Raw genomic sequence first — 144179 nt, forward strand, 5'->3', positions numbered from 1 at the left:
AGAGAAAATAGAAGATACACTTGAGCAGAACTCACTAATCAATAAGATAAATAAGAAAAAAAAAAGAACAATGATAATAAGAAAATATTTTAATAATAAAAACAACCGTCAGAATATCGTGGAAAGAGGGAATGAGTTATCAAGATCAATAATATGTTTTGAGCAACTGACAATACTGCCGTACTTATTACATGGGATGATTAACTGAGATCCTGTTATTCTTCTTGCTGCAACTGTTTCTCTTCATCTAACACCCTAGGCAAGTATGAACTTGTAGCAAAAGGAGCATCTCTTCCTCAAAGGGCTTCCAATCAAAGCAGCAGCATGGGGGGAGCTCAGGCAATCAAGACATGACAGGTGCTAGCACAGTGAGCGCCCCTTTGGTGCAAGCTGCGACCTCTCTCAGTTTTCAGAAATACCATTTAACAGAGAGGATTGAAAAAGGACAGTGTTCCTTCTCCGGTGGAAAACAGTGCCCACTGGAAATTTTAACAATTGTGTAATCAGGAGTGCCACTGTCTGTGCAGCACCTGGGGCAACAAAACGCTGGCTACATAATAATGCCGGCAAGTAAGACTGAAAAAGATGTTATGAAAGGACTTAAAAGTGGTTCCTATGTCATATGAGGGGAGGATAGCAGTGAAGGAATGCGGATGCAGGTGGAATAATTCGCCTTGTAGCATAGTTCAAAACTAAAATAAGTGGAGCAGGCCTGTGTGAATCAAGGCCAGAGAAGGGAAACTGTAATAGTGAAGGTGTAAAAGAATGAATGCCCAGACAAAACTTTAGATGGTTTGTTAGAACTCCTAATTTTGATGTACGGTACGGGAAAAAAAGTACTGCTGTATGTGTGAGTCTAGAAAGAACACCAGCTTAAAAGACAAAAAGTAAGCTAAGAACGGTTACACGAGATTCAGAGAAGTGTGCCAGTGTTTCAGGCTGGAGAGGCTGGTAAAGAAGCAGGAACTGTGATCATTTTCAACATGAAAAAGATAGCTTAATCCATATTTATGAGTGAGGTAGTCAGAGACTGGTTTTAAAGAGGACCAGTGATATCTACAGGTGATTGCTATTGATGAAGTTACAGGGAAAAAAGTACTTGTGAAGTGGGTCTTATTTTCTTGCTGGCATGAGAGTTTTGAGGATTGACATTTTCAAGGGTTTTCTGCAGTAATTCGACCCTGAAACTCACTTTTTATTGTCATGTAAGAATGGAGACTAGTATTTAAATGCCTGTGTGAGACTCTGGAAAATATAGCAAATTTTTCCAAGTTTCCTTTCTTCATACTTACTTTTTTCTGATTTTCTATCTACTTGCATGCGTAAAACTCAAACATTAAGAGTGGAAAGACAGATTATCTTATCTTTATGTTTTGTTTGCTTTTTGGGTAGGACAATTACATTTATTGTTTTGCCAAACACACTATACTTAAGAACCTTAAAATCAAAGGTGTTAGGTAACATGAGTAATATTCTGACCCAGTTAAGAAGACTGGAAATCTATTGAGCTCAACTGCCTGATTTATTTTCAGTCTCAATCTTAATTGCATGTGAAACTTTTTTTCCCCCCTGCTTTGGTTTCACAGGTGTAAAATTTCAAAAGTCAATATTAGTTCTTGTTTAGTTCTAGTTCATCCTTCCTCCTGGAACAATTAGGATTTCTACTGCCTTTCAATCATCAAAAATGAGACGTGGATTGCAGAAAACAATGCCAGGTTCTGATTTTCAGATTTCCCTTTCCTTGGCAGGGCAGATTACAACCATACCACTAGTGGGCAGCCAGTCAGGAATAGACAGCTTAATTTTACATCCCTGACTTCTTTCTCACTGTTCTTCTTGCAGGAACAAGCTAGGTAAAAAGAAGTACCTGCAGTGAACTAGGGGCACACGTATTAGGTGCCCACAACCTACCATCCTAATTGTCAACACAACTCAGATCATTAGACATCTACTCAGAGCTTTTCCATAATAAGTTATTCTGTTAAATGCAAAATTGCCATAAAAGAAGCTTCAAGTCAAACTGCCCTTGCACTGGTGTGTATGTCAGGTGCTAACTTAGAGCCATGAACAGGTACTGGGCCAAACACCATTTGCTCCTTTCTTTTCTATATTATCTCCAGTGATAAGGAGTGACAAATAGTGAGTTATGCACAAATGTCAAAATAAAAGGACCTTTATTTTTTTAAAGATATCTTGGAATAAAACCTCTAGCTCTCTAGCTAGTTTAATTTGTGCCTTTTTTTTTTAGGGTCAAATTCCCCATCACAGAAGCTTGCTTTGGGTGCATGCTCTGCTGAGAAAACAGCATATAAACGAAACTCTGTATGAAAAACTCCTGCTTCCTGAAGGCTAGCTGCTGAGATATATTCAGCCTCTATATTACATGATGATGAATACTGATAATACTTGCATGGGAGCACAGTGTCTTCTAGGTGCCATGTGATGTGCACAAAAGCAGCAGATAATTCAGAGGCAGGGCATCCTGAGAATTATGCCAATGTTAAAACCCCTATGTGAATGCTGGATAAGCTTGCACAAAGCAAGTGAGCCATCTCACAGAAACAAGTGCCAGGAACTGGACATGAGACCCTGGTCCCTTAACCTCAGGTCTACCTTTACTTCCCATAGGCATTCAGGTGACTGAAACTTGCAGAAAGGAACAAAAGAACAGCCTGAAACTGCTCCTCCAGCTTTCACCACAAAAAGAGGAAGAGTCTGCATAGAAATTATATTGTTCGTGCGCTGCTTGAAGTCAGGCAACAGGACCTGCTGTTTGCAAACACTCCTTGTCCAAAAAGCATCATAAAATTTGGTCATATTTAAGCTATATGTACAAAATATATGCAATGTAAATAAGACAATTCTTCATTCATTCTTTCCCTAGTGCATTCACTGTTGTTCCTTTCCAAAAATGACATGCATTTTGCTTGGTTTGCATAGTTACACAAAGCTTAGTAATATTTAATGGACTTGCAAGGAAAATGAGAAGTGAATAAATTGTGGCAAATACACTTTTTACATGGAAGCTGAAATAGAATCTCTTAAAGGTTACTTCTTCTTCTCCATTTTGGTCCAGTTGGGAAGGGAGGCTCTAGGTGTTTGGTACAGATGTTAGACTTAGGAAAAATCTCTTTAGCTTTCTATACCTCAGTTTCCTCACATGTAAAATAGGGGTAAGGTCACTCAGAGCTAAGTTTAGATATTCATAAATAGGTACCTAAAGCCATCTGAGGTGCCAGATTTGTACACAGAAGCCCTTGGCCCCCCAGGCTGACAACTGGAGGCCAGGAGGTCCCTTGGGCACCTTTGGATGCTCTGTGTGGCAGCTGAACCTCACCCCGGGGGCAGGAGTCCATGGGGAGCTAGACAATGCTGCCGGTGGACCTCAGGGCACAAATCAGTTGAGTGAATGTGGATGGCTGCCTTGCGGTGACGTGATCAGCAATTTAAACTCTGATGACTCCATAGGGAGCTTAGACACCTACCCCACATGTAGACACCTACACAGGAAACATCTAAATGTAGTTGTCTGAGTCTGAAGTGAAATTCCACTATCCCATTCCTTTAAACCATTTTGATACCTATGGATCACAAACATCTTGTCAAAGCTAGGTCTTAGGACTGTTTCACTAATTGTTTTGTGGTGGATCTTTTTTTCCCACTCAAGAAACTAAGGTATTTTTTACATAAAAAGGTAATATATATTTTTAACAGTGCCTCACTGTGTACAATTCTTATTTTCTATTTTATTTCTAAAGTAGTTTCTGTCTGCAAGTACATTTGGCTCAATCTACAGTAATGGGTTTAGCAATAGGCAATTGCAAAGCTCATATTACTGCTGGCTCAAATGGACCCTTTGTCTTCCATTTCTCTTAATGATAGCTATCCCAAAATCTTTCCTCATCAATTTCATAAGCATGAAAACAAAGTGATTATGGAAAGTGATTATTGCCTTCAGATTTGTTAATCATGTCTTATCAGTTTGAAGGAGCTCTTTAAGGAGCTTTTCTCTTGTTTTTCTGTAGTGCAAAAATGCCTGATACTGAATTACTAAGAGCTGCAGAGCAGATATAACAGCCGGTGTCAAGACCAGATTTACAGGTCTTGTTCTCAGGTAATGAAAGAAAGACAGATGCACAGGCAAAACACAAAACGTCACTATAATCAAGTTTTCATGAGTTATGTTAAGTTCCAAAGCTCAAAAGGGAATCCATTTAACAAACTCCTCTTTGTATTAATATTGTTTTGATTTGGTTTTCAACACTCCTCCTCCTCCCCCACTGTGGGCAAATTTTCCAGCACTAGTCTCTCCTTAAAAGATAAACTAAAACTTACCTAGATAAGAGTATTAATACTGCTGAAATATTATTACTGTTTTATCTGTTGGAAAAGGTGTGCTTTCACCAAGGAGGAAAAGAGCTGCAGTGACCTCTGTTGATGGAATTAAGCAATGTAGTTAGCCAAAACAGAAAGGTGACACATTCAAATCCTCTGCTAGGATTAAATTAGACCAAAAGTAATCAATGCAAAGTGGCTTTCAGGTTGCATATGATAAAGAATACTTCCCAAAACACACACTGAAATCAGCATCCTCATCAGGCTGGTTGCCTTTTGAAAATGATTTTTAGAAGATTTGTTCTTCTCTCATCTGGAATTAAAAATAAAAACAATCTCTTGACAAGCGGCATAAAGATATATAGCCATAACACACTAGGAAAGATGTGCTTTTTCAGGTCATATCCTGCATGCTGGTAGTTTATATCACCACAGAAAAACATCATCCCCCTACGTATTACGTGATCTGAATGTAGCGAGTGGTCCATTGTGCCAGGCTGACATGCTGTCCTCTTGAAGATTTGAGGCAAAGAAGCTTTTCAGTTGGTGGGCTGCCCATTTCAGAGAGAAGTATCTAGGAATTGTCATGCCTTTATGACCAAGAATTTGGAATTTCTTTATGTGCTAGTTCTGATCCAGGAAGATAATTAAACATGTAAATACCCACAAGGATCTGGGCCTTAATGCTTAACTTCAAGGTTGGGAGTAGTCTCAGTAAACCAAAGCATTTAAGGATTGATCGTGTACAATTAAAGTTACTGAAATCAATAAGAAAACTTCCATTAAGACCCAAGTAGCTTGTGGAAATCGAGGTATTATGTCCTAATTTTCTTCAGACTTGTGCCTTTGCTTAGGATTACTCAGTGTTAAACAGAGACATAAATGAGGATGAGGGCTTTGCATTGTTAAAGTTATTTCATGCATTCATGCTGACCAGTCAATGACTGGTACCCATGCTGTTTGGCTTCTCTAGGAGCCACAGCAGTACAGACTGATATATTTTTCCTCCTATATCTAGTGTTATGGTAGGTCTGACCGTGACCACAAGGCTGGGGTTTTTCCCAGTTCAGGCATTTTAATTTGTTAACAGCTATATCAGACCCCAAGTAGTTTATTTTGAGTATACCTTTCAGAACCAGTGCTGTCCCTCTAATCCTAAACCATGGCAGAAGAATGGATATTGGTAATGACACGTTACTCATAAATTAATCCATGATGTGGATTATGGCATACTCACTTGGGCTTTGTAGAGAATAATTAGTGGAAGTTTAAGGAGGAAAGAAAAGCCAAATTTATTCTGTTTTTAAATAAAAAGTATGAAAAGCTATACATAAACCAATATTTAATTTTAATATAAGTATATTAAAATAGGAAAATGAAATAATAAATCAGTACACCATGACATTATTAACTGCTTGTTAGAGGTATACTTGCTAAGTAGTCTAAGAAAATAAAGATACAGAAAAATTTAAGGTTTCTAAATCAATCCTAATTTGGATATGCATCAGATACTGTAACTGTTACCACACTTTATACAAAAGTCAGAATAAAGCCAAATACTATAGCTACTTATCTGAGGACTTTATGCTGTTAGGCATCAAGGAAGTATTGATGTATCCGCCATGTAAAATTAATCATCCTGACAAACACCTTCATGGACTCCTGGGAAAATTATGTCTGCTTTTTCCCTCTATATGAGCATCTGTCTGACAATTTTTTGTCAGGAGTAGTCAGGCTGGGAAACACATAGGTTGGATTGCTGACTTCTCTGCCTCAGTATATTTAGCATCCTACGGAGACCTCTACATTTTAAATGTCTCTAGCTACCCACTCACTCTTCTGAAGATAGCCCAAGAAGAGGCTCTATTCTCAAGGGAGTTTATACATTAAGTAAATAATTCTATATTAGAATGGCATATAGAATCATTCTACATAAAGAACAATTGTATTCTACCAAAGTAACCTTGTGGTAGGGCACTTTTTTTTAGGTTGCCTAACATTATTCTAAACCCCACATTTGTCAGATTTCCTATAGCTGCAACTTTTGCACTGAAGTCTGAAGTCACCCATGCTCTGATAGCTATGCTGAAGCTGAGCCCCAGTCCCATGTGTATTAGCTCTACCACACCAGACATGGTCTAGCAAGCAGATAGATTATGACTCAGAAGGAATCAAAATACCTTATTGTCATTCTTCAACTGTTTATTCTTATTGCTAAGCATTCAAGTTTTATAGTTTAGTTCTTTTCCAGTTTACGCTTACAGTGCAATTATGAACAAGTTCCTGAGTGGTTATTTATACACCAGTCTTCAGAGGTCAGCTCTTTTGGCTTATCTTATAGGAAAGAAAGGGAAAAGTCAGCAGTCATCTTTTTTTTACATCTGGAAAAGTATCTTTTTTCATACAATTATAACTCAAACTGTTTGACAGGAATTTGCTCAAAGTTAAAGAATATCTTTGGATTGAGATTAAAAATGGAAAATTACATCTTCAAAGATGTACTTTTCTTTAAATTACTAGTATGTGAAAACTGTTTTGGAACTTTAATTGCTGCTACAGACTTACTACAAAATAAACTTTGCAATAAACCCTGGCTGATCCTTATCTATAACCAAAAATCTCCACACTGGCGAGAATAATATAGGGTGAAATCCTGTTTGGACTTGGAACTTTTTGCCACTGAGTTCAACAAGGCAGGAGTTCCTCTTTCAAACAGCCCTGAACTTCTCCTTTTCTGTGTATATAGGGATTATCTGGATCCTGCAATAATTGCTGGTTGGGTCAATTGCTTGATTTTTTACAGCGGGGAGCCTTACATATTTTCTGGTTTTGGCATCATACAGAAGCATTTGGGCATGCTTTTTCAGAGTAAACTGGACAGTCCAAACCCAGAGTTTGAATGACCTCCTGAGTTAGAAGTCAACTTCTCTGCTCAATGCCAGCTCCGAACCCTGACAATTATGCCCGTTTCCAAAAGCTGTGTCTGAACCTGCCATTCTTTTGACCATTCTGATTTTGGCAATTTGCATCTCTTTGCTCAGTCCTGTTTTAGCATGTCCAAGGTGGGCACACCTGAGGGAGGCTGGACCTCAAGAAAGAAGGTTTTGTCAAAGCTCCCAGACTAGTAATCACAGCAAAATTGTTAGGTAAAATCTCCTCTAATGTATGTCTCCTTTCCTGTTACATGAGTGGTCACTTAAAGAAGAGCTGGGCAATGTGCACAGTTGCAAGTCTGCTCCTAGTGATGGCCAAAATTCAAATTCCTTCCCAACATCATAGGGTAATCAGGAAAAGAGGTACAGAAGAGATGGACAATGAGGGAGAGGGCACCTCATTCATCTGTGCCTGTTATTTTAATTGCAGCAGAAAAAATAAAGGATTGAAATCCACCACATCTGACTTCAGATGTGCAAGTGCAGCCTGTTAACCCTTGGCTCCTTTCATATGCAGCTGTAAGAGTTATGATCTACAGAATGACTGATGGGGTCTATGCTGTGATACAATAGGCAGCCCCTCTTGAAAGGCCTGCTGCTAGCCAGCAGCACTGCATGGAGCCCAGAGTGACAAGTTGGGGCACAGATGACTAAATTTAGGACTGATGAGACACAATGAAAATAAAGTTATGACTGCCTCTTCCTGGTGAGTTGGAAGGGTTTGTATAAATTTTGGTGTTTCCACAGAAAACCACATTTTCTGTGATGCTAGGGCTAGACTTGTGAGCAGCTGTTAAAAGCTTGACACTTTTTGTTGCAGTTTTATACCTGGATACTTGTATTAGCTCTAAAAAAGCAAGTTCCATACCAGAACCAGAGCATTTGTGTCAGTATCTGCACCATGGACCCTGTGCCAGCGTTCATCTAAGAAGCCCAACTTCATTTTGCCCTAAGAATATATCTGCCCACATTTGTATGGTTCTGAGCTAGTATGGGAATCTCTCTGCCAGGGCCGTAATACATGTAGGACCAAAAATGTGTTAGTTCCTTGCATCTGGACTTCATGCAGCTTCAAGTGTTAAGACATTTAATTTCTACAGAAGAAAACACAGATCAGATTGATTTCTCTTTCCTCTCTGAGGTTTTTCAGATGACTAACTGCTCAGGCTGTTTTTCGTTACCATTACAGGTCTGGCACCAAAATGCTGGTCTAGCTGAGATGAGAATGAGAACCAAACTGCTTCTGTGATAAACTGATACCTCACCACAGTGCAAGTAGAGGTTGACTGCACAGGACAGATATGTTGCTGCTGCTCCTTTCTTCAGAACTGGCGTTGTTGTTTTGCTGGTATTTTCCAAGCTATCCACAAACAGCGAAGTGGATTTGTTTGTGTATGTACGGATGATAATCCCTTTTGTCAAGGCTTACCATTAGAAGCTTTGTTCATTCTGTTTTTTCAGCAGTGCATTCCTTCCTCAAGAGGTATAGATGGAGTGTCACCCCAGAGAAGTTCAAAAAATACTGATAATTAGTATGAACATAATTACCCCACCTTCTTTTTCCGTGATGTAATGTTCCAAGAAAGTCTATTGCACAAGAAAACAATCAGAGGCAGGTTCAAATACAAGGAAATGGATATGATCTTCTAAATAAAGTAATGCTATCCCAACATGGCTTCTGTGAGTACAGTGGTTTGTTGTAGGCATCAGAAGGCATGTTCCTATTTCTCCTCACTTTCCTGTTGCACTATTAGATCAGTGACTAGAACTGAGATTTCCATAACAGCATAAAGGATTTCACCACACACTTACCATTACCTTTAGGTCAGCGAGGAAACTTGAGATCCGCAAGCAATCAATATTTCTCTTTACCTGATTATATATATAAGAATATTCTCAAAGCTATTTATAAAACAACTAATTCTTCCAGAGCACATTTGTTCATGTCAATGTCTATTCTTATCCTGTCTTAGATGACAAAGTACTCATCCTTCTTTGAATGCCCATGCTCGTGAAAGTAGAATGGGAAAGATTATGATACTGTACTTTAGATTTTGTTTTCAGTTCACTTCCCAGATGATTTTTTCCAGAATGGGCAGGGTCTATGCTCCAGCCTATGGTTAGGCTGTGTTTTTTTTTCTGAACAGCCTCCTCTCTGATAAAAAAAAGTGTGCTAACATTTTGATCTCCATATGTAATTGTGGGATCAAATCCTACTGCTTTTTTTTATAACTTGTAAATGCTTGGGATTAAGCCAGGAACTTTGACATTTAAGTATCTATGCCTAGCTGAATGGATCAAAAATACAGGAGCAGTTTTCAGTTGAAATATCTTCATTCGTGAAGAAAGGGAAGAATTCTTTAAAATGTAGGAGTGCTAATCAGAGGTAATTACATGGAGGATATATTAAATATAAATAAAATTACACAAACATAACACACATATATATGTTAACATACCTCTGCATATGTATATATGTGTGTGTGCGTGTGTGTGTGTACAAAATGAAAAAGAGACTGGCTAGTAGACCCTGCAGAAGCAGTGAACTTGTTCACTACCTAACTATAATTACTATGCCGATATAATTAAACACAGAGTATAGGTAGATACAGAGGTTATGAGGGTCAAAGTGCTACTGATGACCTCCAAAAAGATTCCACTGAGGCCACAATAAAAGCTTGTTCTGTGAAAAGTTTCACCAGATCTTTCTAGTAGTATAAGTTACATTTGTCTTGCATTTAAAGGTTGGCCATTGAAGTTAACCAAAGTCATTCTACTGAGACAAAGAAATTTGCCATCTTCTTCATGCCAGTATGTCCAGTTTCCTTCTACAGCTGCCAGCAACCATTAGTTTATTTACAAAAATTTACATTCATCTGGGAGTTATCCGATTCAGTGTCCAAATTTTCCAATGTTTCCTGAAAGCTGCTGAATCCTCTTCCCTCCTTAAAATACGATTAAAATTCTTTGAAAGGTTTCATTGTTTTAGTAATTTGTTCTATTACTTTTGATTTGATTATTTGGAAAACTCTGGTAATGAAGATATTTTACATTTATCTTAACACCCTTTTGGAAGGCTAACTGAGGTGTGGGGTTCAACCATGTCGTCTTTGAGATCAGGAAAAAGTTCTTTCTCTAAAACAGAGGATTTTGATGCTTGTCCACTGATAGCTCTAACCACTGAAATATTGAATATTTTAGGCTGAGGCTCTGTTAATCCCACCCGTTGAGCCTGTTCTACCTAGAACAGAGGGAAGCACTGGAGGCAGGGCTGCAGTTTAGGGATGGTTTCACGTGCAGCTGAACTGGTGGAATAGCTCACTGCCCCTGAATGAGGAAGGTTTCCCTTTCCTCATGCCTCTTCTCCCGCTGTAGCAGCAGGATCCTGCCTTCCCCTTGTCCAGGCTGTGGTGCTGCTTAGGCTCTTCCCTGAGCTTGCCAGTGTTTTGATTGCATAGTTTTTCTACCATTTTAATGAGCTGATCTGGCTCAGTGCTGACCGGCGCGAAATCGAGCCCAAGGTGAGGAGCAGGAGCCCAATGGGGAGCAGAGAGAAGAGAGCGCAACCTCTTGCTTTCAGTGGCGGCAGTGAGCTGTCGTGGTGGCCTTTCGTAACACCATACCCTTCCTCTCCAGTGTGGAGAGGCAGAGTTTAACAACTGGAGTCCTGAAAACAGTATCCTTTGTTCCAAGAAATGGGACAGCTGAAGGGAGGCTGGTGGTGATGCCTTTCTCTCTCACACCTATACGAATACCCTCTCTCAGGGGATGGGGAAGGAAGGCAGAGTACCCTACTCCCTCCTAATCAAGGTGTTCTGTGGTTTGGAGAAATCATTCAGGACTCTTTGGACAAGAAGCAGGGAGCAAACACCAATGAGCATGACTTTCTAGGTTAGCAAGTAGTTTTTTCCTCCGGATGAAAGGAGCATTTAGCTGTTTTATGCACCCAAGGAAGCACTGCATTTAAACCACATAATCTACAGACACTGGCATGCTGGTCTTCTCTTTGTCATAAAGAGTAGGCAAACAGATTGTCTCTTGCTCTTTTATACTTGCAGTGGTTGTCTGCACCATGGAGCTGCTTCAGAAGAAAGGATTAAATTCTTCTTTCCACTAATAGTGTTCACAAAAGCAAGCTTGACTGGAAGGAAGCAAGAAATTGAACATTGTTCTCCTACACATTCATCAACTCTCTAATTGCTGAGATGTTGAATAAAGAAAAGACATCCATGATCAACTCCTCTTTCTTTGCCCATGTTTCAGAATCGAGTTGGCAACCTCTGGTATGTTTTAGAAAACGGCTGCTATTGGTGTTTCTTATGGACTGAGGTATTAGCTTGCTTGAAGAACACCTAGTTTGTGGATCCTGACTGACACCAGACTGCTGACCCCAGGCAAGATGGAGGAGATCCTTTTCATGTACAATTTCAACACTTCATTCTTCTAACTCTCTTTAGTATTTGGCTCCAAATAGCCTCAAGGTCATGCTGAAAGTGTGTGAGTGGAATTATAGACAAGGACTTGGGAGTCTGCAACCAAGGACCAGTCCAACCACTGAGACAGCCAAGCAGAAGGTAGATTAGATTCCTTTCTCCTCAGTCAGGACTGCTCACTGCAGCTTGTGACCCAAATCCTGTGAGCCATTGTGTGTATGCAGCTGTCTCTCACTAAATCCTTCCAAGGTGTTGCTATGTTGAATTCCTCAACTCTTTTGTCTTTATCAGCATTTGGGAAACACTTAAATGCACCTGTACGCTTAAGTTTGTGCTAATGAATTATGTGTTTTCCTGAAATTCAGAAAGAGTCATTTGATAAAGGGTGGCTAGATAAATAAAAAGATTCTTTGCTATTCAACTTACATTTTTGACTATGTGATTATGGTAGCTACAGAGAACCTTAAACCAAAGTCATCTTTTAACTCTCATAGCCTTACTGTCTATGTTTTCCTAACCACACTTTATCTTTATGCAGCATGGTACAGGGTGGAGTTTCCTAAGATATTTTTTTCTTCTTTATGCGCATGCTTGAATTCCTCTACCTGTCCATGTTATTCCCTCTGGTAAAGTGTCCTCCTTTGCTTCTTAGTGATCATGAACACAAAGCCAAAATTCAGATGCAAAGAAATGGATTTGCATTCATTTCTTTCCTGAATTCTTCTCTTTCTGGAACTCTTTTCCTATGCTAACTTTTCCAAGGACAGTATTATGTGCAGAGGTGAAGAAGGTTTATTTTTACACATGACCTTGGAACAATACTAAACTGGACTAATTTTTATTGAAAACAAGATGCATATAACAAGATGCATTCTGGGTGAAACTTTAAGTCAAACTCCCACCAAGTCATGTGGAAAACCTGTGTTCACACCTACTGTCTACTGCTCATTCAACCAATCAGCTGAGATCAACATTTAAGGATTCTGCAAGGGATTATTAACCCTCTGCAATGAAAACACAATGACATCAGAGTTATAAGTAATGGCTAATTAACTTCAGCAAGTAGACTGGGTAGAGAGAAATAAGAAGTAAAGAAAAAATGGCAGAGATAAGCAAGACACAAACAAACTTAAGCCACTGAAAAGAAGTAAGGACTCATCAGCGCTTCAAATGTGTATTTCTGTACCCTAAGAGAAAGTTATAGATAGTATACACAAAATATAACCTACTCTAGCTTTTTGGTTTCTCTGGAAAACATTTGCTCACCATTTAACCTCTGCATACACCATATTAGTACACAGACAGTTAATTCTTTGGCTAAGAATGGCAGCAATTCACAAACTGCCTTTTAGTACCAACTCAGACACAATCTGCAAAACACCTATTTGGGCTGCTTCTGCTTCAGATGTACAGGAAGCCGTTTCCTTGGCTTCCGTGGGATATGTACAGCATCAGCCAAGATAGGGAGTCAGCTTTGAGGGTTGTGGAGGATATAAGTTAATTTTTTATGCCATTGCTACAGGACGTTTCCCCTTGGCTCAATGACGAACAGCCACCGTTTGGCTCTGATGGAGTGAGCACAGTGTGTCCGTATTTGTATTTCACAGGTACTCCCTGGTATAAAGAGGACAGGTGAGAGGGAATCAGAAACGAGGGGACAGGTGAGAAAGGGGCTACAGGATAAACTCCCTATACTTTCCACATATGCATAACAACTCCAGCTACAGGTTATAAATTGAACTGCAACATTTACTACAGGATGATGTCCTGTAAGGTACTCCAATAGATGTTTCTAAATGCCTTTGACGGTCTGAGTTCTCCTATAAAAGCACTTATCAAGGGCCTAAATCTAACCTGCTGTGCTGGTACAAAACAGATCATGTCAGTGAAGGCAAAATCAGATTTTAGGCTGTGCTTGTAAACTGAATACAAGCACACAGAAGAAAGCTCCTGGACCAGAGTAACTAGTCATTAAAGGAGAATCTGGGAATAAGGTGGCAGTTGATTTGTCTCAAAACAGAACACACCTTGGAAACATTTGTGCTTGCTTCAGAGCTTCTTGAAAAACAATGAAACTTTTTTTAAATGACATTTTCTTCAGAAAAAAACAGCTTAGCATTTTTTGAAAGGACCATTTGTTCAACAAACTTTTGCAATTAATCTACTGATAAAGGGGGGAGTGGGAAATGTAGCTTACCAGAGAGCCTCCTGGGATTCTAGGACTAGATCAGCCTATACCTTGCCATAGGCAGTGTTTAGACCCCATCCATTAAAATTTGCCAGAGTTATAATTATTGGTTATGGCACTAAAGCAGTCTGCTCAGTCACCAAGTCCAGCACCTGAACTCATAGGCAAGCATTTAAACATATGCTTATAAACACACCAAACTCTGTTTTAAAAGCAGGGAAATTTCTCATTGTCTCTTATGTTGCCATTGCAAGGCTGAAACAGGAGGCATTCTCTTAGTCATCAACTTTTTTTGCAAAAAAGAAGTTGTTAAACATTTAAATAAGTATTTCTGCATTCTTGGCAGTGACAGGTACTAAGCTTGGGAACAGTGGCTATTTTTGACACCCAGCGTGGGGACATGGCCTCAAAAATCATTCAACGCCCAAGTGCCCTGGTGCAGAATGAGCTAAAGAAGGAATTTACAGTTTAAACATTAAACATGTTGCTCAGCTAATAAACAATGAGATTGTTTTAATCCTTAAGGGATGGAGACCAGCCTGTCATCTCTGGTTCTGGGTTTCTGGCCAATGCGCCCAGCAAAGTAATTTTCCAGTGATACAGTGACCCCATGGAACATAAATAATGAAAGAAAGGAAAAACAGCACAAAACCCCTCCAGTCAGCTCCTTGTGATTTTGCTTGTCTCGCTCTGAATGGAATGAGTACACTCATAATTCAAGGAATGGCAAAAATTAACTTAATGGGTTATTAGCCTTCCTGGGATATAACTGACCATCTGGAGCTAAAGACATTGCTTAGTCCTGCAATAGCTGACGGTGGGTCCCTTTGTCCTTCTGGATGATATTTAATTCCGATGCCCTGAAGCATTGCAAAAACCTCTCTGTTATTTGATATGTAAGGCATAAAATGGCCTCCCAGAGCTTCCAGGCTGAACCTGTTAGAGCTGCTTGCTCACAATGACCTGTGTCTGTGTACATACAACATGGCTTGGGAAGGCCTTAGGCGAAGTCATTGGGAAAGTGTTCACGCAGGTGCAATTACTCTGCTAACCAGACCAGCTGTTACTCCGGGGAGGCAGCTGCCCATAACCCGCAGGAAGAGCGGTATGCTGCTCCCTCGGGGCTCCGTACCAGGATTGCTCTGTGTGGTGTTTTGGCAGTGCAGCTTCTGAGTGCAGCCCTGGAAGATGCCTGAAAAGCCAAGTCTGTCACTCTTGAATTCAGCACTGGCTATCGCTGTGCTGCACCCCAGCCTCACGCTTAGCGTCGCTGCTGGGTCACTCATGGGGCTGCTCCTGAAAACTAAAAGAACAGCCATGCTCCTTCCTTCATGCCCTGCACCTGTAATCATGTTGTCTTCTGCTTCTGTCACTCCTTGAACTCTGCCAAATTAGGCAGCAGACAGTATCTATGTCCTCATTTGCAGCCCTTTCCAATTGAAGACCAAAGCTGTGTGGACAGAACAGTTAACACAGTAAGGGCCATAAAATGGTTTGCTAAAGTTCAGATCTGCACAGCTAAATTGCTGCCATTAAAGTGACTGTATTAGGGAGATATAAAACCTCTAGTAGATGTGGTTTATGGTGAAGGTTGCTAGGCAGCCCTGGAAAAGTCTGTGGAAAAAGACATCTTCAATGGGCTATTGATTTCATATAAATAAATCACTTGATAGCTGAGATATTCTTTCACTAATTAATGGATTTGGAGACAAAGGTACATGATCAAGGCTGTGACTACATAGTCCTAATAAAGAGCATCTAACCTCTAATGGAAGAAATATTTTGAGAAATGTTTGCTAAAATAATGTGCAAAGTGAGTGCCCAACTTCCCTCCTTCAAATTATAAACAACTATCAATCAAGCATACTTATAGTTTCTAATCCTCAAATCTCCACTGAAGAAGGTATTTTTAAATGAGTGAAAAACATCTATCACCTTTTTGCTGTCTATTTTCCCATAACTCCTTGGACATATTAGTTACACGTATCACAGGCACGTCCTCTGTATTACTGTGATTCCCATGTGGCTGCTGATATTGAATAAGAGCTACCCTTTTACTTGAGGTAACCTGAAAACTTTCTTCTATGTTCTAGTGGAAATGCTATAGTTTTTAATGAATTTATTTTAATAATACACTAATTTGTTGTAGTAAGATGGTCCATGTTTAAGTTGTCTGGACTAAACTTCTAGGGGAAATTTGAAGAAAACCTTTGTGTCCCTTTTAGAGAAGTGGGTAGGAAGAAGAATGACATTTATAGCTTTCTTCTGAACCAGGAACACAGATTTTACAATACTGCCATTTGAACTATGTCAGAGAAAATTCAAGCAGTAAGCAACTTAAAAGCTCCTCTGCATTATATCTCCATCAAAATAAAATAGCAGTAGAATGTCATTTTTTTTCCATTTGCTGAACACATCTGCCAAAGCAAAACATCAGTGAAAATTATGGACAAATATCTCTTAATATATTCATGAAAAAATATTTTTTCAATCATCTTCTTTATTTTTTGATCATATAACTAGTGAGCAGCTATGCCATTGTTCCTTGGAGATTCATTTATTGAAACATTCACAATAGCATTTTCCAGAAAACTTTCCTTGATAGCAAGGAAAGGTCAGAAAATTAAACATGCAAATATGATTACAGTTAACACGGTTTTTAGAGAGTCTCTAAAATGGGGTTAAATTTATGATACAGTGAAAATTCTCATTTGTTTAAATCAGCATATATATTTTTTCATTGTGGAAGCAGTTATCACAATGATAATAAGGATAGATCTTTTCCTACTATATAGATAAAGCTGGATTAATATTAACTGATGACACAAAACCCCGTGACTCAAAGCCTTATCTACAATGAAAAAGTTGCAATGCCTATTACAATGAAGAAATAAGCTAAACTGCCATAGCTTGTGATGGTTCATAAGACCCATATTAACTACCTGCAAACCTGTTTAGTGTGACTACCAACAGCTCTCTTTCCCAAACAGCATGCTGTAGGTAGCCTGAACAATTCTTTGCTCTGGTAGTAATTAGGAGCAGCAGTCAATAAATGGATTAAAAAATAAACAAACTGAATTATGTGAGTTATCATCTTAATGTATAAAATAACATGCACTTTGTCACATGAAATGCTGTTAGCACTGGATCTTGTAAAACACGCAAAGCTGATGACTAGAATTAAAGAGATGACTGTGCCCACGAACACAGATGGCATCGCACAAAGCGGGTGCTGAATCATTGGTGGGTGAATTGTGGGAAAGCCCTCTACGGATCATTTGCAGTCGGGCAAGTGCGGCGTTCCTGCTTTCTGCTTGTGCTATCATCGAAATGGTGCGGAGTGACCCGACACAAAATCGTTCCAAGTAAGAGCAGATGCACTGAGCTGTCAGGGGCAGAGCCATGATGAGACACCGCGGCACCAGGGACGCACCTGCACATTGTCGCTATCGCTCCCCCCCCGGCTAAGTGGGCACCCCCCTTCTCTCCCCAGGAAGCTTCAAGGCTCCAGTGTATTTTTCTCCATGTGGCGGTGCCCTCATTAGGAGCTGTTATCGTGTGGATAGTGGCAGGCTGGGGTGGGGTGTGAGTGGTGGTGGCACAGCCAACACCGTTGCTACCATGTCATACGACCTGGATGAAGCAGAGCCAATGGAAATATTATACCCTGCTCTTCTCTCTCAGATAAATCTGCCCCTGGGTTTTGAGGCCTTCTACAGGCGATCAAACCCTTTGACTCCTGTGGGCTCTGAAGAGGTAGAGCTTCAACCGCATGGGACTAGTGGCAACGAAAAGTGGCATGTGCTGCAAATACTGTGTGAGACCCCGCAATAGCTTCAGCATCTTATACTTGATGGGCTTTACCACATCTAGTTCCAATGAGCATTGAAGTCGAATATGGTCCACTTCCCTGCTGGGTCATATTATACAATAAGGGAAATCCCATCCAAAAGCTGGATATTTTAATCTATAAAATCTATCTATAAAACACATATTTTTTATCTATTTTGGTTTAACAATAAACAAGATGAATTCTAGTAATTGCTGCCCACTCCAGTTTTCTTCGGTCTCCCATTCCTTTTGTCCCTGTGTTAATGTATTTATTTGTTACTTCCCTTCTTATCACTGCCAGGTAAGTCGCCCGTTTCAGGATTAATGATGTCATTTCCTCATTTTATTTTTCTTACCATTTACCAGCTTCTCTTTTTCATATTATTAAAAAAAAAAAAAGTCTATTACCCAGACCCACAGCAATACCAGGGCTAGAAAGATTCCTGTTCTATGTGCCCTTTTTTTTTTGGAGAGGGGGAAAGTATGGGGACAAATGATGACAAATATGCCTGAGCATTGAAAAGAATTGATGATCCCCAGGGGAATGGACCATATTCCTGTGTCAGTGGCTGGGAGAAACTTGTGACTGTAAAGACATGACCTGGGCACCAAAGCATCTCTCTGACTCTACCAATACACAGAAGCTGGGTTCTTCAAAAAAAAAAAAAAAAAAACCAATAGGAAGGCACAGAAGAACATTTTCCATGAGAAGGGTCCTTCCACCTTCTATACACATCAGAACTTTTCTGCCCAAAGGCTTCTTTATCACTCCTGTGACAAACCAAAAAACCCCAGCCAGCTGTTAAAGATATCCAAATGTTGATCTAGTGGCTAGTGTACCTGCTGGGAAATCAGATGATGGTCCAGTTTCCTGCTCTGTAACATATTTCTTTTGTGACTGTTGCACAGGGATAGAAGGACTCTTCCAGCATAGAGCGGGATTATGAGGTGGTGTTAAAGAATGTGAGACCATGGGACAGTATATAAACAATCATACTTCCAATAGCTTTGGTCAGCTTGCTCTTACCATTACTTTTTCATTGACATTTATTGAAGATAATGCTCACGCCAGTGTAATGTTCTGAAGCCACAGATCAGACAACTAGAGAGGATCTATATTGTTGTTCTTAGGACATCCATGTGTTGAAACATTCATAACAATATTTTTCAGAAAGTCTTTCTTCACCTGAAGGTCATAAAATTGAACATTAAAATTTAATTACAAACCATATGATTATCGATGGAATTAAATTTATGATTTAGATTTTGGCTTGCATGTGAGAGAGAATGCTGTATGCTTCATCGAAAGGCTGGATTTTTTCTTCCAGTGATGGTTTTCTGACAGAGATCTTTTCAGGAATCAAGGAGCTTTTTTTTTCTTGCATTTTTTTTCCATTTAAGGGGAATTTCCTCAGAATTGACAATGTTCAGCTGTTGCTCTTATTTCAGATAATCGAATATAACAAATAAAAGGACTTCTGAAGATATATGCAGCTAAAGGATTAGACAGTTTGAACACTGGTGAGAAATTCAAACGTTCTCCAAATTGACTTGTAGATGAAATACAGAAAAATCTTTTATTGGTATTATATTTTAAAATTTATTATTAAAATCATAGGCTTATCACACTGTTTTCAGGTCGTAGGGTTAAATGACAGCTACAAATATTCAGCTAATTGATTCAGAGTATTAGCTTTAACTCCCTCCAAAAACAGCAGGCATTTGTTACTTTTTACCATTTATGGAAAAAAGGAGCGCTCTTGCTACTGACTTTCGTTTTAACATACTGTCATGAAGGTTACGGTTTGCTATAAAGGTGTGCAGAATGGTGTGCTATAAAGGTTTTATTGGTTTGAGCTTTGGAATACCGTATTACTCTTAAGTAATGGAGTCAGGAGAAAATCACGGCTGTGATCCTGAGAGAGCCAATGCTCAGCATTATCTGATGAAATTCTGGCGTCGCTGCAATGAATGACAAATTCCCATTGCCTTCGATAGGAGCAGGATTTTGCCAGTCATGTTTGATACAGGCAACATGTATACGTGTGTGTGTGTGTGTATAAATATGCATTTATTTATTTACACACATGCATATATATATATTAGACAGTGTGCTCTTTTAACTCTCTGAGAGAATTTAACTCTCTTAATTAACAGGAAGAGGATTTTGCCTATCTTGTTTGATAGAGGCAACACACATATATATTAAGAATATATATCGCATCCATTCACATATATCAATTCGTATTTATACAGAGTGTGTTCTTTAAACTCTCTAAATTAAGTGAATTTAACTCTCTTAATTAGCAGGAACAGAATTTTGACTTTCCTGTGTTTGATAGAGGCAACGTGTATATGTATATATCTGTAAACATGTGCATGCACTATACAGAGAGTGTGTTAACTCTGTAAATGATATAAATGCATGGATGTATACATGTGTATTAATATGCCTATATACAGATCTCTTTTAAAGTAATTGAGAGAGGGAGAAGAACACCCTCTGGCTATTTTTATACCTCTGTAGAGCCCGATCGTCCCCACATTTGGCTGGGAGGAGGGGGCTGGCACCGCAGCGATTTGCCTAATAACGTCCCGCGCGCGAGTATCTCCCGCGCGCGCTCTGCAGGCTGAGCCGCATCCTGTTGAATTCGCGCTGCAACCCGAGCAGCGGGCCCGGCCGGCCGGTCCTGCCCCCGCTGGACGCCCCTCTCGCCGCCGGCCCCCGCGGAGCCCGGCCCGGCCCGGCCGGTCCCGCCGGCCCCGCGGCGTTTGACAGCGGCTCGGCGGCCGCGGGGTCGCGCCCGGCGCCCGCCCCCGCCGCCGCGGAGCCCGCGCGGGGCTGCGCCCACGCGGGGCGGGGGCCGGCGGGGCGGCCCGGGGGCCGCGGCGCCGCCGGGGCCGGCGCTGGTGCAGTCACCGGGCGGGAGGCGGAGCCGGCGGCGCCGCGGCGGCGGCAGGTGCCCGCGGCGGCGGGATGGTGCCGGCGGCCGGCGCGGGGCCGTAGGGCGGCGGCGGGCCGGGCCGGGCCGGGCCGGGCCGGGCCGGGCGGCGGCGGCGGGGGCACCATGGGCGGCAGCGGCCCCCGGCTCCCGGCCGCGGCTCTGCTGGCGCTGGCGCTGGCGGCGGCGGCGGCGGCCGGCGCGGCGGAGGCGCGGGCCACCGCGGAGAGCCGGCCGCCCGACGCGACGGCGATGGGCGCCAGCGGCGGCACCGCGCCGAGCCCCAGCGGCAGCGCCCTGGAGGAGACGCGGCTGCACGTCTTCACCCTGGACTACCCCCACGTGCAGATCCCCTTCGAGATCACCCTCTGGATCCTCCTGGCGTCCCTCGCCAAGATCGGTGAGCGGCCGCGCCGGCGGGAGCGGGGCCGTCGGGGCCCCCCTCCTCCCTCGGCGGGACCCCCGGCGGCGGGGCGAGGCGGGGGCTGGCGGCTGGGCGCCCGGGTGCGACGGGGATGCTCTCCGCGGCGTCCCCGCGCGGGAGGAGATGCCCGCGCGTGGCTGGGCTGGGAAAGGATACTTGCGTTTGCTCGGGAAAGGTAGAGCGAGTGAAGAGAGGAGATTGCTTCCTGCCCTTAGAGCAAAGCGTACATGCCGAACTATTAGGACTATAAATCGAGAGTTTGCCGAGCGCGCGACAGACTTTTCCCTACTGTCATTTGAGCACTGCTTTCTTTTTCTTAAAATAACGCCAGATATAATGACGGTTCCATAACATAACAACGGATCGATGGAGAGCCAGTATTAATGAGGGTAGAGTAAGCCTCCTCATTGTACTTTCCCACCAGTCACTTGTGTTCTGTGGAAGAAAAAAAAAATACAGTACTGAATGAGTGAGAAAGGCCACTTATTCCCTCATGTGGAAAATATTTGTATTGCATAGTTTCAGTGCATTTTGTGCGGTTTATATATAGTGTTTTTAATTAGTTTTCTATGTCCCAGATTGAAAGGATGAGTCCTATATACTGATCTAAAGAAAATCAGATAAAGGCATACTAGCAGTCTATCTAAAAATCAGTAAAAATTTCCGTAGATGATGAACATTGTATATCCTTAACTAGAAGATAATCTTAACTTCAGGAATAAAGCCGTGGGAACTGAAGAAAAGATATACAAGTACTCCACTTGTTTGATTGAGAAATCTGGTTTTGCAGCACGGATTTCAGTGAAAACTATGGTCATACTCACTCTGATAAAATATTTTGATAAAACTTGAAAACTTCGACTTCCAGTTGTGCCATTTAAATAGGTTGTGTGTCACATTCTGATTAGTGGTCAGGTAGTTCTGATTCTGCCTAAACTCATGCTTGAAACTCACCTCCAATCACAGCTAATGTCGAGGTTGGGGGCCGGATGCTCTACCCAAGTAACTGCCTGTAGCTGCATTACCTTCTACAGAAATATTGTGTGTTGCGTCCTTTAAAGATGCATGCATCTTAGTGCATTAAAGATGCATTAAGATTTGCCTACCTAGTCTTGAGTATGTATTTAGAGATTTGCAGAATCAGGATAGAATTCGTATATGATACACCCACATTTATCATGAATTGTTATAGCCAGAACATATGGAGGTTTATAAAGAATTAACCTCAGCCAAATTAAAATAATATTCTAAAATTGTTCTAGGTTCTGAGTTTAGATATTATAGCAAGAACTCTTGAATAAGCTAAGATCGGTGAAACTGATTTGTTTTATAAGACATTTCAGTGAAATTCAGCCATTTAAAACATCTAAACACACATACATACAGAATAATGTACAGCTTCTGTAGGATTGCGTACATTCTAACCATCACAATAATTTGCTAGTGCATAGGCATCTAAAAAGTAAAAAAATGACTTGGCTACCTTTTTTTTTTCGAAGCTGTCTGCAGTAAAATAAATAAGCAAACAGTGTAAATGAGGAGAAATGTGTTTGATTTTTAGATCCTTTCAGTTATACCAAACAAAAACTGGTGTCGGTAATCTAGGGCATTATCTTGCTTGTTTTAAGTGTGCACTAAGCAATAAGAGCCAGATCCAAGAGAGGCCCTAGGTGTGGCAGTGCTGAGCTTCACCACACCTCGCTGCAGGGGCCCTGACTCCGAGACTGCAAATAGGAACACCCAGTTCTTACTCCTGGAGCTTCTCTGGTGCTTCCTTATCCAGCCCCTGCGTCAGGCAAACCTTCCCAGGACAGGCCCTCGTTGCTCCTAGGTCACATTCCCACAGTGTTAATTTTTCGCTTCTTTGTGCCCTCTCTTATGTTAAAGATGGCCCAGATAGATAGTTCTCTAACCACTGAGATGTAGAAATGTTGGCTCTGCTGCATCCTTCTCCTACATTGCTGCTGCGAGTGGGTCATTTACCTGCATTCAAAGGGATGGAGGGGGTTTTGCAGCCTGTCTCACGATGCCTAGCCTTGGGATAGGCCTGGGATTCTCTGACACACTCCTCTCTTCAGGATTTTGTGCAGGGCAGTGTAGGCATCTTGCCCATGTCATGCCAGGTGGCGTGAAATCCATGAGGAGACTCATGCCCTACCCAGGAAACTTAGGTGCTTAACCTGTCATTGCAGATTCCTTTCTGGGACTAGGTGCTGAACACATACATGTGGCACTGCAAACCTTTATGAATTTAGCCCTATGTTCTTTTCAACTGCAAGGATCTCAGAAAGCACAGTCAAATTTAATAATACCTCTCACAGTGTGTGAAGAATCCCAAAGACAAATATATTACAGCACCTTTTTATCACTTGATTGGAGCATTTTTGGACAAATACATTTTCACAGAAATATAGTTTCATTGAAGCTGAAATGTTCCAAAGAGGTACTAATTTATATAGAAGATTTATCTGAAATGTTTCTCAGATCCTGGCTGTGATGGGGTCACTGTAGACAGGCTTAGAGAGAGCAAGAAAGAGAATGTGAGAAAGGAAAACCTGCAGTTAGTTGTCAAGCAGAACTTAAACATTTTGACAAGGCACATCTTCACAAAGACATTATAGAAAGACAGTGCTTTTTATTCCCACATAGAATAAGAACACATTTTGAAACCTCAGAAGATGCCTTAAAAGGAATTGTTATTTTCTGACTATCTCTAGTTATTTATTATCTTGTGTGATGATACTATAAATAAGATCTGTTATTAATATGCTGATGGACTCTACCAATGTACAGGTGGGATCCAGTGTACTTAAAGTATGCCATAGTGTCTAGACAGTGAGACAGTCTATCTACGGTTTTGCTTAATCCTTATGCTACTAAATTTACAAAATATTGCCTAACTCATCCAAATTCCTATGACTCCTACCTTTAATCACAAATGCATGATTAGAAGTGCTTCTTCTGCAAACATGAGCCAATATCCTTCCTACAGTTCCCTCCTGAAAAAGGCTTAAACTGTTCAGCACCTGAACTCTGAAAATACCCTTGGAAAACTCACATGTAATCAGAAGCATATCTGTCAGTGACATTACCAGCGTCAGATATTTTTGGATTTCACCCCAGAAGTAGGAGACCAGGTCTCTAAGGACTTCTAAATTGAAGATTACTGCATTTGCACTTTAGGCAAGTGTCCTAATGCTCAAAGGCCTGAGGGTAACCATCTTCCATGCTAGTTGAAACTGGATCACTGCATAGTCAGGAGTCCAAGAACCAGCGGTCAGAGGATCTGAAAGTAGCTGTGGTCCCGGGTCAGATTCAGAAGAGTGGTCAGAGCACTCACATGGCATGGGGAATCTGCTCCCAGGGCTGCTCTCTGTTTAATACCGTGATAGCCTACGGTGAAATGCATCCATGTTCCCAGCGCAGGTCTGCAGTTCCAGGTCTGCTCTCCCTCTGGCCTCGTAGGGCTGACGCTCCTGACCACACAGCTATGGATCTGGTGGAGCAGGGATGAAGTCCCTCGTCCTGCAGGGCATCTCTGCCTGACTTAATGTGCACTGACTTCTACTAGCTCTCTGCCCTTAAATGGGGAACCACAGCTTATCCCCTAGGATCACCTGTGAATGTCTTTCATGGAGTCAGGCAGTTTTTTAGGCATTTTGGTGCAGCTTACATGGATAAAAAGCACACTTAACATGGCAGGAGCCTTCCCATTACCTTTACGGGTAAGGTAAAGCCCAAAAGGCTCTGAGATGGTCTGAACTTTCCAAATAGTGACTTTTAAAGAAGGAAAGGAAGCAATTTTTTTTAATTTTATTTTCGTAATCAACATTTCATTGTCTTTGTATTAGAACTGGTTGGGATGTTTTTGTTTCCATGAAAAGCTGCATTAATAAAAATCCTCTCCTCTTCAATTTTATTGAGAAAATGATTTAATATACTATTGAAAGGCTTCTAAAAACTTTTCTTGTAGCAAAACCTGCTTACTTACTCAGGAGAAACTTCAATCACAGTGTTGGAAATTTTGGCCTCGTGCCACAGCAGAAACTAATACAAGTCATAAAATATTTATGTGAAAGTGCATGAAAGGTAAAGAGTCAAGTCTTCGGCTGTAAATTCTCATGTCTCCATGGTCGTTGCCTCTTTTGCCCATACAGCAAACTGGATATTGGTGATTCCTGTTTGGAAGGATGATGGTGTATTTGGCAGTCCTTCTAAGAAGTCACAGAGGCTGTATTTCTAAGTATTAAGAAAACAGTCTCTATTCATCCATAAAGTAAAAAATGCAGCTCGAGCTACTTACTTTTAAAGATAGTTTTAATAGGTATAGAATCTGCATGTAAAAAGCTCTCCCCTTCGTCCTTTCTAACCATTTTTTTTTCCTAATTACAAGCTCAGTCTTTCTCTCTCATGGACAAAATCTACGACGAAAGCAGAGTTAACAAAATAGGTGTCACAAGATACAAAAGACTGAAATTGGGAAACTGGGAATGAAATATACTAAGTTTGCGCTTATTTAACTGTTTCAACTATGGGTGTGATTTTTACTGAAATAGTTTTACTGAAATAGATGTCCGTTATTGCCACACCCAGTGTTTCTGTGTGGCTCTCATTTAAAATAATTAAAATGCTTTTTAGTTAGACAGGAATTGTAGGATCTTGTGGGTGTGGACAGTTTTCTATATAATTATGTGGGCTAAATATAGATAAGGAGGAGCCTGGAAAAGATTGGCATCTCCAGGTCCTGAAATGTGACCTTGGTGCAAAAGGTTGACCATTCCGTTAGACTGGCCAGAGTAACTTCCTTTAAAATTTTCCCCACTAATTACAAAAATCATGTTTGTTTTATCAGTTAAAAAAAAAAATCAACTTCTAAAATTAATTGGAATCTTTAAATCAAAACTGCACAGCTTACAGAATTTTAATAGGTTGTGGACTATTTAACAATTAAGTCTTCATTCAGAATCTTTTTTTTTTTCAATACTTTGTATAGGTCTTTAATAGAGATTCTTGATACTACCATAATTCATATAATGCAGACCAAAGACCATAATAATAAAGGCTACAAGTTGCCATCACTTGATGGAAAACATGCAGTTTTGGAGGCTCCACTGAAGTTAAAAGAATGATGGGTCTGTAGAATGCTTCCTCATGGTCACTGAGGAAGTGACCATGGGTCACTGGGCACTGGTCACATATACCCATTCCCCTAGCTCTGAGAATCTAAAAGATACCTAAAAACAAAATTAATGTACTTTTAAAATTCCTTTGTGAAGCTGTGAATGGAGACAGGAGTAGTTAGTATGATTTTTTTTTTCCCTGTCTAGATGTAATCTGCACCAGAAAAGTCTTTCGGTGATCTGTTTCTGGAGGATTCCATATTGCAGGAAAAAAAATGCTTTTGCAAACAGCCCTTGCAAACAATTGCTCCAGCTAGCCTAGCTATTAACAGGAAAGGACTATCCACTAAATTAACTGAACTAACTACCCTAACTGATAAATTTATCTTGTCGTATTGTGGTGATCTGTTTCAGTCTTTGCAATGAAGATGAACTTGCCCTTTGGTTACTGTTTGTTTACTATAGAGACTAAGATAACAGAATCCAGCATAGTCTTTTGGATTCTGTACAAATAACTATTTCACTTTCTTGTGTTTGAATTTCCTTTGAAGGCTTTCATCTCTATCACAAGTTGCCCTCAATAGTACCTGAAAGCTGTCTCCTTATTCTGGTTGGATTGCTTCTTGGTGGGATTATTTTCGGAGCACAGGAGAAGTCCCCACCTGTAATGAACAGTGATGTTTTTTTCTTGTATCTTTTACCACCAATTGTACTCGACGCTGGATATTTTATGCCAACTCGTCTTTTCTTTGAGAACTTTGGTACCATATTCTGGTATGCTGTGGTAGGCACGCTCTGGAATGCTATTGGCATTGGAATTTCACTTTTTGGAATTTGCCAGATCAGTGCATTTGGTTTGACTGATATCACATTGCTGCAGAATTTGCTTTTTGGCAGCCTCATTTCAGCTGTGGATCCTGTGGCAGTGTTAGCGGTTTTTGAAAATATTCATGTCAATGAGCAGCTTTATATCCTGGTGTTTGGAGAATCTTTGCTGAACGACGCTATAACTGTGGTAAGTTACTTGGTCAACGATTACTTGATCAATGATAAATGATTGTTTGCTTGCCACTGTGCTTATGTCTTTATATCTAGTTATTATATCTAGTTTGCTAAAAGAAGGAAGTCAGTGAGTGCTAACGTGCTTATGCAATCCTCTAAACTTTAGACTAGAAACTACAGTAGTTTAGGCTACACCAGACTGATGTGTAATGGTAGCATATTTTCTCTAGTCATTTTGCTACCAGATCTCTTTAGTTTCTATACCTTTGAGTTCTGTTGCTTCAGTAATCTTAAACCAGAGGTTTTCCTCACCTGAAGAAATGTCTGAGAGGAAAAAGGGCCAACATAGAGTGCCCCTGCATGTACACAGGGAGACTGGGCAAATCTGTAAGATACCACAAGCACAGTGTCCAGCTGATGCCGATCTTTTGCATGTGCCTCTCCAGTTGGAACTGCACAGAGACCACCAATATATTTCTCTCAGGCTACAGTTTAAATAGGACAGCTACCTGGAGGTAGTCTTTTCTGATCATTAACTAGCTGAGCTGGGTTTGTGGTGCTGACCTGAGGACAGCAATCTGCAAATTCCATTAACACTCCCAATGCCCCTTGTTTGTACCTGGTGACACCATGTCTGGAACATTACTCCCATTTATCCATACCTTACTTGAAGTCCTGGCTGTGTTAACTATGTCCTGTCATGCTTTCTGTTTTATGAGCCATGTAAATCCAATTTTTCATATGCTGGAAAGATTCATGAGCTGGGTCCACACCTTCCCTGTCTCTGTCACTGGATTCTTACTGACTGTCCCCTTCCATGCAGAACTGACCTTCAATTTTCATACTTTCTAGGACTTTGCTTCACTAACTTTACATATGTAAATTCCATCCACTTAATCTGAGCCTTGGTGCTGATCATTTCTTTCTTCTGCTTCCTTGGGAGTGCTGTTTTTTTTCCACTTACACTTCACACTTCATCTGATTTTGTTGTTATCCAGCCAATTGAATCACAGCTTCTCTTATAGGCTTGCCTTAAAGCCTAGCTTTTCTCATTAGTTCACAGCTGAAACTGTCTGTCATTCCTAAACTGGTATTTAATGCAGTCCTGAAAAACACTTGGTGTAAATATTGAGATGCAAATGGCTTTGTGGTTTAGCCATGCCTGTGCCTATCTCTTTTAATGACCACTCATGCAGTGGAATTCTTTTCACATAACTTTTTTGGGGAAAAAATTATATTTTAATCTTAATATAAAACACCTTCTTTGTGGATTTTCCCAAACAAAATTTCTTTTTCCAATCACAGAATCAATCAGTTTACCCTAGAAGAGCAATTAGTTTAGCAAAATTTGCAAGCAAAACACTGTGTTTTGATGATGGAAGTATTTGTGCATGCCATTGCCCAAGGAAGGATTGCTTCAAACTGCAATTTTTATAGGCACTGCCATGTACCAGTAGCCATGATACATAGCTTTCCTATAGGCGTCATTATTGCCTTCTTGTAAATATAATCATTTCTCACAGAATTTATGCCCAGATGCACTGACATGGGGGGACATTCTGAGGAGTCTGTTGGACCAATCCAGCATATATATTTATGAGGGAATAAAAGGAATCTAGAGTATGTTTGGTCTTACTTCCTGGCTACTGCTTAAAAGTAGTACTTGGCAGAAGATCAAGTGGTTACCACATGCTAAGCGTTGGTCTGCTAATGTCTCCTTGTTATGATTTTGCACACCTGTAATCATGTGATTTTACTTAAAATGTGACCCAAGCAGTCACACAAATCCCCTGTGGATTGCCCTTAAAAGACCTTGCCTCCCTACCTGTTGTGGTGTTACTGGGCCAGTTCTCTTGGTGATGCCTTCGGTAGGATGGGGCACGGTGTGGGAGGGGAGCTGAAGTCAGGCTGGCAATCAGCAAAAAGCTCCTTAATTCCTGACCCTCAAACACTTGGCTACTACATTATCAAAAAACCAGAGGCTATCAGATATGCAGTGCAGAATGGCATGGCTTTAGTAAACATACTTTCTAAATACTTTAAGCCCTTCTTCCTGCTGTACTGCTCACTGTGCTTTACCGTTCCTAATAAAAGCATTTATGAGGAAAGCAGTGTCATCTATGTTTCCCCTTTTCAGCAAATTTGCTACCACACTTTCATTTTATAGATAAAGCAAGGTTTGCTTTGCCAGGAATCCAAACTCTGCTGCACTTCTCAGGTGGAATAATCTACCTTCATCATTGTGCAATCTTTCATGCAGTCGTTCAGGACTGAGACACTTCACGATATGTCCGTGCATTTGCATGACCTGTTTCACCCCCTGATGGATTTTGGAGTTTGAATTTGGCAAAGTTTGCCAGTCAGCTGTAGTGCTTCTTGTTTGGGGTTGGTGCTTTACCAAAAGACTGCTTCAGTGATAACTAGCACAATGGAATTAATGGCAAGATCACAGCTGAAGTTGAGTGTTAGTAGTTCAAATTCCACCGCTGGGCTCAAGATCACAATGAGGCAACCAGTGTCATTATAATAATATTATTCCCTTGTTAGAAAACATTATAGCATTTCTCTATATTATGCCTCTTCTATAATCATTATTTTAGAGTGCTTTAAAGTAATTTCAGAAATAAAAGCTAATAACTGAAAATTGGTGAAAATAAGCAATTAGTGTCTAGGAAGAGCAGAGACACTTTGACAAAAGATTAAAAAATTATTGGTGACTCTGTATTCCGTGGTGTAACCTTCAGTGAGTTCAGCTAAAGGACGCTGAGTAAATGCGAATCTTGAACTTGAAAAACCCCCATTCTCATACCAAATGCATTAAAAAATATGACTAGTGCTGCTGTTAACGCAACTAAAAGCTTAAAGTTAAACTGTAAAACTTTGCTCTAAAAACCTTTAGAGCAAAAGGGGAGTGAACCTGATTATGATCTCATTTACACTAGTGTAAATAAAGAACAATAGGAACAAGATTAAAATCGTGTTTGTGACATTCTGTAGTCCTCGTTACTGTTTCTAGTATAGCAGTCTGGTTTTGAACCCAGGTACAAGGGAGAACATTGCTTTTCTTATTTCAAATAACTTATGGCAGCAGACTAAAGGTTTGTAGAGCAGTCTGTGCAGAAACAACAGCTCCATTCTAATGATCTGCAGGGTGAACACTTCTCTGTGTAGATGAGGTGATGTTATGGAAAGACTACTTCTTGAATAGGTCAAAACTATATGTTTCTTTATAAGCAGCTCTCAGTGGCCTTATTTCAGAAACTTGCCCTATATATATATATATTTATATAGTTTCTTTTATAATATAAAGAAGGCTGTTTAACTCCAATTAAAGAAAATAATCATCTTCCCTAATATATACCAACTGAGCATTCTGCAAGGTCAAATTCTGTAGGTGTCTTGAAGAATAACAAAACTCTGGTGTAGTCACAAGTGCCAGGAAGTGATTCAGGGAAACTGCTCTGCTTGCTTAACACAGAGAATAGTATTTGTCTTCAGCCTGTGATTCATGGAGCCTTGGGAGTCTGTGAACTGAAGGGTCTTTGTAAAGTGATCAACACAAGCGCACCTATTGTCAATTGGGTTTATTTTGATATATTTTCCCCATGTAAATTCATAGGGTCTGCAAATCAAGACAGGTTGAAAACCTTTGTAGCCTACAGTGTAACTTTCCAGTCATTCACAGGATAAGTTAACAAGGGATGGGGCAAAATAAGACAGGGGTCTGCCTCACTGCAGAAAGATGAATGCGTTTACACAGGTGAAAACTGGCACTTCTCCCAGGTGGACTTGTCCTGAGCCCATCATTCTTATCAAATAAATAACTCATGCTCCTGCTCTTGCCCTATTTGTCACTTTGTAATCAGAAAATCAGAAAGTAGTGGTGACCCTGCTGGGTTTGATTTGACCTTCTTTTTTCATGCTTGCACTAGAATATATTTTTTCTCTTCTTTTTCATTTCTTCCCTTTCACTTAGCCCAAAGGACCCATAATAGGCCATGTCTTCACATTAATCTTTAGTGAGGACTTTTACCTGTGTAAGACCTATCAAATTTTGTCCAAGAAGAGCACTACAACTTTTTTTTCTGCCATGTGAGAGAGAACAAGACTGCTAACTTGACAAATCCCTTCCAGTCACTGTTCAAATATGTACATGTTGGCACATGTTGGCACAATGCAAGTACTGATAAAACATTGCTATCTCAATAACATTTCTTATGGAGGAACCTGTTTGGTTTACTAAGAATTTCAGAAGGAAAGCAAAGGTTTAACTTTTGTAAGTTTTCCAAGCTGACTAGTGTGATGTTTATTACGAACACCAGCAGTGGCTTGGTCTGTGAACCTGATTTTCACTTCTGGCAGTTATCTCCTGACAGGAATAGGTGCACACAACCAAACTTTCATGTGTCCAAGGAGACTATGTAGCCCTCATGGTATCACATGGCTGGGAGCATGTGGGCAGCATCAGGCAAAGCTTAAATCTCCCTAGTAAATCTGCAGTTGAGAGACCTTATAAGTTTTCTTTAAGAGTAGCTGATTTCATTGGTGAATGTTTCGTCATAACTAGAACACTGGATATTAGAGAAATGTGGACTTTGCATCATTTCCTGTATAAAACGGAAAAGACTCTCTGGCCAAGAAAACATAAAAATCTCATTGACGCAACTTGTTTTGCAGAGTAGTTATGAATAGCTCAAAAATGAAACTGGGCAAATACATGGAAACAGGTCTGTCACGCTATGAAGATCTATTAATGGGAATTAAATCCAAATCTCTGGAAACAATGCACAGCTTGAAAAGTCCTTAAACCATTGGATTCCTAATGGCTAATATATCAGAGAAAGACCGCTCCATGGATGCCTTGTTTCTTGTAATCCTTACTGGGGCAGCCTCTGTGCACTCCCCCTATGCCAAATGGATCTACAGTTTGATTCACTGCTTCAGCTCTTGATGTCTTATGTAGCTCAAACACATGTGAAAATAATCTGATTTTTCACTGATTATGAAACTGTTTTCTCCTTCTCTTTTTAATTTTTTTCTGAAAATGAGTAAAATATGAAATGGCCATTTCTGGAGAAATTAGAGTTTGCAAATGAATGAATTTATAGAAATAATAGATAGGGCTTTGACCAAGCCTTTGAATCAGCCAGGTAAGGATTCTGCTCATGACTGTGCTCCTGGCCTGCAGACTGACACCTCAGTGTTCTGTCCCCATTTGCAAAAATGAGAATAATGTTATTTATCCTTCTTTGTAAATCATTCTGATATTTATGGATGACAAATAATATGCCAGAGGTACACAACAGCATATCTCAAAAGTGATTTCAAGGTAGGTACAGAAATACAAAGTCCAACAGTGAATTGGAGGAACACAATGACACGAAGAGAAATTAAGAAGAGTTCAGAAACATAATGTGCTTTCTTTTTCCCATAGGTCCTGTACAATTTGTTCAAGTCTTTCTGCCAGATGCGCACAATTAAGGTTGTTGACATATTCGCTGGGATTGCTAACTTCTTTATAGTGGGGATCGGTGGAGTATTGATTGGAATCCTTTTGGGATTTGTAGCAGCATTTACCACCCGTTTCACCCATAAAATCCGAGTGATTGAGCCACTTTTTGTCTTCCTGTACAGTTATTTGTCATACATAACAGCTGAAATGTTTCATCTCTCGGGCATCATGGCGTAAGTACCCAAAACTTCAGTAATAATAGCACCCGAATAAGAATGCCAAAAGAAATTGCAGAGAGGACCAGATTTTGCAAACTTTGCCATATGGCGTAGTTCCATCGTGCATGGCAGTGAAGCTGGCTTGAGGATTTCCGGCCTCTCTCCTACTGTTCCCATCCCATTGTCTCAGCTTGCCACCACACCAGCTGTGTCACTAAAACTGTTCATGGCATAACACCATAAACCATATCTTTCAAACATTCCAAGTTAAAAATAAGCCCTTGCATTTTTGGTGGGTTTATTTTTAACCCGTATCAGTTCTGTAACCTGTGTCCTGGTGTGACCCCACAACTAGTCTTAAAGGCATGACTGAGGGGTGATGAATAATGATGTGGGGGCCGCAGTGGTTGGGAGAGAGTGGGAGTGGTAGCTAGGATATTTCATGAGCTGGCTTCACTACTGTGCCAATGTATTGTGAAACTACATCTTCACTTAGACAAGTGAGCAGCCAGTAAGTACCATGCAATGAAAGCGATGCATATATCATTAAAGTAAAACTGCTGCTGGATTACAAGTGCATAAGGACTGGATGAATGTAAGATTTGCAGAATCTAGTCCTATGGTGATATAACCCTTTAGCTTAGTTTCCTGATACATGTGTCTGTTTATTACAATGCTATCTGTATACATCAATACGTATAAAATAATATTATTATTCTCACTTCTAACAGATAAAAATATTATGTTTTCTGACTCCTGGGCTTCAATAGAGAGCATAGCCTCTTATTTTATGCTGCTTATACTGTAACAACCTCAATTTTAGAAGGAGCCTTTGTGACACTTGATATACTTAAATGATTTTCTCTGGTTGCAAGCAATATTTTTAAAGGCCAACCTTCTTTAATGTCTTTGTATTGTTCTAGTGGCAAATATGAGTCATTCAGGCATTAGAAGCATAGCTTTTTCTGAAAGCTTAGATGTTACTTCTTAGTATCTCTAATATTTGATAATACCTCTTTCAGTGATTAAATATCTTTTAAGAAAGTGATGATAGGTTTGATATCATAGCCATGTCAATTTAAGGTTTTCTGGGACCAAGAAGCAATTCAAAAGGGAACTTACAGCTGATGATTCAGTTGTATGGAAATAGAAATATGCCACAAAAAGGAAGAGTTTAGTACTTTAATATAAGTGAAGAGCTAAAGATTGCATGGCTTGCTTTCTCTGATATGAGCCTAAATAAAGTAACATATGCATCCACTGTGACCGAGTTCATAGATGTGCCATCTCTTTCCCTAGCATCTATTCATAGCATTTGTGTGGTTTCTAGTTTCCTCCTCTTCTTAAGTCAAATGTCCTTGACATCCTATGATCAAGTACTTAAAGGGCTTCTGAACCAAAAACGTGGGGCTAAACTGTATATGGAAAAATGGTAGTAGTATGCACAAAAATATTGAATTGGACATTCTGCACCCAGGATAAAATGAAAAGGGCACCATGGGTCTGCCAGTGCATAAATGGAATTACTGCATGCCAGTGCCAGGAACCAACACACTAATGCTTCACAAGGCACAGATAAATTGCTTCTTTTTATTTATGCCAGTGCCCCTGAGTAGGTGCAAAACAATAGAGGAAACATGAAGTATTTTTTTACGCTCCAAAAAAAGTTGTCTTCTACATGCCCTGTATGTGTTTTGACTCTAAACGTATTTTGTAATAGCTAACAGAGATGGTTATGTCAGTAACACTCATGGGGAGAAGGAAGAGGTCTCTGCAGAGGTGCAGTGTCTCAGCTGTCATGAGCCATAGAGCATGCTCCCTACCAAGCAGTGCTGGTGAAGGCCTTATAGTTTCTGTAATCTCCACTTTCCCTTGGAGTAAATCTGCCCCACGCTGTTCACATTTGATTAGGTTTTGAACTGCAGAGAATATTCTGCTCTGTGTCTCAAAGTGCAACATGTACCAACATTGTGTGCCGTGTCCTGCAACAAGTGACTCATGATTGTGTTCACTTGGTTCTAATTTCAAAGGCAGCCGTGCTTTGAGTGGGTGGTTGCAACAAATGACCTTGGAGAGTCCCTTTGCAACTTGGGTTGTTCAATAGGTCTGTGATTCTGTGATCATTTATAGTTCAGCCTGTAGGCAACAAATGCCTGATCTCCCTCTTTTCACCCATATCCACTTGAATCCCTTAAACTATTGATCCCGCTTCCTTCATAGCCTGATGCTTAAATATACTCAACAAGGCATTGCAGTTATGCACTGCACCACGCTTTAGATGAAGTGCATCAGCAGGAACATAGAGTATTATCAAATAAATAACTTACATGCATAGAGTGCGTCATTTCTGTGCAACTAGGAATTCACTGGCAAAGGAATAGAGGAGAAGGTGCCCCTCTTCTGATAAGTCTGTATACTTGTTCCAGGGACAAATGATTCTTGAAACATCTGTGTATAACCCCTGAGTCAGGTGACTTGGCTTAAATAGCTAAGGGACTGAATCATATCCTTGTGAGCTGCAATGAGAAAGTTCTCTTCAGGAGAGGAAATAGGTTCTTCTGTAATTAGAGCTGGGCTTTACATCATGGGTGTAAAAAATACAGATGTGCATCTGAACTTTATTTGCCTGGTTCCATTTCTAATTATAATACTGCATTTTCTGCTTACTTATTTCTTATAAAGGCTATGAAGCGGTGGAAGTATTAATATGTGTTTCTTTTTTTGCAACCATGAATTAGCAGGCTGAAAGGAATGAACATTGAAGCTACTGTAAATTTAGTAGGTCAAGGAAACATGAGGATTGAACCCAGTGGCCTTGTTTATTCCAGCTATGATAGAAACTGTACTGTTTGTACAGGAGAACTTTTATTCTTCAGAGGCACTGAAAGTTGCAGGTTAAGTGTAATTAACTGCTTTTTTTCCTCCCATTCTTGACCAAGGCAACCACCTCAGGTCACAGAAATGGAAGCTAGAAGTAATGCGTATAGGGACAAGAAATATGAAACAAAGCACACCTAAGCTTTTGCTTAGATTATGGTAACAATAAAAACCTAATTTGGAAATAAGATATTATAATGATGTATATAACATCTTGCATATCTTAAGAATTTGATTTTATCTTATATTCTAACAGTATATTGCTGTATCATTTTTAAATTGAAGAGACTTTAGTAGTTTTTCTTCTAACCTGAATAAATGAGCTGAAGAGATATCAAATTCTTAGAGTGAGCATTGATTAGCTGTGAAATAAATAGTGCTCATTTTCAGAGTAACAAATAATATACAGCACTATTTGGTATACTGGTGAATCAATTCAGTTGTTGACACTAATTGGGTGAACGCAAAATGTAACTGAAAAAAAATGTATATATGAGCATAGTCCCTTTAAATTCTAGTTGTTAAACATGGGAGGTGTTTTAAGTTACAGCTTGCAAAGATCCCGATTAATCCGGTGACAGATTCTTATCAGACATCTATTTACAGTGTCTCCATTACCTCAGGATCCAAAAACAAACTGTGCCCAGAGCATGCTTCCCCACTTCCCAAGTTGCAGGGCTTTCCTAAATGACTATAATTATGAAAATAATTTATTTTAAGAAGGTAATAAAGAGTAGCGTTTTGTTCTGTCTTTGATGTGGACTTGACAGCCCTAATGCTATGGGCAGCAGGCCACAGCTTTGAGACTCTGGAATGACTGTGTGTCTGGAAATGGCTAATGTGCAGCCTGACCATTGCATTTTTGATATATTGGAATTGCTGCCCCTGCACTTGCCTACTCTATTGCTTGTGCAACTGATTGGAGGTGGCCAGGATGCACTGGACTTGTTATACTTGTGCAGGTAAGCTGTGCATGCACAGGAGAGCTGTCCTGGGCCGTGACACAGCGTGAGATATTTGTAAGTCTATTAGTGTGGACTTCACAAGACTGTGGCTTGTGAAGTACAGGATTGCCACTAAATAATAGAGTTCTGGAGAGGGAAAGTGTTAAGCAGATTTGAGATCCTTCTTCACATATTCTTTTGAGGTTGGTCACTGGAGCTATTTGTAAATTGAAGAACCTGGAAATGTTTCCTGGCTTCTAGCTCTGGGTGTATGTCCTGGCATCCATGTCAGGACAAAATCCAAGCCTGGTCCAGGTCTTCTTCTTCATTATTGCCAAAATGTGCAGGTGATCTCTTCCCAAGATTGTAGTGATCGAGCCAAGTCCCTAGTTTGGAAGACTATAAGATCAAAGCAAAAAGAAGAGCTGTGAAGAGCACCTGCAACACAGTCTGCCTGTGCTGGCAAAATGCAGGACCTCTCTTGTCCCAGGTACACACTTAAACTGGAAACATTACCTAAAGCACTGAGTATTGCAGAGAGGAAGTTTGCATATCTGTGAAATATGCATTTTTTCTTCTGTGCTGGATCCCAAATAGCCATGATGAGCTCTGCTTCCCAGAGAGCATACTACTCTTGGGCGCCAGGAGGACCTTTCTGTTCAAGATCTTGGTGAAATAGGGTGACGATGAGGAGATAGTGGACAATTATGTCAGTACTAAATGCAGATGAGGGCCTGGGAGCATTTTAATCCAGCTTTCCTTCTGCTCAGTCTTGAAGTTTGTTTAAGAACTAAACTAGCTTTCGAATAAGAATGGCCATTTTATATTGTGCTGACTAGACTTCCTCTCTATCACTAACTGTAGGCGGGCAAAAATGGAGGTCGAAGGCCAGGCCTAGGCACACTGAGAGCCTCTGCTCTTCTGCTAGCAACCTATGTGTCCCCTATTCCTTGGATTCCCCTCATCCTAATGTGCATGCAGGGCCCTTTCCAGTGCCCACGTGGCCTCCCAGATTCATCAGTCAGAAGTAATGCTTCTCAGCCACTTTGGGGATGATGATGTGGATGTATTGGTGGGGTCAGAGATCTACAGCATTTCAGATCTTGGATTTTCTCATCCAAAGCAGGCCATTCTGGCTCTGCATAACAGAAGGAAACTTCTGGACAAAAGAATGCACTAACTTTAATTAATTAGGAGAAACTTGTTAGGAGACTGTCAGTGATTACAGCCTAAGCCTCTGCTATGGACACCCTCCACCTAAATGTTAAGAAAATGTAGTACTTTTTAGGTCACTGCTGTTTCTGTGGTTCCTCTTGCTGCTTTGCAAAAAGATCTATTCAGTCCCTTCTTTTAGAAGAAAGACCTTGGATATATTTATTCATAATTTCAGCTGCAGGCAGGACCATGCTCTAGAAAGTGGAGGCCATGCAGAAGATGAAATTATTCTAATTCTCTGCAGTTCATCACCTGCCAGAGGTGATGCATTTTGTCTCAGTGGTATTCTGGACCCCATCTCCTTCCAGTTGGGTAAAATGGTAATGCTAAAATGGTAAATGGTAATTCATATTTTTAGAGCCCTCAGTGGCCTTGTCCTGAGCTGTCTCTTAGTCTGCCTTTCCTTTTGCACTCGCAATCAGGGATGCTTGATTTGTTTGGAGATGGGGATCTTGTCTTAGAAGCAGGATATGCTCAGTGGAAGTTTCTCTGCACTGGGATCTCCACAAGACATGTGAGAACCTTCTTCAGTTTTTCCAGGGAGAGGCTGGCAAACCTACCATCTTCCTCCTCCATGAGAGAGAACAACGTGGAGATGGGAAGAGATATTCCCCTAGGTTGGCAAATATTCTGAATAAACTTGGGATAAATCCTTATGGACTATATTCAGAAATACAACATAGATACACATCTCTCTTCTCTTCACTTAGGTTTAATATGTATGTTTTGATTCAAAGCCCTTACATGGGTATATATAAAGTTGTATTTAACTGGGAAATCTGAAAAGACCTGGTTGCAGGGAGGGGAGAGATGCTTTTGCCTTAAGTAATATAACCAGGAGAGACAGCTGTTTCGCAATGTACCTTGCCTTAGTTGCCCACCCTGAAAATTATTAGGTGATTTAGACTGTGCTTCCCCTACACTGAGGCACAACCTTGAGGTTATCCTCCAGCCAGCACTGCTAACCATCCTTAAGCCTGTAAACCTTCCATCTCAGTGGTTCTCAGCCATCCCTGCACCATGGGCAGCTGTACTGAGTAAATGATGTACAGCTGGTATTGTTATTCTTTGCTCTTCCTGCTGCTTAAAAAACTGTGTTCACTAACACAGGCTCAGAGCATGAGCACATAGACATATGCATAGTAACTCCTCTCTGTTCTCTCATGTGTCAGCTGAGATGTCCATTTCATTCATTTGTAGGCACTTTAAAAGTGCAACTGCACCAGCATGAGTTCTGGTTGTGTTTTTCTCCTGTGGGGGCCGTGTTCAGCCCTATGCATAGGCAAAGCAAGCCTGGAGTGGAGAAGGATGACAAATTGTCTGTGGCCTTGCTGCCTACTTGAACTGAAAAAAGGAGCTGGCTACTCTGTCACTGAGGAGGGGAATGGTATGGGGGGGGCAACTTCTGATGGGAAGGGAGGGAAGTCCTGCCCCAGGACTTGCAGTTGCCATCCTGGCTTCTTATGTATTTCAGCAGCAATGGCAGCAGTGATCCCTGCTCTCCAGAGCAGCCCCCCTGGCTCTTGTAAGCTCTCACTTTTTCAAGTTCAAAATATAGTTTCAGTGATCACTGCACAGATCATGTGGATTTAGTATGTGACAAAACTCTCCATATATTGATATCTTTTCAGAAAGCTCCCACTGTGGAAAAAAATCTCATGTCCAAAACTGTAGGTTTACTACATCTATAAATTTAAGATCGTTTGGTGATGGGATCAATTATACTTTGTATTTTAAAAAGGACCATGGAAGAGTGAATGGCATTCTCCAGAAATGAGATGAGCTAACAAAAGTCAAGCCAATGAAACATGGAATAATGGTGTTTGCCTTTCAGGATTACAGCTTGTGCCATGACCATGAACAAGTACGTGGAGGAAAATGTTTCCCAAAAGTCTTACACGACGATAAAGTATTTTATGAAGATGCTGAGCAGTGTCAGTGAAACCTTAATCTTCATTTTCATGGGAGTGTCTACAGTTGGGAAGAATCATGAGTGGAACTGGGCCTTTGTTAGCTTCACCCTCCTTTTTTGCTTAATCTGGAGGGCACTGGGTAAGCATGTCTAAGATTATGCATCAATGTTCTTTACAAGTGAAACTTCTAGTCCTACCTCAAGTAGAAAACTTCAAATTTAGGTAGAGTCCCATCAGCCCATACAATGTTCTTATTTATCAGGTGTCTTACATTTCAGGATCAGCTTCCATCTTTCCCCAAAATGGTACCCAAAAGATCAATTTGATCTTGAGTCTGCCCATACTGTCTGTCATAGAGTCTGTCAGAGACAGTCTGCATGTTAATCAGAGTGAACACTTTGTATCTAAGTACACATGTATTTACAAATAAACACATTCACTTAAATAATTAGCAGTTCTGGAACAATCAAGTTTTTTTTTAGTGTTTGCTCGGTTTGTAGGGTTTCTTAGTCATTGGCATAAATAGCATCAAATCAGGAAATGCTGTAGTTGAAATGCTGTTCAGGAATATGTTGTGAAGAAACAAATACTGTAAGAAACTGCTTGACCTCTCCTGTTTTTACAGTACTAGCTCTTTATCTTTCAGCTCAGGACTCAAGTGCAGGCCAGGCCTATAGATCTTAAGCCTGCCTCTCACTCCAATTCCTTATGTAATGCTTCGGTCACTTCATGTGTACAAGTGCCTCATGCTCTGGTCTGCTTCTGCACCCAAACTTCCAGCTCCCAAGTCTCCCTCTAGTGCAGATATCTCAACTATTTTTCCTCCCCACCACCTACAATCCCACAATTAATACTCATGCTCAAAACCAGCCAAGCAGCCTGACTGCCCCTCAGCTCCTGGCCACCAGGCTCACTTCTTTCACCTGCCTTCATGCCTTTACTGCTGAGCCAGTCCTCCTTGTCTCTAGAGCCTTCTCCTCTGGTACACCACACTGTGCTGGCATCTTCTCACATCATCCCCAGACCTGCACCCCGTCTGTCTACCAGAGGTGTGTTGTGTCTCTCTGTGTCCATCGCTGCCCAGCCACACTGCTCTTGTTTTCCTTGCTGCAAGCCTGAGCTCCAGGTGAAGCCTTGCATGTGCTTCTGGTGCACAGTGGACCTGGTGCACCTGCCCAGCTCTGGTCATTTTGCTGTTGGGAAGAGGGAAGGGAGGGAGAAAGGAAGAAGGTGGTCTTTGCCCACCTAGTCACTGTAAGTGGCGCTTTCCCTGTCCCAGCTGGCTCAAAGCAGTGGTTACACTCTCCAGATGGATGCCAGAGGAGGAGGACACAGAATGGAAGGAAGAGGAAGCAAAGGACAAAGCTCGGGTGAAATTACCCTTTTCTCCTGTCCTCTCCCCTCCTGTGCTCTGCATCCACTTCCACCCTCTCTCAGTTGTCATCTCAGGAACTGCCACTATAGCCCGCACTCCTGAAAAAGCTTAAATTTGTGTTTAACTTCATTAACGTAGCCCACTCACTACAATAAAATTACTATGCATGTAAAATTAAGTGGGTGAGTAGGAATTTGCAGGATGCAAAGCACAAATTGTTGGAGTGGACAAACAAAACTGTTCAAAAGCACCTCAGATCCCACTTTAAAAATAATTTAGGCACCTCGGTCTATCCTGACACAGAGATTTATGGATATTCTGAAGGTGCAGACAAAGTCTAGTAGATAGCTGTCTAGTGGAGATCACTTAGCTGCTTTGGGTCCTAAATCCAACTGACCTCAGGAGGTTGGCTGACTAAATATTTTTATTCCTTGGGCATTTTAAATTTTTCTTATGTGGTGTTTTAAAGGTGCTAAGTAACATTTAATGTATTCAAAAATATATAAATAGGAAACAAATAAAAATATCAGCATTGTAGAGAATTTTCATGTAATTTTAATTGCTTGTTTTTTTCTCTTCCCTGTATTTTCATTCTCTCTCAGGTGTTTTTGTTCTGACTCAGATCATTAATGTGTTCCGAACAATTCCTCTCACTTTTAAGGACCAATTTATTATCGCCTATGGAGGTCTCCGAGGAGCTATTTGTTTTTCACTTGTATTTCTGCTTCCTCCTGCTGTATTCCCCAGGAAGAAATTGTTCATCACTGCTGTTATTGTGGTGATATTCTTTACTGTTTTCATTCAGGTAATGCCTTTTCTCTTCTGGACATTTTTTTTTTATTTTTATTTTCTCATATGGGTTGTAAATAAGCAGTGGGTAGAAAAACAGACGTCTCCACTTACTTGCAGGAATATACTTGAAGGTACTTTTCTGCATTGCTCCATGGTCATACTTTAAAAAAAATTCTATGCAGATGTAGAGAGGTAGTAAAGGTATGCCAGATATTGAGTACTTATGCTAGCTTGTAAGTAGTATTAAGCTTTTAAGAACCAGTGAGGTTGGGGCAGAGATAAAAGATAATCTGGATACAGCCTCAGCACTAAATTCTTGTTCGAATATTTAAAATTATGTGTTTACTTGATAGTTCAGTGGTGAATATGGTGTGCTGTGAGCAGGGGAATGGGAAGATACTTAAGACACTGAGAGGTGAATTGGAGTGTTTTGAATCTAGGTGTTGGGCAATAATGTTGAAAACCAGCTGGACACCCATCCAAAAGCACCAGGTGTGGAGAAGAATGTGCAGAACTTGTCTCTGGCTTCATACTGACCATGGGGCCCTGGTCAAAATGACCAAGAAGAATGAGAAGAAGGAAGTGACTAAAAGCAGCAAAACTCAGAGGAGCTTAAGGCACTCAAGTCAAAATGTGGGGCTAGTCATTATCCAGAATTGTGAGAAACTTCTGAGAAACTAGTACATGGAATTTCAAATCTGTGGACAAATTTTTTTTTTAACATGTCTTTTGCATGAAGGAAGGTGTCATGGAAAGTTGCAAGTATCTGCGCTCATGCTTAAAAAAGACAAAAAGGTGATTTGCTCAACTGCAGGCCAGTTAGTTGACTTCCTTAGCATGTAAGCTGTGAAAATTGATTTTGAAATATAGAATAATTAAAAATGTAGAGGTAAATGGAATGTGTTATGAATGCAACATGGTTTACCAAATGGAAACCTGATATCATTCTTTTGTAAGATAATTTGTTTTCTAGAGCAAGGCAACACTAGTAACCTCATCTAAATGGACTATTGGGAAACCTTTGTGGTGAGGCTACACAGGAAATTGTTAGTTTAACTGTTATTAAACTAAGGTTTAGATTGACGACAGAATGATTGTAAAGTGGATGAGGAAGGGGTTGCTATTTTCTCCTACAGAGGGAAATAGAAATATAGAATAATTTGGGTTGGAAAGGACTTTTGGAGGTCTGTAGTCCAATCCCTTGCCCAAAGCAGGGCCAGCTTCAAAGTTAGATCAAGTAGCCCAGTGCCATGTCCAGCTGAGATCTGAATATCTGCACGAATGGAGCCTCTCTGGGCACCTGCTCCAGTGTGCAACCACCAGCAGATGATATTCTGAAGAGATGTCATTAAGGGAATTCCTCAAGGATGGTTCACGGGGATGGTTTTGTTTAATATTTTCATTATAGACCATGGCACAAAAAGGAAGGAGTTCTTTTGGTGCTGATGTTTCTTGATGACCGTGGGCAGCATTCTCAGGGTGACAGCGGTATGGGGTATTATATAGGAAGAAGAGAATAACTGAGGAATAGTATGGTAGAAATATAATGAAATTTAACAGTAATAAGTGCAAGTTCTTGCTAGGACTTTTTTACTTATTAGGAATTTCTCCTATGAAGTGGGGGCCTTGAAAAAAAAATAGAAGAGGAGAAAGACACAGGTGTAATAGTTAAAAACTGTGTGCTGTTTAAACCACTAATGCAATGGGGACAGAAGAAAGGCAAATGTGATTTTGAGACATAATGAAAAAGTATTTGAAGCAGAGAATAATGCCATATTCTAGAGTGATCATGGGACTGGTAAGCCTGTCAGGTAAAAGGAGACCAGAATGTCTTGGCCTTAGCAAAATGAAGGAGAAGAGGGAATATAATTACTGTTTATATCAATGAGTAAACACCAGAGAAGGAGAACTGTTTAAGCTAAAAAGACAATGTTGGCATAAGAACAAAGTGGTACAAAGTGACTGTGATGCAATTAAGAAGATTTCTAATTATCAGAACAATGAGGTTCAGGATGAGTGTTCCAGTAAGAGCATTGGGGCAAAAAAACCTAACTACTTTTATGATAAAGCTTGATTCGTTTATGAAAAGAAATGCATGGCCTGGCTGTCTGGGTTAGCTGGGACTGATCTCAACACCATGAGAGATTTATTCCCTTCTCCTGTGTCAGTGTGCCTATACAAATAAAAAATTATGTCGGTTCTTCCACAAGTAATTGTGGAATTTGTAATTTTGGCCACCCCAGTATATCATTCTGGAGTGGCCAAAACTTTTTGTTCTTTCACATATTTACCAACAATCTTGTTGTCACAGGTCTTGAATAGTAATTTTAGTGATACATTTGATACATTTTTGTGTACCTGTGTTGAAAGCAATCACTAGAAAAAAGGACTTCATACATTTTCTTTGGGAAGGGAAGATTTGTTTGTTGATTTATAAAACAAGTAAGAGTTTTTTTAATACATAATAGAATTAGAAAAAAATATTTCATACCTCAAGGATGTGGTAAGTGACATATTCCTGATTGGATTTGTCAAGTTGCTACACTTTGGGAGGAACAGAGACTTCTTACCTCTAGAGGTCCCTTTCATTTCTTCTGTTATGTTAGCAGAATCTGTGGGCTGACAAGGACTTCATAACTAAGTGCAACACCTGCTAAGCACAAAAGTGAGTTCACTATTGTAACTATAGTTTCAGGCTTGCTTGTTGAATGCTAAGAAGGTACCCACAGTCATTTTGACTGCTCTGACAGAGACAGAAAAGACTAAGAGACTATAAGATTTTCTTTTTCCTTTCTGTTCATGGATAAACGCAGAAATATTTGCTATTTTCTTCACAGGGAATAACAATTCGCCCACTGGTGGAGTTTCTTGATGTCAAAAGGTCAAATAAAAAACAGCCTGCTGTCAGTGAAGAAATTTATAACAGGGTATGTTGGAACTTCAGTGTCACAGATGAAGCCCTGATACAGACGAAACTCCCAGTGGCTTTCAGTAAGACAAGAGAGACATTACAGAGGGAGATATGCTCTTTTAAATTTCTTTTCTATAGCTGCTATAAAGACAATAATTGTAAACTTATATTTAACTTTTGATCATTATCAAAATTCTTCTTATTATTTATCATTATTTTAGAATTTTCACTTTATAAATGGTTCACCTGCTGAGATAAATTATCTTCTTGTTTGTTTCACATAGGAAATATGCTGTTTTAGAACTTGACCACATTAGAAAACCTACGGCAATTTAATTACATTGCATTTCAACTAGTTTAATTAAACAAATGCAAACTCCTTCTAAAGACACACTTAATCTTATTTAACTCTCACATCATCAGCCTCTTTATGGATTTGTCTTTGGTACTTGTACATCTCCCAGCATTGCAGTTTACTAGCCATGCACATTCCTCAGTGTGTTTCTCCTTGCAGCATACCTGTGATGATAGGTGGTTGTAAATTCCCCAAATGAGGAATAATAAGGGCCAGATTCAAAAAAGAAGCACAACTTCTATCTACTTATTCTTATTCTATCTACTAGGATTTGGCTCTGAATTTTAGAGGCCCCTACTGAGGCACTTGAATTAAGAACACAGTTGCTTTAGGAAATGTTTTAGAGGGAGAGAGAGAGATGCCTCTGGGGAATCAGGTGAGATCTTAGCTGGACTGATTCACCTTTGCATCGTTGGTAACAGACTCAGGAATAGCACGTTGCTAATATTAGATGCTCAGAACGCTCTGAGGCCAGGCTGGACCGCAGCCCCCTGAAATAGGAGTTTGGGACCTTCTGCTGGGTATCTCAGCCATGTCCCAGGCATGCAGAGTGCTGACGTGGGGAGCTGCTGCCCTCTTGGGCTCTCTCCTCCACAAAGTCATACCTGGTTCGCTGCCAAGCCTGGGGAAGACCCTGGGGAAATCCCAGGCATAGCCCTAAGCAGCTAGGGAACTTTCAAAAGTGAAAATATGGGGAAAACAAGTTGCCTGCAGATTTAGCTAGGAGCTGAGCAAGACTGACATTCTGGAGACAGGCAACTAACTTTTGTCCTTTTGGGGCTCTGACCTGAAGAAGCTGCAGGGGAAAACAGAGCAGAATCCAGCTCTCTGAGTCAGGCTGACAACAGAATGCACGCTACCCTCCCCAAGCATTTGAACTGGCGCAAAGACTGAGCCATTCTAATAACTGTAAGCCAAGTCTGCACTAGGTTCATTCGACTGTATTTAGTTAAACCGAAGCATCGTCCTGAATTTTGACTAGACTTTTCCGTTTGACGTAAGTTGGTGTTAAAAAATAATAATATATAAGTGCAGACCAAATGATGCCTGTAAGATTATGTAATGAACCAACATTTCCCCTTTAGTTCTTCGATCATGTGAAGACTGGAATTGAAGATGTGTGTGGACACTGGGGTCACAACTTTTGGAGAGATAAGTAAGAATGGCATTTCAAACTCTTTGTTACACAGGGAAGACTAAACTGGCTCAGCCACAACAAATGAAGGCTGTTGGGCATCATATTTTATTTTCAGCATTTTATTCCTGAAAGCAGATGGTTGTTTTTAGAACATGTGGGTTACAAAGAGAAAACAGGAAAACAGAATCTTTTTACTAAACCACAAGCAAGTAGAACAAAAACTCCAGCTGGGAAAAAATACAGCCCTCTGATCCCAGGGTAAAGAGTTTTACCTTCTGAGGTCTGTGTAATCTCCCTATTTCTGACTGTTTCAGAGCATTTCCTGTGTATCTACCGAGTCTTTCATTCACAGGCTGTTTTCCTACTGCAAGTTGTATATTTCTCTGGTGTTCATTGAGGGGTTATTTGAAGAGCTTTGGGGCTTTCTATAGGAAGATCAAGGCATTAGATGACATGAGGTACATGAGGGATCTGGCAGGCAGCTCCACAGTTCTTGATGGTATTATTTAAGACTTAGTGTGAGTTAAGAAGATTATCACTAGCAATGCATGAATAATACATGTGTTCAGTTTAGCTACTGAATTATCATCGCTGTTTTAGATCTAACTTACTTTTCTCAGAAGCACATTCTTTTCCCCCCAAATACTAATCATTTAGACCTAGAACACAGGCATTACTCACCCACCTTCTAGTCACTGCTTCCACAAGCATTTAAGTGTTTCATACAAGTGGAACTGCATCAGCAGGAGGGTCTAAGAGCTCTCTCCAAATGACCTGAGGGCATGACAGTGAGGACACTTACCTGACAGATGCATGATATGGGTACAACTCTGCTTTACTCAATCTAGTTCTCCTCCAGTCTATGTGAGATCTTTAATTAACAGATTATAGAGAGAAAGAAAGGTCCACCTCCACATTACCTTCAGAAACATTTTTGACCCAAATTCAAGAATAATTTCAGGATGACCATAGGGCAAGATATTTTCTGACAAACAAAATCACACCAGCTCTAATCCATATTATTTCACTAAGCATCCAAAAGGGTTGCAGTTGCTTTGGAGGAATGGAGAACTTCCAAGATTTTGCAAGAACAGGCTAAAATTTCAAAGAAAAAGCAGTGGGTGTAAACTTAGATATTTTATTTGCTTTTACAGTAAATATTTAATGTTCTTCTCTTTGTCTTGATGAAAATGGAGAATTAAAAATAATATTGACTAATAACACAGAGTACCTAAAAGTTAAAAGTTCCTGCTAAGGAGACTGACTGTTAATATATTAACCAAAATACAGGTCAAGACCATTTGAAGCAAAGATGAATTTGACTCTTTATCAGGTTATTCACCAGTAAGTTATTAATATGAGTAGAAATGTTCCCAGGGAATAAGCTCTGGCACAATTGCTTTAGAGACAGTGTATTGGCTTTCCTTAACTATGCACAGTAAAAATTAACTCGCTGGGTTGGTTTGCCTCATATACAGGTTTAAAAAGTTTGACAATAAATACCTGCGAAGACTTCTAATCCGGGAGAACCAGCCCAAATCCAGCATTGTTTCATTATACAAGAAGCTGGAAATAAAACATGCCATTGAGATGGCAGAGAGTGGAATGATAAGCAAGGTCCCCTCGTCGGTGTCTCTCAGGTAAGCAAGCAAGGCCAGCGTGGCTGAGCATCACGGCTGGCTTAGTATTTATTTCACAGCCCAGGCTGTACACAGGATAATCACTTTGACAAGGCCTGTGTGGTAATGTCACATGAACAGTAAGCAGATAGGAAACAAGAGCATTTCACTTGCAGCACACATACGAAGCACTCGGTGAGCTTCACTCTTCCGGAGAGTCTAGGTTTACAAGGTTAGCTGTGCATGGCTTCCGGGGAGCATTGATTTGCCATGTAGGGCTGAGCTGGGTTTGAACCATTGCCCGCACATCTGCTACAGTAGCTACAGGGGAAGCTTGAGGGGCATTTGGAAAAGTACCTTAATCAAATTCACAATTTAATGTAATTTATATCAAATTTTGGAGGGTCTTGAGAACCTCTAGTAACTTTTGAGGATTACCAGTGACTGAAATGAGATCAAGGTTTCATTTCTATGCATTAAATTATTACATCTTCCTTGGTTGGTTTAAAAATGGTGTTTCCAGCTCTAACAAAGGAAATAGTTCTGATGTAATTCCCAATGATAAAAACATTTTTCCTCTCTCTCTTTCCTATATTTTCCATTTTTTCTTCTGCCACAGTGAATATCATGAAGGAAAAATAAAGCCACTTTCTCCCACTGAAATGGAAAACATGCGGGAAATATTAACAAAGAATCTCTACCAAATACGACATCGAGTAAGGATGAAGTTTTTACATAGTTAAATATCTTTGAGTGTACTGACTACTTTTAAAGTGTGTCTTTGCACCAGCTCTGCATCTGCTGCACAATAGCAAAAAATTGAAGGTGTTGTTTGCTTATACTGCCAATGGGTCCATCCCCTGTCATATGTACAGCAACCTATCCAGACTCCTTTACATGAATGGTTTACTTGATCTTACACTACTGATAAAGCTTAATGTTTCATATATATTATATAATGCATAATATATATTTTTATACATATGTATATTTATATATAGTATACATGTTACCTGCCATGTACTTACATTACTCTGAAGCAGATTATAGGTGCAAATTCAGCCACAACATGGTCCCACTTATATCGGCATTTTGGTCAGTTCTTGATGTGGATTAGGTTTCCCATTTGTCCCCAGTTGTGAAGTTGCTTGTATTAAGAACAGAGTTGATGAGCTGGAAAAGCAGTGAAATAAAAGCCAAAGGACATTTCGCTTTTACCCTCCTGTGGCTAAGTATTTTGAATGTCTGCACCTTTGGAAAACATTCAAAAGTGGAGCTTGTTTCAGCTTGTTGGAGGTAAAAATGACTTCCCCCTGTGTGACTGATCTTATCGCTTACAAATGTGCATCCTCTATTGATGTATTGACTGAGCTAGTATGAGCCTGGGGTAAACACTGTATCAAGCCAGCCTCTTCCAATTTCTCTTCCATTATAAATATCAGCAGGTTTAAAAGAAACAGGTGCTGGTGAAGCAGATGACTAAAAAAATGCTGGCATAATTACTATCCTTGTTCTTAATCATCTTTAATATGATTTTGTTTGCAAGGATTTGAGATGCTTATTAAACCATTAAAGCAAAAAGCCTGTTTTGCACAGTTTATGTAGTTCAATGCATTTGACATTGTACTTTTCAGAACGTAACCACTGCCTTTATATTTCAGACAATGTCATATAACCGACATAGCCTGGCTGCAGATGCGAATGAAAAGCAGGCCAAAGAAATTCTGATCCGTCGCCGGCACAGCCTTAGGGAGAGCTTAAGGAAAACGAACAGCCTGTCAAGAGAAAGACCGGTACTTGCATTTTAGTTTGTTTGTACAAAGTAGTTGTCTCTAGCTAAGTGTTATGTCAAAAAATCTTCTGAAATGCAGAAACATAAATCCTGAGTTTGGAAGACAACCACAGAAGCATGTCACACTTGCGCCCTGAGTTGCACACATCTGCCCCTGAATTTGTGTTGACCCCTTCAGCAAAGCTCGAGTCTTGTAGAGCATGATGTAGGAGCAGGGTTTTCTGCCATGATTTTAGCTCAGAGGAGCTGAACAAACTCCACACACAGTGTACCTTTAAGGACCGGATCAGAATTCTGTATCGCTATTTTGATGAGGCCTGTATCGTTGAGGTAGAAAATGACATTCAAATAAACAAAGTGCTCCAAAATATGTGAAAGAGGAGCATTTTTGATCAAGATGGGGTGAGCACTTCATTTAAAAAATGTCATGGGCTCTTTAGTATCCATAAAATGTAGTGAGAACTTCAGGTTTTGACACAGAATAGGAAAAACCCCTCTCTTTACAAGAAATTTCATGGCATGATGAGATTTGGTGGTCTGAAGCAATCCTATTATACCATCATTGTAAACTTTAGACCGTACTGGAAAGGAGCATGCTGATTCATTCAACAGAGAAGCAGAGCCCCCAAATCATCTTCCCATTTCAGGTGACAGGGAAATTAACCATCTTATAAATATGTATTTTCATGTTGCAAGATTCCTTAATGACTGCTACCTTCACAGATACAGTTGTCCTTTGACGGCTGAGGTTGGATTGACATCTCCAGTAAGCACTGTATCTCATTTGTGATCATTACCTGGGCTACTCTGGCATTTACTTCAACAATAGCTCTGCTCCTGAATGATTTTTTCTCTCTTAGCCACAGATACATATGTTTTCTTTGTCATACTAATAAATGATTTACTAGGTGCAGTAATGAAGAGACTCAGCAGGATTGAGACATTTTGGGGGCAGAGACAGAAACAGATTTTTAGATTGCATAGACTGTAATTTTAAAAATAATGATCCTTAAGTAAATCCATCATACGAGGAAGCTTAGTGATCTTGAGCAGCACTACCATATCCAAAGAGGGAAAACAGCTCATGGAAAATGGATTTTCCTTTCATGTTCCCTTTGAGGGTGCAACAGCAAATGGTACAAGCACGGGAAAGCTGGTAGATTGTAAAGGTTTTTTAAAAAATCTTTGTAATAAATATAAGAAGGGCTACCCTTGAGAAATTTCTGAATTTTAAAAAAGTGTCCTATTGAGGAAAGTGCCTCTTATGTTCCAGGAAGTATGAGGTGTGCTGTGCACCCAGGGCTCTTGGAGTTTGATCGTTGGGAAACTAGACTGTCATGCCCTGAACTTGCAATCACACTAGTGCTTAACTTTCCCATCAACTTCAGTGTGGCTAGTCACCTGTCATAACGACATTTATATGTATAAAGCATTTTCAGGATAGAATATAGATTTGTTCTTGTGCCCAAGCTTCAATCTCAACCTGATTTTAGCAGCTGACTAATAAGGCTCCGGACTGGAGTTGCGGGAAAAGATGCAGTGTTTGCCTACCTCAAAAAACCTGTCCGAGTCAGGTTGTGGTTAGAGGGCATACATTTGTTAACTCTGATCTCTGAGGGTATATCATTTTCTTTCACTGGGCTGACTAAGATTATTCTGTCTTTACCTTAGTTAGCATAGATCTCAACCCGCAAAAAAGCATTGAGTGTGTAGTAAAAGATCACACATTAGCTAATTCCAGACTACTGTCTAGCTTTAGCTACGTAAGCCCTTTCAAGCCTCAGTGGTGCATCTTAACATTCATTTTGTAGGTACTTTAGTCTGCTGTAACTTAACTTTTATTATATTTATTTGTACAGGCTGCTGCAAATACAAAAAGGTTTCTTTCACTTCCTAAAAACACTAAACTCCCAGAGAAACTACGAGTAAGAAATAAAACATCTTCTAAAGGTAATGGAAAATTTTCTGCTGTCTCTTACTGTGCAGCAACTCATCTTGCCTATGTAGATGGAAAGCTTTTCCAGGGATGATGTGGAGAAATCGGCATATTAATCTTCAAATAAATATTAACCATTTTATGGGCAAGCACATATTCTAGAGTAATGCATTCTTAGCATATTTCTAGGTGTTGGATATTTAACAGGGGTTACAGAACATTAAAGTGACTGGGCCTAAAACAGCTATTTTAGTGTAGAGAAGTGCCCCAGCAGGACAGTCCTGTGTAGCTTTTGTAGTTCAAATGCTCTAGTTGCATAGTCCACACAGCATATCCTCTCATGTGAGCAAGTAGCAGCCTGAAACACTTTTGCACCAGAAATACTGTCATTGCCCATGCTCCTTTTCTTTCTTACATAATGTTCAGATCTCCTTCTTGGATTATGACCCTATGATTCATTACGGTTTCCTTTCCCTTGGGAGTCAGAGTAGTGGGCAGTGCCCTGAGAACCAAACCAGAGAGGTAAAAGAGGACGTGATCTCTGATCTATAGATCTCAGGAAGAACTTCTCAAAATGCTCAAAATTACAACCAAAATGTTTAATTTTTTTCTGCCTAGACTCACAAAGGTTTCATTTTGGAGTTCTTGAGTTTTACAACACAAATAATTATGTAGGAATAAAACTATTTCATATGAAAGCTTTGACCAATCCTATGTATTATTTTTACTTATTACCATTTATATTACTATGCCTATACCATGCTGAGGATCATTCCCTTTCATGCCATGTAACAATCAAGACCTCTTGCTGGGAAGATTAAATCTCTGCACAATCACTAAAAGTTCTTGATTTTTCTGCCCTGCTTCCCCCCAGTCCCCGATGAAGCATCTTTGCTTTCCTGAATGTAGGATGCCTTTTATTTTGTAGCTGTGTCTACAGAGGTCATCTACTGTCACCTAGAATTAAACATGAAAAAGGAAATGTGCCTCTAGATTATTCAGTTGTCAAAAAATATACTATTTGACTTATTTGGGGTGGGGGGGAAGCCTGCCAACACAGTCTGAAGAGGAGCTTTCTTGATATAAAATTATCTGGGTGAACGGACAATTATATGGTGATATATTTTGTTGACCTCTTCCTCATCTTTTTAAAAGAAATAACATGTGGGTTATTCATGGAAGTTGTTCTCATGATAGTTGCACAATCTACAATTCATTACTTTGATACATTTAAAACACCACTTCTGACTTAAATCTAAGAGCAAATGTGGGTCATTCATAAATGATTGTTCAAATGATTATCAGATGACTGAAGTGTGCAAGTTTTGGCGAATATGTTAATCAATTTAAAATAAGTCTTCTGGGGAAAGGTATTATGCATGTACACATCCAGAATGTTTCCAGCTCAGTTTTCCTGATAGTGATCCTTTAAGAATTAATTCCCTGAATGGTAATGCCAGCTTTCCCTTGGGCATTTTCTACCCTGCTGTGGAGGGGTGAAGGCGTCTGTAGCACTTGCAACCTGTGAGATCTGTCCTATGGATTTTCTTTGAAAACTTACATTCAGATGTATTAAGGATTGGATGTTTCCGTCCATCTGTGCATTACCTTTGGGAGACCCTTTGCTTGGTGGGAAATTGAAGCTCCTTTTCCTAAGTTAAGTTCCTGGACTCCCTGTAGCATTCAGTGCTCTGCAGATGCCTCTCAGAGTATGGGACATGGGGGTGGAACATCTCATTTCTGCATCCTGCTTGGATGTAAGCAGGGACTAGACCCCAAGTAGCTCAGACAAAGTCAGGTTTTTTCATGTCCAGAGCCAGAACTGAAGAGCTTGGGGAAATGTCAGCAAAACCATGGTGTTGCTCAGTGAGTGGCAGCTGAGTGGGGTCTTTCTAATAAACATTGTTTTTTTGGGGGGAAGGGGGACGGTAAGTCAAATCTGTCCTCTATCCCTGCAGAGTTAAGTATTTGTTACTGAGTCTAACCAGGAAGGACTGAATTTAGAAAACACAGGGAAGCATTTTAGTTTTGTATGACTACTACTGTTTGGAGTTCTGCTATTTTAATATTCCTGAAACAGCAGTATTCTGTACCTAAAATTTGAATTTTGTTTTAAATTAACAGTGGGTGACAGCAGTGACTCTGAAATGGATGCCGCTACCACAGTGCTCAATTTAAGACCCAGAGCAGGGAAAATTTTGAGAGACCAGAGACAGAAACAGCAGAGGCCACTGCCTGAGTTTAGAATGGAGTGGAAGAATGAGGTTGATGGGAAACAGGATGGAGCAGGAGCGCACCAGGAAACAAGCGGCCAGCCTCAGCCATCCGTTGGGTTCAGGCAACCACTGCTGACAAGATCAAGATTTGGCACGTTGACTGGGGAAGATTTGTCTGCAGACCATAGGTCAACAGGACCCATGCCACCACCACGATTAGTTAGGCAGGCATCACAAGGGGAGAGGCAGAGAAATAAGCCTGAGAACCAGCCCTATTGAACATAGCAAAAATAGAGCTATCAGTAATAAATCATGGACATAATGAATTAGGATTCTAAACCATCTCATCAAACAATGGGAAACAAAAACAAAAACAAACTCAATGAGGATATAAGCACTTCCGTTTGGGTAAAGCCAATGCCATTAACTATATGAATGGAATACTGGAACAACTGCAAAACTGAAGACATAAAAAAAAAAAACCAAAAAAAACCCCCACCTCTTTTATAAATAACTTATAGCAATGCTTTAACTACATTATTTTCACTATCAAGATAGGATGGAAATGTGCCTTATCACATCATCTTTTCTGGAATGAAGTCATCCAGGTTCAATATCCAATTATCTATTGAAAACCACTGTTGAAAGTCCAGTGATGAAGGGAATCTTTAAAAACATTCTATATAATTTCAGATTTTATTTATGATCAAGTTATACTTGTTTTGACCAGAGCTTTAATAAGAATAACACTGAAAATTGCACAATGCACCTATCATCTAGACTTTGTAAGAAGAATAAATGTATTCCTGAAGCCAAATTTGTTTTAAGGGCTGGGACACAGAAAAACAGTATCTTCTTACTGGAAAAAAAAGGAACAAGCTGTAGGAGCAGAACTGCAAATACAGTTTATAGCGAAAAGTTGCAATAGAGACAAGACCTGAATATCTTGAATTTTTACTTCCTGAATTTTTGGCAAGGTGTAACCTTTGAAAGGTACTGAGGATCACCAAGGAAAATCTGAGTGACTTTGACTTTCATTAATGCCAACAAGAGCACTTAGCACTACACCAGAAGCCCTAAAAAGGAAAGCTTCAAGCAGATAAATAATGTTCTTATTTAAAATTGCTTTTTGCACCTTAGTTTCTCAGTTGCAGTGCAAACACAGCAGTAGAATGGCTGTAGAGCACTGCACATAGACAAAGCGAGCAGAGTTTCCTGGTTGCACCACTGACTAGTGAGATTCAAGAAAGCTCGTTCACTCATGCTTGTGACTCTGGTCTACTCATTTGCCTTTTTTTTCTCATCTGTAAAAGGGAAAGATAATCTTTTCTTTGTCTGGGCTATACACTCCCTGGAATGAAAATGTTCCTTCTGATTTGTTTGTACAGAAAAGTAGCACAATAAGGCCCTGGAATCAGTTGAAGTCACTGTGCACCTTAAATAACACCCATAAGAAACACAGATTTTCTTCATCTTAGAGTAAATGTCTGTCATTTGACTGCATATGGGAAGGGAGGGTGCTTTAAAATAAATGATACTTAACTGTAGCTCTCAGGAATTTGCACTTTCTGTCCCACTTAATCTTTCCTGGGTTTTGAGCTTGCTTCAGCACAGATATGCATTTCAGCACAATGCAGAAATCATTTTCATTCTACTTGTTACAAGATTCATAACTTTCATTTAAGAATGTACACTGTGAAAATCATAACTTACTTTCCTCTTTGATTAGCACATTTCTAAATCAGTGGGCAATAAGATTTGTTTTTTTTTAAGCTTGTTTTGGAAGAACTATTGAAAAACTATTAAAAATCAGATATTCCTTTTAAAACACAGGGTAGAGTTCTTTCAAAGGTTTGGGGGCGGGGTTGAGTTTTATAAATAGGGATTAAGACTTTCACTCATTAAACAGCTGCTCAGAAATATTCATTTTATGTATTTATTTGAAATGTCAAACTTTCCTAAATTCTTCTATCAGCACAGGCGTTTTAATCTTTTTCCTTTGTTCAAGCTATGGAAATTTCTGCTGTATGTCAAATGCAAATTCTAAGCTTCAGAGAGATGGCTATATGAACCCTAGAAAATTTCAGTCAAACGTTCATGTTGAGGCAATGTCTCTATTATAAACAAATTATTTTTGTGGAAGGACCATGGCAATACTTAGAAATCCATGAATAATCATCTCCTGTTTGGAAATAAAACTGGATTCAAAGTCAGTAAATTTCAAAAACAAATCTGAATTTGCCTTTCAACAAGAACATACATTTCATTAGTAAAACTGTCACGAATACTCTGTCACTACATTATCGAGATCATGTTTGAATAAGAAAGAAGTCCTAAGTTTGGATTTCAGTTTTGAAATCAGGTCCTCCTTGCAGATCAGATTCTTTAGATTAGGTATTTTATATCAGTGGCCAATGAATAAACACAAAACATTGCACATCAACATTTATTTTAGTCTCTGTGGAGCTTTTCTCTTTCCTGGGCTGGTAGTGACCAAGCAATTGGCTTGTGTCTGGGGAGGTGCCTTTTTTTTCCCACAGCTTTAAATAATGACTGCGGGAACCTTACAGTTTTATTTGCTGTCCATTACAACAGTGCATACTCAGATCACTGCTATTTAAACTGGGTGCCCCATAGCACAGGCACATGAAATCGGAGGTCATTTTTATGAAATCTGATATTAAGCTCTTGGTGCTTCAAAACATGCTAATACTTAAGTCACCTTTTCAAAGCACTTTGAGGTCCGTGGAAGACAAACATCAAGGCAAGACTCCGACAGCGTTATACTGTAAAGCAGAATCACAAGAGTCCTGGGACTCTCTGTCTCCGTGTGAGTGCTTTCTTGCTTGCCCACCCCTGCTCCTACCACCTTTTCCAGGCTCCTTTCCGCTAATGCCTGAACAGACCCCCATCACCTTTGGCAATTATTTTCCTGGATGTTCTCATTTTCAGGAGCAATGACAGCAGCAGGCAACACGACTGTGTCCCAGCTGGCCCCTCTCATCTCACTCTTACTCTGGCTTGGGTCTGAGGCTTGTCTCTTCATACCATTTTTTTTTCCTCCTGCAGAGGAAAAGCAAGTTCAACAGCACTTTTAGGTCTTTCTAAATGGCCTGTTTAGCCTCAGCTTGCAGAGGAGACTTTTTCTTAATCTTGTATTGAGGAAAGATTCTGCCTGTTGGAGAATGAGAAGTCCAATAAATCTGTCCTCGAGCACCATCTGATGGGGGAAAGCATGTATTGACTGGGGATATGATTTTCACTTTTTCAGCAAAACACTTCAGCGTGACTGGGAAACTTGCCAAATGCACACACAGATTTCTATTGCCTGATGCCCCAGTACACTCTGGAGGATAGATATTTTACAGCCTTGGGGGAGAGGGATGATGCCCAGCTGCTCAATTTCAGGGATGAGACAGTAGAAAATATGTATGTTAGCATGCGGGTTAGGGGTTTCTGGGAGTTTCTTTCCCCCTCCAGTTGCTGAGATACCTATAGATAGAAAGCAAATAGGGTAAGTGTGTAGGTATAGCATGGGCTAGAGAGTAGACAGGCATCCAGTTATCTGTTTTAAGGAGGTACTGGAAAAAGAGAATAATTTGACATAAGGGATCAAATTTTAAGGGCTGTCCTACTCAAATTAAAGTGTAATACAAGCTCTACTGAAACCACAGGTGTTGAACCAAAGATGATGATGTTGCATAACAATTTAGAAACTTGGGAATATCCTTCTCTGCTGAAGCCACATAGGAATCACTTAGGGAAATAAACTAAGTTGAAAATTCGGTCAAAATAACATACATGCTGTTATGAAGAGTACCTTAGGATCTTTGGGAGCAAACACACTGTATGCTGGGCCAGATTTTTTAAGTTATGCCAAGTTCACCAATTTCAGACACCAACAATATTTTAAGCCTGACACTGCTATAAGTTTTTCAGCTAGTCACAATTTCGAAAGTTGTCTAAGTTCTGCCAGCATCTCCCAGCTCCTTGAATAGAAGAAGGATTTTTAAATTAGCTGAAGGAATGCTTTTTGTACTACAGGAGCCCTGGTCCTATAAAAATATGCTCTGAATAAATTTAAAATATGGCATCTGCAATACACAGTCACAGGCAGGCCAACATTAGATTAGAGGCACAGCCCAGGAAACATAAAGCAGGAGGTGTCAAGTCCAAGCAGGAGGAACAGTAACTGTTAAAGGACATAGTAGAGAGAAGTCATGGACTATCTGACTCACCTGATTTAGGTGCTACTTAACTCCAGGAGAGAAGGGAAGACCAATGGTCCAAAGCCAACTCATTTTTTCTCCCATGTTTTACTAGACCATGACGTAACTTGTACTTTCCAGATAAACCTACAGCTGTGTTTGACAGAGCCAGCTGTGTGAACCACCATGCTGTCTTACCACTTTCAAGTCAAAGGGTTTCATTTCCCTCTCGTCTAACTTCTCAGACAGCAAGCTAAATCAGGAGCTACCAGAAAAATAAAATAAATAAAATAAAGCATGTCTGCTTAATTCTCCTCTGAGTATTTGAAGGAGTCTCAGCATTCAGGAGTTATCCAAGTTAGGGCTGAAAATTCTCCCCCCTGGATAGCGTGCATCTCCACTTGAGGATTTTCTGCATCAGAAGTAATCCTTCTGCAGGTGGGAGACAGTGCTTCTAATAGGACATCATGATGGGATATTGGGTTTGCAGCATTTCTCTCTCAAATAGTCAAACACTGATGCAGTTCCTGTATAGCACTGACATGCTTTGGAAGGATCTTTAGCCTGTAAGTTTTGACAGACTACCAGGGATTAAGATCGCAGGAGGGGAAATAATAGTTACAATGGCTGCTGTGGTGAGCCTCACTGTTTTCAGGGTCTGAAATGCGCTCAGGTTTTCATTTATGTTTCACGAATTACAATAGCACTACACTTGCCAGAGATTCTGCTTCAAGGAGCAATTTTTGGACACAGTCTAGAGAACATGGAAAAGGCATTTTAAGTACCCCATTTTATTTCTCCATTTATTTTGATGTTGTTTGGCACCTGCTATTTATTACAAACTTGACAGAATGGAAAACTTCACGGAAAGGAAAATTCCTATATAGTACACCTCAAAAGTAGTTACTTGATGGTAATACAGAATTAAAAATAACTAGAAATTTGTTTTCATTTCTCCTTCTAAGTTAACACAGGATATTTTCAAGATATCCTTTTAGAAGAAGCTCTGCAAACTTTCATTTCTACAAGAAAGAAATCTGAGGTCCACTCACAGCCTGTTGATTTTCAAAGCTAAGGCTACAATAAACTCCCTTAAAAGATTCGTGATTAGATCTTTGTGAAGGAGCCTGCAAAATTATAGCAGTGACAGCACAGTTGAGTCTGGGGTTTTACAAATCCTAAAGAACCAAGCTATAAATACTTATCCAGTGTATTCCACAGCACCCGTAACTGAATAGGGATTGGCAGTGAGCGATCATATCCACAGAGGTTCCAGTCAGCTAGAATGAGATTTTCTATACAGCTGTGACATTAGGCCTACTATGGGGGTTGGACGGTGGTATTAAAAAGTGTTTGAAGTAACCAGCAAGTCAATTATTACGCAACACACTTGTCCTGTTTTGTTTCTGCATTATCTGCTCACAGAGCGACAGTCACAGAAAATGAGAATGGTACTGACCTCTACAGTAGTGCTGTGGTAAATAAATTCAGAGAAAAGAAAACAAGAAAAGAAACCAAAATATGCAAAATTTGTACATTTAGGAAGTATCTCTTAGAATATTTGCAACATACACCAACATGGAACACAAGTTTTGTATTTGTGTAATCATTTAAAAGCAACATTTAAAGTAGTTACCCTACCAAATCAGTATGTATCATGTGCTACAAGCTATTCTACAGAAAGAAATTACTGCATTGTATATGCAGCCCTTAAACATCAGCTGACCATAAAGGTCCAAAAAGCAGTCACTCTTAAAAAAAGGAAAATTTCAAAAGGTAGAAAGCTCTCCTACAAAACAAACCCAAAAATAAGGTAAAAGCAAGCAAGGGAAAGTCTTAATTTGTGGACGCTTGCAGGTGGAAACTTTATTTTTCTTTAGTCCATATTCAGATCTGTTTTCTTACAGCCTTTAGCCACCACAATCGGATTCAAGAAACTGCTGCGTAATTCAGTAAGGCCCACTACACTCCAATCAAAAATTGCTGCAACTGCTCCTCCCCCAGCCATGTAGGGGGAGTTGCATCCGTCCTGTCCAAGGATGTCATTTACTCATCACTCTCTGAAGGTACTAGTAAGAGACAACACAGGCGGTCCACACATGGTCTCCAGACACTAGCAACAGTTGCCTTAAATGTGTCATCTAAAAAGTGCTAAGCTCTCTATTTCCATTTCTTCTTGTTCACTGTCAATCCACTTCTTGGCTGACTCCTAGGCTCCTTTGCCTCTTAAATGAAAGTAGTCAGATTCAAATGATCATTTTAAGGAACAGCATTCCTCAAAGGAAAAAAAAAAAAAAATCTGCACTTCAGGAACATATTGACTTGGTCACCGGTATTTTGTACTATAGTTCCAGCAGAGGAAGAGGTAAAAACACAGTGACAAAATAGTAGAAGTGGAATGCCATTTCATTTTATTGCTATTCCTTAAAAACAATTTTAGTGCAACTTTTTTGTAACTGTAGCTTTACAAAGAAGAAATATTTCTACAGCACTTCAGAAATCATTTTGACAAACAAGTAAAAACTTTTCTTCAGTAACATCCGTTACAACGTGTCCCTGAGCCCACAGCCTTCCACAGGTTTATCATTTCAAATATTTAATTCCATTTTTATTTAAGAATATATGGAGAACTATTTTTCAAAACAACATAATAAAACAAAAATATTTGCTGATTGTGGATAGCTCATTTTTCAATTATGCATAAACAAAAACAGTGAAGTTTAAGTCTTATACGCAGAAACAATATTGAGGCCGCTGAATAGTTTAGCGTAAACTGAATTTTAGTGTTTACAGAATTTAGCTTTAATCAGTGCATTGACTCTAGAAGGGTAAATGTTATCTGTTACCTAATATAACCGACAAGGATAGTAAAAATTACTCAATCTTTCATATATATTGAATTAATCTTTGTGGGTTTTTTTTCCTACCTTTTTCCTTTACCCCTTGTGTAGTTGCAAAACAGAAGTCCTTGTTTTAGAGAAATGTGGTTTTAGGAAAAAAATATTTATTTTAACTAAAGGAAGGGAATAGGATAGAAAATTTATGGAGAGTGCTTTGAGGCAACCACCGAGCAAAGTAAGGGCACATAAAACACTTGAAAATTCCTCAAGTTCATAAGGACAAATGAATCACAATTAGAACAGGTAATTCTTTCCTGTGTGATCTTTACCTATCACATGGAAAATGAGGCTATCTACTAAAATGACAGCAGTAATAAGACACACACTCATTATATCAATATACAAAATTAAAACAACTGGAAGTTTCATATCTATTTCATGATGCTTCCATTGGAATCACTGAGTTTCAGTACGGACCTTTAATTATATCAGGTGCTCTTGAAAGGGAAAGGAAGAAAATAAAAATAAAAACTGCAAAACAACTATGGCTCTCCTGAAATAGCAACATTATTGACACATATGTCTTCAAGGAGATAACTACATTGCTTTTACCAAAAAATAACATTCTATATAGTTGACTTTCTACCTTCATCAAGTAATGCTAGGAAAAGCGCATGGGACTGATGTTACTAGTGCAAAATATACTTTCTGTGTTTCAAATTAAATGCCAAATGGCGATGACTGCTGAGTAATATGGGTTTGCACAACAAATAGCAACCAGCCAGTGCTACAAGTCTCACTGTAGTTCTGTGAGTAATCTTTCATTAGTTAAGCCATCCAGACAAGTAATGACTAGAATACCAACAAATAAAGTTTTTCTCATCACTAAAATGTCATTTATGCCTCCAAAGATGAAAGGGAACACGTTAGTCCAAAGCCCCCTTTAAACTACTGCTATTTGCTCCAGCATACCTTTAACAGTCATTCAAAAAAATTAAGAAGGAAATTTATTTTTAAAATGAAAGCAGAAAAATTGCTCAGGAAATAGTAAAAGATATTTATGATAAACTTGTCCAGAAGTTATAATTAATACAGAAACCACTAGTGCAACTTTCAATAAAGTTTACATTCTCAGTTTCAGTCTGAAAACCCCGTATTATTTTAAAACTATTCTAGGCCTGCTAATACATGAAGTTAGCACATACCCAATTCTGTTATCTGGGAAAGAAACAGCAAGGGTCAGATGGCTGCTCTAAAGTACCTAATCATGCTGCACAGTAAGTATTATAGGCAAAGCATGCTTCACAACATTACATACGGAAAAATCCTGTTCATTATGCCACTGTCACAGCAGACCAATGGCTTATTCATAACAGCATAAGAAATAAAGGCTAACGAGTTATACTGCAAATTCTCCTTCTGATTAAGTAATAAAAATACATCTCTGATCAAATAATAAAAATCAGCTTCTTCATGTCTGAACCTATCAATGTAAACATTGCTTCAAATGTGAGCTACAAGCAGGATTTGTCTATTTCGTATCTTTTTTTTTTTTTCCTCCAAAAGGTTAAAAATCCTTAAAAAAAACCCCAGCCAACACTATATATTAATATTTGCCTCTCTCACAAGGATTCTAGTGGCACCAGTTCAGAAAGAACTGTTCAGAGTAACAACTCTGCAGAAGACATTTATATGTACTTGTCTCCATCTGAACACATAATGTGCCCTCTTAAAGTATCCTGTTACTACTGTATGGGTCTGGCAAGTGTGAGCATTACCCCAGGTTCTTTAATTCACTTTGTCTTTCCTTTAAGATACTCCACTCAATCCAAATTTGCAGCTACTGAGTTTTTAACTTAACATTTCCATTGCCACAGTATTTTGGCTTGTTCATGTTCATTATCAGAATAGCTACTAAAGCTAGTCCAACCCCAAGACTTGGAGGGCCACAAGGACTGAACTCCTGAGCAATTCCTGAAAGCAGTGGGGCAACTACACGTCCCACTGATGTCACAGACTGCCCAACACCCAGGAGCGTACCACTGGCCTGATTCCCACCAAGGCTCAATTCAAGATCAGTGATACAGGTACGGCCTACAGTAGTCGAAAAGGCTAAGAATGTGGAAGACAAAATGACTGTCCATACGTTAAGTGCTGATGAATACAGAAGAATCAGTGTGCAGGTAAGAATGCTGGAATGCAACAAAATTGTGTAAGTGTTGTGCTGGTATAGTCTTGTTATTGGCTCAAGCAGACAACCAGCCAGGGCTCCAAGAGTACTACTATAGCTTATTAGGTATCCAGTGAACTTGGGTTTCACCCCAAATCTTTCCTCCAAGGCCAGACCAAAATTACTGTAGTATAGCAGTACAGCAACAGACATTAGTAACCGTACTAGAAATATATCCCACAAATTGGAGCATGCAATGCCTTTAATCCTCTTCAGCAACATTGCAGTTTGGATCCATGAAGACTGGAGAGGACTATCACTTGCCATAGATTCAATAGCTACTGATTTGAACTGCAGGTCATGATTTGCTTTGGCTGAGAAATTGTCTGTAACTTTGTTGCTATTGGTGCCTTGTTCATGTTCACTACTGCTTGCATTTTCTTCACTCCATGGTAACATCCAGACAAGACCTATATGGATAAGGGAATTATTTAATTTCATTCAATTGTGTTAACTTTACACATTTTAACATTAGTTTGTTCGTTACAGTTTCCTGTAACAAACTTACTTAGCGTATAAATCAAAAATAAAAACAAAGGACTTTAACACTCATTTCACTAAAAAATAACAACACAAAGTCTAGCGTTATTCACAGTATCAGTTCAATTTTAAATGTGACAAAAGCAAGCAAGGAGAACACTGAGGTGACACACTCGCAACATACAAACTGATCTAAGAACCATAGCCAAAATTCTGATTTCTAGTTTTCATATTTGGGCGCACACCCACACAGACAAAAAATCCTGTGTCTGAATGTAAAGTGATATACAGGCATACCTCGTTTTATTACACTTCACTTTATTGTGCTTCATAGACGTTGCTTTTTTTTTTTTTTGACGAGTTGAAGGTTTGTGGCAACCCTGCGTCAAGCAAGTCTATTGGTGCCATTTTTCCAACAGCATGGGCTCACTTCGTGTCTCTGTGTCACACTTTGGTAATTCTCGCAATATTTCAAATTTTTTCCTCATTATTATATCTGTTATGGTGATCTGTGATCAGTGATCTTTGATGTTACTACTGTAATTGTTTTGGGGCGCCACGAACTGCGCCCATATAAGACGGTGAACTTAATAAATGTTGTGTGTGTTCTGACTGCTCCACCAAGTGGCCGTTCTCCCGTCTCTCTCCCTCTCCTCAGGCCTCCCTGTTCCCTGAGGCACAACAACATTGAAATTAGGCCAATTAATAACCCTACAGTGGCCTCTAAGCATTCAAGGGAAAGGAAGAGTCGCACATCTCTCACTTTAAATCAAAAGCTAGAAATGATTAAGCTTAGTGAGGAAGGCATGTCGAAAGCCAAGACAGGCCGAAAGCTAGGCCTCTTGCGCCAAACAGTTAGCCAAGTTGTGAGCGCAAAGGAAAAGTTCTTGAAGGAAATTCAAAATGCTACTCCAGTGAACACATGAATGATAAGGAAGCGAAACAGCCTTATTGCTGATATGGAGAAAGTTTTAGTGGCCTGGATAGAAGATCAAACCAGACATAACATTCTCTTAAGCCAAAGCCTCATCCAGAGCAAGGCCCTAACTCTCTTCAATTCCATGAAGGCTGAGAGAGGTGAGGAAGCTGCAGAGGAAAAAGTTTGAAGCTAGATATTGGTTCATGAGAGTGAAAGAAAGAAGCCATTTCCATAACATAAAAGTGCAAGGTGAAGCAGCAAGTGCTGATGCAGAAGCTGCAGCAAGTTACCTAGAAGGTCTAGCTAAGAGAATTGATGAAGGTGGCTACACTAAACAACAGATTTTCAGTGTAGACGAAACAGCCTTCTATTGGAAGAAGATGCCATCTGGGACTTTCATAGCTAGAGAGGAGAAGTCAATGCCTGGCTTCAAAGGACAGGCTGACTCTCTTGTTAGGGGCTAATGCAGCCCGTGACTAAGTGGAAGCCAATGCTCATTTACCATTCGGAAAATCCTAGGGCCCTTAAGAATTATGCTCAATCTGCTCTGCCTGTGCTCTATAAACGGAACAACAAAGCCTGGATGACAGCACATCTGTTTACAACATGGTTTACTGAATATTTTAAGCCTGCTGTTGAGACCTACTGCTCAGAAAAAAAGATTCCTCTCAAAATATTACTGCTCATTGACAATGCACCTGGTCTGCAGGTGCAAGAGCTCTGATGGAGATGTACAATGAGATTAATGTTGTTTTCATGCCTGCTAACACAACATCCATTCTGTAGCCCATGCATCAAGGAGTCATTTAGACTTTCAAGTCTTATCATTTAAGAAATACATTTCGTAAGGCTGTAGCTGCCATAGATAGTGATTCCTCTAATGGATCTGGGCAAAGTAAATTGAAAACCTTCTGGAAAGGATTCACCACTCTAGATGCCATTAAGAACATCTGTGATTCATGGGAGAAGGTCAAAATAACATTAACAGAAGTTTGGAGGAAGTTGATTCCAACCCTCATGGATGACTTTGAGGGGCTCAAGACTTCAGTAGAGGAAGTAACTGCAGATGTGGTGGAAATAGCAAGAGAACTAGAATTAGAAGTGGAGCCTGAAGATGTGACTGAATTGCTGCAATCTCATGATAAAACTTTAATGGATGAGGAGTTGTTTCTTACGGATGAGCAAAAAAAGTGGTTTCTTGAGATGGAATCTACTCCTGGTGAAGATGCTGTGAACATTGTTGAAATGACAACAAAGGATTTAGAATATTACATAAACTTAGCTGATAAAGCAGTGGCAGGGTTTGAGATGATTGACTCCAATTTTGAAAGAAGTTCTATTGTGGGTAAAATGCTATCAAACAGCATCGCATACTACAGAGCATGCTATCCTTTATGAAAGGAAGAGTCAATCAATGCGGCAAACTTCATTGCTGTCTTATTTTAAGAAATTGCCACAGCCACCCAGCCTTCAGCAACCACCACCCTGATCAGTCAGCAGCCATCAACATTGAGGCAAAACCCTCCATCAGCAAAAAGATTACGACTCGCTGAAGGCTCAGATGATGGTTAGCATTTTTTAGCAATAAAGTATTTTTTAATTAAGGTATGTACATTGCTTTTTTAGACATAATGTTATTGCATACTTAATAAACTACAGTATTGTGTAAACATAACTTTTATATGTACTGGGAAACCAAAAAATTTGTGTGACTCGCTTTATTGCGATATTCGCTTTATTGTGGTGGTTTGGAACCAAACCTGCAATATCTCCGAGGTATGCCTGTACGCAATATAAAGAAGGAGCATCTGGAAGTTAACTGTTTCAAGATTCCTGCCCTTCCACACAGGTTCAAATTCAAAGTGTAGTATCACTTTATAAAACATGTATGTCACAGATCTTAAAAGACACCACTGAATTCAAGGTATCGTAAATGGCATAAGTACCCAAAAGTGCAAAGGAAACGGACCTGAGATGAAAAATATGACATACAACTTACCAGCATTCAGAATGAAGATAGAGGCACAGATGAAAGATGTTTGATAAAAGCCACCTTCCAGCTCTGTAAAGTAGCCACCAACCACAGGTCCCAGTATGAAGCCCACACTAGAGGCTGCATTGAAGCGTCCTATTACTAGAGGACGCTCTTGCTCAGAAACCAAGTCAGAAAGTAGGGCTTTAGAAATGGAGAGAGTGTGTTTGAAAATACCTGCAACATAATATAAAAAAAGTTTAAACATGCTTTGCTCAATCCAGAAAGATTGCAAATGACAGCCGCTACCTCGGATATCAATGTTCAAGCCTGTATGATTAATATTTTAGAATATTCCATAAACCACAAATCATTCAATACTGGAGTCATGCAAGAGTATGTGATGCAGAAGATGGGCGGAATAAAATGCATATTGGGCCATGACTGTTCCCTGGCTATTCAAAGACGTGGACCTTGGATTCAAAATTGACCAGGCATCTTTGTCAAAGGAGTGCTCCTGCAGCTCTGCTAAAGGAAGAAGTAACTATTCTGAGTGCTGGATCTTGTTAGGGATAAAGTAACCTCAAAAAAATGGGATCCTGTGAGTGGGTAGTGGTGAAACAGGAATGACTTGTCTAATTACAAACACATCCCTGTGCCAACTTTGCTGCATATGGACATATTCAGGATTGCAACACAACAAATTCATATGAGAGACTGGTGGGTGGCAGAAATGTAAGCGTACTGCAGGATACTAATTATACAATCATTTACGTTCCTTCCTGACAAAGGCAATGCTGTCACAGTCTGTTGCCGTTAACATTAAAAACATTACTCCTACTAACCAATCAATTATCAACCAAATCATTCATTAGCAAATTTTCTTTAAATTAAGAAACAAGAAACAAAACCCCAAAGGAAAGAACAGTTCCTAAATCAAGACCATTGACCATTCAACAGAAGAGTTCATAGTATAGTAATTCTTATTATATCAGAATACATATAATAGGTGTTCAACTATTGTAAAATTATAATTAGAAATTATAAAATTATTACAAAATTCAGATATGAACATTGACACAAACTTAGCTTCAGTGATAAAAACATATATGCTTTTGCACAACATAAATATTCTATTGCAGTAGTGACCTAAAGTTTCAACCAAATTTTTTATTACCACTTTTAAGTATGTTTTCAGCATGAGAAAAGCAATAAGGCAGATGTCGTTCCATTTTGTATTGAAAATATAGGTCAAAATTTTCAGCAGTGATCAGGTATATTGCATACTTCTTATGACTAATTGTACCTTACAACAGCCTCTTTCAAGGAACTGCTGTATTCGCAATCTTACAAAATTCAACTATTTAAGGTGGCATAAAAGTTGTGACAATTTGAGTATCCATTTCAAATTATTTTCAGAAAAAAAATCATGATAATGTTTGATTTGTAGACACTTTTCCTTTACTGGGGCTCAGTTGGTACCACTGGATGATCTGTTTACCCATCCACATGCCACAATTTCTCCAACAGTAATTCTCATGCTGAGGTTACAGGTAATTTAAGCCCCAAAATACCAAGTGCTTACTCACCTACAGGGACTCTAGAAATGGCAAACAGGAATACAGTGGTGGATGTTCCAAGAAGGAAGTAACCCAGTGCACTAAGAAGAATGCAAGCAAGCAGGGAGTACCGTCTTCCTACTATATCACTCCAGCAGCCCTTGACAAAGCAGGAAATTAGAGCTTTTTATAATATTTAACTATTTACTGTGAACAATCTGTACATCTAAATTAGACTGAGAAAAAATATCATCAAAGCGCTGTCAATGAAAACTTAATGAGCTTATCAGGTACCTTTCCTAAGGGCTCAAAGTCTGGAAACGAAGAGCGGAGTTCTGTCCTACAGACAGTACACCTGCTGAAACTATGATTCTATTTAATGTCATGCACAGACAAAACTTTATTTAATTTCTCCCTTTTAAAAATATAATCCTGTGACAAACACCATGAAATATTAATAGGAGTGGCCCAATGAAAATGTTATCACAACCATACACAAATATTGTTTATTTGCAACAATGGTCACTGTGTACAAGGCACTTGTTGAGCATCCTAAAGGAACAGTCTTAGCTAGAAGAAGCTTGTCACCTGAGAACAGACAAGTAGGAAGTAGTTATAAGAAGGACCAACAGTAAATTTGCATGCAACGTATTTATAAATTAGCTGGATTTACTGTAGGAAATACAGAAGAAGTAAGTTTCTTAGGAAAGCAGGCAATGGTCTTGTAGTTCAAAGAAAATGTCACAAAGTTTATAAAAGCAAATTATCTCAGGTGATCTGCATAACAAACCCTCAAAGACTCTTTTGGGGAAATGCTCAAAATCTGTTTTCTTGAGAGCTAGGATGTACCAGGGTTAAATTAAAGGTGCTCCTGGCTAAAATATAGACATCTAAGATATTGATCAGTAAAGCATGAGTTCAGGAAGTTTGGCCTTGATGTTTGGTCTTTGCACTCTTGCTTAGATTAGGAGGTAAAAAAGCTAATAGAAAACAAAACTAAACAAATATTGAAAACATATGGCCTTAATTCATGCAACATGGCAACTTACAAGAGAATGCTCATTAAGCAGGGAAAGCAAACTCCAGATAACAGGCTTATGAAGAACTAACTTGTGAGACTACTTTCTGGACAGGCTACTGTGTTGAAGAAAACTGCTTTAATAGCAATAATGTTAAAGAGAACCCTGTGTGACTGAAATGTGCTCAGTAATGCGTGACTGATTCCAAACCTGGATTCTAGTTTTTGTTTAAAGACTGTTCTTATTTAGTAATGATCTGAAGGCTCTGACTGTTCCCCATAATTGGAAAGAAGTTCCACACAGACTAAAAATTGGGTCCTCCAATCAAAAAGGCTTGTATAAACACTAAAAACACTTTCAAATTTTCAAGATAACAGTATTAAACTCATTGTTTTTTCCATAAAAATCCATAGAAGTATCAACATACTTATAAATGCAGTTTTAAAACAACTCACCACAAATGTGCTTGAAAAGAGCTGCATTACACCATAGAGAGAGCCTAAAACAAACATGTAAAATACCTATGGTAAGAATTAAGCATGAATTGTTTATGAAAACTGCACACAATTTTAAATGAGAAAACATGAGAGAAGTTTGGGGAATAATTTAGTAAAAGAATAGGAAGAATAAGCAGGACAAAAATGGGGTGGAATTCTGCACAAAATTGTGAAAATAGTTTCAGACGTGAGAAAGAAGAGAAACAACTGCAGACTAAACTTGTAGAAGTATGTAATGTAAAAGGATGTTGCTTTGCAAGGCATATTAAATGAAACAGATCTTGGCATCTACAATTGCTCTGTCACAATCAGAAGATAAATTCATTACTGGGAGGCACTAATTACTTTCCTATTACAAGGCATCTCACAGAAGCCCTGAAGAAACCACAGGCCCTACTCTTTCATTTTGGAGGCTAAGAGTTTAGCAGCAGTTAGTGACAGAAGAGAAAAAGAAAAGAGAAGCACACAGAAACATCTGCCAGCCTCTTTCATTCACAAGAAAACACTTCAAAACCCAGGTTCTTTTAAAGTTTAAATCAAAGCAGAGTGTTGAACTGAAAACATATTTTTGATGAATTGCTTCTTAAAATAACACTCTGTCAACTCAGAGCAGAACCAGAATTATTTCATGAAAAGTGCTAGATTTCATCCAAAATAAAAAAGCAGAGTAATAAAAAACTGAACAACAGAACCTAAGTCAACTACACACAGCTATAAAAATAACACACTTCTTTCAGTATGAACCATAAACTATACTGTGAGATATAAATGGCCACTTTAGAATCACAGGGCTTCATCTTACCACTTTATATTGTAAGTCAAAATCCCAAACCTTCAGAATTTACTTGTAAACACCCCTTAAAGATGCTAAAGGTTTTGCCAAAAGGCAGCTGCAAGGAATTTAATCAAACTGGGAGTAATAAGGAGCATTAGAAATGGCTGCAGAAAGTACTGTTTGCAAAGTCAGTAAATAACAATAAAACTAAAGGCAATACTTCTGGCTTCCAAAGTTGCTAAGCTGTAAATTCTTGGATACTAGGAAAGCATCTCCAAAAGTATCATTACAAGTTTTTTTTGTTTTGTTTTGTTTTTTATTTTATTTTCCCAGGCATCTGCTTTTGGCTACCGTCAGGATGCAAGGTAAGACAGATTTTTGGGTCTAAAACAGCATGGTTGTTCCTATGTTTTTACTTGGAATTTGTCATTACTTTTTATTATGCTACTACCAAAGTAGAATATTGTTACAATATCCAGTTTCCAGTAACACAGATTCTAGTTCACATTATCTTATTCTTTGGTAATCAAAATAAGTATTGCAACTCACTTATTATTCCAGCAACTGTAGGACTTGCCCCTAGAGATTTGATGTGAAGGTTCAGTAAAGGAACAACCATGCTGACACCAAATAAATCCTGAAAAGGAGACAGAAAAAGCTTCAACAACTGATCAAAACTGACACAGACAGTGGCACCCTGACTTAAGAATGATCTAATATTTAAATTATTTCCATATCAATACAGGATTAAAAAAAGTTTTGCATGGTCATAAATGTGATATGTTGTAACCTCTACAATATATCTCATATGTACAAACCACATAAGCTGGAAAAAAAAAAATCAGAAGAATCAATTGTCTTACGCAGAAGTGAAAGCTATAAAAACATCAGTCCTCTTTTCCCCTCCAAATATATTTATCCTGAAGATATATATTTAAAGATTAAGAACATATTTTAAAGTTTGCCTGTTTAAAAAAAAAATGTACTCGGCAGTAGTATTTTTGATTTGACAAAGTAAGTGGTCTGTTATTTCAATCACCTAAAACTATTTTTTACTTGTGCAAAGAAAGAATGTTTGGAAAAATCTACAGTATATATTTCTTTCACTTTCAAAGTGCAGCTTACGAGCTGAACTCTCGTCCACAATGGGAAAGAAGCTTCAAGATGTATCTAAACCTACCGAAAGACCAGCTTTGTCCATAACTTAAGAGATGCAGTGAAAAGACAGAAATGTGGGGGCAAAAAAAATTATAGCAAAGTGAAAAACTCTTTTGCAAAAATACAGAAGGCAGCCAATGGAGACTGCCCATCCCAAATAGTACAAGGATCTCCTAATCAGTCCTTTTAACTATTTAATCTTTTATTGAGCTAGCCACGTTGACCCAGTAGTTTTTTTTTAACTATACAATACTGCTGGCATATGAGTCCTACATCATAGCAGAATTTTACAGAAGAGGGCTGTTGAAGCAAGATCACCCTTTATCAGTGATTGCTGGAGCTGAACTAGACTAGCAGTTCATTGTATGCCCAAAGCTAGAGTAACTGCAATGATGTACATCACTAAGTAAATTCTTACAGTCTGTCATTAAGTATCTTATGATGGCTGAAACCGAGACTTGCAAGGTTAGAACCATTACTAAATATATTAGCATGAGTGAGTAACCTACATAACCTATAAACATCTTTAGTAACACAATCTCTGGGTTCAATAAACTATTATTTAAATTTGCATATAGAATAATGATTAAGAGAATAATTCAGGTTGGAAGGGACCTCAGGAGGTTTCTAGTCCAACTTCCTGCTCAAAGGAGGGTCAGCTCTGAGGTCAAACCTGATTGCTCAGGGCTTTATCCAGTTGGATCTTGAACATTCTCCAAGAAGGGAGATTGAATAACCTCTCCGGCAACCTGTCCCACTGCTTGACCATCCTCATGGTGAAAAGTGCTTTCCTTATGTTCAGTCAGAACCTCTCATTTCAATTTAAGACCTTTGTCTCTCTTCCTCTTGCCATGGACCACCGTGAGGAGCCTGGCTCCATCTTCCTGTTAAACTCCTTACACCTACTGGAAGGCTGCTGTTAGGTCACCACTCAGCTTCTCCTCTCAGGGTGAGTGCTCCACTCCCTTGACCATCCTGGTGGCCCTCCACTGAGTTCACTCCAGTGTATCAATGTCCTTCTTGTACTGGGGGGCCCCAAACTGGAGATGGTATATTAGGATCAGTCTCATGAGTGCCAAGGAAAGGAGGACAAGCACTTCCCTGTTCATACAGCCCAGGATGATGTTGGCTGTCTTTGGTGCCAGGGCCCACTGCTGGCTTACATTCAGCATGCTGCCCACCAGGATTCCCAGGGCCTTTCAGCAGAGCTGCTCTCTAGCCAGGCAGTCCCCAGTCTATACATCTGCAGAGGCTTCCTCCTTCTCAGGCACAGGACTTTGCATTTGTCCTTGCTGAATTTCATAAGGCTCCTGACAGCCCATTCCTCCAGTCTGTCTGGGTGCCCCCAGATGGCAGCCCTGCCCTTCAGCACATCAACTGTGCCCCCCCACACACTTTGTCACCTGCAAACTTGAAGACAGTGTAGTCTGCCACCTCCTCCACATCTTGATAAAGACATTAAAGAGGACAGGTCCCAGCAGTATACACCCCAGCAGTATTCTGCTTGTCACAGACACGCAACCTGTCAACCACTATTCTCTGATGGGTAGTAATTTCTGATTTCACTTATGATTTCTTAACTCAAATGATAACTATGCTGCATTTGCTTCATTGCAGGAAGCTTGCATAACAGGCAACAACTCTTGTGTTTCGCTTTCACGCAGGTGAAAGATTATGATCTTTCACCATACTGTGCACTCTTAAAACCAACACTCGCTCCCCAGTGGATTTCAGTGTGTAATCTATGCTCTATGTCAGAAAGACATTACACAACTTTAGATCTACCGTTGCAAAAAGACCTAAGACGCAAATTGTGTTCTAATGCACCTTTTCCTGGGGTATTAGCTTAAGGACTGAAACCAACTAGATTGTTCCTACTACCCAACCTAAAGGTAAATAGCAGAGTAAACCTACACTTCACAGCGCAAATTTGTATTCATTTTCTAAATTATCCCAAGTTTAATTTTAAATTAACAAAAATTCCCTTTTTCTGAGGCTCATAAAGCCATGAGAGAATGCAGACCTATTTTTATTTAAAGTCTATATACTATATTCTTCCATTAAGACTTTTTTTTAGGAGGAGTGCAAATGTTATCTGAGCATATGCTAAGCACCTGAATTTCAAGGAAACAAAGAACAGCTCTCTGAAAAACATAGGACAAAACTTATTTAAGGGCACTATGCTACCCTATCTTATTAACAGGATAAAAGTCACACTTTTGCAACAGGCTGCAAGACTGATTGTTTGCTTTGAAAAAGAAATATATATATGTGTGTATATATAAAACCAGTATAAAACACTATTAAAACACACCCAAACACCAAAAATATTTAAAATGATGTATCTTAAAACACAGTAGTTCATTTGGAGTGCAATGGGGAAACCCGCTACACCCTCAGACCGGACTCCAGGGCCGGTCGTTTGGGACAGTTAGCAGGAAAGAAAAAAGAGGGACAAAACGGAGTGTTTTTCCGCCCCATCTCAGGCTCTGGGGCGTTTTCCGGCTCCTGACCCTGAGGGGACCTGTGCGGCTTCCGACCGCCCCGCCACAGCCGCGCGCCAGCGCGCAGGGACAGGCGCAGGCTGCTGGGCCGTTACGCCGACACCTCAGGCGCGGCCCCCTCCAACGGCCGCCACGCGCGCGCGCGCACGCCGAGGCCCGGCCGGCCTGTCCCCGCCCCCGCCCAGCAGCGGCAGGCCCGGCCCGGGACACGGGGCAAGCACCGGGGAAAGCCAGTTTGTGGGCGGGGGGAGGGCGGAAGGGGGTTCCCTTCACAGGTACAGCCGCCCGTCCCCGCCTGGCGCTCACCAGGAAGCCCACGGCGTAAAGGCACCGCACGAAGCGGCTGGACGCCGCCGCCGCCGCCGGCAGGCTCCGCGCGGCTCCGCGGCCCTCATCCTCCATGCGGCGCCGGCGAGGGGCAGCGCGGCCCCGCTTCCGCAGCCGCGGGCGGGGCGGGGCGGTGGCCGGGCCGAGCATGCGCGGTGCTGGCGGCGCGGCGGGGACATGGCGGCGGGCCGAGGGCTTGGGCAGACTGTGGCGCAGGGGGAGGCCGAGTCTCCTTCTGCAGCCCAGAGAGAGCTGCACTGGGGGAAATCTCACAAGTCCTGGTGTTTTATTTATATTAAGGAATGTATTTTTTTGTGTTCCCTATCTTTAAGGCGAGGAGGAAAAAATCTCTTCAGGTTTTAGATGGGAGACAAAAAATGCTCAGGGGAGCAGTGTGACAGATCCCACACACAGTCCCTCTGCTCACTGTAGAAGAAAAAAGACTTCTAAAACTATAAAACTCTGAGTCTGCCTCCTTCATGGAGAGGCTGTCATGTCCTGCTGTCCTTCGTGTCTGTAAGAGCCCTGGCTGGCTGACTCATAGGGCATATGGCTAAGTGCATTTGCGTGATCAAGTGTTTGTGATGGTAAAGTGCGTTTCTGTTTGTGCTGTGTGTAAACTGGCTGGTGTTTGTGACATTGATCCAAGAAAGAAGCGCATTCCAGTTTCATCTAAGCCTTTGCATTTTTTTGTTGCATTTTAATTAATGTCTGGGCTACCTAGAATTCTGGATCACTATTATTTTATAAGGTATTTGCATCCAAAGAAATAAAACAACATTTATAAATTTCTGAGATGCATAGATAAAAGTACTTACTACAGACAAAACAGTGTTATATTGTAACCAGAGAAGGTCTTTTAATATAGCTGCTTGGCCAGGCATCAACTAAAAGACATTTTAAAATGTTTTAAAGGCATTAAAAAAAAGGCAAGGAGAGAAGTGATGTACAGAACACGACATGCTTTTTTATTTGTTTTTTAAGTACCAGTAAGAAGAAACTTTTTAAAAACAAAATTGATTTTTTAAATTTTAAAACTGGCTAACGCTCAGGTCAAAATGTGCCAGGATATCTTAAAAGAATTGTGCTTTGAGCTGCAGCTATACTCAACGAATTCCTTTGAGCCATTGATAGCTTCCAGAATTCACTGTCTCAGAACAAGCTACTGACACTTTGCTCACTAAATCTTCTCTAGTGACATGAAGTATATGCTAGTAGCAGAAGGGCTTTTCTGGTCCTCCGTTCTTTGACTGGTAAATTTATACTTGGATACAAGTTAGCACCAGTTAATAAAGTTTGAGAAGGTAAGTTATTGATTGGTTAATAGAATATCTTCAGTTCTATCTTCATGTTTTCAGAAGAAATAATATCACAGGGTCAAGAGTCTTCAGCAGAATTAGGTCACAAAACAGGAGAAGGGGATGTGTTTTTCCTCTTGGTCAAGAAGAATTAAGCTCTTAAAAAGAAGGCAGCACTGGAAAACAAGACCAATCGCTAGATACATAACTTGTTTATAAGATAGCAAGGCAAAGGATAATCTGCATATGCATAGGGAAAAAAGATGTTATTGTAGTCTCCAAAATAACTCAGTTATTTAATATCTTGATGGATGTGATGTTTTATAGTTGCCTTAACCAATATATCCCCTTAATTTAATTCTCTGAGGCCATCCATATAATTTTAACAACAAGTCCTCTTGAAATAAAGCTATTTTCAAAAATTTGGGAATAGTGTTTTTGGGGACCACAATTACATACAATTGCTCCAAAATGGAACAAAATGGTTAGAAGATATTAATATATTAGAATATCTTGTGACTTAACACTACCTTGTCCCTCTGCCTAATACTGTATTAATTTTAACACTAGTCATTTTATTTCTGAGAGAAGAAACAGACTTACCGGGGAAAACTATGAAGGAAGTGGAAGATTAAAAGATGGCACAAGGATTTACATTCTCTTCTTCGAGCCGAATGTAGATTGACACTTGTGCTAGCCCAACTGAAAATTTTGAGACTCTGTGCAAATGTTGAAGTCTCCACTATAAGTCTCCGAAACCAGACTTTGCAATTCTGCATTCTCCTCAGATTTTGAAGATCCAAATGATCAAATATAACGGAGACAAAAATATTATAGACGGCCCTGAATTCTGTGACAATGAGAACCGATTCTTAGTTATATTATTTCCAGCTATCCCCATGCAGAATGGCTTGTGAAGTAGACAGTAACAAAACTTTTCAGTGTTCCAATAACACTTTCAATGCAAGTTGTTCATGGAAGAAAAAATATTTAGAAAACATACAGGTTTGTTCATTTAACACATTTCTGTGTGCTTTTGTATTGGCAAGTTTGATTAGCTTGTTAAAAATTTGCACGTACTACAGTTTTACATAATGTTTAAGAAAAATGCATTAATATATAGTAACACGGCAAATATCTGTTGCTTTTGAACTGGAGGCAGATGGTTCTTGCTTCCTCAGAGGATCCTACTCATGCTCTCTAATTGCAATTACAAAATTTAAGATTAAGCTTCCCAAATAAAAAAATCTAAGATAAAGGTTCCTGAATAAAGTAATGGAATGACTGATACAGCACTTAACTAACAAAGAATTAAAGGAATGAAATATAATTAAGGCCATTTATCACAGCCTTAAGGGAGACAGAACCGGACTAATATGGTATCTTTTTACATGGTTGATTACAGTGATACTGTCAATATGATATACTTACATTACTGTATTTGACTTGTTACTGGATGATTCTTTGCTTAAAACAGTAGAGCAGTACAAACTCAGCAATGGCAAACATCAAGTAGATTCAGAACTGTTTAATTGGCAGATCTCCAGGATGTAATTGTGAATGGAGAATCTTCCCTGAAGAGGGGCATGCATAGGTGGTCCTCCAGGGATCGTTTCTTACCATTTTTCCATGACCTGGAAGAAGAGAGAGAATCAAAATTATTAATATTGTGGATAACAGATGGGCCAGGAAAATTATACAAACCACTGATACACAGCAATCTGCATCACCAGAGTACTCAGCTTGCATATTTTAGTATTGTAAGTGTAAAGACACAGCTAGAAACAAAGCATGAAGGCCATACATAGGGGATGCATATCTCTCTTGTGGCAGTCAGTGGCTGTGAAATGAACTTTGTAGTAATAGTAAATAATCAGCTGAGCATAAGTTTTTGCTACTGTGTGGCCAAAAAAGCTAACTCTGTCTTTCAGTAATAGGGGAACCTCATGTAGAAAAGTAGAAAACTTTATTATTTCTGTATCAATTATTCTGTATCAATTATCAAAGATTGCATTTAGTTCTGGGGTCATAATTCAAGGACAATGTTGAATAAATGGAGAGGGTTCAAAAAAGAGCCTTTACAGACAGGAAGAACATTTCTCACAGTGTCAGATTGCCAGAGAAGGGAGAGTCCTCTGGCTCGCCTAGTATACTATTCTTGTCTTGAATTATGAATGGGAGGAGAAGTAGTCGAGGGAGACTGTCTGCTTGAGGTTCAGATTGTTAATGAAGAGAACGGGTGAAGGATCTGCAACCCTTTACTACAAACACCTTCTGGGGGAAATGCTTGGTGTCACTTGCCAAGGAAGGGGCTGAAGCATCCTGCCATTTCTGTAGATGTGTGTGCTCCAAGCCATGACAAAATGAAAGCCCCGATGGAAGGCATCTTCTGAAGTCTAACAAAATTTTGAGAAAAGATCCTTTCATTTCTTCAACAAAGGAGAAAATTTTGAACCTTATAAATTCTCAAATAAAGTTCCTACAGTCATTTTTTAAGACAAATTTAAGACAATTACAGCAATTTACTGCGGTAAATGGAACATATTCTTAGATTTCTGCATTACAAACAGGCAAGGTCAAGACCCCCAAATGTACCATTTGTCATCAAATTTAGCAAATCTAACAATGACTTATTTCATTCTTGTTTACAGCTTCAGATCATTAGGGTAACATTTAACAGTCATTTCAACTTTTCATATACAAATTGAGCCCAATAGAAGAAGTTACAATCCACTGGTCCAGAACATTTTAAGAGGTACTGTAAATGAACTCGAGTTTGGAAACTGCTGATAATATTAAGGACATTTAAAGTGTAATCTCTTTGAAAAGATCTGCAGATTTAAGGAATGTGGAAAGAAGCCTTTTAATTGACTCTGCCCTCAAAGCTATAAATGCTGATGGGCATGGCAGAGTGACTTAGAAAGCATTTTTAAAAATCTGTATAAAGGAAGGAATTATTGCAGGCATTTGGCCTAGTTCTCCCCTTCTAGAGTTTTCTGTAGGAACATAACTAGGGCTGCACAGATTTCTATGTTTCTTCCAATTAATGTTTAACAGAATAAATAAAATTTTCAGGAATGGTTTAGATCTTGCTGTGGAACAGAGGGTGGCCTAGATGACTCCTTTCCAGTCCATTTCCTGTTATACTACAATATCTATTTCATCCACCAGCCTGTGGGTTCTTGTTTTGTTTTGTTTTTTAATCTCAGGAGCTCTGTGGAAGTTGGAAGTGCACAGAAGGGTCTGAAGCCTAGGTCCCCAGAAAGATGGTTGAATGAAATCCTAAAATATGTGCCAAAAATGAGTGTGCAGTAGGTGGGAGGAGTTAACTGCTTCAGAGTGAGGTTCATAATAGTTTTCTGCTGTGTAGGGAGCCATGTAAGATAGCAATAGGAGATACTGAAGAAAGGTGCAAATCTTTATTTCTGACCTTTTCTGGGGTGAAGGCACATAATTCTGTTTCCATGGGAGACTACCCAGAACACCTCCTAAAATTAGGCAACTTATTTATTTCTATGAAAAATGTAGGCAGGGATGAGTCATTCCTTTAAAACACCACTGGAAACAGTAATGGTACTAGCCCTGCTTTTCTTTGACTGTGGTAAAAGCTTAGAGTAGTCACCAACCATGTGGGCAACCCGGGTGCACCTTCTTGCACCTGTGATGGTTCCAGCTATATCACCTAACTTGCAGGAACATGGATTCACCACAGTGAGAATCTGTAGTATTACTCAATTAAAAGTATCCTATTTTACAATATTGTTTACCTATTTTATCCATTGTTGATTTAATGTAAGATATATTGCAAAATGCAATACAGGAAACTGACCCATTCGCAGTCATACTAACATTTCTCTTCCTTCCCTTGGCTGAATATACCTGTGATTCTTTGTTCAGAGTGTGAATGTCCTGAGCACACATGTTGCAGGGTCCAAATGGGATATACTCCCTGTGGCTCTGTTCCTCTGGGTGGCTGCAAGTCTATGCCATATTTCTGCAGATGGATCTTAAACCAGATAGAAATGGGAGGGAGACGCTGTAGCTTTCTTTTAGCTCCCACACAGTAAATAAGCATTGTGTATGATACAATGTCTGTATGCATATAAATCTGTAGATGTAATCGTTCATGAAGGAGATTGTTCTTGTTCATGTATTAGAGTCCCCACTGAAGCTGTAGCTGGATATGGACTACTTCTGTCCTTGGATAAGAAGTGTAGTTATTATCTTCTCTTCATGAGCTATGCTAAACACAAGTGTAGCAGTGCTGAGGAATGAATGACTTAGTGATACTGTATTCAGAATGGCGTGATTTCATCCATGTATAGAGGATTTGTACTTTCTTTTATGGATTTGTGACCTGATTTGCTATAGTATTTCTTAAGCTTGAAGTGATCATATCTCTACAGGAATCAGACTAGTTATTCCAGGCCCTCTTTTTGGTCAATAGAAGAAGAAGAAGAAAAAAAGAATTGTACTTTTAGGGTGTGATTCTTTGCACGTTGAAGTAGTCACCCCAAAATAGGTCAGATAGACTGTGTCCTAAAAGTGCCTATATGATTGTAAAGGAAACCTGAGGTGACCAGCTTCTAGAGTTAAGTAAGGTGATTTCCAGCCAAAGATTTAGTGGACAAGGTGTACTATACTCTGTGTGTCTGCCCAGCTTACTGCAGACAATTGATCTTGTAGGTAATGGATAACATACTGCCCAGCTGAGGAGGATGGACAGGATGAGGATCTGAATCAGTGGGGGAGATATTCCATAACTGTTCTCTCTCTCTATATATATATATATGCGTGTGTATATATGTATATATGTGTGTATATATATATATATTTATTTTTTTTCCAAAAATGAGCAATGAGGTCCCAGAAGGTCTCAGCTATGAGGCAGCTGCTGAAATCACTTCTTGGTATATAGACTTCTTGGGACATACAGCCAGTTCTAAAAGGCTGTTTTTAGATCCTGGACATATCTGCCAGCACAGATAAGGAGCTGCCTGCCAATTCCAAACATACACACATGACATTTACTCAATCACACACAAACATAAACAAGCAAGTAAACAACCTCCCCCTCCCATAAACTAATCAAGCTATTTCTCCTTCAGATGGAAATGGAAGAAAGAAACAGCCTACTATTGTTTTGTTTTGTTTTGTTTTTTCCTGATTTTAAAAACAAGGAGGGGCTCAGATACTATATTGATGCTGGAGCCGTTTAAGTACATAAAGAAACAGAAATATGCATATTTAGGAGTTAGTTTAGGCATGTCTGAAAAAAAAAAGAAGAAATGCAAATAAAATTGTAAAACTTTTGCCAGCTTTGTTAAATGAGATTGGAATCCATCCATTATATGACGGCCTTCAATTTTTACACTATGAATCAACAAAATCAATTAATGAATGCTGGGCATAATTGGCCAAATTGATTGTATGTTAAAACTCATTTAATTCACTGTTGTCATTATGGTAGGAATAAATTTGGCTCAGTAACTTTGATTTTAAAATGCCAGTCTTTCTATAGAAACTTAAGAGTTTTGGATAGGAGTCAGTGACTGACCTTGTTTAAGATTCAGTATCATGATTGTTTTGGCTTGATAAACCTGGTCCTGTTTTCATTGCCTTGAAAATTTCTCTCTTCTATTGAGGCACCTTCAGAATTTAATTTAATTGAAGAAAAAGTGCCCTGAGACTTTCCATGAGTATTCAAGTAGTAGATAATGTGAATTTTTATGATGACATAACAAGTCTTAATATGGCTTCTGATTCATTCCTGACATAGTCAGGCATAATATTGGAGATGTTAGAGTATTTGGAAGATAGTGCTGCCGGAGAATGTGCCATAAATATAAAAGAATAATTAAATTAGATCCTCTCAGGATGAACATTCTAAACGGAGACTGGAATGCTGCACGTACAGTGTATTAAAAATAAATAGTTGCACTGCCTAGTCAGTGATTCAGCTGTTATTTGAATTCAGCAAAACTTTTCATACAAACTGATTTCAGTGGAAGTACTTATGAGAGTAAGTTACTCTCATGCAGAAATGGGTTCAAGGAGTCATAGATGTTTTTCCTTTTGTCTGCTCCTGAAGCCACCTGTAGACCAGTGGGTGCAATAAGAATGGAACTAACCATTGTATTTCATTTATTATTTGTGGTTCAGTGGCTGAGTCAGGAGGCTTGAGTTCTTTTTTCATTTCTGGTGTAGTGTTGAAAAAGTCATGCACCTTTGTGCGCCACAGTTGCCTTAGTTACAGGTATGAATAACAAGGCATAACAGTCTTTGAAAAGAGCTTTGAGATTTGTAGATGAAAGCATGTGAATAAAAGAATTTTATCTACTGTCAGAATTCACCACCAAATTCAGTTCTGTCCCCTTTTGCAGTACTCGCACAAAGCACTGTCCAACTGGTATTTCAGAGGTTATAAATACATATACTATAAGGCTGAGAAATAACATTATTTAAGACCAGCCAAATGGCATTATGTCGAACAGCACATCAAAAGTAATTCAATTTTATTTCTGTTTTTGTAATGAGTAATGTGTAGAACTCTGTACAGATTTTGTTTGTGTCATGACTCGCTGTCTCTTTTGTTTTCACTGTATAAGATTTCTTGAACTTTGGGCCCAATGCTTTGTAAGGTCACCCAAACAAAAGGAAAATTGTTGGGAACTCAGACCTATTGAGTGGGATTTAGTTCCATATTAAGACGTTTCAATTCAGATGTCTATATGTGAAATAGGGATCTGTCAGTATAGTCAATGAAGATCGAGTTAATGCAGTCAGTAGTGCCTCCAGAATGATGTAATTGACCAGCTAATATAGACTGGTTTCAGCTGTCTAAACAGAGGTGTCCAGTGGCACTTTTAGGTGGTGTGAAGTATCCTACCTGTCCTCTAGCTGTCACTCAAGAAAGATGTGGGTCTCTTGTAAATCCCTTCTCATACCTGCCTGCCAAAACATCCTGGAGCATCTTCAGTGGTAGGAGATGACTGTAAGGCAACTGAATCCCTCTGTCCAGGCTTGATTCAGTCAATCTCACACAGGCTCCTAGTGCCATTTCAGGTGGTAAAGGGTGCCTGAGATGTGTGTGTTGGGCTGGCAAATACGGTTATACCTGTGAGAGAAACATGCCCTTCTGGAGTGGCAGCTGAAAACCAGTGGGATACCCTGGGAACTAGATAGAGCTATGGGTCTGGATGTAAGTAATTGAATTGAGCCCTCTGTGTCTTAATTTAGGTTGCGCTGAACCTCTCTTCAGACTCCACTGACTGTATTGACTAGATCTCTGTTGATTATAATGGAAAGACACTGAGATATCTAGCTCACATGAAGCTGTGTAAATTTAGACCTATTGGTTCTGAACTGAATTCTACTTTTTTTTTTCCTGCTATTTTAGCCAGACACATTATTCTAACTAGAAAGTTTTTCCTTTCTAAAATATGGTTTATTTTCTTTTAAAACAGCTGCAAATATGGCATCAACCAGATAATGTAGTATTATAAAAACACTCAGGACACAGCTCTGGTTTATCTCTGGAAATGAGGAGAGGTGGTAGAAACAGTCTTTTCTGTCACATTCCCTGAGCCCACCGCTGTCCACACCAAGATATTGGCAGTAGGAATTCCCGTGTCTGGAGATTGAAGTCTGTAGTGATAACAATTTGTGACAGATCTCTTCTGGAGTAAACTGACTTCATCTTTGTCTTGGCTTCAGCACTTCCCAGCATGGGAAATCAGTGGAGTTATTATTTCCTCCAGTGATAACACCAGTGGAATCTTGTTGGGTAAGGACTGCAGGATCTGGTGCATAATATCAGCTCAATAAATCTCTACAGGAGTATGCCCTGTAATCCACTAGATATGTTAGGGAAGGCCTGCCTGGCATGAAAAGAAGTTGTTGGAACAGCCTTTTCCTTGGGAAGAGGGACTGCAGCAGTACCTTGGAATTTAAGTGTACTGCCTCATCACGTTCCAAAATGGCCAGAGCACACATATGGGAAGGTGTCGTCTTCTTGGAAAGACTGGTGTTTATATATCAGGTGCTAGGAGGTGTGGTGCAGGAGTTGGTTTCACTTTCTCAGTTTTAAGGCATTCTTTTTTTCTTTTGATTGCATGCATTTGTGATATATGAAAATAAACTGAATATGAACAACTAAAGCACTTAAATGCTCGGTTTGGTGTTGTTAAAGCTACTACTCTTAAGCTAATACTCTTGGTATTTTTAAAGCTAACTGTATTTTCAGTAAGGTTTAGGACTCTTCAAAGAGATCTGTGAAATCTGACTACCGTGCTTTCAAAGTTTCATAAAAAATCCTGGCCTTCATTTAGTACTGTGGCTTATAGTAACTTCCAAAGTGTTGTGTGTTTTTGCTTCCCTGCTAGCAACCAGGGAAGCATTCAGCACCGGGCTTGAACTTTGAAAGTCCTTGCTACTAGTGTGTGCTCTGTAATGCAGTTTACGTGAAATGACAGAGCCATTGCAACTTCATCTCCATCTCCACTGGTGTTGATGCAGCAGCTGTGATAATATTTCAAGTCAATCCCTGATTAGTTGGGGGAAGGTCAACTATTTCTGACTGGCCGCGCCCAGAGAAACAGAATGAAGCTCTGCCATCCATGTCCTAAAATAGAAGACCCTTTTCATCTCTCAGGCTTGAGTCAGCCGCATGGAACACAAATTAGGAGACACAAATCAACTCACGGGGTGTAGGGAAATACAGACAGAAAAGCATGCAAAGAGAAACTTCTTCAGATATGAGCTGTACTCTCCAAACTGCTTTTTAGTCACTTGCCCCAAAATTTTATTTCTTTTTCTGTTTTTTTTTCTTAAGACATTAAGAGAAGTGTTTGTATTTGTTTGAAGATAAATTTGATAATGAAATTGAGCGTGGGGATATTTTTTGGAGGCTTCTTTGCAGCTTTGGGGGTTTTGCTTTTTTTGGTGGCATTTGGAACTGATTATTGGCTTCTTGCTACGGAAATAGGAAGATGTTCAAAAGGACCTGAGAATGCTGGGGTTAGTATGGGTATTTTGATTCATAACAAGAATTATATGTGTAGGTTTCTTGGATGTATTTATTTTATAAGAACTTTCTTCTTTATGAACTTCTGAACATGTTCATCCTGACCTTCTGGGGCTTACAAAGGTGATCCAAAGCCTCTTGTAACCAATTGTAATCAACTCTAAAATTAATTTGTCTTTTGTGCTGCTGCTTTTTCAGTATGGCATACTTTCAAATAAACTGTAACTGTAGAGATATGCTATTCCTAACCTATATTCAGACAAGATGCATTTCTTTGTAGTAGTGGTATTTTTTTTTCTTGAACATCTAATTTCAGTTGGACTTGATTCTTTCAGCCAATTGAAAAATTATATGATAATGACTTCTTTTTTCATAGGCAGAGAAGGCCACTTTCCATCATGAAGGTTTTTTCTGGAGGTGTTGGTTTAGTGGAGATATAGAAGAGAATAATGCTAGCATGTGGAAGTTCTGGTACAGTAAGTAACTTTTTTCTTTTGCATTATCTACGGTGGTTTGATCTCAAAGCTGATTTTATTTTTCTTGTGAATCACCTGAGTTCTTATGGCATCTTTGGTGATAATGTTCTTTAGCTCTCCTAAAATAAATTCTTGACAAACACTTTCTTAATCTGCACTAAAAGAAACACCAAAACAAAATTACACATTTTAAACTATTAAGTCATGCCTGAAGTATTGTGTCCGTAATGTTAACCATGAGTCCATTCTTACAAGGATGGTCTCTTGCAATTTATTGTTAACAGACTGCTTATTTCCTTAATGTAGGGAAATAGGAAATTCTATGAATTCTTGCTTGCAAAGTTCCTTCAACTGGTTCTAGCAGTGGGTTGAGGAGGGCATGGGGAATTCTACTGTAAGAATGGTGTAGGACATTTCATCTCCAGAGGAATCCTTCTACTGGAATGCATGGATGGCTGGACGTGTATGTGAACTTTGGAAGATCTCAGAACAGAGGAGGATGTTGTACCTCTACAAAGTACTGTTTGTTTTCTTTCACTACATGCCAGGATTCTAGAGGATAAAATAGTGAGTACTTTGCCACCAAAATCTCCCATGAAGAAGAGGTCAAGCAAAACTTCTTTTCCTATCTTTGACCCTACCTCTGAGACACAGAGCTCCCTCTCCTTACTGCATGATTTCCACAGTGCTTGTGGAAAGCAAGTGTCATCATACAAGTTTAACTTCAATGGCCCCTATTTTGCTCAATCGGTTGCTCAGTCTTAGGTGACAAATGTAATATTCACTGTTGTTAATTTCCGCTTGTTCTTTATCTGGAGAATTCTGCAGTCAGAAATTGGAAATTTAAATGCAGTTTAAACTATCGCCAGCCTTTATTGTTCACAGGGGAGAAGGTGATGCTTTTTATAAGCATTTAATATAAAGGGTGAAATAACCCTTCTTTGGGGCTATTGATTCCATAGACTGAACTCATATTTGCTATAAACTTTCTGAAGATGCTTGATATTCTTCATTATTCTTTCACAAAAGAAAAAATAATTTCCTGGGGATTTTTTTGTGGGACATGCAATAATGAGAGGGACATAATTATCCCTCACAAGAGAAAAGCACATATGCATACAAAAGCACACATATGCATTGCATATTAATTGCAGTGTACCAGATCCTTGCCTCCAGCAAGCCTGCTTTACTGTTCCTATAATACAAACCGTGCCTGAGTTGCCCTTTAAGGAATATCCTTGACTGGATATCAAGGCTGGTATCTCTTACTAAAGCAAAATACACTGTAAAGCTACTGCCTGGGAAAGAACCTGGAATCTTGACCTGCGAAACACAGTTTATCCATTTGAAGAAAAATTTAAAAATATTTTATTGTTAAGGCAATAAAACATTAATTTTTAACTTTCTTTTTCTTTTTTTAGCCAATCAGTCACCTTCTAAGAATTGCACACATGCTTACCTCTCACCATTTCCTCTTATCCGAGATGAACACAACTCAACCTCCTATGACTCTGCAATCAGTAGGTATTTTTGTGGCTGCAAATGGATACAATGCCTATAGTTTCATGAAAACAATGTGAATGCTTCAGTATAAAACAGCATTATCACTCCACACAATTTAATTGAGTTTTGGTGTTTCATACTTCTCACACTTAAAATATACATATTTAAGTCACTGTTTAGCAAAGCACTTGAATGAATGCTACGCATTAATCGTGGGGGCAGAATGGAAGTCATTTCCAAAAAAAAAAAGAAATTTCCTTTTTAGTACTTTTTCTCCAACATAAAAAGTATATTTTCTGAGCTGAATGCACTGTATGCATATTTCTTCCTATGTGTTCCAATTAAACTGTTTATTGTTAAATTAATAAGCCAATGTAGAATTCTATTGCTTTTGTACTTTATGAGGAAGGAGGGAGTGGGGCCTTGAAACTGTCTAAGTTTAGTCAACTAACTCAGATATACTGCACCGACTGCTGGAGGTGCCAGCCTCTCCTCTCTCCATTGACACTATAGGGAGCTGAGGCACTGAAACATGTATTATGTTAAACTGAGATATTAACGCCAAGAAACTCTAGTGGAGTAACAGAGATATATACATATATGTACATGTACATATTCATATAAATAAATAAATGTATCCCAGTAGTTGAAAACTTTATGTTTGAATAATACTTGGAAAGCTGTTTTTACAACTCCACTTTAAAAATTAGCCACATGTCATCAAATCAAGGGCTTTATGCAAAAGTATTTAAAAAAAATCACTTCTGATAGCTATTTCATATGACTTCTAAAATAACCTGTTATGTGTGGATGGTACTGTATGTCTTTTATCCCACTGGCTCAATGACTTAAGTGATCCCTTCCTGTCCTGAAGTTGTAATTATACCTTTGCTAAATTTGAAGTGTCTTCAGAGTGCAATCTTTATGCTGCAGACATGAAAAAAAATAGACTGATAACAGTTCTGTTAATCTTTAGAAATTGTAAACTTTTTGTCCAGGAAGAATTCAAACCTCACTATTCAGAGTCAGATATCTAATCTGTAACTTCACAGCACATCTAGAAAAGTTTATCTTTCCAGTTAAAAGTGACAGAATCATAAGCGCTGAATTTAGCTAGGCAGAGTTTGTGTCCCACTCACACATTCACAAGGGATCCTCAAACTATATTGCATGATTACACAGAAGTGGACAAACAAAGAATAAGGAAGGGAGAAGGAATATCATCAAAAGTTTAATTAATTTTAGTTAATGTTTGCCAAAAGAACCATTGCTCAAATAAAATTTACCTATCTATATTTCATTTTAGGAGATTAAAATAGACTGAACTGTACCATAGATGATGGCCCAGGTAGAGTATATTCAGATCCATTCCTGCTATATAAATAGATACAATTGGATTGCTTTGGAGCTCATTAAAACTGCTGAGGGTTTTTTTATGCATCCAGTTCATTTTCAGCATTCAAGTGGAGTTGCTTAGTATAGCAGGTATGCTTGTTCAAGAATCTTTCACAACTCTTCATGAAGAAGGTTATGTCATCGTCTCTTCTGTTAGTTCAAAACTCATTTCTGTTTTGGTCTAGTTTGACAGTCCTGCCCTGGATATTTAGCAAACAAGTTTTTTAAACCTTGCTGCAACTGCAGTCACTAAATTAAGAAATACTAGAAGTGAATCCTCTTCTTGAATCACAATGAAGGAAATGCTGTCTCTGTGAAAGCCAGTGGTGAAAAGGCTGCATTTGATTTCATGGAGAACAAGATTTTATCAACAATTTCTATATCCACTTGGCTGCATCTAATACCTATTGCAACTGTACATAGAACAATGCACTACCAAAAGATTATTGTTCCTTTTGTTCCTATTGTTCCTATTGTTCCTTTTTCTACTGTTTGGTGATAAAATATTTTCCTTTTCATGTCTCATAGCTTTCTCAGCACTCACTTTTGGGGGTTAAAAAGAATCTTTCACACTTGGTCTCTTCACAAAGATTTATTATGGTGTTTTTGTCCTACTTTCGTTAGGGGCGAATAAAAAGAAATGTTCTGCCCTTTGAAAAATGTTCAGTCTTCTTCTTCCCAGAAAAACAAACAGCTGACATAAAAGCTTTAAACTTAATTAAAAAATCAAATATGCATGTACAACATGAAATTTTCTAAAAATCTCTAACTTTCTTTTAACAGAACTGTTGCTTTCTAATTAAGCAAAGGCTTATGGCTTGTTCTTTTACAGGCTGTTTGTCATAAGAGGCTTTGGGATCATAGAGTACTTTTGGTTTAACTGCAGCCCCTAGTGGAAACACGTGAGGTTTTTCAGTGGAGTCCTGTGTTACTTCAGTTCATCCAGTTGGAACAGCTCAGGCAAAACTAATTTTCCTGGGGAACATATAATCTCTGATAATTTTTGAGTGGTGTGGCTGGACCAAGTTCTCTGTTGACATAACTCCCTTGGTTTTAGTATCAATAAGAATTTGTCTCAAAGCTTTTCTGGGCCATAATTAAAAGAGGCTCAGTCCATGCCCTCTTAGTTTATTTAGATCTTTTCATGAGTTGGTTTTAAGCTGTAATTCCTATGTGCTTTTTGTGATAGTTCTGAGAACACTCAGACACTGAAGACTTTGATGTTTAGAGTTTTAGTACAATTTACAAAACTTTAGGCCAAAGGCTTGGTTCATCTTGCTGTGAAAACCTAGCCTATGTGTTCTGCGTGTCAAGAATTATAACCTTAGGTGGAAATGTAAAGCCTACAGTGATGCTTATAGTGGGGCTTTGAATGCATGTTTTAATGTCCAAGGTTTTCTTCCATCATTACTGTCAGATGCATGATCAGCTTGGAAGGGTTAGAAAGAACTGCTTTGAAATTGCAGCTTGCTGTATTTTTTAATCACAATTATTATGGGTTAGTTTATTCACAGGTTTTGTTAAGTATCTTGGGAGCAGGAGGAAGGACTTCACCTTACCTGCAGTGTAGAAGTCCGTGGCTGTACTAACCATCTTTTACAGTTAATGCACTTAAAGGAATTTTCAGGCTGTGTCATGTATCTTAACCTGAACTAGGCATCTAAATGAAGTCAGGGGTAGCCTGACTGTAGTGAATTTCCATGATGGTACAATGGTTTATAGGGACAGCTACTGTATTGTGCAACTATTAAGCAAACCCGTACAGCACATCATTGTGCTGCCAGCAGATTCATTTGTATGATGATTCACAAACGTATGCACCACAGATTACAAGCTAGGGATAAAAAAAATGAAATTAGCCCACACAAAAAAAGTACCAGAGTAGTGACATTGGCATTCTAAAATAAACATGCTTATATACATGTTTGTATAATCATGATCAGATTGATCGGAGCCATCCTGTCAGGCTATTTTGAAATAATAATTCATTGCTAGCTAGATTAATTAATTGTATTACATCATTAGATTACTTAATGCTGACGTTCAAGGAGTGTCACATTTTTTATACAGCTGCTTTTTCTTTTAGTATAGGACAATACTAGGCCTATTTTTGAAAAATGTACAAAATCCTCACTCACACAAGTAATCTCATTGGCTTTAGTGAAATTATTCCTAAGAAAAAGAAGTGCAAGATCTAGCACTTAGTTAAGTCATTAGTTTTATTTTTGAGTTAACTTTTTTCAACTTTATTTGGAAATAAACAATAGTTCCTTAACTGTTTTAAATTGCCCTAGTGCCTTCTGAAGCTAAATTGGAAGCTATTTAATGGGGCTGCGCTGACGCATTAGTTTAATACTCTGATTTGTAGCTGCTAGTACTATTTTTCCTGACCACTAGTATCTTATTTTGTCCAGTACTGGGCACATTGCCAGCATTTAAAGTAGTGCTTAATATAATGTAGAATACAGAATGTTTATGGGACTGAAGAGAAATTCTGGTTCAGCAACTATTACATCTAAAATGGTGTGATCAAATTTATCGGGAGGTTTGTTACTGAGTTGAAATTAACCTAAAGTAAACTAGGAAATACCAGCAATGACATCTGAAAATAATAATTGTATAGTGAAATGTTAGAAGTAACCTATTTCTAGGGCAAAAAATGCTGTTAGGTAATACAGTCACATAATTGCCCATGAGAGATTGTAATACAGTACATTTACTATTGGAAAACTCCCCTGCCACCAAGCAGTGATAAAGCAAGAAGTATTTAACCAAGCAATGTATTCATACTGTGAATATTATATTTGTTTTACTGGTAAGAATATTTTAAAGAAGAGATTACTACTACTAACAGATAATAAAGGGTATTGAGAAACAATGAGAAGTTTTGCAGGGTTTACTGTGTTTCCAGTTGCACCTCATGTGCTGCTGCTGACCTCTGTGATCTCATTTATGGTTATTTATCTGCAGAGAAGATACTCCCGATTTAGAGCAGTTCAGGCACTTTACCTTACATTGTGTTTTATAATGTAGGTGGCATTTTGATACCTCCTTCTCATGTCGGAAAAGGACCTGGGAGTGCTGGTGGACACCAAGTTAAGCAGGAGCCAGCAATGTGCCCTTGTGGCCAAGAAGGCCAATGGTATCCTGGGGTGCATCAGGAAGAGTGTTGCCAGCAGGTCGAGGGAGGTGATTCTCCCCCTCTCCTCAGCCCTGGTGAGGCCACATCTGGAGTACTGCGTCCAGTTCTGGGCTCCCCAGTACAAGAGGGATGTGGCGCTACTGGAGCAAGTCCAGCGAAGGGCCACAAAGATGATTAGGGGACTGGAGCATCTCTCTTAGGAGGAAAGACTGAGAGAGCTGGGCCTGTTTAGCCTGGAGAAGAGAAGGCTGAGAGGAGATCTTATTAACGTGTACGAGTATCTTAAGGGAGGGTGTCAAGAGGATGGGACCAGACTCTTTTCAGTGGTGCCGAGTGACAGGATGCGAGGCAATGGGCACAAACTGAAACACAGACACTTCCATCTGAACATGAGGAAAAACTTTTTCACTGTGAGGGTGACAGAGCACTGGAACAGGTTGCCCAGAGAGGTTGTGGAGTCTCCTTCTCTGGAGATATTCAAAATCCGCCTGGATGCGATCCTGTGCAACGTGCTCTAGGTGACCCTGCTTGAGCAGGTGTGTTGGACTAGATGATCTCCTGAGGTCCCTTCCAACCTCGACCATTCTGTGATTCTGTGATTCTGTGAAATGTGTTTTGATGTCTCTTACATTACAGAGAGAGATAAAAAGGTGTATTCTAAACAGAAACAGTTCACTTCAGGATTTGACTTTGTGGGTGAAAATTGAAGGCAGCTTTTCCAAGTTATTTTGCTTATCTGTAGTAATGATTACAGTGCACTGTACTTGCATATGCTTCAGAAAGGTTTTCAGCTTTGCAGTGCTTAATAATTCATCTTTGGTATTAAGTGGTTGTTTTTTGTAGCCCATAGGAAATTCATGGGCCAAGTCTTTTAAGTGGTCGAGATTTTAAAACACTTGCAGCCAGAAAGAGCAATAAAATATCTGGTATGTTTTCATGAACTTGGTGTTAACATCTCCAGTTGAAGATGAGTGTTGCATTCTGTCATTAGCTAACCTGTTCCTGAATAATCCATTATGGAGCTTCTGAGGTGTATGCCAATACTATATAAAAAGTATGCACTGAGGTGGCACAACTGTGTAACTTTGACAAATATACCACTGCTTCTCTTTCATATCATACACAGGTAACATCTTCAAATATGAAGCTGGGGCTTCAGTTTATAATCAAGGCTGGGATCTACTATGCTAGCAAAGGGCTTTTGCTATTGTTCAGCCATTTCTCCAAAATTCAGTCCATTACTCAAAACCAGATATTTCTGCTAGTTTTCAAATGATGCAGAAATCTCTAGAGGGATCTAAGTTAGGATCTTTTGGGAGAAAAGCAAGTAGCAAGGCAAAATTACAAGTCATTCAATTTTGAAAGAATACACTGCAGCTGTAATGTTGCCATGCTATACTGAATGGTGCAGAGCTCAAAGACAAACGTACCGCATGCACTTCTGTTTTCCCCTAAGCATCATTTTATTTTTAGGCCTGCTTGACACTGCCAAGGCAAATGTGCCCCTATGAAGGGCTGGCGTGCTGAGACAAGTTACAGAACCTTCTGTTTAGCACTCTTGCAACATACAGCATTGATATCTAAGATAAACAATGCAGATGGGGTTACCTCAGACTCTGCGGTAGTGCCTTGTACTTTTACTACTTTTACTATAGGAAACGCTTGGAATAATTCAAGTACTCACGGTAGCTAACTCAAGCATATCTGTGAAAATAATTTAGTTAGTTGCCTGCCGCTTTTGAGGAGGCAAGGGTACTGCTTGTCATCTAGACCAGAACGTGGGCTATCTTGTAAACTGCCTCAGCAAGTCTTGAAACGATGCAGACTTTTCTTACACTTTGTACAGGTACACTGAACCATTATTTCTTGAAACAGGCCCTGTGGCTGACAGTCTTCCCTTTCTGCAAGATATAAAGAAGTGTAATTCAAAGTAGAATATTTGGTTGCAGTCAGTTTTCAGAAATGTTTGATCAAATCAAACTTTTCTGGTAACATTTCTTGAAGAGCAGACTTCAAAGCTTCCTCTATGAAAAGCAGATAATGAACCTGCGTACTAATTTTGTATTTTGGAGAAGCTTGTGTCCTCACCCATTCAGAAAACAGAAACATTGCCATATGACTTAGGTAACTGACCATAATGATATTGAAGAAAGCTTTTTCAAGATCCATTTTGGCCAATGTGTCCTATTATGTAGCATGACTTTGAAGTACCTTGCGCCATCCATGTAAAAGAGTTGGGTGGTTATAGACTGATTTAGCAGCATTAGGTTTTAAATGAGGAAGTAATGTCCCATGGACTTGGGGACTGCGATCAGGCTTAGCAAAGTAGCCCCATGGGTAAAATAATATGAAATTGCTTCAAAGACCCAAGACTGAAGGACTTGAGAGATTTACCTTTCTAGGTCTCCATTCACTGTCTGTTTCCATTAAGTGAATCATTTAACTATGTGTTTAACTTTAAACAGGTGCCTAAATCCCATAAGACTTACATACTTAAAGCAGAACGCACACTTAACTGCTTTGCTGAACCAGAGCCCTGTTTCTTACCTACTATTTCCATTAATATTTATTTATATGGAAAGAAGTCTTGTATTGGATATGAACCAAAACAGGTTTAACTCTTCTGCCAGACTTTTTCACCCAGATGATAGCACATTCATCTTTCCTATCCCAAGTCTGCTGACCAGTGTGGCAGAAAATTATGTCTCTGAATCTTTGCCCAGATTAAGAAGAATGTTGTTTAAGAAGCGCAGCTAATGTGATGTGGTGAATGTGATCTAGCTAATACATTTACAAGACTGATATGAGCAAGACAGTGTGTACTTTGCCATGAGTTAAGCTGGTCAAGTTAAAAACTATAGATTTATGGAACACATTAGTGGGAAACACTAACCAATAATGTCTAGTGCACCTTCACATTCCAGATGAAAGCAAACCTGAGTTATGCCAGAATAACTGGCTCTAACGAGCTGTAAGGATTTGAAACTTTCAGGATATAAACCCAATATAATAGTTGCTTAGTTGTGTTTTGCCATAACAGTAAGTAGGTGCTGTCAAATGATAAGTAGCAGTTTCTTTTGTGACTCACTTCTTCTGACTTGCCAGCTGGCTTATATGCTTTCCCTCAGTTGGGTGGAAATGTTTTTCACTAACTGAATTGTCAGTGCTTCAAGATTTTCAGATCTGACGATGGAGAGCTTTGCAACTCATAATTTAACTAATGGGTTGTGTTAATGTACCAATTTTTAAATTCATGGGAGAAATTTATGTCACTCTTGTAGCATTTGTAAAATGATGACTTTGTTAAATGGATGTGCAATTAACTAGCTAAAAAATAATTGTTAGAAAGACTCTTTTGGCCAGAGTATGTCACAAAACTCTCAGCTCATTTATCACCAGCTGCATCCATTAATTCAATACTGCTTGGCACTGTCTAACAGGGACTTCTGAAACATCACATTTTAAATTTAATAAAATACAAAGAGCTTTACAGCAGGAATAGGCTGCTTTAAAATACTTAACTTCAGGAACCCAGTTTACATTTTCCTTAGTTTCTCTTCTCTCCTGCTTTAGATTTTCTTCTGTTGAATATGATGATATGTAAGGAGAATTATCCATTTTTAAATTACAGAGAACTTACAGATTGTTATTGGTGATATGGTCTGAGCACTAAGAATTTCAAGATGTTACAGCTCCCTGCTTCTCCCAGTCAATTTTGGTGAAACAATTGTATCCATTCAGTCCAATCATTCATCCTGGAGGTTTAGTGCTACAGCTTTGGTGTACCATTTTCCAAAGAGCATAAATTTGGTAAAGCTAATGGCTGCATTAAGCATGCACACACTGTCTAACTATTAAGCAGCCGGATTTCATTCTTGATAACTTATATCATATTTTCCATGATCATCAGATAAGAACTTGGGTTCAAACCTAATTTGGTCCACATGGTGTATAACATATGTACACAATGGAATGAATATTTGGTTCGTTAATAAGGGAAGTAAAAAGAGAACGGGAAAAGAAAAATCTTTGTTAGACAAATATGTGACTTGTTTAAGTTCTAAAAAATACTGTATTCTTTTTTTCTTTTTTTCCTTCTTCCCTTTCTCCAGTTTATCGAGGTTTCTGGACAGTTCTTATGCTCCTGGGAGTGGTCACTATTGTGATGGCTAGTTTCTTCATCATCTGTGCAGCTCCTTTTGCCAGCCATGTTCTGTACAAAGCAGGAGGAGGCCTTTTCATCATTGCTGGTGGGTATGCTGTTTGCTCAGTCAATTAAAGTTGTTAGAATACAAAGAATGAGGTATTTCTCCCCATTTTCCTTGATCAAAAATTATATTAATCATGGTTTAAAAAAAAAATTGCCTCCATCATTTGGCTTGTGGAGCACCTGCCTTAGAGATGATTCTTTCCACAGTTATTTAGTCATGAAGTTACTCTAAAAGCTACTTTTGAATTAAGATAAAAAATCTGAGCTGAATCATGGAATTACATTGCAATTTCAATCTACATTTTTAGCAGAAAAAAATGCATATTTAGTAATGCTGCCTTATAGAAGTAGAATTCCCAAGGGCTTTAGTTAAGGAGAGGTTTTTATCAGTGAAACAAAAGCAATGAAGATGATCAGTGTCATTCACATGATCAACATAGGAGGAATGTTTTGAATAGGAACGGAGTGTACAAGATAGTGCTCAAATATGAGTAAGTGGAAGTTCTAAACCTCTATGAATGACAACAAATGAATGAGGTCTCACCTTTCTCTTTACCTGCACATACCATGGAGGATGCACCCACCCAGCATTCAGTTGATATGGCCAGCTCTCTGTGACGCTGTTCTGTTAATCTTGAAAAGTGTGGAAAGATGTCATGCTGCTATGTAAAATACAGTTGTGTAGGATGTAAATGAAAATATGTGCTCAATCACTATTCTACTGTGTATAAAGCCTGGTAGGAGTCAGTTCTGTGAGAGTGGTATTGTGTTTTAGGGTAGACTGCTCATGTCAGGGTCAAAAGGTCTGGACTCTGTTTCTACATGTATTACTGACCTGCTAACCTTGCTTACCCACTTCACCTCACAGCTCTGCCTACATGGACTGATGGTGATTACTCCCTTTTAAGGGACCTTGAGTGGGCAATATTTTATAATGTTATTGTTGGAAAAAACTCCTGAATACTTGCATTTACTCCCTTGAGAATTATTTCTCCACACTTTTAAAAGAAATACAAAAATGTTCATAGTCTATTGGAAATCCTAAGGTATGTAAATTGTCACTGATTTGCAGATTAAAAGCCCTTGTGAGTCCTGCTCTTTTCCTGTATTTGTGGTCTGTAATAAACCTCACCTATCACTAGGCAGTTGCAGAGACTGTTTTAGAGAGCAAACAAGAGCATGTGTACCTACAGACACTTGGAAGGTGCTATGAGCCAATGAGTAGAGGTCTGAAGTGAGAGCATATATTCTTCAGTCAATTAATCTGCCCTAATTTAGGCATGTGAAAGTTAAACTCCTAAATCTGAGCTAGTCATTCTTGGCTTCCCTAGGAGGCCTGCAGGAGGCAGTAACATTTGTAACAGCCAAAATGGTATGTAAGAAGTTCCGATATCTGGACATTTATTTCATCCTAAAATAGGTGCCTAAGACAGGTCATATGAATACCCTATGAAGGAGCCCTATATCTCTCTTTCCTTTACTGAAGAAGTCTAGAGAGACTATTTGTTAGGTGTCTGAAGTTAGGTGAGCTGTTATCATCTGTGTGTGTGACCTTGGGCCTCTCTCTTTGCCCTTCTCACCCTTTGTCCCTACAGAACAGATGGTTTTCAAGGGAAATCCTGACTTTTGCATGTATTTGCCTAGTATCTTTCAACTTTAGCACTATTCTCAATGAGAGCTTCAGAACAGGGTTGTGTTATTATTACTATTACTATTGTTGTGGTTGAAATGCAAGGCTATTTAGCAAAATCATGCTTTGATTTGCCAAAAGGAAGTATTGGCAGTAGTACCCTGGAGCCATTCAGCTAGTACAAGATATTTTGGCTTGGGTAGGGGGGACAGAGTTCCCAAATGAACCCTTCTGCATCCACCCCTAGTCATGCTGAGGTGGTTGGGGAAGGTACTTCATGTAAATATCCTTGTCCTATCCAACACATCAGATCACTCACAAAAACGTTAAGAAAAAGAAGAGTCCCCCCCCCCCCAAATCTGCTCACAAGTCAGGATACTCACATAGCCAACTTGTATTAGGACAAGTTTTCTTGTCTTATAGCACTGACTACAGTGGGTAGATTAAAATCATGTTGGAGGGAGGGAATATGTGGACATAAGAAAAGCTTACAAATACTTTGCATTGTCAGTTGTTAAAGCTATGTTTGGTGGGATGCCCTGGACAACAACTCAGTTTCCTGTGGTATTACTAATCAATGGCACATTATGCTAAGTGGAGAGTAGGAAGGATTCTCAGACCCAAAGATATGACAGCATGAAATTGCTATCTCTGTTTCTCTTCCAATAAGAATTACTCACAATGGGTAGTATCTTAATTCTGTGATACCTTGGGGGTGGAGTAAAACAAGGCAGAGCCTGATGCAGAAGAGGAATGTTTTAGCATGCCTCTAAACAGAAGGGCAGTGTGCTCTGCACTGTTACCTGATGACCTGACCCCTTCCTTTATTTAGCTCCTTCAGGAGCCTGTACTGCCTTCCAAAGGAAAACAGGACATGGAGGGGGAGAGTGAAGAGGGATGGTGCATATTTGACATTCAACATGTAATCAGGATGCGGCCAGGGCATGCATCTATTTAAACACAGATTTAATGGGAAAATGAAAAGATGTAATGTGACTTAGATCACAGGTGAAGTCTGTGTTCTCGTAAGACAGAAAACAGCATATTGATTTGAAGAAAAAAAAATCATAGAAACTGTTTTGAAAGGGCCTAGATGCTGTCTTACTGCAAAGTTCATGTAGGAGTTATACTGGATAGAACAGTAGGCTTCTGAGAAATGAGTTAGTCACCATAGTTGTTCAATGGAAGGTTGAAGGCAGAAGCTAGGAAGAACAGTCAATTTCTTCTTTATATTTGTCTTTAAAGGAAAACGCTAGATTAAGTAATTTTAATTCCTGTTATTGAGCTGAAGAAGTATCTATATCTGTATCTTTTTGCTGCCTTAACTAATGAATTAAGTAGCAGCTAAAAGCCCTGCCTCAACTGAAGAGAGCAAATTGTAGCATGATCTGCTGTCCTATCTTTGGGTTTAGATGGCAGCTGAAGAAATTACTGGGAATGGACTTCGTATCACCTATTTAGCCATCCAAAAGCTAAGTATTTTGTCTGAACTAACTGGTTAGATTCCTGTTGTCAATGGTAAGAAACACGCTCTCAGAGGACAATTCATCCCATCTGTTTGCGCAGATAGACCTGCATTCTGGAAGAACAATAAGCCTAAACTGATCCTGAATGTCATAGAATAAATTTAGTTTGGAAGGGACTTCTTGTGGCAATCAAGTTCAACCTCCCATGCAGCAGGGCTGGCTTCAAAGTTAGAGCAGGCTGCTCAGGGCTTATCCAGTCAAGTTTTGAAAATCTCCAATAATTGCTATTCCACAACGTCTTTGGACAGCTGTGCCAGTGTTTGACCACCCTTACTATGAAAAATATTTTTTCCTTATATCCACCTTAAATTTTCCTTGCTACAGCTTGTGACCATTGTCTCTCATGCTTTCACTGTGCAGGTCTCTGAAGAGCTGTGCCCATTTTCTCTATTATTCCATAGATGGAAAGAGATGGAATTTCTATTTTCTTCGCCAAGCTGAATAACTCCAGTTCCCTCAGCCTCTCTTTGTGCTCCATCCTCCTAACCATTTTGGTGGTCATCGCCCCAGTTTGTCAGTATCACTCTTTTTCCAGGGCGTCTCAAATTGGACACAGTATTCCAGATGTGGTCTCACAAATGCTGAGAAGAGAGAAATTATAATTTTTGACCTGTTGGCTATGCTCTTGCTAATGCAGCTCTGTATGCAGCTAACCTTCATTTTTGCTACCCCTGCTTTGTTTCTTGCACACTGAGAAGAACCATTCTTGTGCTTTAAGGAAGTCGCCCTTGAGGAACAATCAACTTTTCTGGGCCCCTTTGCCTTTCAAGGCAGCCTCCCTTGGGATCCTGCTTACCAGTTCTCTGAACAGGCTGAAGACTATCCTCCTGAAGTTCTGGATCTTTATGTCCTGTTCACTTCTATACTTCTTCTAGGATGATAAACTCTACCATTTCATAGCCATTATAGCCATGGCTAGCATCATCTGTCATATCCCTGACCTGGGTTTCCTTATTTGTGAGTAGCAGGTTCAGTAAAGCACTTCCCCTAGTTGGCTTGTCCAACACCTGTCTCAAAAAGTTGTCCTTTATGCAGTCCTGCTATCTCCCAGATTGCTTGTATTCTGCAATACTGCCCTTCTAGCAGATATTGGGGTGGTTGAAGTTCCTAATGAGAACCTGGACTTGCAATCATAACTCTTTTTCCAGTCCACTTCCTCTTCTTGATTTGGTGGCCTGTAGCAGATACTCACCATGACATCCCACTTGTTGGCCACCTTTCTGATCTTAACCTATAAGCTCCTGTTCCTCAGAAGAACTCTATGCATTCAAGATATTCCTTTGCGTGGACTGCAACCTCCCTACCCTGTCTTACCTGCCTGTCCTTCTTAAAGAGTCTGTATCCATTCATCGCAGGACGCCAGTCATGCAAGCTGTCCCACCATGTCTACAGCTGCAATGGCATCATCATCCAAGGCCACGTTCATTTGTGTACGGGCATTGAGATGGGCTTTCAGTTGTGCTGCTTCTCAAGGGAAGTGCAAGTGCCTCCCTCACTGCTCTGTCCCATGCAGATGCCCTCTTCTCCCTGGCCTCCAATTATCTGGGAGCTTTGATCTCCATCTCCCGATGGTCATTTTTTATAGCCCTCCTCACAAGGTTACTGAGCCTGTTGCTCTTGCCCCACTTTGTCTGATGGATCTCATCTCTCCTCAGCAGTCCTTGTACCTCAAAGAGGGTCCTGCGGTCACAAAAGCCAAAGCCTGCTTGTGACACTGGCTGGAAAGCCAGGAGTTAATACACAGTGTGCCCACTTTTGCCCAAACCTTAATCATAGAGCAGCAGATTTGAGACCATCATCACCTGTGCACCCTGCCCTTATGCCTCACTCTCAGAGCCCTGTAATCATCCGCACAAGGTCTTCTTTGCAGCATCACTAGTGCCCATGTGGATGAACAGCAAAGGGTTGTACCCCGAGGACCGAAGGAGCCTCAGGAGTCTCTCCATGGTGTCCCAGTTCTGGGCCACAGGGAAGCAGCAAATGCACCAAGACAGCAGGTCTCATGTCTGATTTATGGCGGAATCACACACCTGCCTTTTGTTTATCTCAGTCTTTAAGAAAAGCTGCAAGCATCTCTCATTGAGCAGGTACAGCTGCACTACTCACAAATGCTAAGGCACACACAATTATCAGTTTTTGTGGCAACTTATTGACTAGCAGCTCTCCATGTTAAGCTTTTGAAACCACATTACCTGCCTGATCCTGCAGATGAAACTACAGATGCTAGACCTGTGGAGAAAAAGTTCATATCAGTTCAAAGATATCACAGTCACTGTCATTGTAGCCTCACCTCCATGCCTACACCTTGAGAGGATGGAGCAAGAGCAGGTACGGTAGTGCAAACTGTAAACTTTATAGTTGCTTCAAATGTCATAGGAAAAAAGCAGAAAGTTGCCATAACCTAATCACTTAGATCAACCTTCAGTAAAGTCCATAATTGACCCTGGGCCTGTTCCTGCAAGGTGTCTGGGTGGTGATTAAAACTATCCGCTTGCACTGATGTCAAACAAGTAAGCTCCCAGAATGTGCACAGAACATTGCAGAATCACACCCCTTGTGAACAGACAAGATTAGAAATATATGTATGACTTCTGTTTGCTGCCAAAAGAGTGAAAAAAAAGCTGATATCTTAATTCTAGCTCCTAGATGAGGACAAAATCTGTCCTTAGAGATATGTGCCAACTCCCATAACTCTAAATGGGATCCTCTGCACATACTCCAGAGTGGAATGTCAGCCATACTTTTTAAATAAAGGTCACAAGAGGCCAAGGTAGGAGGAAGTATCTGTAATAAAGACAAAGACAGGAAAATGCAGTTGAAAAGGATATATATATACACACACACATACAAGTTTCCTCAAATTAGAGAAAGAGTTCTAAACTTCTAGGCACAACTAAAAAGCTCACATCATTCTTTCCAGCACCTGTTGTCTTCGTGTCTGCATAGTAAAAGATTCATGCTATAAACAGCCATTCACCATTGACAAGTGAAAGGCATTTCTACGTGGGAAGAATAAATACTAAAGGCCAGCAAACTGCCTCTTGAATTCATAGACATTTCTGAAGGTTCTATATTCTTTTTCCTCTGCAATATGCAAAAGTATTTGTTTGAAAGAAATTCAAAAGAATAAATGCAAAAGACAGAAAAGAGTGACCTCAGAGAAGTCCATGTCTTATCACACTGCACAGAGCTGTGTATCAAACATGTGTGTTCTTAAAAAAAATGCAAAATGGGAAAAAAAGAACAAGAAAAAGAGGAGGAGGAAAGTATTTATTGTCTTAATCTCTCTCAGACATATTTCAGGTTCTAGGAATAATTTCCCCCATCATTCCTGATTCATGCAACTGCTGTTTTATTTTATATTCACTAAAAGGCAAGGGCAAATGGACACCCGCACACTATGGTCTAAATGCTGAAAATGTAGAAATACATCATAGTACAAACTGTTCATAAAAATATCTCCTTCTTGAAGTTCTGGAGATTTTTTCAATCTTGGTAATTTTGCCAGGGAGCTCGGCTGGAAGAGTTCATGACATTCACAATAGTCAGTTTAAGAATGCAGGAACAATTTCCCAAAATAAATATATATTCATTTTGGTATATGCTCCTTCATAATGAACAAGTATTCCTATTACACTTGTAATGGATGCTTTCTCAGTTCTTATTGACATGGCTAATATTTTGTAGGAAAGAGATAAGCTGGTGAGGAAAATTTGTGGTACAAAAATAAGACAGAATAGCAGTAAGGTGGTTATAGAAATAGAAGACTTCTCCCTGCCATCTTCCACAAGCAGCATAAACTTTATCTAACAAAGTATTCTCCAGCAGTAGAGGGTCTGATTCTGATCTCACTTCAATTTTACATGGGCTTTGCCATTGATTCTGAGTTACTAGTATAACTATCTTCAGAATCAAGTCCAAAGCTTGTGATTGAGGAAATATAAAGAAACAGACTAATTTTGAACATTCTGCAATATATGATTTTCCTTCAAAAATATTGTATTCCTTACATATAAATTGAAACAGTCAGATTTCACAGTGATGGGAGATACTTTGAAGCACCTAAGCAGCCAAAGATAGACAATTGCTTAGTAAGACTTTGCATTGTCTTCAGTCTTCGTTTTATTTATGTGCACTCCAGTGTCCTTCACCAAGTTGTACAAATAACAAAAGTTGAACGTGGCAGAAACAGTGTAGCTGTATGCACAAGGTAACAGGATGGAGAGGGAGAAGATTTCTGTTTATTAGCAACTCTGCTACTAGTGTGTTATGTGACTTAAGCAAATCTGCCTTGACTCTGAGGAGGAAAACTCCTTTGAAAACTGAAGTCAAAAGCAAAGGTTGAGTGCTCAGAACCTCTAAATATCAGATTAGTTTTTTCCACGCCTCATTTTTCTTTCTACAAAATGGAGATAAATCCAGCTTTTGATCTACATTTTTCTAAACACCATATAAAGTGCTAAGTGTTACTTGGCATGATTATTATAATTCATAATGTATAATCCTAATTGATACCTTATGTTCTACAAAAAATACCTCACGTTATATGCAGCTAATCTTGTATGCTACTCAGTCCACTGGACAAATTGTTTGTACTCTGTTCTTGTTACGGGTTTTCTCTCAGGCCTTGCTTGAACCCTTAACATCCCTCTGTTTTGTTAAAACGAGACATTGCAAACAGACATGAAATTATTTCATCTGAAAACAAAACATTCTTCTTTTAAAATCTAACAACCAGATAAATGTTCAAGCTCTAGTAACCATTCGTTAAGCTTACAACTTGCCTTTGAATCAAATATTTGATGCAATCAGTGTGGATGACAGGAGGAAAAACCCTTTAAGTCAAAGAGACTTACACGTGCTTAAATTTAAGCACAATCTGAAGTGCTTAATGCAGAGGAAGTAACCAAAGTTTCTAGCTCTAAACATCAAACATTTTAGGCAGATGCATTAGTGATAATGCAAGTATATGATCTGCTTCTCTGCTCCCACTTCTGTTGCTAGTGTATTCTAACATCTTAGGAAACCATACTGAATGGGCAAAGCAGAGAGTCTACCTGTTAAGAAATGCTTCTGCTTTTCTTTTGCTGTATGTTACTATTTGCGACATACAGGAGCCTCAATAAGCTCCTGTGTAGGCGCTTAACTTCTATGAAATCCTAACTCTTTGGAAGTTAGGCACTTAATTATCAGTTATAAAACACTACCCATTGAAATCCTGTTGAAGGCAATGGGACTTGGGCAGTTTTTACTTAGGCTGATTCTACTGTTCAAGACATTTCTTGAGCACACTGAACAATATAGTAACTAATTAGCCTCCATTACCAGATTGGAGATGTGAGAACCCTTAAGTACTCTTCTAGTGCCTTAATTAACTAAGACGGTTTGCATATTCTCCCTTTCTTTTTCTTCTCTCTTAAAGAAGGACATTTATCTCTGCTTGACATACATTTCTTCAGCAAATTTCTGTACCAAACTATTTACCACACACAGGTATTAGCAGCTTGCTGTGAAATCACCTGATGGACTCTAGCTTAGCTGAAGCTGTTTTACCACTCACAGCACCGGCTTGCTATTTTGCACCTACCTGAAGCTGGCTCTAGTTTAACTACCTAGAAAGCATTGCTCCAAAGTACTTGAAGAGCTAGGGGTGATGATTTTGAGTTTAAAGCACCTCTGAAAGTGTGTTATTTTAATGGCAGAAGCTTCTGACTAACCGGGTTACTTAGCTTATGTCTGCCCAGGGGGCAGAGATCAAAAGCATTCCAGATGTGCAAGGCCTGGTTATGCTCATCTGTTACAATAGTAAAGAAATGTACATCACTACTTTTTAGATTTATTATTATTTTAAATTAAGTTTGCATCTCTTTGTAGAGAATAAATATAAGACCACGAACATCTGAAAATGCACAGACACAGCCAACTGAAGAGGGATAAATTCCAAAGTTCATATGGATTTTGCCATATTATCGGTGCATCTTTCCAAATCTTGGTGTGACGTGAGCTAAAATGTTTTTGGCTGAAGTTTTGAAGAACTAACTTCCTGTCTCCAGTAACACCATTTATGTATTTGGCCCTGAATCTTTTCACTTTTTTCCATGAGAAGTTACTAGCTCAGTTTGGTTCTATTTTTCCTAAGTTGTCTACATTATCTGTTATCATTAGATGTTCTGTTGTAGGATTTTTCTGCTCAGTTTGACTTGTATTTGGAGAATCTTCAATTTAATTTCTCATTTTTTATGTTTGGCCCAGAGGCGATCCTTCTCTCTGATTGTTTTCACCATTTGTATGTTTCAAATAACCTCAGAAATAAATTCCATCAAAACTGAGTTTTGCTTAGGTAAAACACAAAATTGAATTTATACCACTTAGAGTTGAGAGTTGTTTTTTTTAACTTCGTCATGAATTTGAGCAAAACGTTATGAACTTTGCAAAAAGTGTAATCCTGGAAGTGTATTTCATAAACAGGCGGCATGTTTGCCTCAATCGTATTCTCCTACCTTTCAGCCTTATAAAAACTGCAGATCCTTTGGGGTTTGCAGTCACATTTTGATTATGCCTCAGGTTAACTACTTCAGCTCATTTTTTGGTGGGCTTCAAAAGGTAATGTTCACAAACATTAGGAGTTGTGAGCTCTTGCTTGTCAGATGTTCATGATATCCACAATGTAAAGCTATTATATATTGACAATAAAGGACCAACAAGAATGTCAGCAGATCACCAATTTAAAGTGCTGCAGCTTACCTGCTTGATTTTGCCTTAAGTGGATGAGGGAACAAAGACAAGAGTTGCCCCCTGGAAGGTTGGTAGGAATGGCTGGGGGGATGAGGTGAGGGAGCATCTCAGGGTGGGGATGGGGGAGGGTAACCACATTTGCCAGCACAGGTGGGTCTGAAGGCAAATATCTATCCACAGGTGCTTACAAAGTGCAGTTGTGTGTTTTGCCAAAGTGTTACATTTATGCAAGGTCACATGGTATGTTTTTAGCAGGACTGGGGAGAGAATGCAAACACCTCTGACTTGTACTCTACTGCTCTACAGGCAGTCAACTCAGCTTTGACAATAAGTGTTCCCAGAAGTATGGGCTGGCTTGTTGTTTTAACAACATAAGCATCATAGAATGAAAGCATGATGGTGTGGTATCTCCCTAATATTTTAATATCTGAATAGTTAGCCCTGCTGCTGTAACTGTACTATGACAGCTGGAGCTCAGGGAACAAGTGGGTTCAGGCTGGAGCATGCAGAAAATTCAGACTTGTGTCCCCAGTTTTCCAACAGATCTTCTGCTAGAGCATCTGTGCCGCAGGTCTGCGTTTCTTAAGTGTCCACATTCCTCTGAAGTAAAATGACATATTAGGCATGCAACTGATACTTTGGAAGGCACTTTCTCCTTATATTTGCTTCTGGTGTATAGTGACAAAGAGATTAACAGAGTTGGTAAGGACATGTGCTCCTGTTACTATCATGCGTAAACAATCCAAAGGCCTTTCAGAGGAGTGGTTAGGAAAAGATTGTGAATTATGCGGTGAATTAATTCCAGGAAATGGTTGTACCCAATCTGAGGTTAATACTAAAAGCCTACATAGCTATTATTTCATTATTGCTGGGTTTTGTTGCTATGCTGGTCTTCTTTCATAAAGAATGTGGAAGATTTTGAATGAAATACATCTGAACTTGTCTCTAAAATATTTGAGTAGAATCTGAATGTAGTATGTTCTAAACAAAGCCTTTTTCATTAAAATGAAAGAAGCCTAAGGTAGGGAGGTGAAGATGATAGAAAGATTTCCCAAAGATTTCCCACTCTTTTCCCCATTTCATATCTCATCCAAAAGACTGTGATAGAAACGATTCCAGAGTTTGGGAAGAAAAGGTAGGCTTTTTTCCTAGTTGATCCCTCCTCCTCTACCCCGCCCCAGTACATTCAGAACAGTAAATGTCTACCTGAATTTGGGCCCTAAACACAGCTGTGTTTTGGTCTGCCCACCAAAACCAGATATATCATATCCTTTGTTGTGGGCTCTTTAGAGGATATGGGCTTATGCCTTTCAGTGCAATCAGAAACATCATAGAGAGAGAGCTTATTACAGGGAAGCCAAAGGCAAAAAATATCCAGTGGCAGCTGACTGTGCCTTGCAGACAGGGCCTCAAACACTGATGGGTAGAAACCCAGGTGTACTGTAACCAGTAAATGCACCCCGCATTTGTCTCACACTCTCTGTCTTTAAAAACTCATGTTTCTTTTCCAGGTATCTTGTTTTCACTGGTGGTCGTGATGTATGTCATCTGGGTCCAGGCAATGGCTGATCTGGAAAACTACACAAATATGAAAAAAATGGAGTGCCCGGACTTTGCTGTTTATGTACGCTATGGCTGGTCTTTCATGCTGGCTCCTATAGGAGTATTTTTTGCTTTATTAGCAGGAATGCTTTTCTTGTTGATAGGGCGTACCATTTATTTGCACTCAGACTAGTCATACATAGCTAAAGTGAATACTGGAATCTTAGTGAGACTTCATGACAATTCAAAACTGGAATTTTATACATTATTACCATTATGGCAATCCTAAGTATGCAGGCACACTTCTGGAATTTCTTCTGTTACTTGTTTAAGGGTAAAGGACACAAAAGCTCAAAACAGGGAGAAACAACCTTCAGCCCCAGCTAGCTGCTTTTAATTCTTTAGAAATACATAGTTTTCCATGTTGTACTGTTAGCAGCATTAGATAATTTTGCAAACAGAAGAAGGCAAAAATATTCTGCAACCAAAAGCCCAACATAAAATGGGCCAAATAAAGATTTTATACATTGGATTTTTTAGTATTTTTCTTGTACTTCTGCTTGTGGAGAATGGTACAAGATGGAGAGGAAAAAAAAAAATTCAAATACAGTAATTCGATCCATCTCCTCTCCTGTTTTCCACTACTTGCCTTAGCTTTAATACAAGCAAACATGTCTGCACTTAAAAATAGAGTGCAGTTGTTCATGCGGCATCCATGTGAAGAAAGCAAGAGGGAAGACAATTTCAGTGAACAGCAATTTGGTGCTAGTCTGCACATGTAAAAGCATAACTGCTTCTATTACATGCTTTTCTGTACGCATGTGAAAGATGTATACTTTTATAATCTGAAATCCGTGTTTGTTTGTTCCATGATTCTGTAAGCCAAAATGCCATGGTTAAACCACTAGCTAAAATTATGCCAAAATTGTTCCTTGAATTATAGTGTTCATATTTTAATCAAATTTTAACACTTATATTTTTGGATGGAATAATTGGTTCCTCTGATACATATTTTCTTAGTTGTGTAGATTTAAATAGAAGGGGAGAAAATGTAAAATGATGTTTTTATTGAAAAGGTTTATTGTGAAAACAATTAATTTTCCTAAATATTAAAAATCTGCATTATTAGACCAAATCCTGCTTGCCTACTGGTCATCCCAGTGAAACTAATGAAAATAGCTAAGACAGCAGGGAGAGAAAGATTGGGTTCTGTATTGTAGAAGTGGCTGGTGTGTGTGTGTGTGTGTGCGTGTGCATATGTATGGAAGATGGGGTGAAGATGCGACTGTATGCATGGTATGGAAAAGTTGGGGTGGTATATTAACAATGGGGAAACTTTGGTCATTTGGCATTGTGCCCAAGTTGAAATTAAATCCATCTGAGAGTGTAGTTTTTCACTTTGTAACTCAATGCAGAGTAGTTTGGGATGGATGGAGAAAAATAAAGACTGCATGTTGGTTTCTTCTTGTGCATAACGCTTAATTCCACAGCTGTTATGAATACTAAAAGCATCACTGGGCAGGAAAGGAGTGCCCACCTAGAAGATGTGGTGGGCTAGATTGGCTGTTGCTTCCATTTCATGAGCTTTTGTGATTGGAAGATTTCCAGCCTTCCTTGCTACTTATTTATTTTTCCATCATCAAGATTAGCTTTATACATTACAGAACAGGAAGACAACAAGGGCAGGGGGTAGAGGAGTTGGGACTATGAGGTTTGGAATAATTACCAAATCACAAAAATATTTTTATTGGCAGCTAACATGGTGTTTTTAATTACTGTGTCAGAGAGTATGATGGGTGAATTTTAACCAAATATTCATAAACATATATATGAACTCCATATAAATAATAGCCATCCGGAGAACATTAAGGTTACACTATAATGCTCTTGGTTAGTCAGGAAATGCTGAAATTAACCCTGCCCCTTGTGCATATGGTATTATATTCCTGCCCTTAATTACACAATCACATACTGTTTCTCAAATAATACAATCTGTTGGTATTTACCCCCTTTACAGTCTAGGATACTCACTGGCAATTGCAGAGGTAAATTCAATAATCAAGAGTTATTTGACTAGGTACCCCTCCTGAACCCTGTCTGGTTCTCTGCAGGGGAGAGTCCTTCTCCATAAGAACTTAAGTCACTTTTTTGCAACTTTTAGAAGCTGTAGGAATAGAGAGGTGCCTCAGAGCTGGACTTCTTCCAGCAAACCTAACTATGTGTGCAGCGGCAACTAATAAACTCTGAAAGGAATGAGCCAAAGGCTCCCGTGGAGCCCTTAATTCAGCCCATGTGCATCTTCAGAGCTCTTTCCATTATGCAGCTAAATTAGCTACATTGTTATGTGCAATGCAATCTCTCTCTTAGGTTTGGGTCAGGCTGCAGGCATAACTGCCGTGGAAGATCGAAGGTGTTTCTGAGGGTTTCCTTAGAAACTTCAGAAAGCCTTTCTGGTGTCAGTAGAAATTGCTTAAGTTTTCACTCAAATTCACAGTTTTGGCAATATTCTGTAGCTCTATCAATTTACTTTAACTGGATACCACCACCTTCTCCTAACGGTAGAACTGAGAGTCAGGTTCCTTTCGAAAACAGGGTGGACAGGTTGCTTGCACACTCCAATACACATGTATAGTCAAGCAAATCATGTAGCTGTTGTAGACCAGGATATTGAGTTGATGGTGATGAGGAAGCATTTCCATATAAATATTACCTAAAAGCATAGTCTAACTCTTGGTCCTCTGATTTCATTTAAAAACTAAGTACAAAGGAATGGCTTTGTAAGATCTCCAGGAAGACAGACCAGCTAAAGAAACTCGCTCTGTGGCATTCTTCCACATAAACTTTTGTCTAGAAATTCCTTGGTGGTGATGCAGGTATTTTCACAATTAGAGCTGAGTAAAAGATTGTAAAGGGGATTAAATACTATAATCAAAATATTCCATGAAACTGGTGATAGAACTGTGTTGCTCACAAACGTATAGGGTTTTTTGTTTTTTTTTAGTTGCTTAGTTGGCTCAAAAGCCTGTGGTAAAATCAGAAGAAAAGAGATTTTTTTGAGGAATGTGTCTGGAAAAGTGACGGTAAAAGGAGTGGATAGGTAAAAAACATTTTCTGACCAGTTCAACCACAATGATGAACTTGTCCACTGCAGATATGGTGAGGACTGTGACTGCCTATGAAGGAGACAGTGAGAAAAATAGGTAGTGGGGGAAGAAAAGAGGAAAAGAAAGGAGGGGCAAGCATTCCCCCTTGTGCAGCTGTTGTGGATTCCAGGGGGATACACTGATACAATGTGGCAAAGGCAGCTGCAGAAAAAAAGAGGCAGAAAAGGATTTGCCCCTAGTTAATCCTTGTTACTCATTGGGGCAGCTGCTGGAATTCTCACTGGGTCTGATCTTCATGAAATATGTGATTGCTTATTAATGTTTACATTAGTGAGGTAAAGCAATATTCTCCTTTGAGGAAATGCAAAATAAAGCCTGCTCTATTTCTCTGCAGGGTGCCTAGCTGCTGTAACTGAAACTATAATGTGCTAGTAAACTGCAAATAGGAGAATAGTAAGTAATATCTGTACTGCTGTCCACATTCTTGCAAAATCCTAACTGGCTGCAAAGTACCTTGCGCTTATTGTCTTTTAAGAAGTCATATTGAACCTCTTACAGCTATTTACCTTCTAATGGAGCAGTTGGGTTTTCCTCTGGCTCTCCTGTTCCTGTTTGTACTTTAGGCAGTGTGATTTCCAAGCAGTGAAAACTAGATAAAATATGTTCACATGAAATTCTGCTGTGTTAGCTTAGAGTAAATCTGGACTGACATTGTTGTAGACAGTGGAGATTTTGAAATTGAAAACAGAAGTCAGTCATTTGTAATCAGAAGTGTCAGAAGGGATGAAGAATCACAAGTATTTACAGTACCACTTTTTCGTTTGTGTCTTACTCATGTTCCCAGTTTAAACTGGTCTGTCTAACCAATCCAAAATATTGCTGTTCCTCCCAGGAGACATGTTAATAATAGTGATCAGCAGATTAGCAGATTTGACCTGAAGGTAGGAAGAAATGGAGGGTTGGTAGGATCTCCTGTGTTAGACACCTTCAAACTCCGCACCTGATTTTTCTCTGCATCTGTAAGAGCCCAAATATGTCTCACAGAGTACCACCAGGCTTCACATTTCTCTGTGAGGTTAAGGGGAGTGCCTGGAGCAGAGCAATGGCACCATAGGAAAGTCACCCCAGGTTATTTGCTGTAGGTGAAACTCCTGAGCCTATCTGTAGCTTATCTGTTCTTAAAAATTGTGACAGATGCCTTTTGTACAAACCAGGGGAGCCTGCACACGCAGAAGGTGCCTTTCACATTGGGAGGCAGCCACTTTGACCTGAGTTGTGGGAAGGAGATGGTCTCAGCAATGGTACTCCACGTTTGGCACATCATTCCTCCCTACCCTGTGCCCTGGATCCCCAAGGAGACATTCTCCGAAATGACCTGCATATGATTCGAGTATTAAACTGATTAAGAAAAAGGCCTTAAATTAATGCCTCTTTAAGATGAAAACACATTTAAAACAGAAAGAAACCCAGAAAGATAATGAAAAACGTTCCCCCCTCTCCACTTCTGTCCCACATCAGATTGACTTATCCTCTGTTATGTGGCTTTACTTTGAAACAGATCACTCTCATTGCAACACGTTTAATGCTGCCAGCCACCACATGGTTATTTGGCAGCTATTTAAAGCTCAGATCATATTACTCTGTCATAGTGCTAGGCACCCATGTTCCAACTGGTATACAACTGATCTAAAGAGAAATCAGCTTCAAGTTTTGTTCTCTGAAATTAAATGTGATGGCATGATCTCTATGATCCTTTTCCCCCCTTTTCTTCTTCCTTTTTTTTTTCCCCTGTGCGTTATTACTCTTTGGAACAGCGTTTTGCTAGCACCACAGGGGAAATTCAGTTAGGTTGTCAGCCTGATATAGTGTATTATCAGACGCGTTAGCTTTTCCTCCCTCTTACATTTGCTTAAGAGCTTATAAACCACAGAGAATAAAAAGTGCTAAATAGAATGAAATGACCTGTCAAGGGTAGATATAGTATTTGTGAATAACTTAAAAAAATTCCACCAGCTTCAAGCACTCCAGTCTCACTAACTCTCTGTGCTATCTTGAAATTTGGCCTCTTTCTTTTTTTCCCCTCCAAGTAAAGTGCTTTGATGGTCATTGATCTTTGATGATTACTTCTTGAAAAGGACTAATTTTGTCTTCCCAAATTAAGCCCAGGCCTAGATTTTGTAGCAGGAGAGGTAGCGATTATGAGATGGGAAATAGATTTGAATCCTGCTCTTAATATAATAAGCCTGATTTTGAATTTTACAAAACATTGAACAAAATCAAGACAAGCAACTCCCAAGAAGAATTAACCAATAAATGCTTTACCCTGCAGGGAATATAATTATTTTATTGATGGAGAATGGAAGAATTTTCCATGTGAAGTAAAGTGACTGATCTCAAACCCAGGTCATTGTTAACTCTAATAGATGTATTGAACTGAAGAGCTGAGGTGATCAGATTGCACTTAACCTCTCTCAGGAAATGTGGGATGGTACTCTACCCAGAAGCACCAGTGTAACAGTGGGTATTGATTAGGAAAATGAAATTTTGGATGTAATCCTTCTTCCATTCCTTTTTCTTTGTTCTTTTCCCAGCAGTTAAGTCAAAACCCTTTTTCAGGCTTAAAAGCTTTGCCCTGAACTTTGAATAGCAACTTCTGTTTTCCAGTATGTTCCTGGGACTAGTGCTAAGGTTATACCATAACTTGTTTCTTTGGCACGTATGTCACATAATCCAATGCAAAGAGCACCACTTTCAGCCTTCCCCGAGGAGCAGGCTTTGTGGGAGCACGGGTATGCATATGCCACACACACCACAGCCCCTGGTTAGTTGTTGGGACCAGTTTGCAAAACTACGTGAGCTACTTCAGGACCCACTGAGGGGTCCGGCCTCAGGAGGATATGGACGTAGCTTAACATGTGGGCTATACATTCTGCACTGACTCTCCAGAGAGGTCTACATGTGATGTAGTGTAGACAAATCTTTAGCTCTAAAAAGCTAGCTCGGGTGTTGGACTCTATCAGCTGATAGTGACCATACTGTAGTGGGCAACAGAGTCGGCAAGAGAGAGAACTATAACTTGGATTGTGCTCTCTGCCTTACCCGCAGAGGCAGGGCTAGCTGTGTCAGTATTATATTCCCATTGCTGTAGCTCCACCTTTGCCTATAGGAAATGCTTGTTTTGTTTTTAAAGTTGCACAAAACACAAGTAATTTGTGGGTCCTCCAAATGTTAGCTGTTTTTGAGGATATGAGCCTGGTGGGGTTTAGAACAGAACTTGGTACGTGTAGGTTGCAACTCTTCAGTAAGATTTATATAATAATGTGTAGAAGCCATGCAGAGTCTCATATTTCACTGGGAGATTTCTGATAGAACTGCCCATTTGGTTATCACCTAAATGTCTGTTCACAAGAGTATCTAAAAAAACTCAACGATGGAAAAAGACGGAGCTGTGAGGGAGCAATTTAACAAAAAAGGTTTGGCCCATGCCAGCTTTTCAGTACACCCAGATTCTGCTGAAGAAGGGTGCCAAAGATGTAGTTTTAAGTGGAAAAAAGATACTTTTACTATGCAAACTTCTGAACTACCCATTCTTCCAGTGTAAGACTTTGCAAAAGGCAAACTAAACTGAACCTTGTGGGACAGGGATGCCCACCTACTGCTTCCTCTGTGAAAGAGGAACTGCAACATACATCACATTTGTAGAGATTTATATTTATTGTTTAGCATAAAAGGAGACACAGGTAACATCCACGTCACCCCACGTAAGCCATAGCCCATATATTTTAAGCAGGATGGAAATCCTGTCAGCTGATGCCTGTATCTGTCAGCCCAGCACTATTTATTCTCACTCAATGACTCATAAAAGCAGACCAGAGGAGGGAGGAAGAAGAAAGACAGCAATTTTTTGGAGAGGGGAAGGTTCAGAGCTGGATATTCCCGCAGCGAGGCTTGCCATGGACAAATGGTCATCGAAAGCTCTGTTCACTGCAGGTGCATGGGGAGCGAAGGCTGAAGGGAGCAGCAAGGAGAACGAGGGTGCTGCCGTGCAGGGCTGCCGCCGCGGGCCACCGCGCGCCGCCGTGGGAAAGGGGCACGGAGCGCCCCCGCAGCGATGGCGAGCTGCCGGCCGCTGGAGGGCTTCATCGCACCTCCCAAAGGAGAGCTGGAAGCACACATGGGGCTGTGGCAAAGCTCAGCTGGAGCTGCTCACAAAGAAAAGACGGCTGCGGGTTTTATTATTGTTAATAATAGCATAGTTTTCTCTTGCCTTCATGGAGCATTTGCTTTTAGCTCAGATATTATCCATTTAAATCTTTTCAGAGCTTAGATTGTGTCAGCCTTAACACAACTAAGGCTAATGCATGTAAACATAATTTACCCTTAACACAAGTCTTAAATTACCTTAATAATAATGAATGCCATTTCTGGGGCAAGACAGCCCCAAATGTTGTGCTAGAACCTATAGCCTACCAGACTCCTGCTTCTGGGGTTCTGCTCTGCTTTTTGCTATAAACGAGTGCTTCAACAATTTCTTCCTTAAATAATTAGCCATGAGAATAATATAAATATTAATACATAATATACGTATTAATAACAATAATACATGTTTATATACAGTTTTGTTCATCCATAGAGCTCAAAGTGCTTTTTAAATGAGGTCAGCACAATTAACCCTCTCAAACCACTGCTGTGAAGAATTTCCAGATGTGCTCGTACCTGCTGTCACTGTGCATCAGCTGGTCAAATGGTCCCATTGCTAACACCTTTAAGCTAGGGCCAAAACCAAAAACAAAACAGCAGGAATCCTCCTTATTAGATAAGGTTTCTGGTCACAGAAGCTGCTGCTGCCTTGAAGGGAGGAAGAAAATAGACTGGAAGCATTTGGAAACTGCCCTGCTGTGGTTAAAATGTTTTGGGATCACTGAAGAGCTGAAATGAAGAGATGCAGCAGTTGGCAAAAACTGGAAGAGGTAGCAGTGAGAGGGAGAGGAGAGTTTCTTAAGTAACATGCAGCTTAAAGATCTGTCAAAATTTTTGAGATAGACTTCTGCCCTTCCTTGAAGAAGAGCATTCCCAGTGATCTGGAAGAGGAGTGGGGGGGTTAAAGCTCTAAAAGGAGGCCTCCAATTTTAGAAATGTCTCTCCTCTCCATAATCCCTCAATTTTTATAACATTTTCTAGGTATGACATTATACAAACTGTGTAACTGACAAATCCTCCGTTTGCATTAGGTTTAAGTGGCTTCCCTCCCATCACTCCTCACTGTTAAAAATACATTACAGAAATTACTATCCTGCCTCGCAAAATGTGTGATGACTCTGGTGTCTGTCGTTTATTTCTAAAACATTTTGGCACTTTTCCTGCCAAGTTGTCTTTTCCCTTCAGCTTGGAGTGGGGGAAGGCAAAGTGCAGGGTTAGGGCAGGATTTTTCAATTTCCCTGGTTATTGCATGCATGTGTTGCAGGATCACAGCCCGCATGCCAAGCACGATGGGATCTAAATGGTGAATAGGAGCAGTGAAATCCTCATGAGGAAAGGAGAATGGAAAACACAGAAAAGCCGCAGTTCAGGCTGCCACATGAATGGCTGCACCAGATCAGACCACAGATATTCACCCCATATCTTGTCTTCCTACAGTGGCAGGCATATTTACAGAAAGACTATAAGAAAAGAGCAAGTGTAACATGACCCTCCCTCTGGGGCGACCTTTCAGCTTCTGCAAAGGGAACAAATTCATCCGTGCTTCCACCTCCTTGCCACATGGGCCGGATTTGGCCCTCTGCATCCGAACGATGCTGTGATCCCTTTAGCTTCTCTCTCCTGCAGGCCTCCGGCTGATACACCAGCGCTGTTTCTGAGGGACTGCAGAGCTGCACGAGGCCTTTCTAAGCATTAATCACGCTGCAGAGATCCGTTTTGCCTCTGATAAGAGACCGGCTAAATCTGGAAGGAAAGGGACAGAATCAATCTGCCTGGTTGCCAGAGACCCTTCATTTTGCACTCCACAGCCCCTTGCCAAACGGAGCAGCGGGGGAGTATCTGCTTCATCGGCTCAGTTGCTCCCAGCAGGTGTCACTATGGAATGGGGAAATGCAATTTGCAGGCTGGGAAAGCAGCTGCTGGAGTCCTGTGCAGGAGCCTGACTGCAGGGAGAGCATCCACTGCCAGAGCTGGGAAGGTAGCATGCCACTACGTCCAGGAAACTTTCATAATTAGATCTGAAATAGATGTGATTCTGCCCTCTGCTTCCCCCCCCCCCTCTTTTTCTTTCCCCCCCACGCAGCAACACTAATAATGGATGTGAGAGGTTTTGTGATTTTTTGAAATATTCCCGAGAAATGAATTAGAGACACCCTTCTTCATGGATCACTAGCTTGTGTAGTAACACAGCACAATGACGTGTAAAGTTTCCAGAACTGTTGGTAATTACTGATAAGCCCAGTTCAGCTCTCAGTTACATACAAAGCTGGGTAAACAATGGGAGGAAAAAATTAATTAGAGCCCATGTTTGCTAAAGCTGGCTAGCGATTCCATCTGATCGCATTTCTGCTCCTTTTATTCCCTTTGCACAAACATTTGGGTGGTCAGGTTTTGTTGGCATCTAGGTGGGCAGGAGGCGCTTTGGTCTGTGCAAATAGCGCATCTCTCCCAGGGTGTGGGCCCTTCTGGTGGGCGCTCGCCTCTGCTCTGCCCTTGTGTTTGCAGCTGGGAAGGTGTTTGGAGGCCTAGGGAGGAGAGGCTGAACGGTCGCCTCTCCCAAGCAATACCATGGCGCCTCCACATCAGCAAGAGCAATGGGGAAAGGGGGAAGAAAAGAAAACTGGGAACAGGAAAGAATGGGAAGGACACTCATCCAGAGACTTTTCACATGTCTTTTGGCCCCAGAGTGCTCTTGTACAATATATTGTCTGTGACAGTAAGCACAGCCTACGTGGAAGAGGCAGAAGGGAATTCAGCACTTTGTAGCAAACTCCCGTTAGGCATGCTCTGGACGCATCAGCAACACAAACACCTGGCCTGGCTCGAATCACCTTGCTTGCTGAGAAAACTGGAGAAAGTCCATTTCTAAGAGACTTGCCCCAGCCTAAGGCTTCCTGAGTGCTACCTGGCAGCTTGCACCCTGCCCATGCTGCTTGTCCCTCCCCAATTCCTCATCAGGGACTTGGGCAACTTCTGGCTATTCCAGGGGACTGAGGGTGTCAGAAAGTGTTGCTGAGTCTCTAAAAATCATGTTCTCCTTCATGACTGATTGAACCTGCTCACTATGGTAGGTCTGATTCACTAACTTCAAAGCTAGCTCAGCTTTGAGCAGGTGTTTGGACCAGATGACCTCCAAATGTTCCTTCCAACCAAAATTATTCTATAATGCTATGGCTGTGCCCTATGGCAGTGGCGTCCCATTTACTTATGCATGTCCTTGAGCAGTGAGTGCACTTCTATTTTCTGCATGTCGTTGACCAGTTTTATGCAGTGACAATGCCTGCTCTTCCACTCTGCTGTTCTCAGAGCTCAGGACCTCCATGTAGGAAGGCTGAATGTGACATCTCCTTAACTGATTATGAATCTGGTGTCCCCTGAATTCTCTCCCTCAGCCTGGGAGGAACTCAGATAAATCTACAAATTAGGACCCTACTTGGTCAGGGGTGAGCAGGGAAAGTGTTTTAGTGCCCTTGGCATCATTTCCTGCCATGTTCCTTTCCCTGAAGAGCTCCCTCAGAGTCAGTGCCTTAGTGATTTCTTCAGACTCTGCTCTGAAGTGTAGAGACAGTTTGGGCAATTACAGGGAAGCTATAAGGCCAAGCTTACCATGTCACACCTAGTCATACAGCCGAAGCATGAATACAATCGGATGCATCCATTGGGAGAACTCAAATGTCCTCACCCATTATTTGCGAAGTAGAAAAAAAAATGTATCAAGGGCAATGCAATTCTTCTGGAAACAGCTTGCAGAGAGCACCAAATTGGCTTGATGTTTTGCTGGCAATAAATGATTTGGTGAGTCCTGGCATCTGCTTAGACTCGTGATGTGTTTCTCCTCTTGCAAAGAAATGCTTGGCAGATGGATCCATAAAATCCTGCCCTTAAGTGCACCCCTTTTATTGGTGTTGTTCGTGCGCTGGTGCACAAAGCTGTGTTTTATGGCCTGCTGGGAAAGGCTCAGATCAAAGCTAATGTGTTCTATTTTATCCATGATACTTTCAGCAAGAGGAAGAGTTCAAACAATAGGAAATCATATATGAAGAAAATCAGGCTTCTCATATCATTTCCCGTACTTTTTGCAGAGCTGGAACAACAAAAAGAAGGTCCTGGGCAGAGGCTTAATATTGGTCCCTCCTTTCACCCACTGGACAACATGCATGCTGTCTGACTTAGCCTGTTGGGCCTCCTCATGGCCTCTAACCCAAAGCAATTGCCCTGGCAGAGTGCTTCTCAAATAAATTGTGAATGTATGAGTGTAATTAAATTCTCCCCTCTCCCTATTTGAGCTACTGTTTGGAAAAAAAAAAAATCCTCCCTATGCTCTAATTTTTGTTTATTCTGAACACAGTTGCTGGATGTAAGCCATTCTAATTAAACTGCAAAGTTCTTTTGTAGAGAGCTCAGATGCTGCTGAAATTGATGTCAAGCGTTACACAAGTCTGTATCATTTCCACTGATCTTTCTAAATTCCACTGGCATAGAAAAGGAATTGCAAAAAAAAAAAAAAAGAAAAGAAAAGAAAAAAGACCCAAGATCTGTTTACTGTTGCACTTCAGCTGTCCCTGGGGTCTTCATGGAATTTACAAAACCAGGAGCACAGTTTGACGCAGGGTGTCAGCTGGCGAATGTGGGTGGTACTTGGGCTTCAGATAAAGATTCTTTTAGAAATTCAGCTGAGGAGAAGAAAGCCTCCTTCCATTCCCAGAACAGCCCTTTCAAATTAGGGCCTGAATTTGGTATCATGGAGTGAGCAAAGGGTCTGCAAGTTGTTCCCTATATGCAAGCTGGAGAAGTGATTCTACTTTAATTTATGTAATTGCGCCCCATGTCCAGCAGAAAAACGTGAGACACTTACACTATGGGTGCAGGAGGGTCTGGGACACCAGCCAGCCAAGCTGCGTACACTTGCTCTTACTCAATTAGCAAGTTCAGGCTGCATATGTAATCGACACTGCCTAAGTGCCAAGCAGCCAGTTGCCCTCAGCAGCTAATAGTATAGAACTGCAAAGCACAGTTAATTAAATAGCTACAATTTATTCCATAATATGTTCCCTACATACAAAATGGCATGTAATTTTCTGCCAGTGATGTGGGACACTGCTCTGAGGGTTGTTCCTTGTGGTCTCAGGTGCCATTCTTTCCCAAGCGCTGTGTGCAGGACCTTGGTCTGGGTCAGGGGTTAGAGGATGCCATGACTGGCACGAAAAACATTGTTATCTTTTGGACTAGTGTCTTGCTAGTCTCTGGGTCTAAGCTTGATATGGGGTCTTTTGTGGGGTATTTTTGCCAACGCTTACCTTCTTAATAAGGATCCCGAGGAAAATATGCAATGGTGGAGGACAAGGTAAGAATTTCAGTTTTCTAGGCTAGCATGTGGACTTCCGTGGAAGTTTATGCCAATTGTTCCCACTCTACCCAACCAGTTACTCGTTCAGTGCCCTGAAATATTAAGCAGTAGTCTAACGCAGAGATTCTGCATCAGCTTTGGTCATGCACAGAGGCAGAGAACTATGACTTACGTGTACAGAGGATGCATGGGAAAGGCTTCGCAAATAGAAAGGGGTTTGTTTTAGAAGCTGCCAATGAGTCCCCTTTCATAAAGATGCTTTTTAGACTGTGCATTGTGCTGTTTGAAGGCAGATTTGTGACAACTGCATTGTTAGTTATAGGATGAAAAGGGGTGCAGTAAAATTTTATAAGGACATTAAAACCCAGAACAACACAGGAATTATTTTGACTGATTGAGAGTAATCTGGGGGCTGTTATATGAATGCAACATTGCTTTCTCCTCTGTCTCAGATTGCTGCAGTGAGATTTTGGCAGGATCTGCTGTTTGTCTGGGTCAAGATGAAATATCTATTTGGTGTTGAGGGGGAATAAAGCATTTTTACAGCAAATCCTCAATTATATAAAGTGTAATTCTTGGGATGCAAAGATATCTCTGTTACCACACTGCAAATGAGGTGTAAGTCCACTGAAATAAACTTGCACCAGTCTGAGCAGAGACCAGAAAATAGTACCACGTTTCTTTTAAAAAAAAACTAACAACAAACAAACCAAGCAACAAAAAAGCTGGAAGAGACAGTTGAAGATAAAGATGTATTTGAATGATCTGGTAATTATATGTACACCAAGAGCCATTCATTTGTCTGTCTATTCTTCCTTTGCCAACATTGGCGAGCAGGCAGAAACTAGACTCTTCCAACCTTCTCTGTCATTTGCTGCTTCTTTCATCTGCTTTCCAGTTTTGAAATCAAACATTTAGCTCTCCCTCTTCTATGGAGATTTTAAATGTTTCTGTTGTATTTCCTTACTTGAGTTGGCTTCCAATTCACACAGCAGTAGATGGACCCAATACGAAAGGTTAAATGATTAGTCTGGAACATTGAATTATTACTTTCAGGAGAAAATAGAGGGCCATGAATCCCGAAGGCTGGGAATGTCACTTGTAGAGACAAGGAAGGTGTCTAGGTGTTAGGGAGGGCTGCTGGACATGTAGTGGTCATGGCCCTGTTCCAATTCTCTACCACTGGTACGGGGATAATTGTTGTACACGCACGTTTCAGACATACTGAGAGGCAAAGCTTCTGCCCGTAACAGTTTACAGTTGGACTTAGAACAAAACATAACAACAATTAGGGGGGGAAAGAGCGAGAATTAGGAAAGTAGCAATAAGATCACACAGTAAGTGACTGCCTACATGCACAATTAGATAGTACCAAGTCATTTTAAAGTAGAGCTGTGTGAATAATTGATTTTTCACTTCACTGGACAAACTGAAGAAAAAAACCCCCCTTCGGTCTGGGTTGATCTGAAAAACAAAATTTTATTGGATTTCTTGGCAAAATGAAAAAAAGTAAAAAAATGGTTTGGGCTCGAAGATAATGAATGTTTACTTCATTTGGGGGAGTTAAATGCTCATTAAGTGCATTTTTAATTTTGGGAAGTTTAAAAATAATAACTTTTGAAGAGAAAGGTTGAAATATGTTGAAAATCTGAAAATAATTTATTTCAGTATTTTGAAATAATCTTTTTTTCAGTCAAAACTATTAGTCAAATGAAACCAAAGTCATGAACAATTTTGACCTGTTCTGTTTCTGTAGTAAATAAGGGCACTAATTCCATTCATCCTTCAGTTTTGCTTTCATGGGATAGTTCATTCTTGGAAGAATGATTGAAAATAACTTCTGAGGAAAATGATGGTATAATTTTTAAATGAAGATTTTTACTCACTTCTGTTTGAGATGAAGGACATAATTCAAAGCCCATTCCTCTGTTACAAAGTTAAGAGTATGGAAAGAATATTCAAGTGAATTTATTCTATAGGTTTTTATACAGTAATATGTAAATAAGTAATAATTCGTAAGTAAGGCTTGACAAATAAAGTAGTTATTCTTAAGCAGTCCATCAAAACACGGCTGGTAAATTACCAATCATGAGAATTAAATCAGAATAAAATAGTGTGTGGTGTCAGTATTCAGGAAAGTGTCATGGATTTGCACTGGAGTTATAAAGACATCATTCTGCAGCAAGCTGGTAATGAGCATTCCTGCAATGCATGACTCCTGGCTACTTTGTGGAGCTGAACACAGCCAAAATCAAGTGTCTGATTTCCCCAACTGCTCACGTGTTAACATGCAGCAGGAAGCTACAAAGGCTAAATCACTGGTTTTTACTCATTAGGGAAGAGCTGCTGCATCTTTTGTAGGCTGTGGTTTCAAGCTCTCTCTTCCTCTGTAATAGTGGAAAGATTAAAGAAGGAACACAAATTATTTTCTCAGGATGCCAAAAGACACTCATTTCATGGACCCTGTGGGTGATGACTGTTAGAGTTCTCAAACGAATAGATTTAGTTCAGGATTTAGTGCTTGTTACGGTCTGTATCAGGTTCCTTCCTCTTAAACCCTGTATTTTCCATATAGCAAAAATATTCTCTTTCTTCTAAATACAGTCCACTCTTCATCAGTCCCTCTCTCCCTCAAGAATCACAGAATCACAGAATCGCTGAGGTTGGAAGGGACCTCTGGAGATCATCTAGTCCAACCCCCCTGCTCAAGCAGGGTCACCTAGAGCACATTGCACAGGATTGCATTGTTTAAGAAGCATGTTTTATTTTTGCGTGTCAGACTTTGCGTGTACTTAAGCGTTACTGAATGAGTTACTTCTTCTCACATTATCTGAGTAATTTCGAGCAAGAAAAAAGGAAAGAATAAAATTGCCTAGCATGACGCTGTTCCCACATCCATCTCTCACCCTAAACTAAGAAGAAGTGATGCTGCTGAGTAAGTCAGACCTGAGCCCTACGCAAGAGAAGAGGGTATATTTGGTGTACGGGCCTCTGCCTGGGTCCACTCACACAGATTTATGCTTGCAGATGGCTGCATCACCCTCTCCTCACGTGGACCCAGCACAGGACTACAGACAGTTATTTATGGCTCTCTTTGCTGAGACCTAAGCAGCTATTCAAAATGATGGCACCTTGATCCAGTTAGGTTACAGAAAATAATGGGCACTATACATGTTGTTTGATACCTTTGCTTTTCTTTCGATTTGGCTGAAACGCTCTCTCTCTCTTTCCTCTTCCTACTGTCACTTCCCTTTTTTTCTGTTTCCATATGAATTTCAAGTCTGACTTACAGAATTTATGGAGGAAGGCCAGGACCCAGCACATTGATCTTAAGGGAAGTAGTTTTTTGCCTATATCAGTCCATCCTTTGGGTGCTGCTGAAGCAATCAGACAATAGATCTATTTTATATTAAAGCTTTATTAGGGGCAACTAGTCTTGTTTTTCTTTATGTTTTTCTCTTTTTTCTTCTCCAGAAAGTGGAAAGAAAGAGTCACATCAAGAGAAACTCATTGAGCATGTAATAATGATAAAAACAACATCATCGTTGTCATTAATGGCCACACTATGATACTCTTATCAGACGAGAGATCACCTTATCATGACTTCAGTGGGTCTCTGTGCAAAACAATGCTTCTCATGGTGTATAAAGAAATTGAAACCTGTTTATTTACGACTGGCTAAGAATGAGCTGCCTCATTAATGTGGTATAAAATGGGTATAACTCAGCATTCCATACAATCCTTTGTGACGTGTTGACAGGTGCTGTCATGCACTATCACTTTTAGGTTATTGCACTCTATTAGGCTACAATTATAGCTCATTTAATATGATATGACAGTGGAAATGCTCATGTGAGGTTACAAGCATTTACCCTTACAAAACGAGCTGGTACTAATAGGTATGGCTACAGGTAAATATTGCAGGGGCAAACCCCCTTTCCACAGTCACAGCGCCCAAATCTCTGTAGCTACGGGACTTGTACGTACAGTTCTTCCAATAACCCATTTGTGTCCAGCCACTTCCTCACACTTTCCCTTTTTCTCCCCCCCCCCCCCAAAAAAAAGCCAATATTACTGCTTTCAGTTGTGTCTCCTAATGCCGCTCCAACAGTTGAAACCACAGTAGGGGGTGGAGTAGTCTCGAAGAAAAGCACAAGATTTATAACAGTTGGCAGCCCAACATCTCATCTTATGCAAACAGCTGAGTTTCATTTTTGCTTCCTGCTGTGCCACTAACAAGGCAGGCCACAAAATTCACCCACTGGGTGACCGGGAGGGGCAGTGATAAACACAAGCCGATATCATTTTCCTAAGGTAGGGAGACTGGCAGAAATGTTTGGCCCCACACTTTGGTTTCATTCATTAAAGGAAAAACTGTAGAATTGATACTGTATAATTTTTTTTTAACCTAATTAGAAAAAAAAAACCAGTACTTGCAACCCAAGCAGGGTTTTGTTAGAACAAGAGTCACACTGTAGCTGTCTCGGTGGTTATTATAAGCCAAAATGATACCAGCTAGTCTGTATTTTTGGTCTACGCGCTATACTAAGGTGAGCGGCTTTGCTACTTTCCTGCTTAAAAAATATTTCAGATGTACTTTTAAGTGCTCCATTCATTGCTGTGTTTGCACATTGAGCAACTGTAGGATATTTTCCTCCTGGGAGTTGCCACACACTTAAATTCAAGGGTTTAAATATAAAAGCCTAGAAGCTAATTCTGTGTGCTGTTTTCAGAAAACCAGCTTTCTGGCCTGTGCAGCCATGGTGCCTTGACAGCTGGGTTACACCATATGGGTCAGGATGCCCCCTTTCTGTTTCACGCACGCGCAGAGCCTGAGTGATGCTCCCCAACTCGTTATTAATGAAATGTCTCTTTTGCATTACAAAGGGTGTGCTTGTTCGCTGAAACTCTTTTCTCCATCAGCAGCAATCATACGCTTGGTACACCTACTGGAAGAATAACGGCACAGCCACCTCCGCTTCTCCTCGGAAACACAGCAGGCTCAGCCCGGTGGGCTGCTGCCTTTCTCCCTCCCTTCTGAGCAACCTCCTCTCTCCGTCAGTTCCCCCTGCCTCCTCCTCACACCTTTCCAAACCTCCAGCTTCCGGCGCATCCTCTACGTGCCTGCACCTGTGGGAAGAAAAGTAACTTTCAGGTCAGGTCTTTCCTCCTTTGCAGACAGGCTACTTCTCCTCACCAGCAGGATGTGATTTTCCCCTGTGTGCCTGACAAACAAGGGGTATTCTGGCCACAGCTAATTTTCAGGTGTTGGAAAATACCTATGCATACTTCAGTTTGAAAATCCCACTTAGTTGCTATGTCCAGTGGCCTTGCCCAAAAGGATGCATACTAGAGGCATCTACAAACCCTGGTAAACTAACTGTGCCCTCTGGTTCCTGAGGAGACCACAATGCCACAAATCACAACACCACAAATAAGCTCCTCTATTAGAAAGAACAGAGTGTTATTTTGCATCTCTTCATGCTATTTAATGCCTCCATTCCAAGGGAAGAAATGAATTATTGCAGGAGTGCTCGAAAGCAAATATGAAAAGTGCTGATATAATCAATCATGTCCCAGTTGCCTTAAAATCATTGCTGGTTTGGGGCAGGATTTTGCAAAGCTCCTGCTGCTTTTTGGGGCAGCACTCCCTCCTCATAGCACCGAGACTTGTGCTCCTGACCCCTTGGTTCCTTCTGGCAATCTCCCATTTAATGTCACTGTTGTTTTTAAATTTTCTGGCAATAAAGACAAAATTGTGAATATTAAGGTAAACAGAAATGCCTTTTGTCGTCACTCTTTGGCATTTGGAATTGGTTTGGCATTTGGAAATGAATTAAACTAAACAGTGTCTAAATATTTGGAGTACATTCATTAGTAATGGATGCTTTTAAAAAAGTTGATTTAATGTCACAGCTTTCTGCCCTTTTCCTCATTATTTCAACCAACCTGCACAGTTGCTAGCCTTCCTCTTTTTTATTTATAAATGTACTAAAATTTAAAAGCCTGCTTTAGTACACCAGTAATATCACACACTTAAAAGCCACTAAGAAAGTGCAAGTGTTAATATTGTCACAGCAAAATAAACTCCGCTATCTGGCAGGCTGAGTGCTACAGACAGACCTATATGCACCCAGCAATGCATGTGTTACAGCTAAACAAGAAACAAAAGGAAATAAAACTGTGGCTGGAGTAGCAAAAGGCAGAAGCCTTAACTTCTGATTTTCTAATTTTTTCTTGTTTGGCATAATCAGCTGTCTCCATAAATTCAAGAACAACTGTATCCAAAGCTTCTGCCCCTCAATAGTGTTTGGCTGGCAGAAACTGTACTCTCCTTGGTTTTGGCTGTTATTTTTTTTTGTCCATACCTGAATAAAGACTTTGTCACTGATTAGAGAAGTTAGGAAGGGGAATGAGAGTTTTTGCTGCTTGAAATAAAAATGCAGGTGCATTTCTATGAGGATATTCTCTGGGGTCCCAAGGGAGGGGTGCCACAGCCAACATGTGGGTCCTCCCACCTTGGCCAGCACCCAGGAGGCACCTGCAGACATGGCTGTGGGGATTTGCAAAAGGAGCAGTACCAGCATTGGACTCAAACGTTTTCCTTTCCTGCAAGCAAACTGTCTGTGAAACAGCACCAGCATAAAGCCTTCCCTCTTGCAACCTTTGGTGATTTTATCACACGTCTTGTAATACTTCATGCTTTTAACAAGTCCCCTTTATACCCTCTGGAAGCTTTGTCTGTGGCTCTTAGAGCCTAAAAAACAGGAGATGGCTGCAAAGACCTAACCATTCTTATTTAAAACTGAAAACAAAACACAAAAACAGTTTAGATCTATTCCTCGCTCCTGATTTGCAAATAACTGGCTTTGGCCATGCTCCGTGTTACAGATAGACGTTAAAGCAGTATCCAGCATGAGCAGTTTCATGAAAATAGCCACTAAAAAGAGGACTTTGAAATCTCCACTTGACATTTTCTTTCAGAATGAAAATTTTGAAATGTATTAGAGATCATTGTATAGTAGCATGGTGAATCACATTGTTTCATTCTTAAAAATGAGACTAAAACCATGCTGAAGTGGCAGGCATTTTCTTTTTCCTCTTTGTCCCCAAGAGTTGTGACCTGTAGCTTTTTATGAATCAAATATATAAGACCGATGTGTGTTGAAAAAAGAGAGAAAGTCTGGTGCATGCAGCATTCTTCTGTTTTTTCCTTATGTCAGGAATACTTTGGTAGTAAAGCAGTAATGAATAGAGGCATCAGGATATATTTTTTTAAAGACTTAAAAATTATTGAACACTTTCGAAATCAGATTCCCTGTGAAATCAACATTCATATCTTTCTTCCTTTGCAAAGTCACACTGAGAAACTGAGGTTCTCATTAAAATTTGCCCAGCAGGACACATTTCTCCTCTCTCCTACAGTTCCAAGCTTGCTTGCTTGCTTGCTTGCTTGCTTGCTTTTTCTTTCTTCTTTTCTTGCTTTCTTTCTTTCTCTTTCTCTCTCTCTTTCTCTCTTTCTCTTTCTTTCTCTTTCTTTCTCTTTTCTTTTCCTTCCTCCTTCTTTCCTTCCTTTCTCTTTCTTTCTCTTTCTTTCTCTTTCTCTTTCTTTCTTTCTCTCTCTCTTTCTCTTTCTTTCTCTTTCTTTCTCTTTTCTTTTCCTTTCTCCTTCTTTCCTTCCTTTCTCTTTCTTTCTCCTTCTCTTTCTTTCTCTTTCTTTCTCTCTCTTTCTCTTTCTTTCTCTCTCTCTCTTTCTCTCTTTTCTCTCTCTTTTTTCCTCTCTTTTTTTTCCCCCTCTTTTCAAGAGAAAACCTATCCTTGCAAATTCACAGCTGACAGAGCTGACAGCTGGGATATTTACTGGAAAAACAACAATGCACAGCAAGACTTCATGATTCTCTTATATGTATCTCTTTATAAGGTGCACTCTGCAGTATTTGGTGCATGTGTCAGTGGAGATGAAAAGATACTTTACAGAGAGACTGAAATCTATTTCAAATGGCATTCCTATAGCACAAAAAAGAATACGATGAATGACAGTCACTCAGGTTTCCATAAATGCAGCTCCTCTATAGCCAAAATTCTGAAGTGATTTTCATTTTTAATGTCCCCTTGGAGGCTCTGTAATATCATCCTCATTTTCTTAAAAATAATTATATTTAGTTTTTGGATTTGGTCTCTCAGAGACCAAATACTTGTTGTTTCATCAATTAACACCACTAATTTGTCAAAAAACAGGTAAGAATCAGTGATTTTCCTGTTTCACTTCTATACCATACAGGCATTATTTAAATGTTAAAATGTTATCAGTAGGGAAGGAAAAGGAGAAACATCTTTTATGAGTCTCTCCCAGTGAAAACAACAGTCTAGTCTTTGGTTGCTTGATGCAATAGGCCGTTTGAACCTTGCAACACATTAAGACCCGAATACCTCCCAGCCAAAAAGAAGCGGTTTCCTAAATGAAAGGATAGTAGTCTTATAAATCTAAAGTGTGTGTGTGTGAGGGGAAACTAGATTCAGGGAGTTTTCTTTAGCAGCAAGTTATGTAGAGTTTTAAAATGGAATCAGTGAAGAAAAATCAACCTTCCAAGTCCATTTCAGGCTTTCGTTTTTATAATTTTTTCTCTTTGGACATAAAATACTTCAAATAAAAGTTCTATTAATAAAGCTCTAACCACAGATTAAATATTTCTGCTGACATTATTTGACTGATAATATCAATTTCAAAGTTCAAATTTTAATAAGGTATTACAAAGCATAGGAAGAAACAAGCTAATCAAGCCAAGTTTCATATTTCCCCTCTTTGTATAAAATGATAAGTGAATTTAAAGCTATGCTTTGTCTCTTTAATATCCGCTAAATATGGATGAATATATATTTATTCTAACCCTCATTTGAAGGCAAATATTTACAAGCCTTTTCTCTTGTAATCTGATTTTAATATCTCAACTGAAAATGGTTCATAACATGTGGCTTCAAATACCCTGTAGTTAAAGAGGCCAAAAATTAATTAGCTGATTCTAGCAAAGGTTTCTTGGAACTGACCTTGAAGGAAAAAAAAATGGTGCGGTTTATCAGATCATTGTACATTGTTGTTGCTTGTGCTAAGAATTTCAGGAGTAAATAACAGAAACTGGCAATAATTTGCACCTGATCCTGAGTGCTGATGTATGTGTTCATCCTTTGGTTTTCTGTGGCTCTTCTCTTAGTGCTTCAGGTGCCAAGAATGTTCTGTCCTTTTGGCACTGCAGTTGTTCAGATGTGTATGAGTATATGAGCCTGGTTAGTGACTGTTACACAGGCACCTCCTTTTAATCACATGTCCAGATTAAAATACAGTGAGTGCAGAAGTACTCACAGGTCCTTTTTTTGCATCTTATAAATATACTCTGGAAGCCAGCTGAGAACAGAAATACTCACTAAGTGCCCCTGACCTGAAACGCAAGTGTCTTTGTGGAGTCAGTTTCCCTCCCTCCTGTGAAAGACAATCTTTCTGATGCTGACTGCTAAAAAATAAAGATGCAAAATCTTTTCCAGCATCTGGAGTGTTCTTCTCCTTACATATTGTTATACAGGTATTTCTGTGCATACTGTGATTAACATACAAATATATATTTTACTCTGTAGGATTAGAGTCAAATGGGCCTGATTCTCCACTTCCTTGCATCTTGCCTAGCTAGCTATGACTATAGGTACAGCCCTGTTAAGAACTGTCATCTTATAAGAAGCTTTAGGGAATTAGATTAACTCTTGGTTTGCCACTGTGCAAATAGGATACGTCTAATATTGTAAGCCGAAAACAAATCTTTGCTCTGTCACTTTTTTAGTGTGGACTCTTTTCTAGAAATCTGAGCTGTTTATATTCTGTCCATTAAGGTGGTTGTTTCCAGCCGGTGCTGCATGGTCTGAAACTTCCTTGGGGCAAGGATATCTCTGTAAGTGTGTACAGCAACGTGTGCAAGTATGTGTCATTTTCAGTTTTGAACTGCTAGCAATGAAGGTGCAGCTATGCAGCTTAATACCCCTTCCACAACCTGCCTCAGAAACCTTGTCTTCAGTTCAGATTTTGGGTGGTGGGCACTGTATTTTGCAGACATCCACATTAGGAAGACATGTAATTTTTTGTGTGTGCTCAAGGCAAAGGCTCAGAGGTTGCATTAAATCACAAATATTCTTTGACTGTTGCCTGTTCTCCCCTCCTAGGAAGCTGTGCATCATGGTAGGTGCAGTGCCCTTGGTTACTGCAGCCGCATTAACACACTATTGTCATGTCAATGGCAAAAGCTGTGATGATAGGGGCTCTCATATAACCCTGTGATAAGGCTTAAATCTGTCTAATCTGCATATTTCTGATCTTTCCACCCACATATTTGCTTGACATTAATCATCCTGAAAAGAATCAAACAGTAAAAAATATTTGCCAGCATTTCTACAGTGGAGATGACCCTTGATCTGCCATGAGAAGAAGGTCTTTGTGATTACCTGGTTATGGCAGAAATCTAGTGCAGAAATTCAGCTCTAATTTCATAATTGCAATTTAGGTTAGGAAGCTTTTCAGGTTTTTGGGTTTCTCAGAGAAAGGAAAACCAAAAGAGATCTGTATACTTGATTAAACAGGAGTGTAGCCTGAGCTCTAAGGGTAGGTTTTCTCACGGACTTGGGGTCTGCTTTGTTTTTAATAGCATCAGTTCATGCGAAAAGCACTAATGGAATGTGACTCTCAATATTAAGTGCAAAGCACTAGAATTATGCATATGGTATTATATGATTTTGTTTTTCCACATGGGTTTGTATGTGCATGCACAAGTGCTGTGTGTATCGTAAGCAACCCTAAGCATCTGATCTGCTGGCCTGTAAGAACGTGGGCCAAGGACGCAATGTGCTGATGAAGCTGAGGTGATGTGCACACTCCTGGTATCTGAGTCATGTATCCTGTACGTATCCTACTATAGGATGCTTGATTTGCCTGTGAGCAGTCTCTCATACTAGGCTTAAAAGTTTAGGTGTATTTCTGGAATCTTGACAGTTGGTGTTCTCCAGTGTTAAACTGTCATTCCCTGAAATAATGCATTTAACAGAAGTTCTGGCAATGATGGAAAAAGTCAACAACTTGCAGGTGCCCTGACTTACTGGAGGTCTTGTATTACAAGAAACATGAGGGGCTGTAAACCCACACTTAACACTTCAGATCAGGCTGCATCTAACATGAGTAATTGTGTTTTTATCAATGGATGGAGTCACTTTAACAGTTATTCCTCCTTCCATAAGGTTAGCTTTTTCTTGGTATAATTGTTAACTTTTCATCCTCTTTTAATCAAAACAATTTCTGGAAATGCAAGCTAAATTTCATTTGAGAATGAAGCTGAGGAACAGTTTTAGGCAATCTCATATGGTTAGTTAGAGCTGGTAAAGTTTGCTGTTTGAAAGCTTCTATGAATATAGCTCCATATATTGCATTTTATTAGACTGATGTGAGTCACAGGAAGGACAAAATATCGTAAGTAACCAGTAATTGCTACAGGGCAGTATGATATGGCAAAAATCCTAGTAGTAAGTGCCAGTCTTGGGCTGAGGAAATACAGATGAAAAAAAAAAAATAAAACAAATACAGAATTATTTGTGCCTTGCTTTATTTTGTGAAAATGTCAGGCAGTGATTGAAAAGTCTGCATTTCTGATTTTTCATTTCTACTGCTTTTCCAAAAACAAAGGAAGTAATGTTTTGAATAGCTGTTTCAGTATACATACTATCTGTGGTTTTGGTATAGTCTCCTCATTATAGGTTTATTTCCTCCCTCTTCATTATTGTATATTGGACTTATAAAGATCCATTCTTTACCATACATCAGCTGACCCAGTCTGGGCTCACAATAAAAAGCATGTGCTGTGGGAATACCAGAGGGGTTGCTGTCATCCGTGACCAATGTTTCAACAGTGTTTGCCGTTGCACAGTTCCCTTTTCCATAATACACTCCTGCCTACGACCGTTACCGCCACCATTAAAAAAAAGAAAGTGTTAAATTGCAATGCTTTGAAAGTCAGGCTTAGAAACTAAGGATGTAGACAGGAGATGGTTAAGATGTTTTGACAAACATAGCTCCAGGGAGCTATTTAAATACACTACTGAATTACTGTATCAATCCAAGGAACTTGCATAAAGTCTCTGCTGGTTTATGGTTTCCTGAATGCTCCTAGTCATTGGGTATTAGCAAGTTATGCTACAGAGTTTACAACATAGCATATACACTCCAGGACCTGTTATAGCCATAATCCATATTTTAATGCTTTATGTCAGGCATCCCTGCTGCCCTCTAACCATTCTTTAATAATAAGACAAAAGTGATATTTTAGGGTAACAGTTAATAAATAACGTGACTTATCCAATCACACCTTTCACTAAAATATTATTATCTTTTGACAGGTTCATTACTGTAGAGACATCGGGGACTGATGAAACATTGTCTAATTCTACCACTGGTACATTTTCTGTAGTTGTCTTTCTTTTAATTTAATTCTCCTACTCTGAAAGCATACTGTCCATTGCAATTATCGAATGAGCATTTAATCTAGCATAACTAAGGCATTTTAATCTTTTCTTATGGAAAAACGATTAAATGGTCATAACGTTACTATGATGTGCATTCATTTACTCCTGACTTAGAGAATCAAAGTTTTCTCCTTTCTGATAACCAAACCTCAAGTAAGATTTTAGCTTTAGTGCAGTGTATTGGCTGCCTGAGCAAGAAGAGGACTGCTATTTATTTCATGATATTGCAGAGTCAGAAAAATATTTTGTGGCTATCAAACCCTTCTGATTGTTTCTTGGCAAATTCTGTATATGCCAGTGTGTTTGGCTGGGTAACCTATTTAAAAAATTATTATTTATTAGATGTAGGAATAGCACAACCCGACATATAACAGACTGAAACAAAGTGAAAAGCAAAAGCAAGCATGCCAAAACCACTTCCTGCATACTGACATGGTCACATTTCAAGAAATCTATTTCTTGCAGTCTGAGGTGTCTCTTTTCTCTGACATTACATGTTCAAATTTTAATGGGAAGTGAATTTGAAATACACAAACATATATGTAGAAAATAAAATATTGATTTTTGCATTTGCCTGCAGAATTTGGCTAGAAGCAGAACCCAACCCTACCAAAAAGATGACTGAATAAGACACTCAAATTTGCCATCCCAGACCAGAACAGTGGCTCTCAACTTTTTTTCTTACTGACGTGCTGTTTCTCTCTCTTGAGGATTGCAGTTCCTTTTGTCAACATGGAAAGGGGTACCAAGTTCATTACTCTTTCAGAACATGTTGCAGTCTCCAAATTCCCCTGGAGAGAATGTATCTGCTATCAGATATCCTCAGAGCTCTGCTTCAAATCAATTCATAGGGTTTAAAGGTTTTTAATAATGGGCAGATTTGTGAAAAAAGAAGCTAAATTTATCAGCTAGATAGACTTATCACTCACTCCAATCTCCCGAACAGCTGTTTTTTAATGACTCGCTATTTTGATCTTAAATAACTAAATCTGTACACATTATAATGAAGGATGATATGTTGTTCTTAACCTTCTACACCCATAATAAACAAAAAATTGGGTAATGAGTCACTGTCTTTGCACAGAACCGTAAGTGAAGTTGTACCTCTAGATTCATGGAGGAAGTGCTGGTATGTATGTACAAAATGCAGCATACTTTAGTACATTCACTGGCATCAGGCTTGGCCATGTTAACATTCAGGTTGTCACCATTCAACAGTACTCTCTTCCAAGCAAGGTTAGAAAAGGGCTTAGTCCCCCTCCACAGGAAAATACAATTTTCTGCAAAAAAACCCCCTAGTATTAAGGCTTTTTGTCCAGTCACTGTAAACTCTGAACTAGAAATGTTAATGCAGTGCCTCATAAACTCTCATGCCCTTGGGGGCTGGGTACCTTACAGCCCTAGGGTAAAGACCCCTTGGCTAATACCCTTTCTTTACATTTCACCATCTTCTTGCCTCTCACTGAGCTGAGATGATGCACTGTGAGAGCCTTTGGCTTTAGTAAATCATGATGTAGGTCTCCAGTGAGCTAATGGCCAGCGTGAGACAAATAGCTGGTCTAGAAGTGCAGAACAGATATCCATTTAGTGAACATCACCACTGCAAGTGGTGACTGACCAGAGCATCACTAGAGAGAGTCATACCCTAACATACAGCACAGGTACCAATGGCTAAATTGTAAAAGCACATATCTCCCATAAGTGTGTTCCAAATTTTCCCCTAAATTCTTACCTTTTGGTTTGGAGGACAAAAGTCTTTCAAAGGTGTTTCCTGAGTATATTCCTGCTTACCATGAAGGATATATCTAATATTTCTCTTCCCATAAGAATACTGACAGAACTAGTAGTCCTGATCTTCATCAGATGTAAATCACAGTAGCTTTCTATGAGGGCAGCTTCATGAATAAACTGGCTAAAACTTAGCTTTAGCAGAAGCTGTAGAGAGCTATTCTTTAATTTAAAGATGAATGATCGTGGACATCTACTTCAGTGCTGACAGTCTAAGGTGTGGCAGGCTCCTCTGATTCCTAGTAACTACAAACGGAGAAGACTACTTTTTTTTAGTTTTGCACCTTCTCAGATACCAGGTACAGGTATAATTCAAACTTAAAGGTTATAGTGCCTGCACCTTACTGGAGGGAGATGGGTGGAAAAAGATCAAAACAAGGAAAGGGAAAAGAGCCTAAGTCACGTCACAATAGATACTTTGTAGGCTTGGCCATTTACTATGGTATCAGTTCATGCTTCTGGTCTTAAAAAGAAAAAGATAGATGATCTTTAAAAATATTAGGGAAAACACACATTAACCATGCATTAAACATGCATTAACATGCACATGGGTGGGCAGGACTGCCCTCTGTATCCTGCCCCCAAATGTGACAGAGGACCAGTATTTCTGCCTTGCTGTGTGGTGGAGATCATTTCCCCATTCTTCTCCATCCTCCTATCCAGGTTGTCAATGGTCCTATCTTTCTTTGTGACTGTGAGCAACAGAAAGATGAAGGATCACTTATATTTTCTTCTTTTAGTGGCCATTCATGGGAAAATGTGAAAACAAGGTTGTGATTTATCCATACAGTGCTCCACTATTTCTCCCTCTGGTTAGGAAACCATTTCGGAGGGAGGATGCTCTGACTGACTCTGTTCATAGCCAGTTAAGGATGTGGCACGTTAACATTTTTGTTCAGCTCAGGAGCGTACTTTTAAGCAAATCTGCCACTTGGCTCTGCTTAGTACAGTTTGGTTCGCATCATGGAGTGGTCTCAGAGTGTGCGAAACTGGTTCTTTTTGATGAAACTAAACCAGAAAATATACTCCAGGACTGCACCTAACATACTCTATCTGCTAAGGGGTGCTCAGACCACAGGCTCAGGCAAGATCAAGCCTGACGCAACCCCTCTGATATGTGTATACTGTGGATGTCAGTATGTTTTGCATTACAGATCTTTTTTACCTACTAACATAGGCTCCAGAGATCCTTGTTCTGCCAAGGATCTTACTGTAGTGACCTCTGTCCAGGAGATTTCCTGAGGATTTATGTCTGCCTCTGCTGTGATGACTCTTGATTGCCATTGACTATCACCCACTGGCCCTTAAATAAGTGGAGCTGTGACTCCCAGATGGTGTTGTGAGCAGACATTACTATCGCTTGTATTACCATTACCTTTTGGGGTTCTGTTTTTTTCTTAAATGTTTTCTTTAATGACTTTGTACTCACATTGTACGTGTAGTGTCATTAGCATGCATCACATATGGCTTATTTAGCTGTAATCGCATTTCCACAGCATTCATGAGAGACTTTCAATCTTCCCCATCTTTATCTCCACAGATTTAAGGAAAGGAGAGACCATTATGACAAAGTAGCCTAATGTTCTGTCATGACCATAAAGTTTCATCAGGCCTTCTTGATTCAAGTCCAAAATTAGTGTAGTGATTTTTTAAATCATACCTAGGTCAATGACAAAGCAAGGACTTACTGTTTCCTCTCTTTGCCCCAGGTAAAATGAGAGTTTTTAGTAAAGCTCTGTGGATTCCTTACTCATTATTACTTGTGTTTTGTTCTTTGCCATTTCCCATTTATTTGTTCGTGTTTACTTCACTTCTTCCTGTGTCCCATTCTGTACATGATTTGAAATCTCTTGTGCTAATCCTCTACCAAACCTACCTCTGTCTGCTTTCCCTTTTTCACTTTCACATTTCCATAAGTCACTTCTTTCCCATCATCTCACTCAATACTCCTCCTTCAGGTTATGAACTTGGGAAAGATGCATATATAAATCACTATGCATAGGAGAATTCATACACTAAAACAGAAATTAGCGGGCTTCCCTTCAAATCACAAGGCATTCATTATGTTTATTTGGTGATGACTGGAAAAAAAATCAACTTAAATAGTATTTCTTAAAAATGCTGATTCATTTAAACTTAATTTTTCAAAATCTTGATAAAATATTCTGAAATGTTGTGTTCTGACCTTCTCTCTATAAAAATTCCTCTTTTCAGCTCAAAATAACTGATTGCATTATAAGCTAGACTAATTATACAATAAACTTTTGTAAAAGGCTGAAATATAAAGGGAATATTTTAATTGACTTGAGGCAATTTTACCGCCCTGATTTTTTAATGTGGGAAAAATTTCAAAATGCTGACATTTGTCCCAGCTTTAGAATGAAAAAAATAGAAATCTAGAAATATTTTGCTTAGCAATAAAACCATATGTTTAAAAGGAGCAAAATGCACATATGGCAACAAGATCATCTCCTGTAATTCAGTCCATTAGTGCAAGAGATTTATTCAGATGGATATGGAGTTTGATTCTCACTTGTGTGACTGCCACCTCATTCTTACCTGTCTATGAAGAGAGCCCTGAAATGCTAATGGTAAATATAGCGCATGCTCCCACTATAAGGTGTCACAATCTTTTCGCTTTCTTACACCAAATTAGGCTATAGTGAGTTATGCAAGGTATATGTACTTGGTCAGAAGTTGGGCATCTCCTTTTGATTTTTCTTGGTCTGAAATGAAATAAGTGTAAAAAAGCTGCTCTAGGATTTCAGTATTTTTACACTGAAATACAATGAAAATCACAGTATCCTTAGGTCATTTTTATGTACTTGTTTTTCTTCCTTTCTCCTAAATCTGGAGTTGTGGATATATCCCATGAGGATATATCCCCCATCTCTTTTTTTCCTGTTGTCATGAATATCACTTTGCAAGACATAGCACTGAGAATCTCCTTGAAAGTTTCCATATCTTTCCTCCTATTGGCCAGTCATGGATTTACAGAGCTTTAGGAGTGATTTAACACCTGCTGCCTCATTAATTCCTGTTTTGTTTGTGTGCTGCAGTCCTGGTCACACAGGTACCTTCTCGCTGCTCAGCAGTGTTGTGGCTTCTCTGTGGCTGGAGAGTGCCTGGAGCTTCACACACAGCTTTGAGGGTGTGCAACCCCAAAAGGCTGCCTTTAATGTAAAATGGCAAGGGCATTTGCCCCATCACCAGGCTTGATGCAGGAGGGAAGAAACTGTGCATTTTCCTACTGGGACATCCTTGTTTTGACAGTTCCTTATTGTGCAAAGAGTTGATCCCCCTCTCCCCACCTTCTTGGTGATGAAGCATAAATATAACTGCAGATTAAGATCCTAAGTTTCATAGGGGTTTTCAGTAGGGTGCTCAATGGTCAGTAAAACAGGCAAAAATTATGAAGTTCTCAGATATATCTAACTCCTACAGCTGGCTTTGAGAACATTTCAGTAGCTCCGTCATCGTTTGTACGCATACTTATCCCAGTTTGCTAGAGTACTTCCACTGACATTTTAGTTGACAAGCTTGAAAGCCTTGCTAGTTTAACTGTCAGTTTGCTCAATACTGCTGAATACGGAAGCCATGTGGCTGAAGGGACAGGAATGGGTTTATCTCTGGTCCAGTGAAGGATCTTGGTAAGTCCCTTCACCTCTCCGTGCTTCAGTTCTTCATGTGATGCTGTCTGCCTCTCTAAAGCACTTATAAAGCTGGATAATATTAACTGAGAACATTAGGCAGATCTGATGTAAAAAAATTCAGGAAAAAGATTTAATCGGGAAATATTTCTCTTCAAGGAAACTCTCTTGGATTGTAGCTTCTACATAGCCTGCCTTCCAACTTCTGCACAGCCAAGTTAAACTGAGGTTTTACTGGTACTAGTGGAATACGAGCATGTATTAGCTAGCTTTTTTACATGGAAAGTAAGTGGGGGGGAGATAAAGCACTTGACAAAGTCAGATATAGAAAGCCATAAGCGGCACAGGAGATGCTATCAACCCCCTCAATGTTTATTATTAACATATAGCAAATATTCAAATTCATAAATTATGTTAAAATGCGCTACCAATTATGATACTCTTGATATTTTGAAGCAGAAGGGAGTGGCAACTGAACTGGCTGTTAATTCTAGTGACTGCATATCATTGTGTATTTAGAGCCAAAGAATAACTCTGCTTCTGAATTTGTACTCTATAATAAACTCCCTGGCCACTGCAAAATTAAAGGCTCAGCTGAAAACAAAGCAACTTCCTAAACTCTCACTGAGAAAATTCTCTATCTAACATAGTAATTTTATTTTAAAAAAAGCTGTGAAAATCAAAGCAAGTCTTTTAAACACACTGCCAAATTGTTCCATAGATATATCTCATTTCCTTTTGTTTGTTATTTATTTTCACATTCAACAGCTTACTATCATTCAGTCTTTGCCCTCAGGTTTGTTTGAGAACACGGATTAAGAAGACTGTCCCAGGAGTAGATTTTACTGTCAAAACCATCAGGATCAGTGTAAATCCATGGCATATGTTTTAGGGGACAAATTAACAATACTGTCCAAGTCTTTTGATAATGCAATAGCTAGCAGATATGCATAAAGAAGACTAAAAGCAGTATCTGATATTATTCACCGACAGCAAATGGCTGTTTAAAGAAAATGATCACAAAGTCTGGCTGATTTTAAGCAACCCCGGTTCACAAGACAGTCGAGAGAGGAAGTAAAATTTTTCACAGCAAGAGAAGCTCTTTCTGGATATGAAGTTAAAATGACAAAATGCATTTATTTTCTGTGGGGGCAGCAGATTTTGGCTGCAAGAGATGATGTGTATTACTTGTACCTTACATATGTTTCAATGTCTATTTTTACCGTGGTGCAGTGTTTTGCAGCCAAAGGGTCATTATGTTCCTTAAGAGGTCAGAAGGTTGTCTGCAAATGCTTGTGAAAAGACTCCCCTCCAAAATTCTGGCAAACATGTTCCCTACATGCAATCAAGCATTTAATATTAGGAACATTCAGTATTTAGCCTACTTTTGTTTTGCCTGTAGCTAAAATCCCTTCTGACTAAGAGAACACCAAGAAATATTGCCCTTGGTCCTATGATGTGTCACTCTGAAAGTATTCATATAATGCAGGTCTCTGACTCCTGCTCTAGCCTCTGGACCATGCCAATTCAGTGCTGCTCTGCTTTGTACAGTTGTTTTCAGAGAGCATCAGCGGTATTTTGGCTTGCTTCCCAGAAAATTTTGCTCCAGAGTAGAGATTTTGACCCTCACTAGAGACAAACATATGAACTGAAAATAAAAAAGAGGTAACAAAACAGTGGAACTGTATACATAGGAGGAAATTCATTGGAAGTCCAAATGGTAGACCTTATCATTAGCATGACACCAACACTTGGACTCCCTTGCACACATCCAACCTTGTGTTTGCTTTTTGTGGTTTGCACTTACCCTTGCAATGCCTTGACTTTAAACACCAAATATGCTTGTGAGACAAAAGTCTGTGCCAGCTTCCCAGGCATGGTCGTGTGGGTTAATGGTAAAGGTGACTATAGTAGTACATCAGAAGCTCCTGTCTATTGATCTTGTCTACTGACTCTAGCCTAGGCACCTAAATTAAGCACAAATGTGCGAAAGTTTTCAAGCACCCTTGGAAGATGTCTGGTCAGGTGCTTGAGGAGCTCTCCAGTCAAGCAGGAATGTGTCTGGAGTTTACCTGTCTGGAAGCTTAAGCAACATCAGAAAGAAGACAGTCTGGGACTGAAGTGGAAGTTAAGTGCCTAGGTCTAATTTTAATGGTCTCCTGGAGGGTTAAATGGGTCGCATTTATACCATGAGGTAACAGAGAACAACCCAATCCAATGAAAAAGGCCAACTAAGCAGCTGCTCAGGCAAGCGAGGTCAACACAATTAGGGTGAGGGATGGCCTTCCAACGACTTTAATGGAAGCTCTAATTGAGCCCACTACCCAGAGAAACAAAGCACAGCATGAAGCATTTTGCTTAACCTATGACGTTACTGTATGTATACACCTGTTAATTTTCATCTCCATCAAGAGAGGCCTGCTGGTACTGCTAACATTTTGAAGCCCACAGCAGCACAGATCAGAGACTTTCAGGCCTTTGCCCTTTGATTGTGTGACATTGATATTAGTGTGAGTGTAGGACAGTGTACTATATGGGAACTATATGGTAAGCATGCACTCTGGCTGATAACATGTACATTGCTTGCTGGAAGACTGGAGTCAGTCCTGGACTTCTAAATTTATAGTTACTGGATACCAGTGTGGCGTGGAAAGACGTCCAGTATCCTGTCATTGTTTCTTCATTAGGGAATAGTCTTTTATCTTGAAATGAATATCAGCAGGAGACTGAATGCTGTGAAATTGGTCCCTTTTAAATAGGGTAGAGGTCTTTGGATAAAGGGTAACAAACACAGAGTGAAGAACAGACTGGCCGAACAGTCATAATACCATGATAGCCTGCAAGGCACAGTGCTACTGGTTCCCTTCTTCACAAGTCATGCTGTCAGCCCTTCATTTTCCCCCTCTCCCTTTTTTTTTCATTCCAGTTGTCTAATTTTTCCTTTCCTTGGTGTCTTGAGTCAAACACATCAGTTCCCTTTTGCAGCCTTTTGTGTTTATGGATCAGATGCTGTCATCTCCTTGACTATCCTTATCTGCAGTTGAACCCTCCAAACCTAGGCCTTTCCACCCTCCCGCTCCATGAACCGCTCTCTACCCCTTACCCTGGGCTGTCAGCATAATGAAGGCTTGATTTCAATACTTCCCCTCATTTCTCTGCTCACTGCTCTGCAGGTTAATGCAGATTCCAAACTTCAACAAGCAGCTGTTAAACATGTCATTAACACTGCTTCGGCTGCAAATGAAACTCTGCTATTGGGATTATTCCGGGAGCTGTAGTTTTGTGATGAGCTTTGTCAATCACAGCTGACCTGCTGTGTACAGAATGAAACTCAGATTATCTTCTTTCTTCCTCAGACTCTTGTCATTTTTTCACAAAGAATTACTATTCTACTCCCCGAAAGATTGATTACTTGCACAAATAAGAGAGTCTGAGACATTAATACAAAATTCACAGGCTTTTCTTTATCTCAAACCTTCAACTCCCTCTACATCTCCTCCTGGTAATTATATTAGAATTGTGTACACTAGGAATTGCCATCTGATTATTATGAAACTAGTTTTGTCATGACAAAAATGAGCTTAAGTCTTGTTTTTTTGGAAAATGATCAGTACAGTGCACTGGATGAGAGAGAAGAAGATTAAATCCAACTTGCTTTCATCCATGAATGCTTTCATCTCTTTTTCAAACACAGGAAATGATTACCACTGCTATAAGCTGCAGTTCATATGAGTGAAAAAGGATAAGAAAATATTGAAAATTCTGTAACCAACAGTAGGACATAGTATAGGTCCCTGGTACCCACTGAGAGACATGTACTTTATTTTTTTATACTGGCAATGTCAAGGGTTTCACATTTTAAGAGTTGCCTTCTACTGAGGTGTTATTAAGTATTGGAGGATATGTTAATTAATTTGCCATTTCTCCAGGTTAGGATTTTCTTTTATAGTAAGAAAGCAAAATATGTTAAAACAATTTATGTCAAATCAGCCTGTCCTCATCAGTCATTTAATGAACCCTACTCTTGTTTCTCCAAGTAATTCTGGAATTGTGGAATAGTCCAAAACTGAGCAATCAGGTCTCTGTTCACGGGGCATATTTGGAATAAAGTAGGAAATATCTAATACTGGTGTAGGAGGTTCAGTACTTTTGTGTCCTATTTTAATGCATTAATCTAACCTTTGATTTAATTTGTTTCTTAGTTCTAAAGTTTAGGAAATTGCTTGATCCCTACTTTTCTTTTACTGGAACATCAGTCACAATGAGCTGTGCCTCCCATGCTCAGATACCTGGAATATGCTACCTTTGGGCAGGGCATATATTTAAATTTGAGCAGCTGTGAACTAACCTCCTCTAATAATACAATCCAGGAAATAAAACCATTTTGAGTTTCATCCTCCTTGTCCAACAGATTTTTCCTTTGCGAGGCCTGTTGAGCTTGTGTTGAAAGTAAGTCCTGGCATCATTTTCTCCGCATCACCATTCGAACCATTTTGGTTTGTTAAATGGTGTGCCCAAGTCAGCTAGAAATTCAAACTCTCTCAGGCACGTAAGCCAACAGAGCTGCTAAATGTAAGGTCACATTCAAAGCCCGATCATCGCCTCATGAATCATGATCACACTCTGAACAGGCAGAAAAGAAAGACAGAGAGGAGCGACCATGTGTTTCGGGGAGAGGGAAAATGAGCAAGCCAGCAAGCAACAGGCAGAAGGTTGGGATCAGTAGGAGAGACCAAGATAAGGAAGAGCGAAGGGCTGGGGAAATGTGGGAGCCTCTTCACCCCGAGAGCTGAGCTCCTCATTGTGTCCTATTTTAACCCTTCTGTCTAGCAGAGAAAGAAAGGGGAAGGACGTGAAGCGTGGAGTGAGTGACAAAACGCTCACCAAACAAAGCCTCACAATTATTAATAATTGAATATTTCATATTTTGAGTCATTCAAGCTCTGTGAGCCCCAAATAACACTTTTAACTATTCAGATTTTTTCTCCATTGACTTTAATTAAGCTTGCCCCAGGCTGGCAATCCTGATGAACATGGAAAATGTTTTTTATAAAGGAGTAAGCTTTCTACCAACTCAGATTTTTTTCTTCCTGAGCTCATCCAGCTGTTATTTAAACTCAAACTCTTATTATGTCATCAGGTACAATCTTTGGAATGTAAAATACAGATATATTAAACTGCTGTACCATAAATATTTTCCACTTGGTGACTGTGAAAACTACCGTATTATTTCCTGATTCAGATATGCCTGATGACACCTGGTATTAGTGATAAGTGACTGTACATATAGTAACTTCTGTGCAGAGACTGGCATGAAATGCTTTAATGATAGGATTCACATACATACCTGCATTATTGCACCTGGTCTCACATTTTCTGCTTCTCTGTCATTTAACAGATGCTACAGCATTACTAGCCAAATGTCCCCGTGACCATAGGGTAAGACCATTTGAAAGGAACTTATCCCAGTGTCACAGTGACACTCTTCTGCTGGCATACAATGAATTTACTGTGTCCTCATATTGTTGAACTCACTGACTAAACTGCTCTTCATGGCAATGCACTGATGTAATAGAAGCCAGTACAAATCCATGCTAACTGCATTTACCCCCTTATCTGTCACCGAAGTACAACCCATCTGGTAGCTATGTTTTCTTCCCTGAAATGTTAGACCTTCCAGTATTGTCAAAGTACTGCCTTTCCTCAGAACACACTGGAGTTTACAGAAGCGGTGACACAGGTATATTGAAAAAGCTTAAGAGTTTCAATACTTAAGAGATTAGAAATATATTTGCTTCGTGGACAAGTCCATGTCAGTTTTGTTAGGAGTCACACTGGGGTAAGTTCAGAGCAACCTCAGTGCTAGAGTTACCTCAGAGAACTGAATTTTGTCCAATACTTCACAAATTATACAAATTTATTCAGATGATCAGAATTTGCAAGGCATTTTCTCCCAGGTTTTCCTGACAAATAGTTGGATTTACTGTCCAAATGCTCTGTCAATATTATCTGGTGTAACTGTTGACTTCAGTCTAGATATATGGATTTTTGCTACTGGTGGGTTAAGATCTAAAAAGTAAGGTGAGCTGAAGTGCTAATGAAACTGTAGAAATTACAGTTATGACAGAATGAGGCATTAAGGGGGAAATAATCCCTGCAGTCATGCAAAGCCTAGTGCAGAGACAATGGGCAGGCTGTCTCACAATTGCTGGGACAGTGCAGAGCCCAGTCCGTGTTACTGTAAATCTGGGGTCTGTCTTTGGTGGCTCTTAGAGACCCCAAGTTTCCTATGAGAGCAACAGTAGTCAGTGGTGTTGAAGTATATGTTAGAAATCCAGCCTTAGGATGCCTGAGAATATACAGTGACTGCGCAGTATGCTGAGGGCTTCAAAGGTGGTGGTGATGGAAACAGCTCATTCTGATGGCTGTTCTGCAAAAGGCTCTCTGGGTAAGCCTCAGGGCTATGCAGCACAAAGTGCATGCAGGGAGGAACTGAATTCCCTGATAGCCTCCAATATTCTCCGTTTTTTTACCTGGTTTCATATTGGGGTAGCTGCCATAGCACCCCAGCAAACAAGAGAAGACTCTAGCCTCCTCCTGAGATGTCTTGAAC

The 144179-nt window shown here is 39.7% G+C and overlaps 3 protein-coding genes across 3 annotated transcripts; 2 read left to right on the forward strand and 1 right to left on the reverse strand.

The window, feature by feature from the left end:
- The first annotated feature begins 17219 nt into the window (after positions 1-17219).
- On the forward strand, positions 17220-56030 carry SLC9A2 (solute carrier family 9 member A2). Its single transcript, XM_067311751.1, has 13 exons — positions 17220-17254; positions 20800-21062; positions 26758-27221; positions 32643-32893; positions 39749-39966; positions 41805-42007; positions 44832-44921; positions 46346-46416; positions 47877-48038; positions 48637-48733; positions 49679-49810; positions 51669-51759; positions 53870-56030. Exons 1-13 carry the CDS (start codon positions 17220-17222, stop codon positions 54238-54240), a joined length of 2448 nt encoding a protein of 815 aa, XP_067167852.1. The 3' UTR covers positions 54241-56030.
- Positions 56031-60557: 4527 nt separating this feature from the next.
- MFSD9 (major facilitator superfamily domain containing 9) lies at positions 60558-74564 on the reverse strand. The gene is made up of 6 exons (XM_067294849.1): positions 74429-74564; positions 71010-71097; positions 69644-69687; positions 68200-68329; positions 66638-66847; positions 60558-63649 (listed from the first exon to the last, which is right to left on the reverse strand). Exons 1-6 carry the CDS (start codon positions 74522-74524, stop codon positions 62850-62852), a joined length of 1368 nt encoding a protein of 455 aa, XP_067150950.1. The 5' UTR covers positions 74525-74564; the 3' UTR covers positions 60558-62849.
- A 10060-nt stretch (positions 74565-84624) lies between these two features.
- Positions 84625-107124, forward strand: TMEM182 (transmembrane protein 182). Its single transcript, XM_013954116.2, has 5 exons — positions 84625-84765; positions 85149-85248; positions 86670-86768; positions 95401-95538; positions 106901-107124. The coding sequence occupies exons 1-5, from the start codon at positions 84625-84627 to the stop codon at positions 107122-107124; spliced, it is 702 nt and encodes a 233-aa protein (XP_013809570.1).
- Positions 107125-144179: the final 37055 nt, after the last annotated feature.

This window comes from Apteryx mantelli, chromosome 1 (assembly GCF_036417845.1).
Source record: "Apteryx mantelli isolate bAptMan1 chromosome 1, bAptMan1.hap1, whole genome shotgun sequence".
Classification (NCBI taxonomy): domain Eukaryota; kingdom Metazoa; phylum Chordata; class Aves; order Apterygiformes; family Apterygidae; genus Apteryx; species Apteryx mantelli.

Coding starts and splice junctions, on each gene's coding strand:
- MFSD9 (XM_067294849.1), bottom strand. CDS start 74,524: ATGGAGGATGAGGGCCGCGGAGCCGCGCGGAGCCTGCCGGCGGCGGCG. Junction 68,330..69,643: donor TCTTTTCAAGCACATTTGTG/GTGAGTTGTTTT, acceptor TGCTTTGTCAAG/GGCTGCTGGAGTGATATAGT. Junction 66,848..68,199: donor CATTTCTAGAGTCCCTGTAG/GTGAGTAAGCAC, acceptor ATTATGTTGCAG/GTATTTTCAAACACACTCTC.
- TMEM182 (XM_013954116.2), top strand. CDS start 84,625: ATGAAATTGAGCGTGGGGATATTTTTTGGAGGCTTCTTTGCAGCTTTG. Junction 84,766..85,148: donor AAGGACCTGAGAATGCTGGG/GTTAGTATGGGT, acceptor CTTTTTTCATAG/GCAGAGAAGGCCACTTTCCA. Junction 85,249..86,669: donor CATGTGGAAGTTCTGGTACA/GTAAGTAACTTT, acceptor TTCTTTTTTTAG/CCAATCAGTCACCTTCTAAG.
- SLC9A2 (XM_067311751.1), top strand. CDS start 17,220: ATGGTGCGGAGTGACCCGACACAAAATCGTTCCAA. Junction 42,008..44,831: donor TCTTTACTGTTTTCATTCAG/GTAATGCCTTTT, acceptor TTTTCTTCACAG/GGAATAACAATTCGCCCACT. Junction 51,760..53,869: donor AAATAAAACATCTTCTAAAG/GTAATGGAAAAT, acceptor TTAAATTAACAG/TGGGTGACAGCAGTGACTCT.